The sequence below is a fragment of the Scyliorhinus canicula genome, chromosome 14 (assembly GCF_902713615.1).
Source record: "Scyliorhinus canicula chromosome 14, sScyCan1.1, whole genome shotgun sequence".
NCBI lineage: Eukaryota > Metazoa > Chordata > Chondrichthyes > Carcharhiniformes > Scyliorhinidae > Scyliorhinus > Scyliorhinus canicula.
Window position 1 is genome coordinate 37652449 of NC_052159.1, and position 144179 is coordinate 37796627.

The 144179-nt window shown below is 48.5% G+C and overlaps 2 protein-coding genes across 3 annotated transcripts; one reads left to right on the plus strand and one right to left on the minus strand.

Moving 5' to 3' along the window:
- The first annotated feature begins 23087 nt into the window (after nt 1-23087).
- Nucleotides 23088-88347, plus strand: smad9 (SMAD family member 9). 2 transcript variants are annotated; one of them, XM_038818881.1, is made up of 7 exons: nt 23088-23181; nt 52512-53161; nt 55494-55754; nt 63064-63177; nt 64240-64461; nt 73451-73707; nt 86496-88347. In XM_038818881.1, exons 2-7 carry the CDS (start codon nt 52762-52764, stop codon nt 86637-86639), a joined length of 1398 nt encoding a protein of 465 aa, XP_038674809.1. In that variant the 5' UTR covers nt 23088-23181; nt 52512-52761; the 3' UTR covers nt 86640-88347. The 2 variants fall into 2 exon arrangements, with proteins under 2 accessions (XP_038674809.1, XP_038674808.1); XM_038818880.1 differs by lacking the exon at nt 23088-23181 and adding an exon at nt 44596-44940.
- A 6920-nt stretch (nt 88348-95267) lies between these two features.
- On the minus strand, nt 95268-109046 carry LOC119977536 (regulatory factor X-associated protein). Its single transcript, XM_038818583.1, is given in 5 exon segments — nt 95268-96994; nt 97151-97315; nt 98831-98947; nt 108487-108696; nt 108698-109046. Coding segments are annotated over 4 exon segments (723 nt in total). The 5' UTR covers nt 108968-109046; the 3' UTR covers nt 95268-96994; nt 97151-97189.
- Between the last annotated feature and the right edge of the window lie 35133 nt (nt 109047-144179).

A 144179-nucleotide genomic window follows, 5' to 3' on the forward strand; every position in this document is an offset into this window, starting at 1 on the left:
GGATTTTTCATCTAGTGGAAGTTTCCAGACCACCGCTGTTATCATCGAGCTTCGAAAACACTGCATTGGGAGAGCTTGGTCAGGCCGTTATCTACTGAGCACGTTGGGTGGGCTTCTCTCCCCACTGCCTCGTTGAGTTGTGTCAAGTTGACTCAGATATGGATAGACATCTTTATCTCTAGGCTATTGAGTTGGGTGATCAGCCATGATAATGAATGGTGAGTAGGCCCGAAGAGCCAAATGGCCTGCTCCTATTTTCTACGTATGTTTATGCTTAAAAGTGAAAATTCTTGATTGCGGACTATAAATAATGCTGGACGGGCCTCTGTCAATGGGCCCCCAGCCGCCAGGTTTACGCCACAATCACGCCGATTTTCGGGTCCTGGAGAATTGCCGGACCAGCGCCGGGCCCGATTTCGGCGTGAAAGTGGATTCTCCGTCCCGCGCCAAACCCAATTTCGGCACTCGGGCTGCAGGGAATCCAGGCCCATATCTTCCAAACAATGTCCCAGGCATCACCATCACCTGCCCAGCAGGACCGACCCTGCAGAGGTGGGGGGTCAGACAATGGTATACAGTTGAGAGGGAATTGCCCCGGGAGTCCGTAACATTGACCCTGGACCCCATGAAGCTCATGGCATCAGGTCAAAGAAGGGCAAGAAACGCTCCTGCTGATTATCATCACTGTCCTCCCCACGCCCTCCCCACACAAATGCAACCCCCCCTTCCTGCCCCACCCCCTCAGCTATGAATCAGTACATCTCCATGTTGAACACCATGTTGAGGGTGACAAAGGCTCACAATGCACTGGGTGGGGGACTTAAATCTCCATCACCAAGTGTAGCATAATAGTACCACCACAGACCGAGCTGGCCAGGTTCTAAAGGACATAGCTGCTAGACTAGGCCCATGGCAGGTGGTAAGGTAACAAAAAGAGGGGAAAACATACTTGACCTCATTCTCACCAATCTGCCTGTCCAAGAGTATATAAGTAGGAGTGACCACTGTACAGTCCTTGTGGTGACAAATTCTCTTCTCAGTGAAGATGCCCTTCATCATTTTGTTTGTCATCATCACCGTGCTAAATGGTATAGCATTTGAACAGATCTAGCAACTCAAGACTGAGAAACCACGAGGCACTGTGGGACATCAGCAACAGCAAAACTGTACTAATTATAATCTGTAACCTCATGGCTCATCATATCCCTCACTCTACCATTACCACCAAACCTAGGAATCAACCCTGGTTCAATGAAGAGTGCAGGACAGCATGTCAGAAGTAGCACCAGACAATCTGATGAAGCTACAGCACAGTACTACTTGTATGCCAAACAGCATAAGCAGCAAGTAATAGACAAAGCTAAGTGTTCCCACAACCAATGGATCAGATCTAAACTCTGCAGTCCTGCCAAATCCAGTCATGAATGGTGGTGGAATATTAAACAATTCATTGTAGAAAGCACCTGCACAAATATCTCCATTCTCAATAATGGGACAGCCCAGCACATCAGTGCAAAAGATAAGGCTGAAGAATTTGCAACAATCTTCAGATAGAACTACTGAATGGTTGATCCATCTTGGCCTCCTATGGAGGGCCACAGCATCAGATTCAGTCCATTCCACGTGAAATCAAGTAACAGTTGAAGGCACTGGATACTTAAAGAGTATGGGTCCTGACAGTATTCTTTTTTTTTAATAAACAATTTTATTGAGGTAGTTTTTGGCTTTATAAACAGTTACAGACATCATCAGAAAGGAAGCAAAAAAGGCAAAAATATGCAAACATCCACGTACTTTCAATACTTCCATCGTAACATATTGCACAAGCCCGCTCCCCTCCCACCGGTACTACCCGCCATATTTTCCCTCCTACTCTACTCTACCCCCCACCCCCCTCCCCCCACCCCCCTGCTGACGCTCACTCTCCCGCAAAGAAGTCAATAAATGGTTGCCACCTCCGGGTGAACCCCTGCACAGATCCCCTCAAGGCGAACTTAATATTTTCCATCCCCAGGAAACTCGACATGTCCGCAAGCCACCACTCCGTCTTCGGGGGGCTTTGAGTCCCTCCACGCCAATAATATTCGTCGCCAGGCTATCAGGGAAGCAAAGGCCAGCTCATCGGCCTCTTTCTCCCCCGGACCCCCGGGTCTTCCGAAACCCCAAAAATTGCCACCCCTGGACTCATCACCACCCTTGTTTTTAGCACCTGGGACATGACCCCCGCAAATCCCTCCCAGTACCCCCTCAGCTCAGGGCATGCCCAAAACATGTGAACATGGTTCGCTGGTCCTCCCGCGCACCTAGCGCATTTGTCCTCTATCCCGAAAAATTTGCTCATCCGAGCCACCGTCATATGGGCCCGGTGAACGACCTTAAATTGGATCAGCCCGAGCCTAGCACATGTCACGGTCGAGTTTACCCTACTCAGGGCCTCTGCCCACAGCCCATCCTCCATTTCCCCGCCTATCTCCTCCTCCCATTTAAGTTTCAGTTCCTCTGTCTGGGAACATTCCTCCCTCATGAGCACCTTATACCCGAGACTCTGCCCTCCCCTTCTTCCCTCCTAGAGACTATTCTGTCGAGGATCCCCATTGGCGGGAGGCGCGGGAAAGATGGGACCTGTCTACGAACAAAGTCCCGCAACGTCCTGACAGTATTCTGACAAAAGTGATGAAGACCTGTGCTCCAGAACTAAGCACATGCTTAGCCAAACATTCCCAGTGAAGCTACAACACTGGCATCTACCCAGCAATGTTGAAAATTGCTCAGGTATGTCCTGTACATGTGAAGCAAGACAATTACTGACCCAGCAGTCTACTCTTGATCATCAGTAAAGTGATGCAAGGGGTCATCAACAGCGCTGTCAAGAAGAGCATGCATTGTATTGGTTGAATGCAGAACTTGCTTAACAATAACCTGCTTAGAACTTCAAATTTATTTCATCCCACCATGGCTTCTGAAGTCTGCCCATGGTGGATACTGGGTGAATTGGCATGGGGGGATTTAAGATCAAAGGGTGGTGGTTGGGGGAATGGCTTGGCATGAGTTGGCTTTAAGTCAGCATGGATCTATAAAGAGCTATGGGGATAAGTGGTAAATCATGGGTTGGCTTGATTTAGCACGGTTAGCATGGAGGGTGTGGTAACACGGAACCTTTAAGGGGAAGCAATCCATGGATCATGTGACCAGCTCCGGGACAATTGCACAGGTGCACACAAACCAAGGTCAATAGGGAGTTTGCGTGGGGCCCTGAGAGCAGGACCCTGAGCAGTGTGGACCAAGAGCCGAAGTATAAAGACCTGTTATGTTGTGTTCTGTGTCTGTTACTTAACTGCCTTTCCCTTTCAGCAAGATACCCCTTTATTAACTACTGGAAGACTCCAGTGTATGTCTCAAGCCACTACAGAGGCTAATGAGAGGGCCATAGAGGTGGGTAGAGGGGCTTAGGTTGGCATGGAGGATATGAGGGGTGATGGGGGGGGATGGCTGGAGGGGCATAGATTGGCATTGGGAGGTTGTTTAGCTCAGTTGGGTGGACAGCTGGTTTGTGATGCAGAGCGATGTCAACAAACACAGGTTCAATTCCTGTACGGGCTGGGATTACCATGAAGGTCCGGCCTTCGCAGTTTTGTCCCTCGGCTGAGGTGTGTTAATCCTCAGGTTAAATCGACCTCCGGTGGCGGCTATGAAGGAGTAAGTCGCACATTTGGTGGCTCCCGCTCGGGTCGGACTTTTGGACCTTTTCCTCCGATTAATTTGAAAAATCGATGACAGAGGCAATTGTGTACTGGATTCCCACATCGGTACATGGAGAGAAGGACTAGAAGTGCTCGCAAAGGCAGAAACAGAAGAACAGAAGGCTTGGGCTGAAGCTGCACCGGGAGACAGCATGACGGACGACCGGACCTCTGGCTTATTGACCCAGCGGTCAACGGAGCAGCTGATGCAAGTTATCCAGGAGGGCTTCGCCAAGCAGGACTGCTTGGACCCGATTAAAGAGGCAATTGCGTGGCTGGAGATTAGATTGGATGCCCAAGATTGGGCGATCCAGAAAGCAGAGAAGGCGCTGGCTGAGCAGGAGGAACACCAAACTGCGGTGGAGTTGGAGGTGGGTATGCTGAGAGACCAGCAGAAAAGGCTCCTGGAGAAGGTGGAGGACATAGAGAACCGGGCCTGCCGGCAGAACTTGAGAATTGTTTGGCTCCCAAAGGGGTCTGAAGGAGCGGATGCTGGAGCATACATAGCGGACATGTTTGAGAAGCTGCTGGGGGATGGGGTATTCTCCCGGCCCTTGGAGTTAGGCAGGGCTCACAGAGCGCTTGTGAGGAAGCCATGAATGGGAGAACCCCTGAGGGCAATGGTGGTGATATTCCACAGGTATTTGGATAAGGAGCGTATTTTACAATGGGCCAAGCAGACATGGAGCTGTAAGTGGGACAAAAGTATCCTGCGGATCTACCAGGACCTGAATGCAGAGGTGGCCAGGAGAAGAGCGGGGTTTAACCAGATAAGGTCGACCCTTTTTAAGAAAACGGTGAAGTTCGGGCAGCTGTATCCGGCCCGTCTCTGGGTCATATACGAGGAGTGACATTTTTATTTTGAGTTGCCTGAGGAAGCGTGGACTTCGCGAAAAGGAAAGGACTGCTGTCGGACTGAGAACTTTGAATTTTGCTGCAACGTTTATGTTCAAAAATGTTTCTCGTTATTCGTTTTGCGGACGTTATTTGTAATGCCATCTGTATTGATTTGGGGCCAGTTGCAGAGCTGAGTGAGTTAAAGTTTACATTTGCACTGTTGGGGGAAGGAGGTGTGTTTGTCTAGATGCTGGATCTTTTGCTTGATCTTTTCCTTGTTTAGCTGGGGTCTTTTTTTTTCTGTCGTGCAATATTGTTGGGATTGTTTTTCATTTGAATATGTATGTATGAGCGGGGTGGGGGGAAGGGTGGGGAAGGAACAATAGGTGGGAGAATGTCTGGCGCCAGGGGTGAGTGCCACCAAGCTAGCTGGGCGGGCTAGCTTACAGAAGCATAGTGGGGGGGGTGAGCAAATGTTAGGCTTAGCTAAGGGGTTGATTTATATTGTGCTGTTACTAGGGGGGAGGGGGGGGAAATGTTCTGCTGACGTGGGAGGGACTTTTGAGGGGCGTAGATTTCCTGGGGGCGGGCCAGTGGCGGTGTTGGGGGGGCGGGCTGGAGACTGGCCCAAGTGAGGGGATGGTTGATCAGCGAAGGGGGGGTGATGAGCACCCCCAACTAGACTGATCACCTGGAATGTAAGAGGGCTAAATGGGCCGGTCAAGAGGGCACACGTGTTCGTGCATTTGAGAGGACTGAAGGCGAACGTGGTAAATCTGTAGGAGATGCACCTTAAAGTAGCTGACCAGATTAGATAATGGAAAGGTTGGGTCGGATAGGTTTTTCACCTGGGACTGGACTTGAAGACTAGAGGGGTCGCGATCCTGATCAACAAGCGAGTGGTGTTTGAGGCGGGTAAAATAGTTTCGGATGTGGGAGACCGGTACATTATGGTCAGTGGGAAATTGGAGGGGGTGCAGGTGGACTAGTAAATGTGTATGCGCCAAATTGGGACGATGTGGAGTTTATAAAGAGGATGCTGGGGAAGATACCGGACCTGGATTCACATAAGCTGGTCATGGAAGGGGACTTCAACACAGTTATTGACCCTGGTTTAGACCGGTCAAGCTCAAAAATGGGCAGGGCGCTCCATCATTCTCTGGTCTCTGTTCAGTGTGTGGCTGCAAATTAATAGTTTCCTTTTTCTCAATGTCAGGATGAAATGCGTTAGACATTTAAATTATTAGGTATAGATTTATCAAGGCATGAAACTCACCCTACCTAAGTCACCTTGCGTATCTAACGTAAATGTCAAACTCCTGAATCTGAGACTTTCTCTCTCGGCTGTAACTATTTAACTGATGCCATGCAGCTGTTGCTCTGCCACCCATAGGTATGATTTTGGATTCTGCACCGATCCCCAAATTCTCTCTGCAAATTAATACCGATAACTAAAAGGATGCCGATGCAAAATAATTAATTATTCAGTGATTTCCAGTACAGTCCTTAATGACATTTTCCTAATGCATTTCTCCACCCCACTGTAACCACCTCTGTGTGTGCCCATCGGCCCTCTCCTGTATGCCATCCCATTGAATTCTCTGCAACTGAATCCAGAGTCTCGCCCTCCAATGCACTGGAAAATGAGCAAACCTTTACCCCTGACTCATTATATGCTGATCCCAACCGAAACCTGCATCCAGGGTAAGTGCAGCGCCAGTATCGGAGCTTGCTTGTTGGTGCACTCTCTCTTCCTCCTGAATCTGCTGTGGCTGGGCAGGCAGCAGTTCTTTGTGGACAGCATAATTGCTTCACAGCTCCAGGGTCCCAGGTTCGATTCCGGCTTGGGTCACTGTCTGTGCGGAGTCTGCACATCCTCCCCGTGTGTCCGTGGGTTTCCTCCGGGGGCTCCGGTTTCTTCCCACAGTCCAAAGACGTGCAGGTTAGGTGATAAATTGCCCTTAGTGTCCAAAATTACCCTTAGTATTGGGTGGGGTTACTGGGTTATGGGGATAGGGTGGAGGTGTTGACCTTGGGTGGGGTGCTCTTCCCAAGAGCCGGTGCAGAGTCGATGGGCCGAATGGCACTGTAAATTCTATGATAATTCTATGAGGTGCCTGACAAGGCTAGGTCTCTGGAAGTACGGGGAACCACTGAGAGGTGGGTGTATGAGGTTGAGGTGGAGTATCTGGGTGTTAGGTGTGAGTTCTGAGTACCTGAGAATGCTGATGCGTAAGTAATGGGGTTGTGATGCATTGAGCAGCATCAGAAGCTGGTGGTCTGGCATCACTAAAACCACCCTAACCTCTTGATTTCTCTCGATACACCTCATGGTCTCCTAATTTCACTTTCCTCCTTTAAGACACTCCTTAAAACCTACCTCTTTGACCAAGCTTTTGGTCATCTGCCCTCATATTTCCTTTGCAGCTTGATGTCTTATTTTGTTTGAAGCCTCTGGGAAATGTTATTGTACATCTGAAAAAAGAGACATGGACACTTCACAAGAATACCGGTGTAAGGGGAAAAAACAATTTATATTGTATGACCAGAGATTCGTGATTGTTTGGCAAGTGGACTCTGACTGGTCAAGGCATTGCTCTGCGGAATGAATCAGCGAATGGCCGTGACTTATGTATGTCCAGCTAAAACAGGCACAATATGTGTACGTGTTCTTTCTGCCTGCAAAGAACAGGGACCTGTGTATTACTATGTAGCTACTGAATTGACATATATGAATGCACATAATAATAATCTTTATTGTCACAAGTAGGCTTACATAACACTGCAATGAAGTTACTGTGAAAAGCCCCGAGTTGCCACATTCCGGCACCTGTTCGGGTACACGGAGGGAGAATTCAGAATGTCCAATTCACCTAACAGCACGTCTTTCGGGACTTGTGGGAGGAAACTGGAGCACCCGGAGGAAACCCACGCAGACACAGGGAGAACATGCAGACTCCACACAGACAGGTGACCCAAGCCAGGAATCAAACTTGGTACCCTGGCACTGTAAATAACAGTGCCGTCCACTGTGCTACCGTGCCAATTAATTAATTATTAAATTCATAGTAAATTTACAGATATTAATCTGCACAGCAAAGCAGAGGAAGCCGGAAGGGAGGAACCCGCTTGATTCTACTTTATAATCATGGAAAATTAGTGGCCGCAAAAGGTTTGTGCGCTGCCCACCTCCAACATAGCTCGCACAGGCAGGTTACAAATCACAACTCCTATGCCCGTAAAATGTGGCAGATGTATTTTAACTTGTGTACGTTCAAATTCTAGCTCCAACCTTTTTGTGTTACAGTATGTTCATAAAATTTGTTTTCATAGAATCATAGAATTTACAATGCAGATGGCGGCTATTCGGCCCATTAGGTCTACACCGGCCCCTGAAAGAGCACCCTACCCGAGTCCACACCTCCACCCTATCCTCGTAACCCAGCAACCCCACATAACTGTTGGACACTACGGGGCAATTTAGTGTGACCAGTCCACCTAACCTGCACATCTTTGGACTGTGGGAGGAAACCGGAGCATGGAGGAAACGCAGACACAAGGGAATGTACAGACTCCGCACAGACAGAGACCCAAGCCAGGAATCAAACCCAGGTCCCTGGTGCTGTGAATAAACCGTCCTCCCAAGTTTTGTAAAAAGAAAGTTCCATTCTGGAATCTTCCCATTCAGTTATGGCATCAATTGGGATCGTAACAATGTTCACTCTGGCCAGAGCAACCTGAAATGGTAACACTTTTACTAAAGTTGATACCTATCTTGCAGAGTATTGCCAGCATTTTCCATTTATAGTTCAAATTTACAGGATCTGCAGTATATTGCTTTTGATAAGACCTCTAAACAGTTTGCAATTTCTGAGTATTTCTTACATCATTATACTCCTGCCTGTGCATAAATTCGGATTTGGACTCTATGCTAAATCCCAGAGTAAGCAAATCTTTGTCAGGGAATAAATTTATTAGAAAAAAGGACAATGACCCATTCAGAATGCAACCCAGATAGCTGTATTGGGGAAGATTAATGCTTAACGTTCCACTCGTTGAGGTATGGCATTATGCACTTTTGTTCCTGTGGATCCTGGGACTTCTGAGGTCTTCTCTTCTTCTTAGCTCCTTGAACCTGGTCTCTGAACTCACAATCTTCTTCAAGATTTTAACTTCATCAACAGAACTCTAAAATACATGCAAAACCTCTTTGCAACTCTAAGACTTCAACTCTAATTTCTTAGTCCATCTTAACTGCTGCAGCTACATATTTTACAGATACTTAGTGAGCGCTTCTCTTTCTCAGCTCCCTGACAAAGATTATTCACTTTTTCATAAAGTACGGTCAATTACATTCGTCACTTCTGGATACTAACAGCAATCCCCAACCTATGATAATTTTTTTTTGGAAAATCTTTTTATTGGCTTTTCTCATATTTATAAACAGTTGTTGCTTATATACATTACATTTTTCTTGCCTGTGCTAAGAACTTGCTCATTCAGGTTCTGGTCAGGTTTACTCTGTGCACCACTTTGAGCTGCATTAGGCTTAGCCTTGTGCAGGAGGAGGTGGAGTTCACCCTGCTCAGTGCTTCGCTCCAGAGTCCCCATCCTACCTCTGTCCCCAGTTCGTCCTCCCATTTTTGTCTGCTCCCATCCAGTGGTGTTCGGGCTCTGTCCAGTAGCTGTCTGTATATTTTCCCACATACCCCCACCCCCCCTTCTCGCTGCTTGTGCCTATCATCAGGTGCTCTAGTAGTGTGCTTTCTGGGGCCCCTGTCTCTTTGCGGAGGAAGTGCTTTATTTGGAGGTGTCTCAATTCCTGTCCTTTTGCTAGTTTCCACTTCCTCATCAGTTCGTTCAGTGTCGCCAGTCCGCGCTCTACGTAGAAGGCCCCGACCGTCAGTGTGTCCCCATCCAGCCTCCATTTTTTGAAGGTGGTATCTAGCATGGCTGGGGGGAATCTGTGATTGCCGTAGATGGGGGCCATAGGGGACATTTTGGTTATCCCGAAGTGCTATCTCAACTGGGTCCACGTTCTCAGCGTGGCCGCTACCACTGGGCTCGTTGTGTACCTTGCTGAGGAGGATGGGAGTGCTGCTGTGGCCAGGGCCCAGAGGGTTGTTCCTTTACAGGATGCCTCCTCCATTTGTACCCAATCTGTGTCAAGTTCTTGTACCCATTCCCTCACTTTTTCTGCCGTTGCTGTCCAGTGGTAGTATTGTAGGTTCCCCCACTGACTCCCCCCCCCCCCCCCCCCCCCCCCCCATGATTAGCCTGTCCATGTTTTGGAAAAATACCTTGAGGATGAAGATTGGGATGGTTCTACACAGGAAGAGGAACCTTGGCAGTAAGTTCATCTTGATTGGCTGCACTCTTCCTGCCAGGGGGAGTGGGAGTGAGCACCACCGTTGAAGGTCTTTTCTTACTTCCTCTACCAGGCTGGTCAGGTTCCACTTGTGGATCTGTGTCCAGTCTCTGGCTATTTGGATCATCAGGTAACAAAACCTGTTCTGGGCCGTTTTGAACGTGAGCCCCCTTCAGCTCTGTCCTCCCCCTTTTGGGTTCACTGGGAATGTCTCGCTTTTGCACAAGTTAAGTCTGTAGCCCGAGAAGGTTCCAAACCAAACTCTTTAAGTATTTGCAGTATTGCCTTCAGTCCCTCCTGTGGCTTTGAGACATAGTAAGGAGTCTTAGAACACCAGGTTAAAGTCCAACATGTTTGTTTCAAACACTAGCTTTCAGAGCACTGCTCCTTCCTCAGGTGTTGTAAGACTTCTTACTGTGCTCACCCCAGTCCAACGCCGGCATCTCCACATCATGGCTTCGAGACATAGAAGAGCAGGTCATCTGCATAGAGTGAGACTCTGTTCTCTGTCTCCTCTCCGGATTCCCTTCCAGCTTTTTGCGTCCCACAGGGCTATTGCCAGGGGTTTGATCGCTAGCACGAACAACTATGATAATTTAGTCACTTCTGGATGCTTTTGGCATTTGCCAGCCTATGACAATTGCCCATCGACTGGTAATGTCCGACATAAATGGCAACTTTTCAGCAAGTGCCCCAGTACTAGTTGCTAACCTTCTCCCCTGCCAACAGCCTCCTTCGCAAGTGTCCTCTGATGAATGCTACCCCCTGACAAGTGCAAAGACATCTGGAATTTTTATCCCTCTCTGCAGGCAGCTTTTACAACATTCAGCCAAGTTGTACACCATTGTCAACGCAATGAATACCTTCAACCCAAATGTTTGCAATTCATGACCAATATGAAGGATGCTCATGGCTTCCCTACAACTACCTAACCTTAGCTTCACAGTTCTAGCCCTCATGTCATTCTCCAAGCCAATCAGCCTCCAAGTTTTGACTTCAGTTTACTGCTAATGCAGACTCAGTGGGAGTCCAAATATACAAATATGCTCCAGCTATAATTCCACATGTTCTTTCTTTATTTTGACGTTTAAAAAGATTCCAACTTAAAGGCTTCTTAACAACATTCCAATAAATCGTACAAAATAAGGTTTTTCATCAGTAATCTTATATACAATGCAATTTGATAACTTACACCCAATTAACTACGCAAGTGTGTCAATGAGGTGAAGTCTAACATGTATTACTATTGAAGATAATTTCCACAATTCTCTTAGAAGAGAACAACTTAAAGCAGTACAAATACCATCTTTGCACAATTCACATTTACTGCATTAGCAGCGAAGTTGAATTTATTTTATTTTCCAGGTTGAAGATGTGGCATATGTTGTCTAGATGCCCGAATGGTTAGGTGTGATTTCATAAAGTATGTAATGGCTATTTATAACACTTGCAGGACAGCTCTTAAACCTAAATGAATTTTAAACAGCTTGCAGCTGCACAGCATTAACAGAGATCGTAAGTTCTAAAAATATCAGCTCTAACACATTGCATTCCCATTGTAAATGCTGATGGCCTCATGCCAGTGAAAGTATCCCTTTAGATTTTAGACTGGGTTTAAAGTACAGAAACAATATTTTATTTTCTTCATATTTAGGGCAGAACAGTAGCATAGTGGTTAGCACAATTGCTTCACAGCTCCAGGGTCCCAGGTTCGATTCCTGGCTTGGTTCACTATCTGTGTGAAGCCTGCACATTCGCCCCATGTCTGCGTGGGTTTCCTCCGGGTGCTCCGGTTTCCTCCCACAGTCCAAAGATGTGCAGGTTAGGTGGATTGGCTATGCTAAATTGTCCTTAGTGTTCAAAATTGCCCTTAGTGTTGGGTGGGGTTACTGGGTTATGGGGATAGGGTGGAGATGTGGGCTTGGGTAGGATAATCTTTCAAAGAGCCGGTGCAGACTTGATGGGCCGAATGGCCTCCTTCTGCACTGTAAATTCTATGATTCTATTCACAAAGCAATTGAAAACTTCTGTGAATCAAGACATTTTCAAAAACCCATGTAGAAAGCCACTCAACTCGGCCCACTAATCTGCAGGTTGTGTTCAAGAACACTACTGTGGACTCTACCCATCAATCCTCTGAAGAAAGAAGGACTTAAATCACCTTACATGACCACAGGATATTCCAAAGTGCTTCTCTCAACCAATTAAGTACTTGTGAAGTGCAGTCACTGTTGTAATCTATAATCTAAGAAACATGGCAGCCAGCAGGCAACAAACGGGTGCAATAAGGATCAGGTAACATGTTTTTGTGATGTTGATTGAGGGACCAGTATTAGTTAGAACATTGGGGATAATTGACTTGCTTTTTTTTGAAAAGGGAATATGACTTACCACAGGCAAATCGTGCAATGGAATAAAGTTCTGTGGAATCTCCCTTCAACTCTTGAAGTAATCAACCTCTTGCAAGATCAACTCCATGTTACAATCCTTACAGGCTGATTATACTCCACAGATGTTACTATCAGTGCCTTATGGCATGAGGAACATTCTTTCCATAGGAAACATGGTTGTTCATGAGCCATATATACATGTATTGATCACTCTTTGTGAAAACTTCTTAACACTCAAATGTATTCCTTGTTTTATCCTAACACCTCTTAGCTGAATCCCACAGTTCAATTTATAATAATATTCTAGATTTATTTCCATCTCATACACTACTACATCACAATTCTGCTGGCTCCTTTCAAGACTGTGCATTCCATACTCTCAAAAATGGACAAAAAACATAACAATGCATGATTTATCCACACCTATCAATTGTAATTTGCCAATTAGTGTTGCCTCCTCACGTGAATAATCTTTGTGTCCAGCCAGCACTAACCATGCTATTGATTGGATGAATGCATCAGCAAGGGGCCAATGCTTTATGTGGCCAGCACCACTTAAAGCTAGCCTGTATCTCTTCAAGGAGAAATGCACGTGCTATTCATAGAATGGGAGCGTACTCATATAATTCCTACAGTGCAGGAGGCCCATCGAGTCTCCACCGACCCTCCGAAAAAGCAGCCGACCCTAGGTCCACACCCCGCCCTATCCCCATAACCCTACCTAACCTATGGAACCAAGAGCAATTTAGCAAGGCCAATCCACCTAATCTGCACATCTTTGGACTGTGGGAGGAAACCGGAGCACCCGGAGGAAACCCACACAAACGCCACACAGTCACCCAAGGTTGGAATTGAATCTGAGTCCCTGGTGCTGTGATGCAGCAGTGCTAACCACTGTGCCCACCAACGCCACCCTGGTCTGAAGTTGACCTGGTCTGAAGTTATATTTGATCACACTGCTCTGCAGTTTAATCACAGTTTTCTCTGTTTTATATGAACTATTTTGACACTTTAATTTAGAACCACAGAAAAATACAGTGCAGAAGAGCCCCTTTGGCCCATCGAGTCTGCACAAACGCATGAAAGACGTCTGACCTGCCATTTAATCCATTTGCCAGCACTTGGCCCATAACCTTGTATATTATGATGTGCCAAGTACTCATCCAGGTACTTTTTAAAATGTGAGACAAGCCGCTTTTACCACCTCCCACTGCATTCCAGACCATCATGACCTTCTGGGTAAAAAGGTTTTCCCTCAAAGCTCCCCCTAAATCTCCTTCTGCTTACCTTGAACCTCGTAACTGACCCTTCAACTAAGGGGAACAGCTGCTCCCTGTCCACCCTGTCAATGCCCCTCATATTCTTGTACACTTCGATCAAGTTTCCCCTCAGTCTTTCCTGCTCCATTGCAAACAACCCAAGCCTTTCCAACCCCTCTTTCTGACTTAAATGTTCTATCCCAGGCAACAGCCATGTGAATCGCCTCTGTTTGGGTTTCCTCCGGGTGCTCCGGTTTCCTCCCACAGTCCAATGAAGTGCAGGTTAGGTGGATTGGCCATGCTAAATTGCCCTTAGTGTCCAAAAAGGTTAGGAGGTGTTATTGATTTACAGGGATAGGGTGGAAGTGAGGGCTTAAGTCGGTCAATGCAGACTCAATGGCCGAATAGCCTCCTTCTGCACTGTATGTTCAAAATTTCCCCTCCAGCACAATCACATCCTTCATATAATGTGGGAACCAGAATTGCACACAGTACTCTAATTGTGGACTCACCAAAGTTCTATACAACTCCAACATGACCTCCCTGCATTTGTAATCTATGCCTCAATTGATAAAGGCAAGTGCCCCATGTGCCTTTTTCACCACCCTATTAACCTGCCCTTCTGCCTTCCAAAACCTATGGATAAACACGCCAAGATCCCTTTGTCCCTCAGAACTTCCCAGTGTCAGACCATTCATTGACTACTTCCTTGTTAAATTACTCCTTCCAAAGTGTGTCACCTCACACTTTTCAGGATTAAATTCCATCTGCTGGCTTTCAAAATTGTGCTTACTTTATTGATTGTTGTTCTCTTGTAGTTGGAAATAGTTGCATCCTTTAAGACTTCTAGGGTCTTTTCAAATCCATCTTTAGCTATTTTGACATTGTCCATGGGAGACAGATAACATCCATTGTTTTCTTCCTATGAGCAACATTTTATATATTTTAAAAAACAAATCTAGAAGATCCAATTATTTCTTTGTTCCAATTAAGGGGTAATTTAGTGTGGCCAATCCATCTAATCTGCACATCTTTGGGTTGTCGGAGTAAACCCATGTAGACACAGGGAGAATGTGCAAACTCCACACAGACAGTGACCCGGGACCGGAATTAAACCCAGGCCCTCAGCGCCATAGGCAGCAGTGCTAACCACTGCTCACAACATTTTATACATTGTGCCGCCTCACAACATTTTATACATAAGAATGGTTGACACCTTTGCCTCACAGTGCCAGGGACCCAGGGTTCAATTCCAGCCTTGGGTGACTGTCTGTGTGGAGTTTGCACTTTCTCCCTGTGTCTGCGTGGGTTTCCTCCAGGTGCTCTGATTTCCTCCCATTGTCCAAAGATGTACATGTTAAGTGGGGTTACGGGGATAGGACGGGGCAGTGGGCCGAGTTAGGGTGCTCTTTCAGAGGGTAGTTGCAGATTCATTGGGCTGACTGGCCTCCTTTTGCACTTTAGAAATTCTATGGTTCAAAGAACAGAAGAAATAGGAACAGTAGTCAGCCATATGACCTTTTATCCATGGATGTTCGTAATTCCATCGTCTCACAATACCTCTAAAACGTTAATTCCTTTAGAACCTAAAAAACTTTGTTTTGAATATATTCAACAACTGAATGTTCAAGCTTTCAAGGATAGAGAATTGCAAAGGTTCACAACCCTTTAAATGAAAAAACCCTCCTCATTTCAGTCCCATCTTAGTTTGAGATTGACCCAGACTTCCCAGCCAGCAGAAACATCCTCCCAGCATCTACATGATCAAGCCCCTTAAGAACTTTATACATTTCAATGAGATGACCTCTCATTCTTCTAAATTACAGGGATTACAGGCCCAGTCTACTCCATCTCTCAACATTGGAAAATCCTCCCATCCAAGGAATAGTCCAGTGAATCTTGTTGCCCCCCCCCCCCCAATATCTGTAAATCCTTAGTTGGGTAAACAGACCAAAATTATAACCATTTGTGGTCTGACCAAGGCATTAAACAATTTGTTACAATACCCTGGCATAGTGCGCGGTGAATTTCAACCCCACTTGACCCAGAGTTGCAACACAATTGAATTAACCAATAATTCTTAGAAAACTACCTGAAGTCTTTGGCCTTTGGATGCCCAATAATTACAGTCACCACCTTTGTAAATTTAAAACAATTACTTTTTATTTACAACAAGAACTATATTGGAATATGCAGCAAATACAACTGGTTAACTATTATCTAATTATTAATGTCGTAGTCAATATTTTCCCCGCTTCTGGACTGTGATAGAAAGATTCAAACAAGGTTTGTTAGGTAAGCAAAACTAAGCTTTATTTATGAACTACAACTGCTATCAGTATGGCTGAGACTTGAAGTCGGAAGGCAGTCAAGTACAAACTGCTGGTTCCCTTCCAAGTCTGCAATATCACAAAAGAATAAGACGATTTTTATACATTATAGGATCAAGATAACATGAATACAGCTTGGTCAGGAATTTGATCAAAAGTAAAACATAAGTAATAATCATTACAATGGCGTCACCTTGCTGACCTTTAGAGGACTCGGGGTCTCATATCATTATCTTGTCTTTTGGTACATGTTTAAGAGATGGAGCAAATTTGTTTATGGTACCGAAAGAGACATGTTTTTAGCTTATCGTATGTATTTAGACTGTTCTGGTCTTATGACGAACGAGCTTTATCCGAGTTTAGAGTCAGCCAGTTCTCAGGTCGAGTTGACCTTGGCTGCTTGTATTTGTGCCTTAGGTTGTGCAAAGTCAGTTTAAATGTAATTGTACCAAGAAAACTTGACTAGTTTTCCCATCATGCCATTATTTGCTTCGCACAATACCACAATTAATCCCCCACTTTAATTTGCCCCGAACCTCTACACACACACATGGCAGACAAACACAGAGGGGAGGAGAGGGGTGTAAAAAAATGATAAGTAAAAGTAAAAAGAGTCTTTGTTTCAGATGGTTGTCTTTAAGCAGATCTTCCTTCAAAGTAAGCTGTTAGATTCAGGTCTTTGTTTGTAGCCTGTAATGGGTTTCATTGAGATTCATTCATTCAGGTTCTCTGTAGGTTCAGGAATACAGCAACTCACAGCCTTTCTGGAGAGGGAGAGAGAGAAGAGAAGCAGGTCCTTCCCTTGAGTGTCCAGGATTCAAACTCAGCTCCTCGGATCCAAACACTACCTACTACCAGGCAGAATACGGCCTTTTGGCCAATTCAATGGCCACCAGCCAGTCAATCAAACGGAGTCCCACAGTCTCTAGGGTGCTGAGAAATCTGGGCCTTGCTGTCCAGAGCTGGCAGCACCATAGACTATGTTGCAACCTCTTGAAATCCTCCTGATAAAATGATAACGGCAAAAATAAAGAAAGGGGAAATAAGGGAATCATCTGGAAGGACCCTCATAAATTGTAGTCAGACATTTCCCGCTTATACTCCTATATCTTTGTGATAAAGGATATTGGTTTTGTTATGATCCCAGTTGATGTTTTAACTGGACAGGAAGATTCCAGAATGGAACCCTGGCTTAAAAGATTGTGGGTAGGATTTTCCATCAGCTGACATGGAAATCAGGAACTCGATTGGGCGGAGAATCGGTTCTGATGCCAAAAGCGCTGCGGGCGCTGGATTCACGCCAAATCGCAATTCTCCATTGTCAATGCATTCCAGAATGGCCGTAAAGTCAATGCCATTGGTATATTATAAGCGGGCCCAAACCGGTATTCTCTGGGGCCTCAGATGGGCCAATGGAGGAATGGGCTGTGGGGTCGGGGTGACTCCCCACGGGACTGGGCCAGTGTCCATTGCCAAGGCCTGCAAGGCAGCCACCTTGCTGCCCACCCCACTTGGTTCTGTAGAGTGGCACCAGCCTTATGGGTGCCCCCACCCTCATCCCCACACCCCACCGTCCGCCATACCCCCAACCACTCAACCGACCACCTCCCACCAGCGGGGCATCAGGCACCCCACCCAGGGCAGTGACCACTGTAAGGGCACCAGGGTCAGAGTTCCATTGGTGCCGCACACTCACGGGGCCAGGGGTGTAGTGATGGGAGGGCGGGGTTGGACATGAGGGGGACAGGGTCCGCAGCGCCAATGCTAACATGTCGGCCTTTCACCCTCTACAGACAATGGATATTAGAATTCAACCAGCAATGGTGGCCTTCTTCCTAGTCACTGAAGCCCTGGGAGATGTTCTGCGGCTGTAAGAGCTGGTGCTGCTAAAGGAGGAGGAAGCTGCAGCAGCGGAGCATGCAGCAGTGGAGCGTGTCCCAGAGGAACAGGATGCAGCTGCCCAGGATAGAGAGATGGCCGTCCAACTGGCTGAGGAATAGGAGGAGGTGCAAAGGAGACGCCACATGTATCGGTGTGCCTGTTATTGGAAGACCTGCTGGACTGGGCATGCCATCGCAGGCTCCGGCTGAGCAGGGAGGTAATGCAACATATCTGCCAGATCATGGTACACCTGGCATCGTGGGGGAATGGGGGAGGACTCCTGGTGGCCGTCACGGTCACGATTGCCCTGAACTTATGCAACGGGGTCCTTCCAGGTGCTGAATGGAGACCTATCCGGGATCTCACAGATCTGGTGCATGTCTATACGGAGGTCACAGACCGATGCAGAGACCCGCTATAATGATGCCCATGTAGCGACCAGGCTGTGATCAAGTGGTGCTTCGGCATCTTGAAGATGCAGTTCATGTGCCTGGACCGCTCTGGAGGGGTCCTGCAGTATGATGCTGAGAGGGTCATCCACATCGTGGTGGCCTGCTGCATCCTCCACAACATCGCACAGCAGAGGGGCGATGGGCGATGTGCTGCAGGGGAACAATCAAGGTCAGGCCTCGTCTGACGAGGAGGAAGCGGGGGAGGGTGAGGATGGGTAGGACATGGGCAGGCACAGGAGGCCACATGCCATGTGTGCCAGGTTGATCGACTGGGGGGTGGGGACTGGCCAGGAGCATGGGCACCGCACCCCCCCCCCCCCCCCCCCGCCCTGTCCTCGGCCTCGGCCAGCGCCTGCACAGAATGCCCCCAGGCCTTGGACATGCTGATCCATAACCAAAACCGTCGCCCCAAATGCCTCCACCACGGACCATGCGGTGTTCGCTTGGGTGGCATGCATGTTCAGCACCAACTGCTGCTCCTGCACGCGGTTGGACTCCTCCAACTGCACCTGCAGGTTCTGGATGCTCACCGACAACCCCTCATGTTGTCCCTGGCTCTGCCCTTTGACCGCCCACTCCCTCGGGAGTTCCTACCTCCACCTGATGTACCGGAGGAGGTGTGTGGTGTGCACCAAAGCGTGTCCCAGGAGTCTCTTCACTAAAGTGCCCAACCGAGGTGAGTGTCCCTGGGAAGGTGGAGGACATTGGAGACAGCTGTGACGGGAAATCAGTATCAACATCGGACTCGAGCTCCGAGGTCTTGGGTCTCTTGTCGAGGGCTGCCACCCAGTCTAATCTCCTTGTCACTGGGGGGGGGGGGGGGGGGGGGCTCCAGCTGTGGCACTGGATGGGAGCGGGGGACACCAGATGGACCCGCCCCATCACCAGCAGGTCCTGCAAGACACAAGACAAGACACATGATTGGACCACGGGCCAGGGACAGAGCGTGGGTTGTTGGGCTGAGGGTGGGGGTAAGGGTGAGCGTGGTATGGGGGTGAGGGTAGTGTGGGGATTGTAGTGAGTGTGGAGGTGAGGGTGATGGTGGTGTGGGGATTGTGGTGAATGTGGAGGTGAGGGTGATGGTCAGGGTGGATGTGAGATTGGTGGTGAGGTTTGTGGTAAGGGTGTTGGGGGTGTTATTGGGAGGGAGTTGACACACGTGTCACAGGGAACGGCATCTTAACGGGTCTCATTTCTTTAGCCGGATCCACCCCGGCGACTTCTTTTACTGCCTGCCACGTCCAGGACCCTCTGCTCAGCCACTGTGAGGGGCTGCAGGTCCGGCGGTCTCCTTCCAGTTTCCCCCCACTCCCTGCGGTTATGGGTGTCCTTCTCCTGGGGGTGGGGGGGGGGGGGGGGGGGGGGGAACAGAAAATGCCAGTGTCAGACAGTCTGACATATGCAGCCAAGGGGATGGGTAGTTGGTGGCTTCAGTGGCCAGGGCACCCAGACATGCCGGCTGGTAATGGTGCAGGCATGTGGCGCAGGGTGGGGGTTTGGCTGCCCTCCAGGTGGGGGGCTGACGGTTACGGGTGTGTGTGATGGGGGTAAGAGCCAGGGGCACAGTGCTGCTTATTCCTTTGGCCGCCCTGAGGAGATTGTGCAGTTTCTTCCTGCAGTGCAGGCTGGTCTGGATGGTGTTGCCCATGGCACTGACGGCCTCTGTCACCTGTGTCCGGGCATGGTGATCGGCACTGGCTGGTAGCCTCCTTCTGGGGCCGGTGTATAGGGTCGTCCACCTCTACTGTGAATTGTTTACATGCGGCTTCAGCTTGTCAGCCTCCTGATTGTCAATCCTGGCCCTGAGAATCGGGCACCATTTCTCATTGGAATCGATTGTGTTCCACATGGCGCTGGTACTAGCCCCTTGGCAGTCGCTGAATCAGTCCAGGTACATCGCCAGTTTTGCTGTTGTAGAAGTCCTCGAATTTGCCCCGGCGTCAACACAGGAACGGAGAATCCAACTCCGTTACATTTTAAAATAAAACCCGGAGGAACAGTGTTTCATAACCACTAATTAGTTTTAACAACAAGAAAATTTTTTTTATTAAACATGAACAAATTGGATTATGGTACAGTACTCCTTTACTCCTCCATAGCATAACAATTACATACGGATTTAAAGATTAACATGGATTGCAAAGTACATCTTAAACTGCAATGGTCTCATTAACACACAAAGTCCCTTTTAAGCACACAAGATGACTGCGGCAAGACACACTGCTCCCTGAACCAAAGTGAAAGCCTGTGGATTTTGCCTCAAAATCCTCCCAGATGATTCTTATACCGTGAGCCACCTTATCTCACTGAACTCCGGTTTCCACACAAGTGACTTCAAATTCCACTTTCAAAAAGACACACTTTCAAATCTTCTTTTAAATTATCCTTTTCCTCAGCAGTTTGCATTCTGCAATCCAGACCAGGTGTTACTAATGGCACTTTTAAACAAAGCTTCTGCTCCACATTTAGCAGTGAATCCAATCCAGAATTTTACACCATCTACTTTGGAATTCTCCAGATTCCTAGATTGGATTAAAATGACATCAAACCTTCCATCTACCTCTGAAGTCTGCTGTCCTACTTTGAACCTGGCTATTGCAACTGTCTCTTCAACTCAGAACATTTTGTTTACTCTTCCTTGAATTCTTCTGAGTAATACTTGGGTCTCTGTTATCTTAACTTCATGTGTCTTAAATGTTCTTTCTGTCCCAATTCCCTAGTTATCTGGATTGCATCTTGTTCCTTAGGAAGCTTACATCTTTGCAACTCTCTTGTCCTGTCCAGCTTCAGCTGACAGAGAGCTGTTCACTTATCCATGTCCGGTTTCCAACTGCCTACAAGTTCAGCTAAAACTGACACTATAAACGCTTCTCTGCCTTACAAGGCCCCAGTTGATGAGCAACACCTATGTGCTTATGCCTTTTATTTATCCTTCATGCCAAAGCTTTGTCTAAGCATATAGAGAAATAGTTGGAAATGAGCCAACCCCCATACATACAAACACCTTTGTCCAGCATGAATCTAACTACAGGTTTTAACCTTCCAGCTCAGAAGCACTAAATTAATGCCACTTCCAGCTATACCTTGTTTCTAATGTTTACCAATACAAATCTAATTCCCTTAATATTGGGCCTGATCTAAACATTAGAGTCCCGTTTCGAGTGCATTTAGCCAGGTGTTTCCTGGTGCTTGCAGCACTGAGAAACACCACGCTATTTAACGGGACTTTGTTGCAACCCGGGGCCTCAGTGGAGAATGGCCTCTGAAGACGCACTTAGTCCCATTTCCAGCACTAAGGAGCTCCGCTTGTCGGACTGCCTCATGCTCCAAGAGATTGGCATGCCATTTGTAAATAGTGTCCTGACTTATCGACCTCCCCCCTCCCAACAGGAGCCCCAAACCCCCACCCCCCAAGCCCTAACGCACCTATAAAGGGTTTCTTGGGCCTCCCCACATGCCAGCTCACATGGGCAGGGCACCCCTGGGCCCGATCACCCTACAGGAAAAATGCCAGTGTGGTACCTTGGCAGTGCCCCTACTAGCCTGGCAATGCCAGCTCAGCACCTTGACAGTGCCAGGCTGCCACCCAGATGGCGATGCCAGGGTACCAGCCTGGCAGTGCCCAGGCAGCACCAGCAGTGCCAGAGTGCCACCTCCTCAGGTGGCAACCACCTGGGAGGCCTCCAATCCTGAGTGACGCGTCCTGGCCGGCAGCAGGATTCTCTGTTCCCGCCATCTTCCAATGGAATTTCCCATTGTGGCGACCCCACGCTGCAACAGAGGATCCCACCTGCAGAGAATCCAGCCCAATAACTTCCCACTTTCCTGCATTATATTCCATCTAACATGTTCTTGCCCTCTCTCTTCCTCACAGCGTGTTTTGTATTGTTAGCAAACTTAGATACATCACACTTGGTCACCCCATGTAAGTCATTAATATAGGTTGTGATTAGCTGAGGAACAAGCACCAAAAGTTGCAGTAACCCAATATTTAGTCCGCCTACCAAGAAATTACCCATTTATTACTACTCACTCTTTTCTCTCTGTTAACCAATCTTCAGTCCATATCTACGTTAATTTTCATCTGCTCTTCTATTCATTTACAGATTAACTGCAACTTATTTTTATAGCTTCTGAGGCAGTTTTTACAGATTTTACCAGCCCTCCTACTTTGTTACCATTTGAAAAATTTGATCAGATTTTTAAAAGAAAATTGTTGTCATGATGCAGACAATGTTGGCAAGGCTGAATTTATTTTACTTTCTTTCCCTAGTGATCCTTGAGATGGTGATGATGGGCCTTCTCTTTGAACCTCCGCTGCCCTTGTAGTAATGTTGCTACAACGGTAGAGGTAGAACAGTACAGCACAGAACAGGCCCTTCGGCCCTCGATGTTGTGCCGAGCAATGATCACCCTACTCAAACCCACGTATCCACCCTATACCCGTAACCCAACAACCCCCCCCACTTAACCTTACTTTTTAGGACACTATGGGGAATTTAGCATGGCCAATCCACCTAACCCGCACATCTTTGGACTGTGGGAGGAAACCGGAGCACCCAGAGGAAACCCACGCACACACGGGGAGGACGGTGTTAAGTAAGGAATTGAAGGACATGATCATGAACAAATGGTGATGTATGTCCAAGTTAGGATGGTGTGTGAATAGTAGGGAAATGTGAAAGCGATTGTCTTTCTGCAATACTGTTGCTCTTTTTATTGCGGTGGAGGTTGCAGGGAAGGAGGTTCTGTCAATGTAACATTAATGATTTGTTGTGGTGCTATTGATTTTACATGCTGCAGCCTCACTGCACCAACGATGCAGAGTGCGGATGTTGAGCCTGATGGCAGGATTGCTGATCAAGGGAACTGTTCAGCAAAGGGTGCTGTGAAACCTCTGAAGAGTTGTGGCTGCACCGTCAAGGTGAGTTGTGAGTATTCAGTTAGACTCCTGGCTTGATTCATGTAGATGGTGCATAAGTTTTAAGGTGTCAAGAGGTGAGCCATTCATTGTAGAGTAGGTCACAGGACAGCAGTAGGCTATTTAACCTCCTGAGGCTCCTCCACCGTTCAATTCGATCATGACTGACCTGGTTGTGATCTCAGCTCCACTTTGCCATCTGCCCTCCTAACCCTTGACTCCCCTGTCTACCAAAAAATCTAACTTTACCTTGAATACATTTAATGATCCAGCTTCCATTGTTTTCTGGAGGAGATAACACCTTCGGCTAAAAACCCTCGGAGAAGAAAAAAATCTCCTAATCTCTGTCTTAAAAAGGAGACCTTTTATTCTTAAACTGTGTCCCTTAGTTCTAGTCTCTCCCACAAGTGGAAACACCCTCCTAGTATCCACTTTATCAAGTAGATATGCCTGATCCACTCAAGCTTCTGGTCAACAATGACACCACACCTACCGATAATTCTCATTCCCCCATTGCCTACAGACCCCTGTACTCCCACGGAGATCCATATGCTTATGATTACTACATTCTCACCTGGAATGTAGTAATATTTTACTCACATATTGGTTTTCCCTCATGAAAAATAAATCAGTCTCTGCAGTCGACACTTCCAGTTTCTCAGACATCATGGGTGGGATTCTCTGACCCACCAGCCGTGTTTTCCGTCCGCCCCCGCCGGCAGCAGGATTCCCCGTTCCCGCAGCCGGCCAATGGGGTTTCCCATTGTGGGCCACCCCACGCCATCGGGAAACGCGTGGGCGTGTGTGTGCCGCTGGCAGGGGCGGAGGATCCCGCCGATGGAGAATCCTGCATCATTCCTTGGAAACCCATTCATCCCCGCACTCGGAGAAGAACACAATGCCATCAAGGCCTGCAAAAAGTATTCTCAGACATCAAACCAACAAACTTCATATTAGATACAAAAACAATTGCATATGCTCAGCACCAAACTGCATGAAGAGACTATATTGGACTTGTACTAGTAATCAGCGCAGGTTAAAATCATGACATTTCAGCTGACAGACAGAATCCCGAAGAAAAGTAATAACAACCTGCAAGTACTAATCTCAGCAGTTTATCCTTCTCCCAAATATGAAATGCAATTAACATTATCCTTGTCTTTACCTTTTCATCTTTCTGTTTACTTTATTCCACTTTCTGCTGTAAACACAATCCTTAAAATGAACCTTAAGGCTCACACAATCTCCAGCATGGTTCATGTAACCAGGCCACTGTGCATAAGTAAAAACTGATTGATTCATCGGTGGGAGTCTGCCAGTCTGTTACAGTCTTTACAATAATGTTCATTTTTGAACAGGTTAAACAGTGTTTATATAAAAGCTACATTAAAATTACAGTGTCATTGAAAAGATGTTTTTCAAAGTGGCTTTTAAAACCAATGCCTGCTTGTCTTGCGTCCTGAGTGATGAGAAGATATTTTGTTTGCTTTACTAGTTTTGGGTATTGTTGGTCCATCTGTCCCTGCTCATGGTGTGCTACAAGTATAGTCAGCAACCTCAACCAGGGCCTTTTGATAACATAGGTAGTTAAGAATGAGCACCATTTTAATCCTCAAACAGACAAACATGCTCAGGGAAGTAATGAGCATCTAAAAAGACATCATTTTAACTGTGTCTCCTCCAATAATTTCATTGTTTTCTTGTTTATTTTCCATAGTATACATACTGTATTGCTTTACCATTGGTGTTGCTGCCTGAAATCTATAGGCAGGGTAAAAGTAACCAATTGATACAGTTGTTTGCATGGACAGTCTGCTGCAATGATAAAGAAATGATTAAGGAATGCAAATTGATATACTGCCTTCCACAATTTCAGAATGTCCCCTAGTACTTCACAACAAATGAAGAGTAGCGTCTGAAGAGTGGTTTATTTTGGGGGGAAATTGAGCAGCGGATTTGTGTACACCATGTCGCACAAAGAGGTTATGAACTGAAATTTCTGAACTCAATGCTGAGGCCGTAGGGTTGTAAAGTGCCTAATCAAAGGGTAAAGCTCTGTTCCTTGAGCTTTGACTGAATTTCATTGAAATAGAGGGAGTGGACAAAGAAGTAAAATGGCAAGTAATTGGAAGCTTAGGGTCGTGCTCTGAGACCGAACAGAGATGTTCCGCAAAGCGGTCTCTCAAACTGCTTTTGGCTGCCCCAATGTTGAGAAGACCATACTGTGAGCAACAAATACAGTGCACTAAATTGGAAGGCAGGCAAGCAAATCCCGGTTTCACCTGGGAGGAGTATTTGGGGTCCTGGATAGTGGGATTGGGAGAGCTGAAAGGGCAGTATTGGGCGGGATTCTCCATCCCGTTAGACTCGTTTTTCAGGACGGCTCGCCCCCACCATCAGCGGGATCCTCCCTCCTGGCAACCGGCCAATGGGGTTTCCCATTGTGGCCACCCCCACACCGTCGGGAAATCCGTGGGTGTGTGTGCTGCCGGCGAAGCGGAGGATCATGCCGACGGAGAATCCCCCCCATTGCATTTCCCATGCTTGCATGGAAAGGTGCGACAGAAGGGGTTGGGTTGTTGGGAGTGATGGAAGAGGGGACCAGGATGTGGGAAACAAAATGGTCTTTTTGATAAGCTGAAAGGTGAGGGGAGGGCAGAGGATGAGAGGGTAAGTTATGTTTGGTGGTGGAATTGCACTGAAGGTGACAAAGAGGGTGGAAGATGATCTGCTGAATCCAATACTTCTAGGATCCATTTACATAGATTCCATTATAGATTCATGCTCCCTGCTTCCTAACCAAACCTCCCTCCCCTCCACCACCTCCATCATGCTTTATATTCACCTGAGGAAGGAGCAGTGCTCTGAAAGCTAGTGTTTGAAACAAACATGTTGGACTTTAACCTGGTGTTGTAAGACTTCTTACTGTGCTCACCCCAGTCCAACGCCGGTATCTCCTCATCATGCTTTATGTTATTATGGTTTGTCTTCCTTTCTTTGGTTTTGAGTTCAGGTGGTTTCCTCTGATTTTCTGAGTTCACTCTCAGTTGTTGATCACCTTCTGTCCCAAGATCTGTCTCTTTGTGTTTTCTTCCTGTTCTGCCCACATCTGTCCTGTTTAAATTATTCCCCCCCTCCCACCCCGTGCTCCTTGCAAGCCTTTTGTCTCCATTTGGTACAAGCATAGCCCATGTCTCCATATTAATTGTTTTTATTTTCTAAGGATCTCCAGTTATTTATGAAGGTAGCTTTTATAAGGCCAGGAAGGAATCCACATCGAGTAGTTCAAAGAAACTTAGTTTATTTACAATAACTATTGTATACGACACACGGTAGGTCCCAACTGGGTCTACCTTGCCAGTACCTAACTGGCCACCTTTATAACCATACAACTGTACGTTGTTTAGAGGTCCCCCGCCTCCTTAACAAGGGATTCTACAAGGTTCACCAGGAAGTTAATTATTTCCACAATATATAATTCTTTTGGATTATAACATTCCTTCCCCCCCCCAAAAGTCAGAAGAATTCTCCGACATCTGTGGGGAAGGAGGGTGCTGGACTCCTTTTGCGTCAGGTCGGACATTGTGCACCCGAGGTACTGGATCAGGCGGCGGGAACCTGGAAGGCGAACGCCGCTTCCGCTTTGAATATCGGGGTGGCTGCCCCGACGGTGGCTGCCGAATTATTGACTCCCCATTGAGATTTTGGATGCTTGAGTTTCCATTTCTGAATCAGTGTCCATGGCCTCGGTCACCTCGACGTATTGACCTCCTTAGGGTCCCGCCAACGGCTGCTTGGGCATCAGAGGCGACTGGATGAAGACATTATGTTCACGAGGAAGCTTTCGAAAAATTGGTCACCTGGACTGAATATGATCAAGATCCTGCCAAAAGAACAAAGAAAAGTACAGCACAGGAACAGGCCCTTCGGCCCTCCAAGCCCGTGCCGACCATGCTGCCCGTCTAAACAAAAATCTTCTACACTTCTGGGGTCCATATCCCTCTATTCCCATCCTATTCATGTATTTGTCAAGATGCCCTTTAAACGTCACTGTTGTCCCTGCTTCCACCACCTTCTCCGGCAGCAAGTTCCAGGCACCCACTACCCTCTGCGTAAAATACTTACCTCGTACATCTCCTCTAAACCTTGCCCCTCGCATCTTAAACCTATGCCCCCTAGTAATTGACCCCTCTACCCTGGGAAAAAATCTCTGACTATCTACTCTGTCTGTGCCCCTCATAATTTTGTAGACCCCTATCAGGTCGCCCCTCAACCTCCTTCGTTCCATGAGAACAAGCCAAGTTTATTCAACCTCCCCTCATAGCTAATGCCCTCCATACCATGCAACATCCTGGTAAATCTCTTCTGCACCCTCTCTGAAGCCTCCACATCCTTCTGGTAGTATGGTGACCAGAATTGAACACTAATCTCCAAATATGACCTAACTAAGGTTCTATACAGCTGCAACATGACTTGCCAATTTTTATACTCAATGCCTCGGCCAATGAAGGCAAGCATGCCGTATGCCTTCTTGACTGTCTTCTCCACCTGTGTTGCCCCTTTCAGTGACCTGTGGACCTGTACACCTAGATCTCTCTGGCTGTCAATACTCTTGAGGGTTCTACCATTCACTGTATATTCCCTACCTGTATTAGACCTTCCAAAATGCATTACCTCACATTTATCTGGATTAAACTCCATCTGCCATCTCGCTGCCCAAGTTTCCAAATGATCTAAATCCTGCTGTATCCTCTGACAGTCCTCATCGCTATCCACAATCCCACCAACCTTTGTGTCGTCTGCAAACTTACTAATCAGACCAGTTACATTTTCCTCCAAATCATTTGTATATACTATGAACAGAAAAGGTCCCAGCACTGATCCCTGCGGAACACCACTAGTCACAGCTCTCCAATCAGAAAAACACCCTTCCATTGCTACTCTCTGCCTTCTATGACCTAGCCAATTCTGTATCCATCTTGCCAGCTCACCTCTGATCCCATGTGACTTCACCTTTTGTACCAGTCTGCCATGAGGGACCTTGTCAAAGGCCTTACTGAGGTCCATATAGACAACATCCACTGCCCTACCTGGAACAATAATCTTTGTGACCTCCTTGAAAAACTCTATCAAGCTCATGAGACATGACTCCCATTCACAAAACTGTACTGCCTCTCGCATGATCCGACCTTGGACATGTACTTATTCGGAATCTGGCCCTGTCTGGCGGAGACCCACTGAGTGGTGTCTGACAAGTTTCAAATACATCCCAAATCACCTGGTACGAAACGTCGAGGTGCTCGACGCCGAACGGGGCAACGCCCTTGTCGCCCCTGATTATGGCGCACCTTCACACCTATGTCCGAAAAATTCATACTGAGGCAGGTTTGAAGCCTACATCAGCAATTCAGCTGGGGCCACCCTAGTCACGGAGGATTGAGTTGTCCTGTAGCAAAGTAAGAAATGAGCCTCGTGTTCTTCGAATCTGAAGACTGCTTCTTGAGGCCTCTTTTGAACATCTGTACCGCCCGCTCCCCTAAACCATTCGAAGCTGGGTGGTACAGGGCGGTACGAATGTGCCATACTCCGTACATCTCCAAAAACCCCAAGAAAGGGGTTCCGTTGTCTTTAACGAACATTTCAGGGATGCTGTGCGTGCAAAACGACAATCGCAACTTCTCGATGGTTGCCCGGGAGATGGTCACCGCGATTTTGTGGACCTCCAGTCATTTTGAATGGGCGTCAATTAAGAGGAGGAACAGTGAACCCTGAAATGGGCCAGCAAGGTCGGCATGCAATCATGCCCATGGCTGTCCTGGCCATTTTCAAGGGTGAAAGGGCGCAGCCGGTGGGAGCTTCTGGTGCTCCCGACAAACAGAGCATTCCTGGATCATATTCTCAATATTCGCATCCAGGTCCGGTCGCCAGACGTGACTGTGTGACAAAATCTTTATTTTGGACACTCCTGGATGTCCATTGTGTTGTGTTCGGAGTTTGTTGACTAGCAAGGAATCCACAGACCTGCTGGTGACTTAGCCACACCAGGATTTTTAGTAAAGCACACGTGGTAAGGTAACAGAGCAAGTTACCATGGAGTTTCTTTATGCTCCCCTGGAACTACCCCTATGCATGACTGTCCTCATGTACATCTTACAATCTTCTCCAGGATCACTAGATCTGCCCGCACTTTTATCTGAGTGCCTTGCAAAATGGGCACTGTCTCGAGACCACATGGTGGATCTGTACTGCCACCTGCTGGTTGGAGGTCGCACCACCAACTATATGCAATATTGTTTACAGGCATATCAAAACATCCCCTTCCTCAGGAAATATTAATGTTTACGTACAAGCATGATTGCTATCTTTACTTCATACATTTGTGATATGCATAACAATGTAAACAAATTTAACTAGGGCGCTCATAGACATGGTAGGCATGGTCGGTGTCCGTCCCTTTCGCACAGCTGATTGTGCCTCCCTCACGGGATCACCCCTGCGATCACTTGGGCTGTTGCCAGAATTTGCGAAGAATGGTTTACGTGCCGGCCTCTTGCTTCGAATCCTCTTTATACTGTGCCTTCGGAAGGCATGCATCTGAGATTGTCGCACGTGCTTCATCAGCTTTTTTGTGTTTTCCAACAGTGGTGATTATTGCTTCATTGTGTATTTTTTTGTCTTTTCTGTCTCTTGCTTGTTGGTCATCATGTTGCTTTCTTCTCTTTTGTTTTTGCCACTGGGATGAGTTGGCTCTCCCAGTCTTCTCCTCTTCCTCCTTCTTGTTTTAACAATTAGTTTGCAATTTATTTTCTTTTTATGTTTGGGCTTGGCAGCCCCTGGTTCGGTGCTGGTCTGCACGCTGTGCTTGGAAGTATGTGGATGCTCAGGTGTAGCATGCGGCATCAACGTGTCATCACTGGGTTGTGTGACCATGCACAATTCTGCGCCCTCAACTGGCTGTTGGAGCATCTTGCTTTCTGGGGCCTGGGTGGTGGTTGGATCTACAATAACAGGTGCTACCTCTTCTTGGCTCGCCACAGCAATGCACAATGGCTCCGCATCACTGGAAATAACAATGCGGACACTCTATGGTCATGACAATCCAGGCTTTGGGTGATCCTGGTCTTGCTTGAGTAGATGTGTGTGATCCGTTGAGCTACACAATGAGATAGTCATCAGTTCTGCCGCTGACTCACACCCAGAGTCATCATTTTCAACCTCATCAGAGCTGGTCTCATCGTGTTCATCATCAATATCTTCCCATTCATCATCAATATCAATGAAATGAAATGCTATCATACTCATCATCAATATCTTCCCTTGCATCTTCATCAATATCAATGTTGCCGTATACATTATCAATATCTTCCCACTTATCTTCAATATCCTCGAGGATCAGGGGGTCGACTACCGGAACCATTTCAGAGGCCTGAAACGATTCAGCAAGTGCCTCTGGAGCAAGCTTCTCTAAGATTGGCACAATGTCATCTGTTACTAGCTTGTTCAGTAGCTGATCCTTTGAGGTATCAGCCACTGTGATCTCAGTTTAAATTTTAGAGCATGCCACCTCAGAGCTCCCACCCTTCTCAGTGTCCCGCGTGGTCTGGGCATCCCCCGCGAGCACCTCGTCACTCCAGCCAAACCATCGGAGTAGCGCTTCTTGGGCCTCTTCATTAAGCCCTTCATTGCTCCTGAAAAATAGATTTACGAGGATTTCATATTGGTCTTCATCTGGCTCACTTTCCATGCCATTACTTTCTGCATCATCTTCAAAGTCACCATGTATATCTATGTAGTATTCATCATTGGATTCAGCATCGTCTGCAATACTTTCTCCTGTAAAATACAACATTGCACATGGAATTATGTGTTCACGCAGGAGGCAGACAAGTTCAAAGTCAGCATGGAATTTTGCTACCGAACTTTTGCTTAACATTCCACGCTGTGGAACTTCAGAAGGACTGAAGGAATTAAAGAATGATTCATTTGATATAGTTTCCGTAACTGTTCTGCGAGTGCTTCGACCTTTGTGCTTTGGCTAAGTATGACATTTTTGTCTTTCTTCCAGTTGATATGGCAGCCTGTGCATCCTATTTTCTTGCTCGTCAAGGGCTCGACATGCTTCTGTATCATGCCACTGAGCACATACATCTTCATGAAGACTGTTAACCAGAATTGCAGACTGCTCTCTGGCTCTTCCGCCACTTTGTCTGATTTGTCGTCCTCTGCCTGGATTTCTTCTGACTCCTCATCAAATGTGCATCTTATGATATCTTGTAGCGATCTGTAGTATTCAGCTGGCCATCTGTCTTCTGGGACATGCAGTCGCTCAACTAAGTTCAGGGATTCACATGTATCCGCTCCTATGATGGACTCAATTTTCATGTCCACAATATAAAACAGTAATATGTATCTCATGTCATCCATGGAGAGGTCAAGTTCACATTCACCAAAAGTCTCTATCCTTTTTGAACCGTAATATACCAGCAGTCCGGGACGATCTGCGACTTTCAGCTGCGTGTCCAGCTTGTGCAAGGCAGACCAACTGAGGAGGTTGGCCCTCATTTTAATGTCAAAGTCGCATCGTAATAATGAGTTATTTAGGAACACCACCGATTTCCATCTGGTTTTGATGGTTTCTGGCGAGTTCTTACTAGCTTTGTTCTTTTTTGAAATTGTGCCTTCATCTTTTTTGGACGGACTCTTCTGGTCCTTGGTTGCAATGAGGTCAATGAAGAACTGTTCGTCTGGATGTATCTCATCAACCACATTTACTGATCTTATTTGGTCCACTGTAGGACACGCAAAACACTGTTTTGCAAAATGCCGAACATAGCCACGCCTGGAACAGACTTTTCCAATGGTGGACATTGCTGTGGGACATGTCGATGGCCACATTTCTGGCACAAGATGGTGGCTCCTGTCAGCCACTTAAAATCATCGCCTACACTGAGACCATGTTTCTTTATGACATGCGTCACAGCGTTAATGGCACTGGCGCCTTTCTCTGTGTCGGCGCCAAACTTCTTCCAGCTGAGTGCGCTGTTTTGCTGTGCTGCCATCTCACTTGCATGACACATCTTAATATGGCTTTCTGATTGAAGTCCTTCTTTCTGGGCACGCGTACTAAATGTGTCACATTCACAAGCTCTGTTATTTTTTTAGAGAGCAGTACCAATCGAAATACTTGAACTCATCGTAGCTCCTGCTCTCCTCTTCGCTGCCACAGGTGAAAGTATTATATAGTTCTGTTGCTTAAGGACCTGCTGCCATGAGCAGTAACGCAATACACCTCCCATCAGGCTGTGCCTGCAGGTCTAGGGTCACAATATAGAACCCAAATTGCTGCTTAAAGTGCACCAATTTCTTTTCTACGTTACCCGTGAATTGAAGCTGATGGGGTCCCTTTAAACCGTACACCGCTAACTTCATCCTTCTATTGCGCTGAGTCCTCAATGGTCACAGTTCACCAGGTCGGTCCTTCCACTAGCTTTGTCACTGCCGTTGTTACCTTCAAATCTTCAGCACTCTGGTACCATGTTGTGTTTGGCGTTTGTTGTCTAGCAAGGAATCCACAGAACTGCTAGTGACTTGTCCAAACCAGGATTTTTATTAAAGCACACATGGTAAGGTAATGATCAGATACAGAGCAAGTTATCATGGAGTTTCTTTATCCTCCCCTGGAACTACCCTTATGCACGACTGCCCTCATGTACGTCTTACAACCTTCTCCAGGATCACCGGAGCTGCCCTGGCTTTTATCTGAGTGCCTTGTCACATGACCACTGTCTCGAGTCCCCATGGTGGATCTGTACTGCCACCTGCTGGTTGGAGATCGCATCACCAACAATATACAATATTGTTTACAGGCATATCACCACACATTCTGGAGGTCCTTCAATATCAATTCCTGGCTTCTGTTAGGAATGACGACACGCGTACCCCACAGCAGTATGCCATACTCCACAGTAAATCCGGACAGTTTGGATTGCCCGTAACCCGTCAGGTAGCTACTGATGCTGACCTCCATATAACACAATTTTTGCAAGAATCGGGTCTGTTTGAGTCAATTCACGAATCTGAGACATCGTGACAGAAAAAGAATCCATGACATTTAGAGTGGCGCTGACTTCGTCCATTTGGGGGGGCAACGTGGGGCTAGACGGCAATGGCAAATGGCTCGTTGCGTTGGTGTTTGCTATCTGGGTCCCCGGCTGGTGGTGGAAAAATATATTCATAGGCGGCCAACAGCAGGGCCCAGTGCCGGAACTTCGTAGGGACAATGGCTGCAATTGCCTTGTCCTCCTTTTTAAAAAAAATATTTTTATTCTCCTCCTTTTTCACAATTTTTCTCCCGAATTTACACCCAACACAATCGATAACCAATAACAAATATCTCAAACCCCATAACAGTAACAACGATCCCATCCTCCCACCATGCCCAGACATCAGCCTGCATGTTAACATAAACAAATGACAAAGAAAAAAAAGGAATCAGGGATTACCCATAGCCATCCTCAACATACACAGCCCCCCTCCCCCCCCCCCCCCCCCCCCCCCCCAACTAATGTTCGATGTTATCCAGTTCTTGAAAGTGCATAATAAATAGTGCCCATGACTTGTAGAACCCCTCCGAGCTTCCCCTCAGTTCGAACTTAACCTTCTCACGGGTCAGGTATTCCAACAGGCCCCCTCGCCTTGCCAGGGCACAGGGTGGAGAGGCCATCGCCTTGTCCTCCTTAAAAAGACCAAGTAAAGACTTATAATCCATAATAATAATAAAATGAGGGCAGCACGGTGGCAACGTGGTAGCACTGCAGTCTCACAGCGCCGAGGTCCCAGGTTCGATCCCGGCTCTGTGTCACTGTCCGTGTGGAGTTTGCACATTCTCCCCGTATTTGCGTGGGTTTCGCCCCCACAACCCAAAGATTTGCAGGGTAGTGGATTGGCCACGCTGAATTGCCCCTTAATTGGAAAAAATGAATTGGGTACTCTAAATTTATTTTTTAAAAATAATAATAAAATGGTGGCCGTAAATGTATTGGTGAACTTTGTGTAGACCACCGCCAGACCCTCCTTCTCGTCTGTGCATAATTCTGTTCCGCTGCAGCCAATCCACAAAGTACAGGCCTGATGACAGGTCTAGTCGACTGAGTTCAGTTCCTACTTTTTCCAACAATGCATAAGGGGTCGGGCATGCTTGGAAACACCGAGGTTGGGCTCCTGAGTCGACATGAATGAAAGCTTTGATCTTCTCCAGTCTGGGTTGAAATACTTTGGGGTACTTGCCCAACACTTTGCTTACGCCCCTGACCCCATTTGGAGGATGCGTTGCCAATTTAAGTGCAAACGGCTCAACGAATTGCGGCCTAACAAGCTGGGGCTTTGCCCTCTGACCACAATAAGTGTGAGGTGCACCCACTGGTGACCATAAATGCCCAGAGTCAAGGTGATACCTGCAATGTCCAATGGTTCACCAGTATAGGTAGCCAACCTAGCTTTGGTATCGGGCACTTCCACGTCCTTTACACCTGTCTAATTCAGTCGAACATCTTCTGTCCCATCATGGAAACTAAAGCCCGTTTACCTGTACCATGATCCATTTGGGGGCCACCCAGGGCGCCGCCACGCAATTTAACAGCATGCAGACATCTTCTTCAAGTTATTCCAAGTGGAAGGTACGGGCTCTAGGCTGATACCTATCTCTACCGGGGTGCCTGGATCTCTGGTTGGCCTGCGGCTTGTGCTCTTGCCTGGGCCGGTGACCATGAGCCCCGCAAATGACCTGGCTCGCCCTCGGCAGATTCCGGGGAAGATTCTCATTGGGACAACACAGTCTTTGGGTTTCCGAGGGCGAAGGAATTTTTGTTTTTTTCCCATGTACACCCGCAGCTCATTCCCCTCCCAGATGCACTTCCTCGCCTGCGTCACCCACTGAAGAATCTTTTCTTTGCCCAAGAAGCGGTGCAGCCGCACCACCATTGCCCTCAGTGGCTTGCCCGCCTGCGGCCTCGTCATCAGTGCCCTGTACGCCCAGTCGACCTCCAGAGGCCAATCAAAGGCTCCCTCCCCCATCAGTATTTCCAGCATCTTGGCCACATACGTGGCGGCCTCCGCTCCTTTGATGCCTTTGGGCGTCCCCACGATCCGCAGGTTTTGTCTACTGGAGTGGTTCTTCAGATCCTCCACCTTCTCCTTCAGCCTCTTTTGGGTCTCCCGCATCACCCCCACCTCGGCCACCAATGAGGTGAGCTGCTCCTCATTCTCCCCACCGCCTCCTCCATTTTCTGGATCGCCTGGCCCTGGGACTCCAGCCTCTGCTCCACTTGGTCAATCCCTGCTTTGAGCGGCTCTACCACCCTGGCTCGATCTACCAGGGTTTCACTTCTCTGATGGCTGAACTATCATTTAAAAAGTCCACTCGACCAATGAACCACTGGGCGAGCAGAACAGGCCCTTTGCCCTCCACCATCTTGACCTGTGGCACACAAAGATTCTCCTGCTCCACCAGCACCCTTCTTCGCGACCCACGCCCTGTTCATGGATCCATCCACCAACCACATCGGAGGAGTTACACTTTCTCCTGGCACTCCTACACCTCTTTCCATCCAAAGTTTCACCCCTCAGATGGAGAAAGGACCGAAAAAATCCAGCTTGAGCAAGAGCTACCAAATGTGCAACCGCTCACTCCATGGCCACCACTGGATGTTGGATAAACCCTTTTGTTAACCACTGGAAGCCTCCAGTATGTCTCGAGCCACTAAAATATCTTTCTGGCTTTCCAATTACTCCTACTCTTAGATTTTTTTTTTCAGCAGTGTTGAAGAACTGTTCATTAATATAGGGGACCCTCCAGAAATTGTGCGCATCCTGTTAGTTAACTGCCCGGTTACAGATACTGTGTGCTGGCTATCTGCCAATTATATTGCCCTGGACTTGGTGATCAGTGACAAATCTAGCCTTTTTCCTGCTGACCTTGGCGAAGTGTCCACAAAGACCCAGCAGTTCCCTTTCCCAACTCAGTTTAAACCTGATGCCAAGTTAAAGGGATGTTTTAACATGCGGCAACAATGATATCAGCAAGCAGATGGGCAACCAATCAAAGTGAAGTATTCACACACAACAAACCAGGATGTTAACAGCATTTAAAATCCTTCACTTTGAATTTGCATTTTCTTTTTTTTAATAAATATTTTTATACTCCTCCTTTTTCACATTTTCATCAACATTTACAACAACAGATAATCAACAATAACAACAAGTGCAATGGCAATCCCCTAGCCAACACTCCCCGATCCCACCCACTCTCAAACAGCTATCAACATTTTGAATACAAAACACCAATGAAAAAGAATCATCAATAACTTATGCATTCCAAACTCCTCCCCACCGACCCCTCCACTAATGTTTGATGTCATCCAATTCATGGAAATAGAACATAGAACAGTACAGCACAGAACAGGCCCTTCGGCCCTCAATGTTGTGCCGAGCCATGATCACCCTACTCAAACCCACGTATCCACCCTATACCCGTAACCCAACAATCCCCCCTTAACCTTACTTTTATTAGGACACTACGGGCAATTTAGCATGGCCAATCCACCTAACCCGCACATCTTTGGACTGTGGGAGGAAACCGGAGCACCCGGAGGAAACCCACGCACACAGGGGGAGGACGTGCAGACTCCACACAGACAGTGACCCAGCCGGGAATCGAACCTGGGACCCTGGAGCTGTGAAGCATTTATGCTAACCACCATGCTACCCTGCTGCCCCTGCATGATGAGCAAGGTCCATGAGTGGTAGAAACCTTCCCTCCTCCCTCTCAACTCGAACTTTACTTTCTCGAGTGTTAGGAACTCCAGCAGAACCCCCACCACGCCGAGGCACAGGGTGGAGAAGGTGACCTCCACCCCCAACAGAATCCACCTTCCGGCGATTCGCGAGGCGATGTCCAAGACATCTGCCTCCAATCGTGACCGATCCGACACCCCGGATATGGCTTCTAGGGGACCCGGTTCGAATCTCACATGCACCAACTTTGAGATTACCTTAAAGACCTCCCTTCAATACGCCTCCAGTTTTGGACAGGACCAAAACATATGAACATGATTAGTGGGCCCCCCACCCCACACCATTCACAAACATCCTCCACCCCCTCAAAAAGCCGGTTCATCCTCGCCCTTATGAGGTGCGCCCTATACACCACTTTCAACTGTATCAGTCCCAACCTCGCACACAAAGTTGATGCATTTACCCTCCGGAGCACCTCACACCCTGACCCCTCCTCAATATCCTCCCCCAACTCTTCCTCCTACGTTGCCTTAATCCTCTCTAGCGATACCTTATCTTCCCCCAGAATCACCCCATAAATGGCCGACACCACCCCTTTCTCCAATATCTCTTCCAACAGTGTGGCAGCCGGCCCCCTCGGAAAGCTCTGTACCTCCTTCCTGACAAAATTTCAAACCTGTATATACCTAAACATCTCCCCATGTCCCAACCCATATTTCTGCCCCAGCTGAATTTGCATTTTCTAATAATACAATAAATGTATTAAGACAGAAGATAAAATAAAATTAAACAGAATTTTAAATATTAAAAAGATAATGGGTTGGATTCTCTGTAGCCCGACGCCAAAAGTTTGTTCAATGATCGGGCGGAGATTGGATTCCCATGCCGAAATCGGGGCTGGTGCCGGTTTGACGCTGGTCTGCCGTGCTCCACCCGCTCCAAACTAGCATCATCGTGACACGTGGTGTGCGCCGATGGGCCGAGTTCCGAAGGCACGAGCCACGTGTGGTCCCAGGATTCGTGCCGCTGGCCAGGGGGTGGGGGTGCTACTGCTAGGACTGCGGGGGGGGGGGGGGGGGGGGGAGACAGCTGGGTGGTGGCCAGGGGTTGGGCTCTGGGATTGTGGTTGGTGGGTAGGGGTTGCACACAGCCGGCGCCATGTTGTATGGCGCGATCGGTGCAGGTTACCAGCTGTGCAAATTTCGCGGCCCGGGACCCGGCCATTCTCCGGTCGTTTCTGCCGCAGTCTACGGGACTTTCAGTCAGTGCCGGTGCTAGCCCCTCACCAGTATCGGAGTCGGTAAGGATTTCACACCGATTGTTGGGTCATGAAAGTCCACACATGCCCCCTGGCATCAGCACGTAGACTCCCAAATGGAGAATCCAGCCCAATGTTCTTAAAAATAAAGAGAGAATGATGAATTATTATCATGATGGAGTAATTTGACATTAGAAAAATATAAAATTCATTTTTCAGGGTCCACTGAGTGTTTAGCCATAATTATACAGCAAGTACACCGTCCTCTGTCGGTTATCTGGTTAGTTTCAAGGACCAGATGACACCCTTATTCCAAAAGAAAGAGAGGGAGAGAGAGCAGCCCTTAGCCTGTTTTTGTGATGAAAGAGTTTCTTGACACCACTTTCTTGTCACTTGCAATCTCTCTCAAGTGGATGGACAGCTTTAGCGTGAAATATTTCACCTATTGTGCATTTCCAAGAAGTTTTAGGTATCTTTATCTGGGGCAGCCATTGTTTCAATATCCAGTATTTTGTATTTTAATGTCTCTTCATCAGACAGTTATGTGTTTCAATAGGAAATCTCTCCCTCTTCACATTCCCCTCAGGATCATTTATTTATTCCTCACTCACTTTAGAATGTGGCGTTGCATTTTTAAGCAATTTTCTCTATCTCAGTTCAAATTGAAAAATTGCCAGTCAGTTGAATGTTGAAAAATTATATTTTCAAAAGTAAAGGGGAATAGCGTCATGATACTTCTTCATTTGTGTCTTGAATCAAAGTTGGGAATATAAAGTGGCATGTTCCCTGCCCCACAAAAGTAAGTTTGGAGGCGAAGCTAGGAGTAGAATTTAAAACTTGTACATTGTGTCGGTTCTCTGATGTGTTCTTGTCTCTAATCAATCTTTGGCCAATTAAGGGACCAGCTGCGGTCAAGTAGCTAACACCCTCAGGGTCTTCCCAGTCCGGAATGCTGAGTGGGAGATTGACAGCAGCCTGGAGGTGGGTTCCTGGTGGTAAAATGGGAGGCTCTGGCACTGGTCCCAGGAAAGTGCAAAAGTGCCTTGTCCATAAGTCAATCTCTGGAGGGGTTTCTCCTTCTCTCTGAGGCCTTATCAGGCTTTCCTTCATTACAAATACTATTCAGACTTCCAGAGGTTCCTCCATTTTAAACATCTTTACACTCGCTTGCTTGCCTCAGCAGCTGGTGCCCATCCAATGCCGCAGATCCTCTGATTGAAGTTTCCAAATGTTGCCACAACTCTGATCAGTGTAGGAACTGGATATGGTCCCAGACTTTTGCTGGGTTGGGACTGTGGCCATCTAAAATGGCCGCCCGCAAAGGATAATGGGAGTTGTGGTCAGGCGGGGACACAGACAGGGCACAGCTTGTGTGTATTGGCAAAAGCAACCAGACCTATACAGAAGCTTGCACATGCTCAAGGTCAATCACAAATCTCCTCAGGACAATGGGACACAGATTGAAAAATAACAGTAGTAACAGACTCGGGGGCGCCTATTCACATTATTTGAGAGTGCCTACGTGCCTTGTACAATAACAACCAGGACCTACCCAGCTATCAAGGTTCCCGCCCCTAATAGGCCAGAATTGATTAGGGTGATCGAAATCCTATCGATCCATTGGATCCCGAGTTGGGACCGTCCAAAAGAGCGCGAAAGATCGGAGGATAAGAGGAACTGCGCGACCAACGCTCTGTCTTTTTTGGGACTGGCCTCTGCCCCACCAACTGCAGCATAACGACCAGCCAAGTTCACTACCAGAAGGATGAATCTCAGCCAAGATGTACCTGACAACTTCCAGCCGCCACATGTGGGGAACCAGATAAAGGCCATATCTAAACTGCACAGAGCCGGTCACTTGAAAGTTAAGTAAAGGTCATTTAAGCTGTTAAACATAGTCTAATGTGTAGTAGTATGTACGTTCATAGAATTTACAGTGCAGAAGGAGGCCATTCGGCCCATTGAGTCTGCACCGGCTCTTGGAAAGAGCACCCTACCCAAGGTCAACACCTCCACCCTATCCCCATAACCCAGTAGCCCCACCCAACACGAAGGGCAATTTTGGACACTAAGGGCAATTTATTATGGCCAATCCACCTAACCTGCACATCTTTGGACTGTGGGAGGAAACCAGAGCACCCGGAGGAAACCCACGCACACACGGGGAGGATGTGCAGACTCCGCACAGACAGTGACCCAAGCCGGAATCAAACCTGGGACCCTGGAGCTGTGAAGCAATTGTGCTATCCACAATGCTACCGTGCTGCCCTAGTTATTAAGTATAGAACCAATACTATGTTTTATAATAAACTATAATTGAATATAATATGCAGGTTGTATGGCCATTTGTCCAATACATGGAAAGTACTCACATCTTGTGGTATTGATAAAGATAGAAGTCAACAGGACGACGCGGGAAACCTATAAAAATGGCAGGTGGGACACGATTCTGGGATTCTCACTCCTGTTCCAATTTCCAACAATTTTCACCAGCATGGGATAAGCCGCCCGCATGCAGAATTCCTGCTTTGCCAGCTCCATTGCAGATTTGGAAAGTCAAAACCACCTCATGCGATTTTAGTGGAGTCGGGTCCCTTCTGCAAGCTCGTGGTCCGTGGCCTCTCAGTGGAAGCATGAACCATGAGGGGATCCTAAGCCCACGTGGGAAACCAACCCAAAAAAACTGTTTCTGGGATTCTTCCATTCACAGGCTTTTAAATACAACAAAAACATTTATTTTTCAGTTTAATAGTTAGAAGCTATATCGTGAGTTTGATGTCTTTTTACTGCTATGATTGAGTATATGGTTCTGTTCTGGAAAGGTATGTTTTTCTTTTATAAATTTAGAGTACCCAATTCATTTTTTCCAATTAAGGGGCAATTTTGCATGTCCAATCCACTTACCTTGCACTTCTTTGTGTTGTGGGGCGAAACCCAAGCAAACAGGGGATGAATGTGCAAACTCCACATGGACAGTGACCCAGAGTCAGGATCGAACCTGGTACCTTGGCGCAGTGAGATTGCAGTGCTAACTACTGCACCACCGTGCTGCCCTGGACAGTTAACTTGACCATAGGAAAAGTAATCTTATGCATACAAAACTGAATACTTGGGCTCTGAAGTTCAATTATCTGAAGTGATTTAAATGCTAGAGTTCCATTAAAATTTTAAAGATTTTAGAAACTTTCTCTTAGAAAAAATACACCTGCTCCTGTACTTCATTTTATTTCCATTTCAAAAGGATCCATTGATTACAATTCAGAGGGTTTGTTATTATAGCTGAACCGATTATGAATCTGTGACTGAGTTTTAAAAGGCCCAGGATCACTTATCTCAGAAGGAGTCTGTGGTCACATTTTGATCGACAGTTTTAAGAGTTTATTAAAGGACTATCTGCCTTTGATGTCATTAGTGTATTAGATATTTCTTTATTTTACAACAGATTAACCACTTGGAGGGATTTACATTTCTCAATGGGTTTTATAAGGTTTTTTTTTGTGTAAGCTCTACTTGAATGAGAGCTCAATTAGATTGTTAGAAGTTTAATTGTTTTTCATCTCCATTTCAAATACCTGACTCCTGAGGCCTGCCCATGGTGGATACTGGGTGAGTGGCTATGGCGGATACATGGGAAAGGCATGAATGGGGCATATGAGTACAAGGGCATGCTTGGGTATGAGGAAGCATGGAGCGGTTGTGGAGAATATGAGGCGGAATGGAGGTATGAGAGGTGAATCTGAGGGGGCATGGTTGGGACATGTGAGGTCCATGGGGGGGGGGTTAACATTTGCGGCCTGACATTCATCATTAAAACTGGGTTGAAATGCCAGTGAACGGAGGTGGGTGTGCCAGCATGACGCCCTCGCCCCCTCAACCAGAAATGCGGACGCATGGACCTTTTTAAAGGAGTCGGGTCTGCTGGGTCAGGAAGTCTCCCGATTTGACCTTCACGGTCCCCAAAGCTTTTCAAAGGGCATAAAATTATTTCCTCAGTTTCTTGGCTAGCCACCACTTCGCAGGAGAGGAAAATCTCCCTTAAATGTTTCCTTAAAACTGAAGACCCCAATCAATGTGTTGCTCCTAACAACAGACACCATAAACCTGTATATTGAAGGAAATTGAACTTTTATTTTAAAAAGTGCGAATTTAAAAAAACAGTTATGCAGCCCCACTCAAATAAAAGCTACATACTGTGGATGCTGGAAATCTGCTATAAAAACAGAAAATGCTGGAAAATCTCAGCAAGCCTGGCAGGATCTATGGAGACAAGACAGGACAGGGACCTCCGTCCCAACTGTAGCTGCTGTGACAAGTTGCAGAGTGACACCGAGTGACTGGCAATGTAAGACTTTGTGCGCACCATCCCTGCTGGAAAAAGCAAAATCACATTTGGCACAGTCTTGATTATTAGATCTTAACTTACATAGATCTTAATTTACATAATTTACATGAGACCAGCATTTTCAACTCACCAGGTTCTGCAAAGACTTGGCCTTGATTCAGAGTTCAGGGTGAAGTGAGCATTTTGGCACCAAAGGGGAAATCAAGCTTTTTGGGATCTGCATTCGTGATGAAGGAGGCTGAGGTGTTCTGTCTGGGAGTCCGAAGAGATAGTGAGCCAAAGGATAATAATTAAAGAATTGTGATGTGGGATATGTTATATTGCTGGCTTCAGTAATATGTATCGTTACTAGTTGCTGTACACCCAGGTCTGATGGTGTGACCTTGAAGTAACCACGAGTCTTCAACTTAAAGCAAACTAATTTATTAAGTAACAATTAATTATAATTGAGTTCGACACTTTACGGAACTATCACTAGTAATCAAGTAATTAAATATTGATGTATTAACTGATTCAAAACTACACGTGTTAACTATGCTGTGATCTATCTACCATACACTACTGCTGTCTAATCACTCCTGAGTTGAAAAAGACCAAGATCCTCTGGGAGCTGATACTTATAGTGGGATCTAGTGGTGCCTTCTAGTGGTAGTGTTGCAGCTAAATGTTATAGTTAACCCTTTAGTTATCTACATGTATACATATCATTACAGAATAGGCTTGCAAAAGACAGGAAGAAACTACACTTTGAAGAACTGGTTCTAAAAAGCAAGATCCCCATTGCTTCTAAAGAGCAGGGGTGGGGGGGGGGGGGGGTGGGGGGGAGATCAAGATGCTTTCATTCAACTGCTGCACTGTGAGCATTGGTGGGTTTTGGCACGTTTGCGGTTTGTAATGCTCATTATTTCTCAAGCAAATGGGTAGCTTGGCATTGGGAATGGGACCACGTGAAAGTCAACTTGCAATCAGCCCACAGGTCAATTAACCCATTTAAGGGCAGAAACAGTCTGAAAAGAACAGGCCAAAAAATCTCGATGTATTCTTACTTTCGAAATTTCTATTGTAGTTGGAGGTCAATGATGTAACACATTTTGAGGTTCGCATGTGTGGAACTGCACTTCCCTTGGAGTGACACCTGCCCGGCCACATTTATTTTATTTTTTTTAATGCATTTATTCAAACTTGTATCAAAGTAAGTTATAGCAAATAAACACCCGGGGAAACATTCTACCCAATAATCAACTATACAGTTTGCACATAGTCCTCCTTTTTCACCCCCCCCCCCCCCCCCCCCCCCCCGCGACGAACAGCTCCTCAAACACGGTCACAAACATCCTTCACCTTTTCTCAAACTTCCCTGCTAAGCCCCTTAACTCATACTTTATCTTCTCTAACCGCAGGAAGTCGTGCAGATGGCGATGCCGACCACCACTCCAGCAAAATTCGTCGCCATGCAATCAGAGAGGCGAAGGCCAAGTCATTGGCCTTCCTCCACTCCATGACCTCCGGCTTCTCTGAAACCCCAAGCCCAGCCGCATTTAACTCAGGCGCAATTTAGACTGAATGTGACCCCGACTGATATGAGTGTCATGGTTTGGTGCCAGCACTATTTGCACACTGCAGACCTGTGGGGAGAGAGGCCATTCGCCCCTCTGGGGAGGTCAGATGTGTTGTTTTCACACTTAGACACGTGCTTGGTGCGATTTCCAGTCTTCTTGTCCCGTTTGCCGGATTGAAGCCTCTCGCGCGTCCTATAAAGGGAAAAAATATATTTGAGACAACTTCTCTGAAGTTGTGTCTCTTACTGTACGGATGAGACAGAGCTGGCACCAGCAGCACACTACTGCACTTTTGACCCTGACATGATGACTATGTCAGTGCTTACACTGGTGCCAAAATCCCAGTGTAGGAATGGTATAAGGCTGCAGGCTTCTGACGCTGACTCTTGCGAAAGCAAACCTGTGGCTGAGATTCAAACGTCAAGCCTTTGATTCTGGCACCGTGAGTCGCTGGCTTGGCCATGAATGTCACTTAGTAACTTGGGCTCTGTGACTTTGCCTGACTGGCATTCTCTTCGGCTACCCTTGTGAACAGCGCTGTGACTGACACTCAAGACTGGCTGTCGTCTCTCTCTCTTTCTCTCATTCTGCCTCTCCGGCGGTGGCGGTCTGTGACTGCGAATTTCTCTGTCTGCTTGGGAGCGGGAAGATTTTCCCTGACCCCGATCCTGACTGTTCGTCAATCCCTCGTGCATCTTCCGCCTCCACAGCTCGCTCGCCCCTTGCTTTCCGCACTTTGAATGAAGTCGCTCTTCAATCTCCCTATGAGATCGCCACGCGGGCGGCGCTAAGCGGAATCCTCGGACACCCCAGTAAGTCCAATTTTTTATGCATTTTCTTTTTTATGTGGTAGAGAATGTTAATTAAATGTGTCCCGAGCATACTTGTTCATAAGTTACCAGTGCCATTCACGATGAATGCATGTTTTTTCTTAACAATGTTTGGTCGAACGACTTAATGTGAATCCATCAAAACATTATTTAAAAAAAATAACATTGCCAGGTTGTAGCATCACAACAGCGGAATGGTGAGGAGTCGGAAACCTTCTATCCCGGGGGTGAGCAGCCTGTAGCGGGAGAGATGGATAAGGTTCCAGCACAAGAGCTTCACCTGAGATCTATTAAGTCTCGGTTTTAAATCTCTGCCTTTTTGTGTGGAGGGCTCTCTTATATTGCGGGGAAGGTCTTTTACGCGCCGAGGTGGTTTTGTAGAGGTCATTTCCCGGCTAAATCTGCCCCCCAAGTTACAAATTACAGCCCAACATCAATAATAGAGCTTTTTTACAAATATTCTTTCATGGGGTGTGGGCGTCACTGGCAAAGCCGGTATTTGTTGCCCATCCCAAATTGCCCTTGAATTGAGTATTTCAGAGGATTGATTGATATTTGTATTGATATCTGTAACCAATCTCTATTTGTTGATGTCCAATTGTCAATGTAGTCTGTCGATTATTCTTTTGTCTACTATGTACTTACTGTGCACATTCCCTGGCCCCAGAAAAATACTTTTCACTGTACTTCAGTACATGTGACAATAAATGTACTGGAGCACGGTAGCATGGTGGTTAGCATAAATGCTTCACAGCTCCAGGGTCCCAGGTTCGATTCCCGGCTGGGTCACTGTCTGTGCGGAGTCTGCACGTCCTCCCCCTGTGTGCGTGGGTTTCCTCCGGGTGCTCCGGTTTCCTCCCACAGTCCAAAGATGTGCGGGGTTAGGTGGATTGGCCATGCTAAATTGCCCGTAGTGTCCTAAAAAAAGTAATGTTAAGGGGGGGGTTGTTGGGCTACGGGTATAGGGTGGATACGTGGGTTTGATTAGGGTGATCATTGCTCGGCACAACATCGAGGGCCGAAGGGCCTGTTCTGTGCTGTACTGTTCTATTCTATTCTAAATATCAATCACAGGTAAGAGTCAACCATATTGAGTCTGGATTCAAGTCAGATGTGTGTCAGATTGGGTAAGAATGGCAGAACTCCTTCCTAAATGGCACTCGAGTTTTAAGGATTATAGAGTTTCCTCATCTGTTTGGCTGCTGCCAGATGTTTGTCACCATCCTCTACCTGTTCCACGATGACATGCAAACCGTGATCCTGACCAATGATCAACTACCGATCCAATTCATGTTTGGACTGTGTCATCACACTGACGCACTTCTCGATTTTCCTTGCTACAATGCTCCATCTCACCGTCTGCAAGTTTAATAATACAGTAATCTTTATTAGTGTCACAAGTAGGCTTACATTAACACTGCAATGAAGTTACTGTGAAAATCCACTCCGCCACACTCCAGCGCCTGTTCGGGTACACAGAGGGAGAATTCAGGATGTCCAATTTGCCGCAGGAGTGGAACTAAATTACATAACAAACAAAAATCTGCTCAACCTCCACTACCTGCTGACGCCATCCAATCCTCTGTCATTGAACTACAGTATGCAGACGATGCTTACATACACTCAGAAGCCGAGGTCCAATCAATCGTCAACACCTCCACAAGGCATATGAGAGCATGGGCCTTACACTAAACATCTTTAAAACAAAGGTCCTCTATCAACCTGCTCCAACCACTCAGCACTGCCACCCCAGTTATCAAAATCTACAACGAGGTCTTGGACAACAGGGACCACTTTCCAGATATTGGGACCTGTTACGGATGCCTGGTTCGCCCTCAACAGTGACTAAGAGACTAGACCAGGACCATCATTTTTTAAAAGTTTTAAGATGGTGCTGAAAGATGGATTTGTTTCAGGAGTCATAATATAAGAAATAGGGCTTGTTATTTTATAAACAAGCTTTATAGAAAGAAAAGGAAACAATATTTAAACTTTAAAACTTCAACACTAACTATAACAAATTACATGCCGTCGCTTAACCTTAACACACTAGTTCCCATTAAACAATGCTAACAGAACATGCAGCTCTCATGCCACTTTCACAGGGAGACAAATGCAATACTTGCATTGAGGAAGCAATTTTTCTTCTGGTAGGGGCATTCGTTCTGAACTTTTTTCAAAGCCTGCCTCGGAGGCAACTTTCAGAAGTTCATGGTTGATTTCCAAAGCCTTTTCCTCCGTCAACTTTCATTTATTTTTTTTTTTTAATTTTTAAAAAAAATTTAGATTACTCAATTATTTTTTCCAATTAAGGGGCAATTTAGCATGGCCAATCCACCTACTCTGCACATTTTTGGGTTGTGGGGGCGAAACCCACGCAGACACGGGGAGAATGTGCAAACTCCACACGGACAGTGACCCAGAGCCGGGATCGAACCTGGGACCTCAGCGCCGTGAGGCAGTTGGGCTAACCACTAGGCCACCGTGCTGCCCTTTCCGTCAACTTTCATGACCTTCTTGGTAGTTTTCCAAAGCCTTCTCTTTTGGAAACTTTCATGACCTTCTTGGTCAATTTCCATGTGGATTTTCTGTAACTGTTCAAACACAGCATCCCTTCTCTCTTTCTAAGTTTCGTTCAGCCCCTCAAACAAAAGTTTTCTGCTGGGATTTCCAGGCTTGAACCCATCAGTGCTACACTGGCTGACTGATTTTCCACTCCCGTTTGTACAAAAGAAACGAGCCAAGCTATTGATATGCAACTAACCTCCCATTGATGGACAAAGAAGCCATCGGACTCTGTTATGGGCTAACAGCTGGTCAGACAGGAGTGTCCCAAAGAACAAAGGATCTGGGGCATCCCATGTATTCCCACTAACAAGTATAAGTCGGACTGGGACAATGTAACTCGGCCAGGGGTGGGCGGATCCCTCTGACTCTGTGTTGGCAGGTTTTTTTCTTCTCAGTCTGTTTAACCCCTAAATTTCCTGATACATTGGGGTTTCATTTCTGAACCCAATTTCAACAAGGGAAGACTTTGATGACGAGGTTCAACACCGCCTTCAGTGTGCCACCAAAGACTTTGATCGCTTTAGGAAGAGAGTGTTTGAGACAAGACCTCACACTTGGCATCAAGCGCATGGTCTACAGTGCAATAGTGATACCCACCCTCCTATATGGCTCAGACATGTGGACTATGTGCAGCAAGGACCTCAGAACCCTGGAGAAGTACCACTAACGTCGTCTTTGCAAGATCCTTCAAATCCATTGGCAGGATAGGAACACCAAATTACATGTTATTGCCCAGGCCAACTGCCCTAGTACTGAAGCATTGACCATGCTTGATCAGCTCTGCTGGACGGGCCACGTCGCCTGCATTCCTGACACGAGACACCTGAAACAGGCGCTTTACTTGAAACTTCAACGCGGCATGCGAGTGTAGGAGGACAGAGGAAATGCTTCAATGACTCCCTCAGAGCCTCCTTGAAAAAGTGCAACATCCCCACCAACACCTGGAATCCCTTAGCCCAAGAAGTCCTGAAGTGGAGGAAAAGCATCTGGGAAGAAGCTGAACACCTGGATGGGATTGGCCCATCAAGTCTTCAACGACCCTCCAAAAGAACACTTGACCCATGTTCACTCCCCCATCCAATCCCCGTAACCTAACCTGCACATCCCTCGACACTAAGGGGCAATTTCCATGGCCAATCCACGTAACCTGCACATCTTTGGACTGTGGGAAGAAACCGGAGCACCCAGAGGAAGCCTATGCAGACATGGGAAGAATGGTCAGTAATTGGCCAGGTTTGATTTGTCCTGTTTCCGGTGTACGGAACATACCTGGGTAGTTTTCCACATTGTCGACTTTCGGTGGTGGCCATGGAGTGAGTGGTCGTATATTTGGCAGCTCCCGCTTATGGTGGTCTTTTCGTGGCATTTACACCAGTTTGTCGCAGGACGCAGGAATTTTGTGGAAAAAAGGTACAGAGGTGAGAGCAGAAGAGAGTGACCCTAGTTTATGGAGCTGCGGTCCAGAAGTGTATGGGAAAAAGCAAATCAGTTGGTTGAGGCGAGTGTGGTGCAGACAAGGCACATGGAGATGGTAGACGGGCAGGGTCTGGCCCCGTCGGCTCAGTGGTCGATGGACCACTTGGTTAGCTTCTTAAATGAGAGGTTCACCCAACAGCGGAAGAAAGTGCGGAGGACCTGGCCCGGGCGGTGGACTCGTTCAAGGCGGTGGTTGACCGTGTAGAGACGAGACAGGGACAGGTGATCCAGAGGTTGGAGGAGCTGGCAGGGGAGCATGAGGAACAGTCCACTCGATGGCAGCAGAGAATGGGCTGATGCGTAACCAACAGAAGCGACTGCTGGAGAAAGTGGAGGACCTGGAGAATGGTTCTCGGAGGCAGAACATCTGAATCGTGGATCTGCCGGAGGGAATCAAAGGATCGGATACGGGTGTATATGTTGGGAAGATGCTGGAAAAGCTGCTCGGGAAGATGCGTTTGACCAGCTGTGGGAGGTGGATTGGGCCCACAGGGCACTGATGCGCGAGCCCCAAGGTGGTGAGCCACTGAGGGAGATGGTGGTGCGATTGCATCGATCCCTGGACAAGGAACGCATCATGAGGTGGGCCAGGCAGAAGAGGCGATGCACTTGGGAAGACGTTGAGATTTAGGTGCGCCAAGACCTGGGAGCAGAGCTTGCGAAGAAGAGGGCAAGTTTTAATAAGGTCAAATCGGCCCTGTACAAGAAGGGCGTAAAGTTTGGACTACTGTACTCGGCTAGCCTATGGGTGACGTATGAGGGCCGGGAGTTGTACTTTGGCTCTGCGGAGGAGGCAGCGGACTTTATGAAGGAGAATGGACTGGCAGGAGAAGGCGGTCCTTGAATTCTGATTGAGGAGAACTGAGCTTTGTTGTGAAAAACTTTGGATTTATGTTGTTTGTATTTCTTTCGGGTTTTTTTCGTTCTTCAGTCCTGTTTGGGGTTAGGTTGGTTTGCAATACTTTGTTAAGGGATGAGGGGTGGATCTCTGTGTTCAGACCTTGGGAGGGATTGTTTGTTTGTTTTCACTTCTTGCCTTTGTTCTGACTGTTTGCACTAAGAGTGGGGGGAGGGGAATCAGTTGGGGGGGGGGTGTAGGATGCTAGGCGACATGGGCGGAGGCTGCCAGGCTAGCTGGATGGGCTACTTTTTGGAAGTGGGGGGGTGAGCTGAAGATCGATGTGGGGGTGGGGGGGTGGGAGTGGGGGGCTTTGACGGGGGGGGGGGCGATTAGACTGCTGACAGGCAGGAGACTTTAAAAGTGGAGGAGGGAGGTTGATGACGGTAGTTGCCCCAGGGTGGGCCAGGGGAGGTGTGGGGCATGGGCTGCAGGCTGGCCTAGGAGAGGTTATGGTTGATCGCAGGGGAGGAGGGCAGGGTGCCCCCGACCAGGCTGGCCATGTGGAACGTTCGGGAACTGAATGGGCCAGTCAAAAGGGCGGAGAAACGGGGCGGTGGATGAATATGGGGAAAAAGCCAGCAGGATGCTGGCGCATCCACTGAGGAAACAGGAGGCGGCGAGAGACCTGGTGCCATTAGACTCATGGGATCCAAAGTTGATGTTTAGGACTCCGGGGATAACTCCTTCCCGACTGTATAGAACATACCCAGGAATGGTGATGGTGGTGTCTCAGGCTGTAAAGTATGATTCCATGAATTTGTGAGACACAGCTCTCCCAATTTTGGCACAACTCCCCAAATGTTAGTAAGGAGGACTTTGCAGGGTCGGCAGGGCTGGGTTTGCCGTTGTCACTTCCGGTGCTTAGGTTGATGCTGGGTGGTCCGTCCGTCCAGTTTCATTCCTTTTTAGTCCATATGCAGCAGTTGAATCCAACTGAATGGCTTGCTAGGCCATTTTAGAGAGCATTTAAGAATCATCCATATTGCTCTGGATTTGTAGTCACATGTAGGCCAGACCAGGTAAGGACATTCGCTAAAGGACATTACTGAACTAGATGGGTTTAAGACAATCATTAGACTTTTAATTCCAGATATTTTATTGAGTTTTAAAATTCAACCATTTGCTGTGGTGTGATTGGAACCCAGGTCCCTGGAGTATTACCCTGGATCTCTGGATTACTAGTCAAGCGACAATACCACCGTGCCACCACCTCCCCCTAACACAAAACAGCAGGAAGTCACCCGCAGTATCCTGGCCAATATTTATCCTCAATCACTAAAACAGATAACGTGGTTATTATAACATTGCACTTTGTGGGAGGCTGCTGTAAACTCATTGGCTGCCATGTTTCCTCCTTTACACTAGTGACTGCGTTACAAAAATACTTTATTGGCTGGAAAGCTCTCTGGACAGCCTTCAATGCACCAAACCACTTTGTAACTTAAATGCAGCATTTCATAGAACTCCTACAGTGCAGATGGAGGCTATTCAACCCTCCAAAAGAGCACTCCATCGAGGTTCACTCCTCTGCCCTATGCCTGTAACCCCGTGCATTGATTATGGCCAATCCACCTTGATTATGGCCAATCCACCTAACTTGCACACCGTTGAACTGTGGGTGGAAACTGGAGCACCCGGAGGAAACCCACACAGACACGGGGAGAATGCGCAAATTCAACATAGACAGTCACACAAGACTGGAATCAAACCCAGGTCCCTGGCACTGTGTGCCGCCCTCTCTGCAGATCAGTTTGAGATGACAGCAGGTTTGCTCAATTAACCGGTTTTCACTGACTGGGGATTTCTTTATCAGAATCCCTGATGTGGAGATGCCGGCGTTGGACTGGGATGGACACAGTAGGAAGTCGTACAACACCAGGTTAAAGTCCAACAGGTTTGTTTGGAATCACTAGCTGTCGGAGCGCAGCTCCTTCATCAGGACTCAGCTCCAAAAGCTAGTGATTCCAAACAAACCTGTTGGATTTTAACCTGGTGTTGTAAGACTTCTGGCAGAGTCCCTAATGGCAGAGAAACTACTTTATCTGTGATAGGATGGTTTTTCCTTGACACTCTATCTTCCTTGATAGAGAGATTTCTTCGTTGGTGTGGATAAATAACCCCCCATTCCACTAAAACATTTTCATCACAGATAAAATTAGCATTTTGAAACTAAGATTGCCTACAAATGAAGGACGGCTAGTGCCGGTTTTCATGGCATCTGTAATTTACAGATTTCACTTTGTTTGATTTAAGACTCTCAAGTTGTTTTTTGTGCTTATATCTTTCACCAGCCGTCTCTAACTGCAGAAACAGTGCAGCAATCAGACATTGCAGTAATCAAATATTACATATTTTGCCACTGAAATTGTACACTTTGACGTTTAAATCTTGGCTGAGTCTGTCGAGTGATGTGCATTTTTATGCAAATGTGTACATTTGGAAATATGTTTTCACCGTGCAATTTAGCTCCACGGGCAAAGGGATTGTTTTGCATTTCATAGAAATTATTGTAGCATTGAAATGTAAACTACACTGATATAATGACGCCCTCTAAAGGGACAGTCAATAGCTATCTGATCTTTAATTTAGTTGTGTGTTATTCCAACAGGTGAAATTATTAGCAGCTAGCACCTGACTGCAGAAGAAAGGCATTAATTTCTGGAAGCTTCTCAGATTTTCCCGGTGGTCAGTTATAAATTCAGAACATTGAAGAGCTTCGCTGTGGTTGACCTTCAAATATTACTGGCGCCTTATTCCAAGTGGTTATCGAGCTCCACGAACTCCGGAGGCCTCGATAATGACATTTTGTTCATATTTCCTGACTGTTTAAGAAAAGCACCTCTTCTGTACTTTCAATAATGACTATGGTTAGTTTGTTTTCCTTCACAAGTCCTGCAGTGAAAAGACTTTTGGGGTGGAAACAAGGAGACGAGGAGGAAAAATGGGCTGAAAAGGCTGTGGACTCATTGGTGAAAAAACTGAAGAAGAAAAAAGGGGCAATGGAGGAACTGGAGAAAGCCCTCAGCTCACCAGGGCAGCTCAGTAAATGTGTCACCATTCCAAGGTCTTTGGATGGGAGATTACAAGTGTCTCACCGTAAAGGTTTACCGCATGTCATTTACTGCAGGGTATGGCGATGGCCAGATTTACAGTCCCATCACGAGTTAAAACCCCTCGAGTGTTGTGAGTTCCCATTTGGTTCCAAGCAGAAAGAAGTATGCATTAACCCTTATCATTACAGGAGGGTGGAAATGCCAGGTATGTCTATCACAGTCGTTCCTTTGATCCACTTCCCCACCTGCCCTGGAAATTTAATTTAAAGTACAATGTGCTCAGCTTAAAAGGAAAGTTTCACCAAACATGCCGTCAGTCATTTTGACCAATAAGGGGATCAGGGGTTATGGGGAAAAGGCAAGAGAATGGGGATGAGAAAAATATCAGCTTTGATTGAATGGCGGAGCAGAATCAATGGCCCGATTGGCCTAATTCTGCTCCCATGTCTTATGGTCTAATGCCAAGCAGGCACAGAGCAAATATTTCCCGAGGACCACTCCCTGACTTTCCATAGCCACTTTGAAACAAGGGGCTACAAGAGACGCGGCCCGGCAAGGTGGGGGGTGGTGGGAGGGGATGTAAAAGGAAAGGTAATTTCGCATCCCACCACCTTCATGTCCACTCCCGAGGTAACCCCCATAATTGGCAGGGGGGCAGCAAAATCAGCTGCCTGCCCACCTTATTCAAATTAGTAATAAAAGGTCAATTAGGCTTGTTATAAAGTCAATTGACCATAACAATGTGTTGCCCATGTCATAAAAGGTTTAAACAGACGGCCTGATAGTTTTTAAAAGTTCTTAAGAGCAGGATGGAAAGGGGTGTTTGCTTTCTGGGAGCTCCCGATCATGGGCAGTCCCCTGAGATCAAACATAACTTCCTACAGACTTGAGCCCACCCATCTCCACACCGCACCCCCCTGCCCTTCCCAAACATCCCCGTCCAAGACCACAGGCCTACCTGCTCTGGGGAACCATGGACCTTTTCCTTCTCTCCCTGCCATCCCGGCAACTGCCACTGATGTGCTCTTTATGCTGCCATGACTGATAGAGATGCCGACCAATCTGATTGGGGGGGGGGGGGGGGGGCAGGGCAGAAGTCCCGCCCGGCGCATCCACGCCGACTTTGCCTCCAGCGGGGGAGGTGGACAGGCTGTCTGCCTCCCCCGCATTATTCAGCCTCAGATTTTTGATGCAAATAGATGCCAATCACTTCTACCACAGCCAAAACTGGATCATGTACACATGTCTTCGTTTCTCTTTCAAACATTTTCACTCCCACGTAGACGATTTTCAGGTGAGAGGGGCAGGATATTCCAGGCACATCGCTCCAGCTGCATTTGTCACTATCAAACCTCTGTAACTGGCAATGTAGGTATGAGGAATTCCACAACTCATAGAACTATTGCTGAGTAATCATGGATCTATCTGCTTGAGATATATTTTAATACACTCACTTTGTGGTACCATTCATTTCCGGTTGAAAGCCATGGCAAGTGAGCAGGTCTTTATTGATGCTGCATTGTAACTTACCAGTGGAAGATGACCTCGAAGAGGATTGGCGCCTCACCATTTAAGTTACTCCTCCTTTCTCGATATACCATGATGGCAGAGTTTAGATTGAGGGCTCATCCATTGGTGAACTGCAGGAATTATGGCTGTGGTTATCTTAATGTTATTGAGAACTATTGTAATTCTCCTGCATTGATGCTGTATGTGACAGTATTTCTGGATAGATCATAACTGTTTGCTCAGAGTGAGGAATACTCTCCTTCCAATTTTGCGCCTTTCAGCTTCAGGCAAGTTATAGAAATCTTAGCAGACCCAGCGTGACCGTTGTGGCTGATATGCTTATAGTTTGGAAAAACGTGAAATGATATTCAGTCATCAAATGATTAATTATTTCTCTGATAAAAAGCTAGCAATTCTGCGCAGTTGGAATAATATATAACTTGTTATTTTAAGAGCTAATTTCAATCTCTCATATTGGAGTTATGTGCAGTACTTTAGCCAGAAATGCCATCTTGTACTTAAGTAATGAAAGTGTGCACAGTGATTAAAATTGATAAATGACTGAGCATGTCACAGGCAGGTAAATGTCAATTTTGTAAAGGGGCACTTAATGTATAAGACTGCTAAGACAGAGGAACAGTTGTACGTAATACCCTGGGATAAGTTTGATTTATTTCCGACATTGCCTTGTTCAAGTTGTCATTCTAGCAACCTTATTTGTTTTTCCATTTTTAAAGAAACACTTTGTCAGATGTCCCGTGTAAGTATAATTGCCCAAGTATTTGTGTACATTTGTTGAAGGGGAGGATCAGTTAACAAAATGTAAAAAATATTACAATTAAAGTTATAAATCAGCCACACATTTTAAATATTACAAATTGCTGTATTTTGTTCAAGCACAGGTACAGAACTAAACCCAGCAATTATAGGTAACCTATTACTGGTTGTGATTATTTTAAAATGATTTTGTTGTGCTAAAGAAAAACTATATTCAAAATTTGTTTCAAAGAACTTGTGTTCTCTTGCAGTGCTACCACCTGTACTTGTTCCACGTCACAGTGAGTTCAACCCTCAACACAGTCTACTTGTCAAGTTCCGCAATGTGCCTCTGCCACCTCAGAATGAACCTTTGATGCCGCACAATGCTACTTTCCCAAGCTCTTTTCATCAACAAATAACTCATCCTTACCCTCCTTCATCCAGCAATGCTTTCCCCCAGTCTCCAACCAACATCAACTATTCCAGTTCTCCTGGAAGTTCTGGTTCTAGAAGCCCATACCAACTCACAGGTAGCATTTCAAACAGTATTAAGAGAAAAGCTTGCATTTCTTTGGCACTTGCCGCAATCTCATGATGTCTCCATCCATTTTACAGTAAATGAAGTGCTTTGAAAAGATGGTTTAAGGATCCTTAAGGAAATAAGGGAGGAAATTTCAGGAACTCTGGTGCACATCTTCCAGAATTCGCTAAATACTGGAACTAGATGAAGGCCAATGTTACTCTTTTATTGAAAAAAGGTAGCAAACTGACCCAAGAAAGAAAGTACAGATCATCAAGTTCAATAACGTTGATGCCGCCTTCCCCCAATATTATTGATCCTTTTAGCCCCAAGAGCTATATCTAATTCCTTCTTGAAATTACACAACGTTTTGGCCTTAACTACTTTCTGTGGTAGCAAATTCCACAGATTCAACACTCTTGGGTGAAGAAATTTCTCCTCACCTCAGTCCTAAAAGGTTTACTCCTTACCCTCAAACTATGAACCCTTGTTCTGGACTCCCCCACCATTGGAAATATTCTTTCTGAATATTCCCTGTCTAATCCTGTTAGAATTTTATAAGTTTCTGTGAGATCCCCTCTCACTCTTCTAAAAACTTAGTCCCTCCTCATATGACAGTCCAGCCATCCTAAGAATCAGCCTGGTGAACCTTCCCTGCACTCCCTCCATGACAAGAATATCCTTCCTCAGATAAGGACACCAAAACTGCATACAATACTCCAGGTGTGGTCTCAACAATGCCCAGTACAACTGCAGTAAAACATCTCAATTCTTATACTCGAATCCTCTCGCTGTGAAGGCCAACATGCTATTTGCCTTCTTTACTACCTGCTGTGCCTGCATGCTTACTCTCAGTGACTGATGCACGAGGATGCCAAGGTCTTGCTGAGTATCCACCTCTCTCAATTTACAGCCATTCAAATAATGATCTGCCTTCCTATTTTTGCTACCAAAGTGGATGACCTCACATTCATCTACATTATAGTGCATCTACCATGCATGTGCCCACTCACTCAGCTTGTCCAAATCCCGCTGTAGCATCTTTGCACCGTCCTCACAGTTCACCCTCCTACCCAACTTTGTATTATCTACGGACTTGGAGACAATACGTTTAGTTCCCTTGTCCAAATCAATATATAATGTGAACAGTTGGCCTGGCACAGATCCCTGTGGAAAAAGACCCATTTATTCCAATTTTTTGCTTCCTCTCTGCTAACCAGCTTTCTATCGATCTCAAGAAACAACCCGCAATCCCATGCGCTTCAACTTTACATAGTTGAGGGCAGCATGGTGGCGCAGTGGTCAGCACTGGGACTTTTGGGGCCTCACGGTAGCATGGTGGTTAGCATCAATGCTTCACAGCTCCAGGGTCCCAGGTTCGATTCCCGGCTGGGTCACTGTCTGTGTGGAGTCTGCACGTCCTCCCCGTGTGTGCGTGGGTTTCCTCCGGGTGCTCCGGTTTCCTCCCACAGTCCAAAGATGTGCGGGTTAGGTGGATTGGCCATGCTAAATTGCCCGTAGTGTAAGGTTAATGGGGGGATTGTTGGGTTACGGGTATACGGGTTACGTGGGTTTAAGTAGGGTGATCATTGCTCGGCACAACATCGAGGGCCGAAGGGCCTGTTCTGTGCTGTACTGTTCTATGTTCTATGTACACCGCTGTGGACAAGGGTTCAAATCCCGGCCCTGGGTCACTGTCCATGTGGAGTGTGCACATTCTCCCCGTGTCTGGGTTTCACCCCCACAACCTAAAGATGTGCAGGTTAGGTGCAGGTTAGGTGGATTGGCCACACTAAATTGCTCCTTAATTGGAAAAAAAATAATTGGGTACTCTAAATTTAAAAAAAACTTTACATACTTTACATGGTATAAACCTCCTCTTGAAAGGCTGCCACTAAAAATAAATCAAGGGATATTCAGTGGAAATAATTTATAATGAATACATAATTAGTTGACAATTAGAATCAGAAGATAGGTGCAGGGGATTGCCATTGTCATTGTTTACTGACGTTATTAATGATTTGCAGCAAGGACTCAAAGCAGAGTGGCTGAATGTGCAGATATTACAGAGCTATTTGAGGTACTAGACACCAAAGCTAAGCTGAATAAACTGCAGAGAGATTTGAATATCCTTGGGTATATGGCAGATATATGGCAGGGTATCCTTGGAAGATCAAACTAAACATAAAGAAATGCAAAGCACTTCATGTGGGGACAGAACATTCAGGAGTGGTTGAAGGAAAAGAAAATAATGGGCGGGATTCTCCGTCGATCCAACGGCGACATCGAGAAAGGCAATTTGGCGGACAGTGGGTTCACGCCAAATCGCAATTCTCCGCTGCCTCGACAGCGGTGTCAGTGTTCCACACCATACGTAAACGCCGTTTGCATATCATTAGTGGGCCTGACACGGTATTCTCTGGGGCCTCTGTGATTCTCCACCTCCACTGGGGGAATTCCCAATGGTGAGGTTCATTTGTGCTTTTAAAAATCAAAAAACAGGCAATGTGGCTGATGAGGGACAGAGAGGAGGTAGAGAGCTGTCTGGGTTGAGAGGGGGGCCCTGCCAGGGCCTCGGGGACGAGCGCAGGACTGGGGTGACCCCCCCCACAAGACTTGCGTGGTGTCCAGGCATGGACCGCCATTGCTGCAGCCTGCAAGGCAGCCAAATTTTTGTGCATCCCAGTGATCATCCACCTTGGCCCCTCATTCTACAGTGTCGTCGGCCGTATGGGTGCCCCCAACCTGCACCTCACCTTCCTGCATACCACCCCCCCCCCCCACCCGGCGGCCATCATGTGGCACGCCCAAGGACAACGCCCACAGGAGCCCCGACTGTGGGGGGGGGGGGGGCGATGTGGGGCGTGCTGCTGGGCGTGGGCAGTGCCAGCCGATGGTACCCTGCAGCAGGGGCAGCACCAGGACAAGATGGCAGTCAACACCGGAGCTAGGGATGGGGATGACATGCAGGGACAAAGTCCGTAGTGCCAACCAACGTCCACGCCGTTGGTCCTGGTTGGGCACAGGGGTACACATCATGCTAACATCGGCCTCTCAACCCCTGCAATGGATATTGGAATTCAACGAGCAATGGTGACCTTCCTCCTGGTCACTGCAGTCCTCGGGGATGCACTGCAGCTGTACGAGCTGGAGCTGCTCGAGGAGGAGGAAACAACAGCAGCAGAGCCAGCCCCAGAGGAACGGGGGTAGACACCGGGTTCACGCCAAATCGCGATGGCCGCTGGCTGCAGACCCTGGTCAAGGTGGCAGCCGGCCTCCAGGACTGGCAGCGCCAGGTAGCTCCACTCATAGCCCCATCCCATGGAGTAGCCAGGGGGCCATCGGGCACCCCGAAGCATGAGCAGGTGTTGGGGCCCGTGCTGGTGACTCCCGCAGGGGAGGGTGCCGGATTACCGGAGCACTCAGACACTCCCCTCCTGTCCCTGGTGCATTACATTGGCAGTGGGCAGAACAGAGTGGTATCATGCCACCAGGGACACCCGAGCAGCAGCCGGATCCATCCAGGTCCAGTCTCCCCAGAAGACAACCGCCAGTGGGAACCCAGGTCACAGGGTGGGAAACACAGCAGGCCGCCTCCACTCCTGAATTACCGTCTGGGGACCCACCTAGACTTGGCATTAGGGCTTGTAAGGTGAGAAAATTAGACACTAATTAGCACGGGTGCAGGACACAGAGTAGAAATACAGGCTAGGGCACGTATCTGCATATATGTTTCCACATTAAACACCCGTGCACAATGTTACCACCAGACCCAGTGCTCTGTCAGATGTGTGTGAGGGGTGGGCCGGTCTGGGCTGGCCATAGAGAGAGCCCAGGGGGTGAGGAGGAAATGGGTGGACATTGGGGGTGGGCTTGGTCCATGGACCGCAGTTCAGCCAAGACTCACTGCTCCGGTGTCCCACCCCATTCCCCCCTACCAACACCACCTTCATCACCTCCGGATATCATCATCCAGGAGCCAAGCTGGAGGGGGGGGGGGGGGGGGGGGGTTGCGCTTAGAAAAGGCCAAGAACCGTTGAGTGTGCCAGGATGAAGGCTTTGTTCACACTGCCCAGGTATTGGGCACAGACATGCATGATGCACAGCTTATCTGGCCTGACATCAGCAGGTGCTTGTAGGGAAACATGCATTCCATCGATCACCCCCTGAACCTGGGACATCTCAGCGATGGTGGTGGTGAACCCTATTGCCCGGGCATCCTCGTGGGCTGAGTCCACAATGAAATGGATGTTTGTGCCAACTGGGCAAATAGGGCCTCCATGGTGCCACGGATGCACCTGTGCACTGAGCTCTGTGAGATCCTGGACAGGTCCTCACTTGGCGGCTGGAAGGAGACAATGGCGTAGAAGTTTTTTTTAAACTTTAGAGTACCCAATTCATTTTTTCCAATTAAGGGGCAATTTAATGTGGAAATTCACCTACCCTGCACATCTTTGGGTTGTGGGGGCGAAACCCACACAAACACAGGGAGAATGTGCAAACTCCACAAGGACAGTGACCCAGAGCCAGGATCGAACCTGGGACCTCGGCGCCGTGAGGCTGCAATGCTAACCCACTGCGCCACCGTGCTGCCCACTAGCATCTTTATTGAATCGGTTCAGGTGCGGCGCCAGTTTTGCTGTCATTGAAGTCCACAAATCCTGCCCTGGAGTCAACAGTCTCAGGAACGGAGAATTCCGCCGAATGTGTCTGGAAAATGAAGGAGATCTGGAGATCCCAACAACAAATCAAAGCTATCTCAACAATACCTCATGGGAGAGAAGAAGTAAATATGTTGGGATGCATAGAAAGGTCGATGTTGAGCCAAAATTGTGAAATCACCCGGTCACTTGATAAATCTTTTTTGTGACGCACCTAGAATACTGTGTACAGTTCTGGTTGCCACGGTACAAAAAGGAAATTTCAGCTATTGAAAGGAGATGGATGAGAGTAACCAGAATGATTGAGGGAATGGAGGAGTTGGCATATGAAGAACGATTATCAATGTTTCCCTTAAAATTTAGTAGTGCTTCCCTGGGTCACTGACCGTGTGGAGTTTGCATTCTCGGGCCCTAACACCCACCCCTGAAAGACCTTGCCAGGGCGTTGTTTCGTACTGGTTTCCAGAAATGTGGACCAGTTGTAATGGGACCTGGGGGGTTCTCCCAGGCTATTAGAGACCCACAGGTGGCGGGACACAGGAAGGGTAGCACCTTTGTACCCACTGGCACCCGGGCACCATGGCACTACAGACTAGCACCCTGACAGTGCCGAGGAAAGAGGGGGTGTTTCTGGGGCCTCCATGAGGTTTCAGGGGTAAGGGAGTTGCAAATGGAGGGGGAGCTGAAAGGGCGGGGGGGGGGGTAAAGAAGATCGGGGCAGCAGACACATTCTCCCCATGTGTCTGGATGGGTTTCGCCCCCAAAGATGTGCAGGTTAGGTGGATTGGCCACACTAAATTGCCCCTGAATTGGGAAAAAAAAGAATTGGGTACTCTAAATTTATTTATTTTTTAAATTTAGTAGTGCTTTAGGGGGTGGTCCCTTCAAATTTTCTCCCGTGGCTGAGCATCGTGTTATTTATTGACTTCGAGCAAAGTCTGCACTGTAGTCTTCAGGCTGCAGTGCGGACCTGCGCAGTTTAGCAGGAACATTAGCGATGACATAAGTTGGGCATGTTCTCAATGGGAAAGAGGTTGAGAGGTGTGCTGATTGCTGTTTTTTAAATTTTAAAGGGGCTAAATGTAGACCGCGACAAGTCTTTCACTTTATCCAGCACAGTGGAACGAGATGATACACCCTGCACTATGAAGAGGGATAGATTTAAAATAATCTGCGGAAACAATATTTCAGAAATCTGTGGAACAGGCTCCCTCAGGAAACGATGGAAGTAGTTAGTATTGATCCATTCAAATTAGACAATTTTAATCAAATCATAGAAATTTACAGCTGGCAGGGAGGCCATTTGGTTCATTTGTCTGTGTTGGCTTAAAAAAGCTATCAGCTTAACACCATTTTCCAGCTCTTGGGGAGTGCGATTTAACGGCCTGGTTGCCCCTGACTTGGTGTCAAAACGCCTTGCAAGATTTAATGAAATCTCGTGGGATGTCATGATCTGGATCTCGCCCTCACTGGGCGTGATGCAGAATTGCATATTTAAATGAAACATTCGGCTAATTTAAATATGCCTTTGCGAGATTGTCCCAGTTTGCATTCTCGGGCCCTAACACCCACCCCTGGAAGACCTCGCCAGGGCACTGTTTCGTACTGGTTTCCACAAATGTGGACCAGTTGTAATGGTACCTGGGGGGTTCTCCCAGGCTATTAGAGACCCACAGGTGGCGGGACACAGGAAGGGTAGCACCTTTGTACCCACTGGCACCCGGGCACCATGGCACTACAGACTAGCACCCTGACAGTGCTGAGGAAAGATGGAGGGGGCGAGGGGGTGTTTCTGGGGCCTCCCTGAGGTTTCAGGGGTAAGGGAGTTGCAAATGGAGGGGGAGCTGAAAGGGCGGGGGGGGGGGGGCGTAAAGAAGATCGGGGAAGCCAGACAAAATGGCGGTCCGATCCGTGAGGAGTCTTTCCTGCTGGGAGCGGCAGCTGGAAATGACTCAAGTGCGGCCTCGGCGGGAGACACTCCCCAAGGCCAAAAAAACAGCAAAATGCTGTTGAATACAGTGATCTCTCTACAGAGGTAAATAGGTCTTTCCTATCCACTCATTATTCCGGACACTCATAATTTTGTACACCTCAATTAAAGCACCCCATCAGCTTCCACTCTTCCTCAGAAATCAGCGCCAGCCTATTCAGTTTTCCTCACAGCTAAATTTCTACATTCCTGGCAATACCATAATAAATCCTGACATACCCTCTCTAATGTGATGACATCCTTCCTGTAATGTGGTGACCAGCATTCTACTCAGTGCTGTTACTGTGGCCTAACTAATGTTTATACAGTTCTATCATAACCTCCCAACTATCATATTTCATCCCTCGCCTGATGAAGTGTGCTTCTGAGAAACAGGTGCCTTTGGACCTGTGGTTCACAAAGCCCTGGACGACCCCTTCCATCATGTCTGGATCTGCTGTAGATTGCTATTACACAAAAACTCCATTACAATTGTATCAGGACAGATCATGGTCTTTTTTTTCAATAATTGTTTGATCTAACAAGGTTTGGCTGTTACTATTGCTGTTTGTGGAACCTGCATGTGTTTTTTGAAGGATGAATTTAGAATAATTATTTGCACGCCTCACCTGATTGAACAAGTAACAGGCAACTTCTCCACAGCTAATATCAACCGTGTCTGTTTGCAGCCAAGACACCATCACCTCTGGACGGACCCACAGACAAACAGGTGATGCGGGATGTTCAGCCAATGGATACCTCAAACGACTCCTCCTGTGTTCCAGAATTGGCTGATTGTAAAGGTGAGCTGACACAGCAGTTTTTGTGGCACACTGATTATTAAAATTGCAACAGCAGTAAATCGATCTACAGCTTCAGAGTGTTACCCGACAATACTGCCGTTGGAGCCACATTGTCTGAATGCTCTACATGACTAATCTGGAATATCCATTTACTCTAATTATATAGTTAGTTTTATTAGCTAAATGGGGACTCGAAATTCAGGACAGTTGTAGAATACAGAGTAAATAATTTTACAATGAGTTGAGGCAACTGCTTCTTACCACTTGAAAGGCAGTGTGTTATCATGCCTGTCACTTTCTTGACTATTATGCTTTAGTTGTTTCTAAAGTGGAGCTTTGGAGGTGTCCTGATATTTTCCAGTTTTGGTCGCATTAATTATTTAATTATTTTTATGCTATTTCTTCAATTCTTGCGATGCCTCATTTATGCCTTTAGTTGGAGAAAGTGAGATAAAAATAACTTGCATTAATTATATATTCACTTCAGCAATGCACTTATTTGACACAAGTGTTCTGACATTAAAGGTTGGTGGTTTACACTGTGGTGAGCAGTTCCCTCCATATGGTGTGGTTCAAAATTTCAGTATAAACCAACCTGTAGCTTAAACGAGGACTAAGAAGGACGATCTGTACTGACTTCACTAATCTCGGCCATAATTGATGTCAGACTCCCCAGGCTCATAGGGAAAGGAGAAAGTTAAATAGGGTGTCAGTCCTGATCCTGATCAAGCCTGGAAAGTGCATTGTGACCGATATAAATTTAATGTGCATCAGTAGGTATCTATGTCACCTGATAACTTCTTCCAGACTATTGATTTTCAGCTGGGCACTGCAGTACCAAGCAAGTGGGTTAGAAACAACAGCAAAATCCTGTCAAATTATTTAAATAATTGCAGAAGCAAAATTGAAGAATGTCCCTAGCTATAGCACTAATTTACACTCACAAAGGTATGGAGTGCTTATTTTTTTATTTTAATGCTAATTTGTGTTAATGTATTGTTGGTAAGCCAGATGAGATTTTGCTAGAGATGTGTCAAACCTTGTCAATTGATTTCCTTTCAGATTTCCAGCCTGTCTGTTATGAAGAGCCAGATCACTGGTGCTCTATCGTCTATTATGAACTAAACAATAGAGTTGGAGAGGCTTTTCATGCATCAGCAACAAGTTTGCTGGTTGATGGATTTACAGATCCGTCCAATAATAAGAACAGGTTCTGCCTTGGGCTTCTGTCTAATGTAAATCGAAATTCTACGATTGAAAACACCAGGCGGCACATTGGAAAAGGTCAGGTCCATAAATAATTGCACTTTCTCTTTAAACGTTTATGCGTTATCTAACCTGAGAATTTTCTGAGTCTTTCGAGGTTTTTCCTTTCAAATCTCTGAGAAAAGTACATGACACCTTTCCACAATAGGTTGCTCTGGTTTCTCAGGGGAGGTGGGCTCAGGGCTGAGGAATACAGAAAAGCTGAGAAACATGACACAAAGGGATTTGCATCCAAATTTAATAACAACTTTGTTTAACAATGTGTGCCTTGGATAACACAAAAGAATGCAACACATTTATAAGTAGTGTTTCAGGCTGTACCAAAGCTCTTCACATAAAATTAATTACTTTAAATTGCAGTGACTGTTACAATGGAGGTTAACATGGCATTAACTGTGCACACAGCCAAATCTCACAAACAGCAATGAGGCGAATGTGCTTCATAATGGTGACTGAGCGAGAGAGAATTCACCTTCTTCCTCAGATAAAACCCTGGGATCTTCAACATCCACCTGAGCAGGATGTTCAGTTTAAAATTTCATTTGCGTAATTGATTTTGATTGTTGAGCACAATATAAGACTTATAACAGAATTGCATAAATGTACTATAAAAATAAACTTTTAATTACACGAGGTTCGATGTAAATGTCGCCACAGTCCCACCAGCTGCTCTCCCCTTTGAGAGATGACTGGTGGTGATTTAACCTGAGGGTCATCACACCTCAGACGAGGGGCAAGGTTGAGACAGCATGAATGATGAGCCATCAATTGCATGAGAGACGAGTTGCTATACAAAAGTTAGGCTTTAATAAGCTAGAACTTAGCCCTGCGGTTGTCTACAATAAAATGGACGACCGCCGGGCGCTTCGACTATTTATACTTCGGTAAGGCGGCGTGGTTAACTCAGCCTCTCAACCAATCGGAGAGCAGTCACATGACTGGTCTCAACCAATCGGTCGGGAGGCACATGACCGACCAGGGCCAATGGTAAGCCGGTGTTCTGCACCAATGGCAGACAGCTATGCAAATCATATCACCACAATGAATAATCTACATGAATAACCTCAGCCGGTAATTGAACCCTCACTGTTGGTGTCGCTCTGCATCACGAACCAGCCATCCAACCAGCTGAACAAATCAGCTTGGTGTGCTACTTTAAAGTATGCAGGGCAGGTGGATAAAGTGGTTAAGAAGGCGTATGGTATACTTGCCTTTATTAGCCGACGCATAGCGTTTAAGAACCGAGAGATTATGCTGGCACTGTACAAAACATTGGTTAGGCCACAGCTCGGGTATTGTGTGTAATTCTGGAATCCACATGACAGGAGGGATGTGATACCACTAGAAAGGGTGCAGAGGAAATCTACCAGGATGTTGCCTGGGCTGGAGAATTTTGGTTATGAAGAGAGATTATAGAGTAGACAGGCAGAAACCTTTCCCCTTGGTGGAGGGATCAATGATCATGGGCATAGTTTTAAGGTAAGGGACAGGAAGTTTAGAGGGGATGTGAAGAAAAATATTTTCACCAAGAGGGAGTCTGGAAAGGTGGTGGAGGCAGAGACCCTCATAACATTTAAGAAGTATTTAGATATGCAATTGCGTGTCCAAGTGCTGGGAAATGGAATTTGAATATTTAGGTGGTTGTTTTTGACTGGTGCAGGCGCACTGGGCCAAAGGGCCTTTTCTGTGCTGTAGACCTCTATGACTCTATGGTATAGTGTGTTCATGAACTGGTGATCAGTCACGGTATGGTAGCTCGAGTGAGAAACCAGGGGCGGAATTCTCCGACAATCCCGCCCCCGCCGTGTCACGAATTCTCTGCCCCCCCGAGATTCGGCGGAGGCGGGAATCGCGCCGGTCAGCGGGCCCCCGGTGGCGATTCTCCGGCCTGCAATGGGCCGAAGTCCCGCCGCTGACAGGCCTTTCCCGCTGGCGTGGTTTAAACCACCTCTGGTACCGGCGGGATTGACGGCACGGCCGGGGTCCCGGGGGGGGGGGGAGCGGCGGCGGGCCGATCTGACCCCAGGGGGGTGCCCCCATGGTGGCCTGGCCCGCGATCAGGGCCCACCGATCGGCGGGTGGGCCTATGCCGTGGGGGCACTCTTTTTCTTCTGCCCCGCCATGGCCTTCACCATGGTTTATGGAACAGAGAGCCCGAAGAGATCGAAAGGGAAGAAACAAATGTCAGGGTCAAGCTGGGTGTTGGCTGCAGCAGCAGACAAGATGGCCAGTGTCCAGACCCCTGGGGCTTCACCACATTATGAGGAGAGGTTGAGTAGACTGGGACTGTACTCATTGGAATTTAGAAGGATGAGGGGGGATCTTATAGAAACATTTAAAATTATGAAGGGAATAGATAGGATAGATGCGGGCAGGTTGTTTCCACTGGCAGGTGACAGCAGAACTAGGGGACATAGCCTCAAAATAAGGGGAAGTAGATTTAGGACTGAGTTTAGGAGGAACTTCTTCACCCAAAGGGTTGTGAATCTATGGGATTCCTTGCCCAGTGAAGCAGTTGAGGCTCCTTCATTACATGTTTTTAAGGTAAAGATAGATAGTTTTTTGAAGAATAAAGGGATTAAGGGTTATGGTGTTCGGGCCAGAAAGTGGAGCTGAGTCCACAAAAGATCAGCCATGATCTAATTGAATGGCGGAGCAGGCTCGAGGGGCCAGATGGCCTACTCCTGCTCCTAGTTCGTATGCTGAGGGACCGGCAAAAAAAGGCTGCTGGAACAGGTTGAGGACTTGGAGAACAAGTCCCGAAGGCAGAACCTAAGGATTGTCGGCCTACCGGAGGGAGCGGAGGGGGCTGATCCCGGGGAGTTTGTGGTGAACATGTTCCAGAAGTTGCTTGGAGATGGGGCTTTCCCCTGACCGTTGGAGGTGGATCAGGTGTACAGAGCGCTGGTGAGGAAGCCGCAGCAGGGAGACCCCCCCCCCCCCCTCGGGCGATGGTGGTCAGGTTCCATAGGTACCTGGATAAGGAGCGCAGTCTCAAGTGGGCCAAACGCACGCGGAGCTGTAAGTGGGACAACAGCATTTTGCGGGTGTACCAAGATCTAAGCGTGGAGGTGTCCAAGAGGAGGGCAGGCTTTAATCAAGTCAAGTCGATCCTGTTCAAGAAGCAGGTTAAGTTCGATCTGTTGTACCTGGCGCGACTTTGGGTTACGTATGAGGACCAACATCATTACCTTGAGTCGCCTGAGGACACTATGGAGTTTGCCAGGAAGAAAGGACTGGTGCCAATTGAGAACATTCTGCTCTAAGTTTGAGAAACAGTTTTTCCTGCTCGTTTCAAATGCTGTTTGCACTGATTTATTCATTCGTTTGTTTTCGTTCTTGGCTTTTCTCTTCGATAATTGTGTTTTAAGAAGGGGAAAGTAGTTTTAAAATTATTCGATTTTGGTGGGTTTTCTGTGTTGTGAGGGGGATGGTGGTGGGGATTTTTGACTTTGTATTATTTTGAGTGGTATTACTTTGATCTGTATTATGGCGAGAGTTTGGCTTTGCTTTTCTTTGTACTGATTTTGGGTGGCGTCTGTTTCTTAAAAGGGGTGCCCTTCGGGGCTGGGTTGATGAGGACGATGGTTTCGAGGGGCGGGGGGAGGGCAGGTAGGCAACAATAGGTGGGAGACATGCTGGCGCCGGAGCCGCGGGCCACTAGGCTAGCTGGGTGAGCTAGTCTGCGGGAGCGCAGTGGGGAGTGTGTATACAATCAGGGGTGAGATTCTCCGATAATCGGCACGATGGCCGGGACGCGGTGCCAAAAACGGCGCGGATCACTCCAGCATTGGGCCCCCCCCCCCCCCAAAACGTTGCGAATTCTCCGGGCCATATGGACTAGACGCGGCGCTTCATTTGACGCCGCACAGCGTAATCAAAAGATGGCCTCACCCCCCCCCTCCGGAAGATCTCCAAACATGGCCGTCCACCGCGCAGCCCCGAGGTTCCAGGAGCGCGACATCGAGGTGCTCCTGGACGCTGTTCAAGGGAGGAGGAGGCCCTGTACCCCGGACACAGCCGCAGGGTTGCCCCACGCCTTAGCCGGCGCCTGTGGAGGGAGGTGGCAGAGGCCGTCAGCGCTGTGGCTGTGACACCGAGGGCAGGCGCCCAGTGCCACAAGAAGGTCAACAACCTCGTCAGGGCAGCCAGGGTGAGTCCCCCCCCCCACCCACCTCGATGAGCGGCACACTCCCACGTGCAACTAACCCTACTGCTAACCCTGACCCTGACTCTACCCCTGATCCTGACCCTGACTCTATCCTAACCCTGACCCTGACTCTACCCTAACCCTACCCCTGACCCTGACTCTACCCTAACCCTGACTCTACCCTAACCCTGACTCTACCCCTGACCCTGACTCTACCCTAACCCTAACCCTAATGTGTTGCGACCTCTGCCAATATATGCGCAACCGCTGTTGTGCAGTCATATACCTGTCTAACACTATTGCCCTTTACCCCTGCCAACCACCTGCCCGCCCCCCACAGGAGAAGCGTGCACACAACAGGGAGCGTCAGAGGACTGGAAGGGGCACAGCTGATGAGAGGCCACTCTCCGTCCCTGAGGAAAGGGCCCTGGAACTGGCAGGCGGACCTGAGGACCGGGAGGTTGCCGATGCGAGGTCGGGGACCCACCAGAAAGTGAGTCACCCACGGCCCTTCCCCCTTCCCCATATCCCCCCTCTCCCATATCCCCCCTCCCCATATCCCCCCTCCCCATATCCCCTCTCCCCATATCCCCGATCCCCCATATCCCCCGATCACCGCCCGCGTGTCTAACCATGTATGCTGTATTGTGTATTGCAGGATCAAACGTCGAGGCACCCGTCACCGCGGATGCCGACCGCCCGCAGGTGCCCCAGGGTGGCCACAAGAGAGGGAGAGACCCGACCCCTCTGGCGTGCGACACCCGCAGGCCCCCCCCAGGGCGGCCACAAGAGAGGGAGAGACCCGACCCCTCTGGCGTGCGACACCCGCAGGCCCCCCCAGGGCAGCCATGGGAGAGGGAGAGACCCGACCCCTCTGGCGTGCAACGCCCGCAGACCCCCCCAGGGCAGCCATGGGAGAGGGAGAGACATGGAGCACCAAGGAGACGGCACCTGCGTCTCGTGCGGGTGCGGCGACGCAAGCGTGTGACACCCAGCGACGAGGGGAGCAGCCACAGGCCCCCGTCACAACCGAGCCAGGACACACCTACCCAGGACACCCCTACCCAGGACACTGCCACACATGAGACTGGACGACAGGACAGTGACACACAGCGAACGGGTGGAGACGAAGCGCCACCCCAGGGGACCATGGACTCGGAGTCTGACGATGCGCATGACACAACGCCACTGCTTTCTCCAACACCCTCCACCATCGCAGAGACACTCACCTCGGTTGGGCACTTTAGTGATGAGGCTTCTGGTACACTCAATGGTGTGCACAACACAGCCGTACCGGTACACCAGGTGGAGGTGGGAGCAGCTGAGGGGCCGGGGGTTCGGAGGGCATCCTGGTGCAAGTGAACATCTGCCGCCCAGACGGGTCCCAGGTTCCTGGAGTTACCACTCCCACCCATAGACCCGATGCAGCCACCAAACCTGGGGCGAAGGAAGAGGATGATGGCTGGCTTGCGGCGGCTGCAGACGCAGGTGGAGGAGTCCACCCGCGTTCAGGAGCTGGGAGTGGTGCCGGTCATGCGTGCCACCCAGGCTGAAACCGCACGGGTGGCGTCCGCGATGGAGGCAATGGGTGCAACGGTGTCAGACGTGGGGAGCAGGATGCGAGTCCTGGGGCTTTCCATGCAGGCGGCGTCCGTGGCCCAGGACTTGGCTTCCCTCGCACAGGAAGCCATGAGCCATAGCAAGCGGCAGATGGCAGAGGCGCTCAACGCCGTGGCCCTGTCGTAGCAGGCCATGGCCCAGTCTCAGCAGGCAGTGGCCCAGTCTCTGCAGGCAGTGGCCCAGTCTCTGCAGACCATGGCCCAGTCTCTGCAGACCATGGCCCAGTCTCTGCAGGCAGTGGCCTAGTCTCTGCAGGCCATGGCCCAGTCCCAGCAGGCCATGGCGCAGTCCCAGCAGGCAGTGGCCTAGTCTCTGCAGGCCATGACCCAGTCTCAGCAGGCAGTGGCCCAGTCTCTGCAGGCCATGGCCCAGTCTCAGCAGGCAGTGGCCCAGTCTCTGCAGGCCATGGCCCAGTCTCAGCAGGCAGTGGCCTAGTCTCTGCAGGCCATGGCCCAGTCTCTGCAGGCCCTGGCGCAGTCCCAGCAGGCCATGGCGCAGTCCCAGCAGGCAATGGTCCAGTCTCTGCAGGCCATGGCCCAGTCTCAGCAGGCCATGGCGCAGTCCCAGCAGGCAATGGTCCAGTCTCTGCAGGCCATGGCCCAGTCTCAGCAGGCCATGGCGCAGTCCCAGCAGGCCATGGCGCAGTCCCTGCAGTCCCAGTCCCAGCAGGCCATGGCCCAGTCTCTGCAGGCCATGGCGCAGTCCCAGCAGGCCATGGCCCAGTCCCAGCAGGCAATGGCCAGTCTCTGCAGGCACTGGCCCAGTCTCAGCAGGCAGTGGCCCAGTCTCTGCTTTTGTACGTTTCGGACCCGATGGCGGGGATGGACGGAATCGTGGCGACCCTGCTGAATTTCAGCAGCTATTATTGGGCGGCTAACATAGCCATGATAAGGAAGTGGTTGTGGGGGGGGGGGGGGGGGGGGGGGGGGGGGGGGGGAGAGAGTCGACTTGGGAGCGGATGGAGGCAGCCTCATGTAGGGGCACCAGTCTGGGGGCGTTGGTGACGGTGCCTCTGCCGTTCACACCGGCTCGCTTCTCCACCAGTCCTGTAGTGGTCGCGGCCCTTTGGATCTGGGGACAGTGGAGGAGGCATGTGGGAGCAACGGGAGCATCAGTCTGGTCCCCGATATGTGACAACCATCGGTTTGCCCCGGGGAGGTTGGATGGGGGGTATCGGGTATGGAGGAGGGTGGGGATTGAGCTGATGGGAGATTTGTTCTTGGAAGGGAGCTTCCCTGGCTTGAGGGCACTGGAGGACACGTTTGGGTTGACGAGGGGGAATGAATTCCGGTATATTCAGGTGCGGGACATTTTGCGCAGGCAGCTGCCAGTTTTTCCACTCTTGCCACTAAGGGGGATCCAAGATAGGGTAGTGTCTAGAGGATGGGTGGAGGAGGGAAGTGTCTCGGATATTTACAAGGAGCTCATGGGGACGGAGGAGGTGCAGACTGAGGAACTGAGGCATAAATGGGAGGAGGAGTTGGGAGGGGAGATTGGGGAGGGCCTATGGGCGGACGCGCTGAGCAGGGTTAATGGGACTGCAACATGTGCCAGGCTCAGCCTGATTCAGTTTAAGGTCGGCCACCGGGCCCACATGACAGTGTCCCAGATGAGCAGATTCTTCGGTGGAGAGACAGGTGTGTGTCAAGTGCGTGAGAGGACCGACAGACCATGTCCACATATTTTGGGCGTGTCCAAAATTTAGGAGATACTGGCAGGGGTTCAAGGATGTCATGTCTAGAGTATTGAACACAAGGGTGGCAATGGGTCCGGACGTGGCGAGTTTTGGGGTGTCAGGGGCCCTGGAAGTCCGGGGGGAGAAAGAGGCCGACGTTTTGGCCTTTGCTTCCCTGGTAGCCCGGAGACGGATACTTCTAGCTTGGAGGGAGTCAAAGGCCCCGAAGTCGGAAGCCTGGCTGTCAGGCATGGCGAGTTTCCTGGGCTTGGAGAAGATCAAGTTCGCCTTGAGAGGATCAATGCTAGGGTTCACCCGGAGGTGGCAACCATTCATTGACTTCTTTGCGGAGAATTAATCGTCAGCAGGGGGGGCGGGGGGGGGGGGGGGGGGTTGGGGGGGGGGGGGGGGGAGTGTTAGGGGAATGTAGTATAGAGGGTCAATGAGGCAGATCTGGGCAGGACGTGTTCGGGCAATTGCACTGTGTACTTTGTTTATTGTACAGTCCTTTTGTTTTCACGTTCTGTAATTCTACTGTTCGCAATGCCAAAAAATACCTCATTAAAATTGTTTATCAACAAATGGTGAACTACTTCTGATGCTTTTATTTTGATCTTACAATGTGGGCAGGGCTGGCCAGGCTGCATTTACTGCCCATCCCTAGCTGTCCTGAGAAGATAGTGATGAGTGTTCTTCATGAACTACTGCAATCCTTTTTGCAATGGTGATTCCACCAGACATAATTTGGCTCCTGGAATAGGAAGTGGGAGTGTTATGTGTGATTACTGACACCAGGAGCTGGATTCTCTGCCCCCCGATGCCGAAATCGCCTTCGGCGACAGGACGGAGAATCCAAAATCAGGAGCTGCGCCGGTTTTTAAATTCTCCGCCCCCGAAAATCGGTGTACTCGCTGAGTATCCACCATCTCAGGCGATTGCCTGAGGCCCGCCCCGCAACACTCCGTCCCCGACCAGCCGAATTCCCGATGGCGTGTGGTCCCACCATCCGTGATCCTCGTGTGGCGGCTGCGGACACAGTGTGGGGCTGCCACAGTCGGGGCAGGCAGATCGGTGGGCAGAGGGGGGGCTTCATTCGGGACTGGGGGCAATGTGGGCGGGCGGGCGGTCTGGAGCGCGCGGGCCTCTGGCCGGGAAGTGCAGGGGGCCGTATCGGCATCTAGAGCTGCGAGCTCTATGACGGCTGCCTGCTAGCCCCCTGCAAATGGGGTATCTGTGGCCTTTTGACGCCAGTTTTCCTGGCGTAATAGACTAGTTTTCCCGACTGCGTGGGGGCTTAATCCAAAAAAACAGAGAATCCAGCCCCATGTATTCATAACACCAGATGATATGTGGACAGGCTCATTATTAGGGTTTTTGTTCTATCTGATCCTGTTTGGCTCAAAGTTCACAGAATTAGAAAATTTGAAGGTGGAACCCTAAAACAAAAACACATATTTTTTAAAAAACTCCTTTAAGAAGTCTCATGATATTAATTTATTTTTAAACAAAAGATTCTTTAGGTAAGCAGACAAAATTAACTCTTTTATGAAAAAACCTTTCAGGTGTGCACCTATACTATGTTGGAGGTGAGGTTTATGCAGAGTGCTTGAGTGACAGCAGCATCTTTGTTCAGAGTCGCAACTGCAACTATCAACATGGCTTTCATCCAACAACTGTTTGCAAGATTCCCAGTGGCTGTAGCCTCAAGATATTCAACAACCAGCTCTTCGCGCAACTCCTAGCTCAATCTGTAAATCACGGGTTTGAGGTGGTCTATGAATTGACGAAAATGTGCACAATTCGCATGAGCTTTGTGAAGGCAAGTACTCGAGTGTTACTATGGGGAAAAGACATTGTCCTGCACATACTTGATGAAATCCAATATCCAAAACATTTGTTGTGTCAATAAAGGTATATTCCACTGCTGTTAATGCAAGATGTTAATCGTGCCACAAAAAATGTTCAGCTTATGCCATGTTTTTACTTTCCAGGAGTCATTATTGTAAATAACAATTAGTGGTTTATAATCTGTTTTGTAGATTTCTTTTGGCTAGCTGTTGTCTACTGGGCTATTTAAAATGGTGAGTATTTTAAGCATTGTGGAGTAGAAGCTGAGTAATCTTTTGGAACTTAAAACCTTCCTAGCTGGCAGTAGTTGTATAAAATACAAGCTTATATTTATATTATTATATAAGCTTATTATATTAGGGGCTGGTTTAGCTCACTCAGCTAAATCGCTGGCTTTTAAAGCAGACCAAGCAGGCCAGCAGCACGGTTTGATTCCCGTACCAGCCTCCCCGAACAGGCGCCGGAATGTGGCGACTAGGGGCTTTTCACAGTAACTTCATTGAAGCCTACTCGTGACAATAAGCGATTTTCATTTCATTTCATATTTAACTTTTGACACCTCAAGCGAAGGTAATGGGCGGGATCGTATCAATCGTATCGCAACGGTGCGAATCCCACTGGTGGCATTGGCGAGAATTCTCATGAAATTCTAACCCTCTCAAGCAAAGGTTTTTTTCTTCACGTGAATCATGCCGTGCTCTCAGCATCCTCCCACTGATTCGTTCGCCCTGGGGAAACTTCATCACTGCAATCACTGGGGAGCTCCATTTAAACACCTCCCCAGAACAGCCCAGCACTTGTTCCAGGTCCATGAGAGGGGATAGGAGCCAGAACGCCTGCTCGAAGATTCTCGGCGGAAGCCCTGAGCAGCCCACTGGATGGAGTTCGGCAGAGGAGGAACCTCCTGTACCTGCATCCTGGAAAGCGTCCCTCCAGCAAGGTGGCCACCTCTGCCTTACTCAGTGCCAGAGGACGGGGCAGCATTGCTGAAAAAAAGCGAATGGTCTTCTTCGCACAGCCAGAGTATGTCTGCCACATCCAGCTTCTCACTGCACCTCTTCACCCACTCCTTGCACCTCGGTGCCCTCCATTCTCTACTCTGCTCCTCACATCCCCGCTCCCATACCAGTCCCATGCATACCACTCCTGAACCATCTGAACTGGCAGGACCCCTGCCTACAATCTCCACATTTGTCTCTCTGGAGGACAAATTCAAGCGCAACAGACGTTAGAGGACACAGCCACCTGGAGTCATGTGGGGGTTCCGCACCATCGTGTCCCATGAGGAAAGAATGCTTGAGCTGGCTCGGGAGGAGGAAGACAACGTTGTGTGGGTAGCAAAGTGGGGGCAGCGAACAAAAGTCAGAATCCTAATGATACACAGTCATTCCTCAAGCCACACGCGAGTAAACATCTCGCATCATTTATCCCCCACGGGGCACTAATACCAACTTCCTTCCCTTGTTGGGCAATCAGACGAGCAGCCTGGACCGTCTTCTTGGTCCCTGGATACCACTGACCTGAGCAGCTTAAGAGGGGGAATTCTCAAACATCACCACAGAAGAAATATCACATCTGTCACCCACAACCTCCACCAGCACACATACTCATACCCTGGTGGGATTAAGCAGTAGGCAGGCTTCTGCATTATTCACTGGTGAGCATCTAAATTCTATGATTCCATGATCTCACAGCTGAAGATCCACAGCAGTTGGAGGCATGGAGGTCCCCGGGATCCAGCATTCGGAGGGATGCCAGAGCCCAGGACATTGCTGAGCCCCAGGCCAATGAAGTGCCCCTGGATCTGGTTATTCCAAAGGTGTTGGACTTGCAAAAGCAGAGTCATGAGCATCAGGAAGGGCATCCCTCCTCTGACTGCAAGGCCAACTGGAGGAGTCGTCCCATCACCTTCTGTTCGAGGAGATGGTGCCGTCACTCCAATGGAATGAAACCAACACTGCGAGGGTGGAGTCCGCAGTGATGACCTTGGTGCAGGACGTGCACTCCATGACAGCTCCATTGCTGAGGGCATGAGTTCCATGGTGCAGGGCTTCAACTGCATGGTGCAGGCATTCATGGTAATCCACAAGTATCAACATCAGACGTTGGCAGGACTTCTGGGACCTCATTCCAGCTGCCCCTCTATCACTTGGAAGAGCACAGAGGCCCTCCGGCAACTAAAGGGAAGAGAATCATCAGGAGTGTAGCCTGGGGCCCTCCACCCAAGGGACGTTTTAGATGTCCATCTCATCTGACACCCCCTCTCTGTGAGTGACACACCTCCAGCTCAGCACACCATGGAGGGAAGCACTGCAACATCCGTGCTGCCCAAAAGTAGACCAGGACAAAGTGTAGGGAGGCTGACTCACCCCGGAGGTTAGTTGGAGGAACACACCAGGACCCCTGACCTTGAAGGGGGCTGTAGCAGATGAGAGCTCATCCAGCGTCACAAGACTCCATGATAAGCCTGTTTATTGGCAGGACATGTTCAACTCTCTGTCAGACAGGAGGATTGCTGAGGATGAGAGGAGCATGGCTGTGTCCTCATTCAAGTCATCATCGTTCTCCCACAGAGTGCAACCAATGGCTTTACCGCCCTGCCCGTGAACATGGGCACCATCACAAAAACATACCACTAGCACAACTGTTATGATGAGATGTCACTCCACACGATGGGAGAGCTTCTCACTCCCTAGTCCTGCCCCAACCGAGAAGTGTCCCTAGCTCTTTGGCCCATGTAGGCCATGGCCATGGCCCGAGGTCCTTTCTCCTCCCGGGTAGCATCTCACCCTCCTCGATCTCCTCCTCATCTGAGATGTGGTGCTGTTCCTTTTCCTGCTGTTCTAATCGGTCTCTGCTCTGCAGCGCCAAATTGTGGAGAGTGCAGCAAACAATAATAATGCAGGATACCCTTTGGCAGGTTGTGTTGAAGGGATCCTCCGACCAGTCCAGGCCCCAGAAATGCATCCTGAGAAGACCAATCGCCTGCTCGACCAGCGCGTGTGCTGATGCATGCGACTCACTGTAGCGAGTCAGGTGTTTGTGGTCTCTGCACTGGCATCACAGCCACCTCCTGAGAGGGGACCTCTTGTCCCAGAGGAGACACCCCTCCAGCCACTGCTCTCCCTCAAAAACATCTGGGATCTGAGAGTGCCCCAAGATGTAACAATCATGGACTCTGCCCAGGAAACAAGCATATACCTGCGTTAGGTGCATCATGTGGTCACAAATGAGCTGGACATTGAGGGCGTGAAATCCCCTGTGGTTCACGAATGACACCGTGTGATGCCATAGAGACCAAAGGACGACGTGGGTGCAGTATGTCACACCCTACCTTGAGGCATGCCTGCTAATCGGGTGAAGCCCATGGCCCTGGCGTCCTTGTGGGAATGGAGGGCCCTGCAGGGCCCAGCGGGAATGGAGAGCCCTGCGGGGCCCAGTGGGAATGGAGGACCCTGCGGGGCCCATTGGAAATGGAGGGCCCTGCAGGAATGGAGGGCCCTTTGGGGCCCAGCGGGAATGGAGGGCCCTTTGGGGCCCAGCGGGAATGGGAGAGCCCTGTGGGGCCCAGTGGGAATGGAAGACCTCGGTGCTGCCCGTTTACTTCACATTCTCCCTCTCCAGGGACATCCAGCTGCAAATGTAGCCCGCAGTAGAGGGGCAGACAGTCATGTCGGACGAACCCCCCCTTGGTCACCACTGTCTGGACCTGTCTATGGCAATATTGGCCAGGCCAAGGAGCAGGTCCTCCTCCTACCCCACTACTCCCTGCACTGGGTACCTGTAGATCAGGAGTGTGGTGCTGAAGAGCAAACAAAACTGTAATAAAAGGTTTTTCAAAAAACTAAAAAGGGTGCAGCCTAAAGCAGCTTCCATACTCATGCACCACAGACTCCACAAGTCTGCAAACAAGGCAGGCATCCTGGGAGTCCGTGAACCGATGCAGTATGCAGTTCTTTGGGATGCTTGGGACCCCAACTATTTTAATTGAACCTGATAAACTAAATTAAAGAAACTACAATGTAAAAGGGCCAGCCCTTTGAAGGGATACTGCCTTAAATAAAACACAAATGAGACTTAAAACGTCAGACTGAAATGTGATTTAAAGGGACAATAAAGTCCTCCAGACCCTACGACACCCTCCGGGCATGTGAGGCCTTGATGGTACTCCTGGACACTGCTTGTCCCTCTCCAGGGACACCCAGCCACGAATGAAGCCGCCCACGGTAGAGGGGCAGGCAGTCGGGCCGGACGATTCACTCAGTCACCCGCTGCCTGGACCTGTTTATGGCAAATTTTGCCAGGTCCAGGAGCAGGTTCACATGGAGGTCCTCCTCTCTCCTTGCACCACGTGTGCTTGGGGCTCCCAATTATTTTAAACTCCAACTATTTTAATTGAAGCAAATACACTAAATTCAACAAACTGGGGGACAAATTAACAGAGACAGTCCCTTAAACGGAAACTGCTTTAAACAAAAATAAAACACAAAGGAGACTTAAAAACATTAGACTGAAGTGTGATTAAAAGGGGCAATTAAGCACCCCATTCCCTGTGGTACCACTGGGCATGGAAGGCCTTGATGGTACCATGGACACACATGCCCCATCTCCAGGGGGACCTGGCCACAAATGATCCCACGGCAGAGGGACAGACAGTCGGGTCCAATGACCCCTTCAGTCACCCGCTGCCTCGAACTATTTATGGCAAGTTTGGCCAGGCCCAGGAGCAGCTTCATGATGAGGCCCTCCTCCCTCCTCCCTCCCTCCCTCCCCCTCCTCCCTCCCTCCTCCCTCCCTCCCTCCCTCCTCCCTCCCTCCCTCCCTCCTCCCTCCCTCCCTCCCTCCTCCCTCCCTCCCTCCCTCCCTCCCTCCCTCCTCCCTCCTCCCTCCCTCCCTCCCCCCTCCCTCCCTCCTCCCTCCCTCCCTCCACACTGCACCGGGTGTGCTTCCCACTCCAATCACTGGCACTGCTGTTTAGCTCTTCAGCTTTCATTGTCAAAATTAACCAGTCAATGATGGATGAGGTAGCATATCAGGCAAATGAATACCACTTGTGGCAGACAGGGCACAGCTGGTTAGAATGAAGTCTGAAATTAGCATGGCAAGCACATACCTAGTGGGTACTCTCATTCTCCCAGTTTACAGTTCGATATAATAATTTGTGACAGTCAAACTTCCCAGATAAGTGGTATTGAAATTTCATGCAGCTTAACCCCTTTGTCTTCACAGTGCTGCTTGATTGTGTGATTCCTCTCACACTGCAGTTATTCTTCCCCAAGTGAGAGGGTCTTCATTCCTCGTGAGGCAGGGATGCAACCTCGCACTCTGCCCTTGCAGCCTAGCCTCTCTGGAAACCTCACCCAAGAGTTGCCCCCAGTGCTGACCCTCTCTATTCACCTCCTCCACCCACTTTCCAGCTGCCACTAAGGACAGGCACTCCCACGACCACGATTTGAGCACAAGTCCAGCGAGGACACGGAAGCGATGCCTGCATGCCAGCCTCCAGACCCCCTTAAAGCAAAGGGTGCATTGAAATGATGGGAAGATCAGGCCTGATAGCAACCCCCCCCCCCCCCCCCCCCCCCCCCCCCCCGGTGACTGAACCCCAATCCTGAGCTGAACCTATCTGTGCCCCTTTTGCACCCAGCATTGAAGATCCTGGAAATTCAAGGCTGCCTGAGCGTTCACCTCCGCTATCCCCTTGGAGGTAAGGCCTCCAGGTTCACTTTTATGTAACCCTGTTGTAAATGGCACTGGCGTCTGGTGAATATTCAGTGAGGGGGAAGGTCTGTGGAGAGTGTGTTCGCAAAGAACATGCTCATGTATTAGCATGAGTTTGCTGGGCTCCCATGGCGTGATTTGCACTAGAACATAGAACATTACAGCGCAGTACAGGCCCTTCGGCCCTCGATTTTGCGCCGACCTGTGAAACCATTCTAAAGCCCATCTACACTATTCCCTTATCGTCCATATGTCTATCCAATGACCATTTGAATGCCCTTAGTGTTGGCGAGTCCACTACTGTTGCAGGCAGGGCATTCCACGTCCTCACTACTCTCTGAGTAAAGAACCTACCTCTGACATCTGTCCTATATCTATCTCCCCTCAATTTAAAGCTATGTCCACTCGTGCTAGACATCGCCATCCGAGGGAAAAGGCTCTCACTGTCCACCCTATCTAATCCTCTGATCATCTTGTATGCCTCAATTAAGTCACCTCTTAACCTTCTTCTTTCTAACGAAAACAGCCTCAAGTCCCTCAACCTTCCCTCATAAGATCTTCCCTCCATAGCAGGCAACATTCTGATAAATCTCCTCTGCACCCTTTCCAATGCTTCCACATCCTTCCTATAATGCGGCGACCAGAATTGCACGCAATACTCCAAATGCGGCCGCACCAGAGTTTTGTAGAGCTGCAACATGACCTCATGGCTCCAAAACTCAATCCCTCTACCAATAAAAGCTAACACACCGTACGCCTTCTTAACAACCCTCTCAACCTGGGTGGCAACTTTCAGGGATCTATGTGCATGGACACCGAGATCTCTCTGCTCATCCACACTACCAAGAATCATACCATTAGCCCAGTACTCTGTCCTCCTGTTATTCTTTCCAAAATGAATCACCTCACACTTTTCTGCATTAAACTCCATTTGCCACATCTCAACCCAGCTCTGCAGCTTATCTATGTCCCTCTCTGTAACTTGTAATAACCTTCCGCAATGTCCACAACTCCACCGACTTTAGTGTCATCTGCAAATTTACTCATCTATCCTTCTACGCCCTCCTCCAGGTCATTTATAAAAATGACAAACAGCAGTGGCCCCAAAACAGATCCTTGTAGTACACCACTAGTAACTGGAGTCCAGTCTGAACATTTCCCATCAACCACCACCCTTTGTCTTCTTCCAGCTAGCCAATTTCTGATCCAAACTGCTAAATCACGCTGAATCCCATGCCTCCGTATTTTCTGCAATAGCCTACCGTGGGGAACCTTATCAAACGCTTTACTGAAATCCATATACACCACATCAACTGCTTTACCCTCATCCACCTGTTTGGTCACCTTCTCAAAGAACTCAATAAGGTTTGTGAGGCACGATCTACCCTTCACAAAACCGTGTTGAGTATCTCTAATCAAATTATTCCTTTCCAGATGATTATACATCCTATCTCTTATAAACCTTTCCAAGACTTTGCCCACAACAGAAGTAAGGCTCACTGGTGTATAGTTACTGGAGTTGTCTCTGCTCCCCTTCTTGAACAAGGGGCAACATTTGCTTTCCTCCAGTCTTCTGGCACTATTCCTGTAGACAAAGATGACTTAAAGATTAAAGTCAAAGGCTCAGCAATCTCCTCCCTAGCTTCCCAGAGAATTCTATGATAAATCCCATCCAGCCCAGGGGACTTATCTATTTTCACACTTTCCAGAATTGCTAACACCTCCTCCTTATGAATCTCAAGCTCTTCTAGTCCAGTAGCCTGTATCTCAGTATTCTCCTCGAGAACATTGTCTTTTTCCTGTGTGAATACTGATGAAAAATATTCATTTAGCACCTCTCCTATCTCCTCAAACTCCACGCACAACTTCCCACTACTGTCCTTGACTGTCCCTACTCTTACCCTAGTCAATCTTTTATTCCTGACATATCTATAGAAAGCTTTAGGGTTATCCTTGATCCTACCTGCCAAAGACTTCTCATGTCCCCTCCTGGCTCTTCTTAGCTCTCTCTTTAGGTCCTTCCTAGCTAACGTGTAATTCTCGAGCGCCCTAACTGAACCTTCACCTCTCATCTTTACATAAGCCTCCTTCTTCCACTTGACAAGTGTTTCAACTACTTTAGTAAACCACGGTTCCCTCGCTCGACCACTTTCTCCCTGCCTGACAGGTACATATTTATCAAGGACACGCAGCAGCTGTTCTTTGAACAAGCTCCACATTTCCATTGTGCCCTCCCCTGCAGTTTCCCTCCCCATCCGATGCATCCTAAGTCTTGCCTCATCGCATCATAATTGCCTTTCCCCCAGATATAACTCTTGCCCTGTGTATATACCTATCCCTTTCCATCACTAAAGTAAACGGAATCGAATTGTGGTCACTATCACCAAAGTGCTCACCTACCTCCAAATCTAACACCTGGACTGGTGCATTACCCAGTACAAAATCCAATATGGCCTCGCCTCTCGTTGGCCTATCTACATACTATGTCAGGAAACCCTCCTGCACACATTGGACAAAAACAGACCTATCTAAAGTACTCGAACTATAGCGTTTCCAGTCAATATTTGGAAAGTTAAAGTCCCCCATAACAACTACCCTGTTACTTTTGCTCCTGTCCAGAATCATCTTTGCAATCCTTTCCTCTACATCTCTGGAGCTTTTCGGAGGCCTATAGAAAACCCCTAACAGGGTGACCTCTCCTTTCCTGTTTCTAACCTCAGCCCATACTACCTCAGTAGACGAGTCCTCATCAAACGCCCTTCCTGCCACCTTAATACTATCCTTGACTAACAATGTCACCCCTCCCCCTGTTTTACCACCTTTCCTGAGCTTACTGAAATATCTAAACCCCGGCACCTGCAACAACCATTCCTGTCCCTGCTCTATCCATGTCTCCGAAATGGCCACAACATCGAAGTCCGAGGTACCAACCCATGCCGCAAGTTCACCCACCTTATTCCGGATGCTCCTGGTATTGAAGTAGACACACTTTAAACCACCTTCCTGCCTGCCGGTACACTCCTGCAACTTTGAAACCTTACTCATGACCTCACTACTCTCAATCTCCTGTATACTGGAGCTACAATTCAGGTTCCCAATCCCCTGCTGAACTAGTTTAAACCCTCCCGAAGTGCATTAGCAAATTTCCCCCCCAGGATATTGGTACCCCTCTGGTCCAGGTGTAGACCACCTACCCCAGAATGAGCCCCAATTATCGAGAAATCTGAAACCCTCCCTCCTGCACCATCCCTGTAGCCACGTGTTCAACTGCTCTCTCTCCCTATTCCTCGTCTCGCTAGCACGTGGCACGGGCCACAACCCAGAGATAATAACTCTGTTTGTCCTAGATCTAAGTTTCCACCCTAGTTCCCTGAATTCCTGCCTTACATCCCTATCGCTTTTCCTACCTATGTCGTTGGTACCTATGTGGACCATGACCTGGGGCTGCTCCCCCTCCCTCTTAAGGATCCCGAAAACACGATCCGAGACACCGTGGACCCTGGCACCTAGGAGGCAACACACCAACCGCAAGTCTCTCTCGTTCCCACAGAATCTCCTATCTATCCCCCTAACTATGCAGTCTCCAATGACTAATGCTCTACTTCTCTCCCCCTTCCCTTCTGAGCAACAGGGACAGACTCTGTGCCAGAGACCTGTACCCCATGGCTTACCCCTGGTAAGTCTCCCCCCCCCCCCAACAGTATCCAAAGCGGTATACTTGTTACTAAGGGGAACGACCACAGGGGATCCCTGTGCTGACTGCTTCCTCCAAGCCCACTCTCACCCATCTATCTTTATTCTTCGGAGTAACTACATCCCTGATGCTTCTATCTATGACCACCTCTGCCTCCCGAATGATTCGAAATTCATCCAGCTCCAGCTCCAGTTCCCTAACACGGGTTCTGAGGAGCTGGAGATGGGTGCACTTCCCACAGATGAAATCAGCAGGGACACTGACGGCATCCCTCACCTCAAACATTCTGCAGGGGGAACATTGTACTGCCTTCCCTGCCCTCCACTCTAGATAAAACAAGAAAAAGAAAGGAAGAGCTTACCTGATATTCACTCAACCCCTTAGGTTAGAGGAGGTGGAAGGTTGGGGAACACTACAAGTGTAGTGTCTCGGGTTTAGCAACCGCCTAACTTATATACAGGTACTAACAAATCTTCCCAGAAATCCCCTCTTCTGGCAGCTCTAAGGTAAGTTTTTAAAGAGGTAAACCTGACACTGCTTCCGCTGAAAATCTGAAGGCCGCTTTCTCCTGCAAGGTAAGTTTTTAAAGTTAAACTTACCTTCCCGACAGGCCCCTGGACACTGCTCCCGCCGAAAATCTGATGGCCGCTTCTCCTGCTACTCCACTGGAGAGGGCGGGGTGTGAAAATTGCAAATCCTAATTGTGTTTTTTGATTCTCCCTGGATGTTGAAACTGCATCGTCTTTCTCACTGATTGATAGTGTGGGCTCAAAATCACCCACTGTATTTTGTGCTCCTCCCCCCCCCCTCCCCCCCTCCCCTAACTTTCCCCCCACACCAAAAATAGATATGGCAGAGTGCCAGCACTGGCCACCTAAAGCCAGAATCCATTTACAGTTCAAACTTCATTTGACTGCTGTCAGTGAGCTTTGGGCAGCCCACTGCAGTTGTAGGAGAGCAGGACGTTGGCTAGCACCCATGCAGGGTTCTGTTACTCAGCATGACTCTGATAACTAGGCGGAGTATTTTTGGAGATCCAGAAAGTGGAGAATCCTTTATCAGCTGATGTGAAGTCCAGGAAGAGATGTTGGGTGGTCAGCAATTTAGTGGGAATAGGACCAAGGAGGAATGAGGTAGATCTCATGGACAATATGAAGGGAGCATGTGGAGAGAAAGAAGAGAAACTTAGAGAAAGATGCAAAATCAAGATGGGGTAGAAGAGGAAGCTTGGCTTTCCGAACCAGGGCAAGGGAGGGATGCATTGTGGGGCAACTGAATGGACAGTTTCAAACTTAGTGACATAGAGGGCCATGAGCTACTCACACTTGTTAATGGAGGTGAGGCTGGAGAAGGAAAGGAAGAGGAAATTAAAGAGATGGTTGGTAGTGGGGAAAAGAAGCAGGGTCCATCTTTGCACTCCAGACTACTCCTGGAGTATTGAGCGATTTTATCTGAGGACAATTGCCCTGATGGTGTTTCTCGTGGTCACGCCAGCTCTGGCAATAATGGACAAAACCAATTTCGCACCATAAAAGTTCATATCTGGACTTCTTGGCCAAGAGAAGGAATATGGGTGTTGTATCAAGGAGCGGGCAGAATGAAAGAGTGGAATGGTTTCACTGGGAATGAGGCTTTAAAGTTAGAGGCAAGAGTGACTAAGCAGATGGATAGCTGTGGCAGTGGTAAACAGAGGATTAAGGCTAGATAATTGGGAATTTGAAAGACCCAATGTGAGCGAATTAACGAACAATCTTAAGGGCGAGACACAGAAGCAAGTACAGCTGTAAGGGGGACGTGAGTCGTGAGGGAAACAAGGAAGTGATCAGAGACTGATGAAGGTAATAGACATGCAAGCCACGGGATAGTAAGAATGGCCCTGAATATGAGTTGGCATGTTTACAAGGAGGGAAAGGTTAACAGTGGCCAGTGAATTCAGATCAGTGAGAGCAAGGTGAGTTGAGATTGTGGCTGAAATCATTGAGTGCCATGTCATTAGGGGGAGGTGGTGGCATAGTGGTTTGTCAATGGACTGGTAATCCAGAGACTGAGGGTAATTGTCTGAAGACCTGGATTCAAATCCCAATGCATATTGTGAACATTGAACTCAATAAACAGATCTGGAGTGAAAAGTTTAATGATGACCATGAAACCAAACCATTGTCAATTGTCTCAAAAACCCTTCTTTTTAAAAAATAAATTTAGAGTACCCAATTATTTTTTCCAATTAAGGGGCAATTTAACATTGCCAATCCACCTATCCTGCACATCTTTGGGTTGTGGGGGTGAAACCCACGCAGACACGGGGAGAATGTGCAAACTCCTCATGGACAGTGACCCAGGGCCGGGATTCGAACCCAGGTCCTAACCACTGTGCTACCGTGCTGCCCGTTCAAAAACCCTTCTTACCTATGTGTGAGTTTCTGGGACATGTGAGTCGCAGCAATGTGGTTGACTCATAAATGCCCTCTGAAATGGCCCAGGAAGTCACTCAGTTCAAGGGCAATTAGGGGTGGGCACTAAATGCTGGCCCTGCCAATGATGACCACATCCAATGGATAAAAACAAAATTGGTACAGAAGCGAGGGAAGAAGGCAGAGCCTATCTCTGAGAGGAATTTGACATGAATAGGTAGAACCAATTGTCTATACTAAGACAGGATACGGTAGCACAGTGGTTAGCACAGTTGCTTCACAGCTCCGGGGTCCCAGATCCCGGCTTGGGTCACTTTCTGTGCGGAGTCTGCACATCCTCCTGTGTTTGCGTGGGTTTCCTCCGGGTGCTCCGGTTTCCTTCCACGGTCCAAATTCACGTTAGGTGAATTGGCCATGCGAAATTGCCCTTAGTGACCAAAAAGGTTAGGTGGGGTTATGCGGATAGGGTGGAGATGTGGTGATAGTGGGAGGTATGGGTTTAGATAGGGTGCTCTTTCCAAGAGCCGGTGCAGACTCGATGGGCCGAATGGCCTCCTTCTGCACTGTAAATTCTATGAAAAGAAAATTATTAAATGAGTGGTTATGACTTTTAATACTATGAAGATTCAAATGATCTTCCAGTAGCAACAGCATCTTTTTAAACAACCTTACAAGTGGTGCGATATATTAGTGCACCAGCATTAGAGTATTTGATATAGGCTGTCACCTAAGGTTGATTCATATTTTTGAGATGTTTAGAAATGAGTCATTTCTTCTGCATGACCTGATTCAAGACAGTCATTGTCAGGAGCCTCGCAACAGGTTGACTGCCTGCCCTCACTGCGGGGAAATGATGTATGACTCTAAAGACTTTTTTAAAAAATCTAAATACTGTACATTATAAGACTGACATTGTTTTTAAAATCATTTCAGGGCTGGGGAGCAGAGTACCATCGTCAAGACGTTACAAGCACCCCCTGCTGGGTAGAGATTCATCTGCATGGGCCACTGCAATGGCTGGATAAAGTTCTAACCCAGATGGGCTCACCTCATAATCCCATCTCTTCAGTCTCTTAATATTATTATGTATTATATTCTATATTAACCCTCCCCTAAAGTAAAAATTGACAACAGCGAGAACTAGAATGGGTACAAGGTATGCAGGTGTTTCTCGGTTTTATAAGTTATTTTGTAAAATTATTGCATATTACATTTGGCTTGTTGTAAATTCTATGATTATGATTATTCCTAATGTTTAACATGGGTCTACCAATTTTCCACGTGGAGCTTTTAGTGAAAATTATTATTTGTACTTGGAAATGACAGAATTCAAAGATGCTTTGTCTTTTTGCTGGTGGTTAAAATTGTCCTTCATGGGCCACATTTAAATATGCGTAGGATATCTTATCTGTGTTGCAAACACTTGGGAGGGAGGCATTACAGACATCTGTTTAAATTAAAGTTGCAATGAGAAAACAGAAAATTCTGAATAAGTTAGTACATTTTCTTAAGTACAGATTGAGTATCCCTTATTCGAAATGCTTAGGGCCAAGAGTGTCTCGGATTCCAGAATTTTTTGAATTTTGGAATACCAAGCTGCAAAGACCATCGGACACTGCTCGAAGTCGCTGGTCGGTGCGGTGTCAAACGGGGGATACTCGGCTTCCCTCCCGACAGGGAATCAGGTACTGGGTTCAACTCTTTCGGTGCAACAAACTCGTGCCGTCAATTGGAAGGATACACACGCGCATGTTGTGTGTTTGACCATAGGAACACAGTGCTAAAAACAGCCAACACTGAAAAAGTGAGGATTTACGCTTTTCAAATTTAAATTAAGGGATGCTCAACCTATATTACATGATGTGACAAATTGAAGTACAAATTTAGTGCTTTTAAAATATAATCTTGTACATTATAACAGCTTAACCTAACAGTGAATGACCTGTAGTTTTAAATTTCAAATTCCATGTGACAGATATATTTATGTTGCATTTGAATGCTTACAAAACTCTAAATTACCTAGTCGAAGCAGATCTTCTTCCTGCTCTTAACCAATTGGCTATACCAAGACAGGAGTTGACAAGAAAATTGTTAAATGAGTGGTTATGACTTTTAATACTATGAAGATTCAAATGATCTTCCAATAGCAAGAGCAATCCTTTAAAACAACCACCAGCCGTTGAACTTTGTAGGCAAAGAAACTGACCTCAAAATGCCACAATTCATTAATGTGTCAGCTCTTCCTGTGCATAATGTTGTTGTACCTTGCTCAATTTAGCATCAATCCAATAAACAGTTAATATTCCAGTTAAAAGTCTGAAACAAGTGTAAGTTTAAGCAGACAGGTGCTGCTGTGATGTTGATCTGCAATTTGTTGTCATTCTCATATATAAGAAATACCCATACCTCCACCCTATCCCCACACCTCCACCCTATCCCCGTAACCCCACGTAATATATAGGACCATATATTTACAACATATGCTAAGAATATTTAGGAGAAGAATGTCATTGCTCCACTAACAGTTTCTGCTTTGATGATGAAATAGTGTTTTTTAAAATAAAAAATAACTAGGCTGTTGTTGCATTATTTATTCTACTTTCATTCAGGAATATCAATTGCTCCTCCCCCCCGCCCCCAGTATTTAACAAAATGTCTGAGTCTTGATGATGAAACTCAACGTATTACTTGATAATTGAAAGCAGCATAGCTGACCCAGCTGAGTCAGTGACACATACTTACATCATGTGTTATTGTACAGCTAGAGGAAAGAGAATTCTGCACAATCTAGAATCTTTCGGGTTCTGTTGTATTTGTCCAGAACCAGGGGTCATAGTCTGAGGACATGGGGTAGACCATTTCGGACAGAGGTGAGGAGACATTTTTTCGCCCAGAGAATGGTGAGCTTGTGGAATTCATTACCACAGGATGCAGTTGAGTCCAAAACATTGTGGGCAGGATTCTCTGGTCCACCAGCCGTGTTTTCAAGCACGGCGCACCACCGCCGGCAGCGGGATTCTCCGTTCCCGCAACCGGACAATGGGGTTTCCCATTGTAGCCAACTCACGCCGCCAGGAAACCCACGGGCGTGGATGCGATGGCAACGGACTAAAGGATCCTGCTGACAGAGAATTACGCTGAGTATGTTTTCAAGAAGCAGTTAGATGTAGTACTTGGGGTGAAGGGGATCAAAGGAAATGGGGGGGAAAGCAGGATTGGGCTATTGAGTTGGATGATCAGCCATGATCATAAAGAATGGTGGAGCGGGCTGAATGGGCTCCCCCAGTTCCTATTTTCTGTGTTAGGATGTAATTGCACCAGAGAGGGTATGGAGGACATTTACAAGGATGTTGCCAGGACTAGAAAATTGCAGCTAGAAGGAAAGATTGGATAGGTTGGGGTTGGTCTCCTTGGAACAAAGGAGGCTGAGGGGAGATTTGATTGAGATGTACAAAATTGTGAAGGGACCTGGATAGAGTGGATGGGAAGGGCCTATTTATGTTAGCAAAGAGGTCAGTGACTCGGGGGCATAGATATAAACTGATTGCTAGGAGGATTAGAGGGCAGATGAGGAAAAATGTTTTCTCCCAGTAAGTGGTAGGGCTCTGGAACTCACTACCTGAAATAAAGTAAAGGGAGAAATCGTGAACTCACTCAAAAGGTGGGTGGCATGGTAGCACAGTGGTTAGCACTGTTGCTTCACAGCTCCATGGTCACAGGTTCAATTCCCAGCTTGGGTCACTGTCTGTGCAGAGTCTGCACGTTCTCCCTGTGTCTGCATGGGTTTCCTCCGGGTGCTCCGGTTTCCTCACATAAGTCCTGAAAGACGTGCTGTTAGGTAATTTGGACATTCTGAATTATCCCTCTGTGTACCCGAACAGGCGCTGGAATGTGGCGACTAGGGAACTTTGAGAGGAACTTCATTGCAGTGTTAATGTAAGCCTACTTGTGACAGTAAAGATTATTTAAAAACCTTTTAGGTGTCTGGATATGCACCTGACGTGCTGTTAGCTGCAGCTCTGTGGACTTGGCGATGAAGGCCATGGTGAGATGGTTAGATTCTCTCTTGTTGGACATGTCATTGCTTGGCACTTGGGTGAGTCGACTGTTACTTGCTACTTATAGACCCACTGATGCACTGGTATGTTGGTAATCTCAGAGGATGGAGATGCTCATGAGGCTCCTGTTCCTCCTCCTATTGGTTGTTCAATAGTTCACTATCTTTCACTTGTTGTGCCAGGACTACAGAGCGTTGATCCAATCTATTGGTTGTGGGATGATGTTGCTCTGCCTATAGTATACTGCTTCCACTCTTTAGTATCATGTATTCTGGTGTTGTAACTTCATCAGGTTAGCAGTTCATTTTCACTTAAACCAAGTACTGCTGTTGCCAGGCTCCCCTACACTCTTCACTGATACAGGGTTGATTTGACGATTTATTGTCATCGGCTTGGGCGACTGTCTGTGCGGGGTCTGCAGGTTCTCCCCGTGTCTGCGTGGATTTCCTCTGGGTGCTCCGCTTTCCCCCCCCCACAGTCCAAAATGTGTAGGTTAGATGGATTGGTCATGCTAAATTGCCCTGAGTGCCCAAAAAGGTTAGGTGGGGTTTCTGGGTTGCGGGGATAGGGTGGAGATGTGGGCTTAAGTAGGGTGTTCTTTCCAAGGGCCAGTGCAGACCTGATGGGCCGAATGGCCTCCTTCACTGTAAATTATATGATTCTATAATGACCCAGCCTCTGCAGCCATGCCGTACACCCCATTCGGAGTGCATCTGATACCCTTGCTGGATTCATTCACTGTCATTATATTAGATGAGCACTGAACAAGATCGAAATCCTGAATGGGGTTCAGATTTTAGAATCTCAGCCAACAAAGTACTTTGCATGCTGCAACACTGTTTTTCCATACTCTAAACATACAAGTTTTGTTTTTACATTTGGAACCAGAGATTGTACATTAAATGGATGGCATGGTTGTCAGCACTGCTGCCTCACATGAAATATAGTGTTGAGTTAGTGGCACTTGCTTTGTTTAGCTCATCTACAGTAAAATATTTTGTTCAAAATGTGAAACATTGTGGTGTAATTTTTGAGTTATTAAATGGGTGTTTGAATTTCTTTTTTAAAGTTATTGATTTCCCTCGAGATTATAACAGTGCTATCTCACAAACTTCGGTTCTTGCACGTCTTCCAGCAACCCTCTGAAATATTTCCGAAGTGTTCAGATTATTCTAGATGGTGGAGTAGACTATTCTATCACACAAGATAAAATGTGATCCTGAAAATTAAAGTAACTTAATTGTGACAATAAGCATTATTATATTATGGATTTTTTAATGATGAAATTCAATTTATCATCTTTAATATGAAATGTTGTGAATGCAAAGAATTGTTTACAATGGAGAGGGCAAATATTTCTTTATTCAAGTGTTCTTGGGCTTAGCCTTTGTGTCTAAATTACTCCCAATACTGGCGATATCAACCTCGCCATTATTCTCAACACAAAATCTGGGTGTCAATTTAAAAGTAAAGTCAAAATTTTCAGGCACATCCAGATTTAGTAATGAAAGTTTATGGCAAATGAGATTTTTGCAGTGTTTTATTTTTTTTTAAATTCCTTACAACAGATTAAGTATTCCGATGGGCGCGGAAATAGTGGCTCTCTGACACATTCCTGCCATTGGGGAAACTTCCCAGGGACTGTCCTGGATGTCGACTGGCTGATTGCTGAATGGAAATGAGCAGTTAATTTAAATAATGAAGGCCCAAACTAAGGGTGATTAATGGAATGCTGCATGGTTCCCTATCACTGGTGGATGCTAACACAAAGGCGGCGGCAGTCCTGCAGAAGCAGGCGGAGGGGGCAGCCATCAGAGTTTTTGGCTTCATCTGCTAAAGAGGGCAGCAAAACATTGTAGCTGGGAGGGTTTCCACTTCGCTAAGGGGCCTACCAGCTTGGCCCCGCTGAACCTTTTGGTTAAATTCACGTCTCTGAAGGTACCTCCTTTTTGAGGCACCCTATGGGTCTTCTACCTTCCTCCCTCAGTGGGATTGCAGCAGCTCTAGTGCTGCCAGTCCTGTGATTGGGCAGGCAAGTGCAGATGCAGCCATTCAGGTGGCAACCAGAGTCAGAACTGAGAAATATAAATTAAGAATATTTAATTCAGTCTAAAATCATGCATTACATAGAACATACAGTGCAGAAGGAGGCCATTTAGCCCATTGAGTCTGCACCGATCCACTTAAACCCTCACTTCCACCCTATACCCGTAAGCCAAGAACCCCTCCTAACTTTTTTTTGGACACTAAGGGCAATTTAGCATGACCGTTTCACCTAACCTGCACGTCTTTGGACTGTGGGAGGAAACCAGAGCACCCGGGGAGAACGTGCAGACTCCGCACAGACAGTGACCCAGCGGGGAATCGAACCTGGGACCCTGACGCTGTGAAGCCACAGTGCTATCCACTTGTGTTACCGTGCTGCATTGAATGGGAAATGGACATAGGTTGTATTGAAAGTTGAGACAAAAAGAAGAAACATTTAAAAGTTGAATTGAATATATTCTTTAAAACCTTCCAAAAACTTGGGGGCAGTTATTCCCTGGTTCATACCCTATGACAATGCCTTGATCAATCCGAGTTGATCTGCCTAGTTTGAATTTGAAACTAAAGCTTGGCAGTCAGCTGTTTTCTGCTGCACTTTCTATGGCAACACCTCTTTCAGCCAGAGTCCACTTGCCAACCAAGCAACACTCTTCTCATGCACTATAAATTGTTGCTTTATCTTGTGTAGCTGTCCTGATAGTGCAAGCCAAAAAGCTTTGATAATATGTCCCTTTTTGCAGTAGTACTCTATTTTAATTAAATGCCATTCCATGTTTGTAAATTAAAATTTTCAGGGCCAGAGATGTTGTTTGGAAGTAGTCAAGAGCTATGCTGTTAAAAATTCACTTTTGAATGCACCATAGAATAGAATACAGAATTCCTACAGTGCAGAAGCAGACCATTCGGCCCATCGTGTCCCCATGGCCTGATGGGATATACCCCCAAAACTGAGAGGGGCAAGGGTGGAATTGCTGGCGCCTTCAGAGAAATCTTCATCTTCATGGCTACATGGGAGTCGCAGAGGATTGGAGAATAGCCAATGTTATTCCTTTGTTTAAAAAGGGTAGCAAGGATAATCCAGGTAATTACAGGCCGGTGAGTCTTATGTCAGTGATAGTGAAATTATTAGAGAGTATTTGACAGGATTTACTCCCACTTGGAAATAAGTGGACTTATTAGCGAGAGGCAACACGGTTTTGTGAAGAGATCGTGTCTCACTAACTTGATTGAGATTTTCCAAGAAAGTGACCAACCTGATTGATGAGGGTAGGGCAGTGGATGTTGTCTACATGGCCTTCAGTAAGGCCTTTGACAAGGTCCCTCATGGCAAACTGGTACAGAAGATGAAGTCACACAGGATCAGAGGTGAGCTGGCAAGATGGATACAGAACTGGCAGAAGAGGGAAGCAGTGGAAGGGTGCGTTTCTGAATGGAGGGCTGTGACGAGTGATGTTCCTCAGGGATCAGTGTAGGGACCCTTGCTGTTTGTAATATATATATATAATATATAAATAAATGATTTGGAGGAAAATGTAAATGGTATAATTAGTAAATTTGCACACGACACAAAGGTTGGTGGCATTGCGGATAGCGATGAGGACCGTCAGAGGATAAGAATCGGTTGGAGACTTGGGCGGAGAGATATCAGGTGGAGTTTAACCCGGACAAATGTGAGGTAATGCATTTTGGAAGGTGTAATATAGATGGGAAATATACAGTAAATGGCAGAACTCTTAAGAGTATTGATAGACAGGGATCTGGGTGTACAGGTACATAGGTCATTGAAAGTGGCAACGCAGATGGAGAAGGTAGTCAAGAAGGCATACAGCATGCTTGCTTCATCGGCCAGGGCATCGAGTTTAAAAATTGGCAAATCATGTTGCAGCTTTATAGAACCTTAGTTAGGCCGTACCAGCCTCCCCGAACAGACGCCGGTATGTGGCGACTAGGGGCTTTTCACAGTAACTTCATTTGAAGCCTACTTGTGACAATAAGTGATTTTCATTTTCATTTCATCACTTGAAATATAGTGTTCAATTCTGGTCGCCACACTACTAGGATGTGGAGATTACTAGGATGTTTTCCAAGTTAACAAACCAGTTTATTATATTTAGATACTTGGGTAATAGTTTTCTTTCATTAAACATGAGTTTTCCATTGCAAAGTTCTATCCAGATACTGCAGTTTAAGACAGGATGGAGCTTATAGAATCATATAAATCACAGCACTTAATGTGGTCACAAGCCACCAAGCCAAATTCTATTTTCCGCATTTGGTCCGTGTCCTGAGACTTTTAAAATTAGTTGAAGGTTTCTGCCTCTGCACACTTTGTGGTAGAGCTCCACAATCTCCGAGGTGAAACAAACATTTCCTTATCTCCCCTTTAACCTTTCTACCAATCACTCCAGTCTATGTCCCCTGGTCACTGACCTCCTCGCTAAAGTAAATAGGCCTTTGCCATCCACTCTATCCAGGTCCCTCACAAGTTTGTACATCTCAGTCAAATCTCCCCAAAGGCGCCTCTGTTCCAAGGAGAATAACCCAACCTATCAATCTCGTCTAGCTGCAATTGTCCAGTTTTGGCAACTCATCGTAAATATCCCTCCGTACCCTCTCTGGTGAAATTACATCCTTTCTGTAATGTCGTGACCACATCTACACAGTGCTCAAGTTGTGGTCTATCCAATGTTTATATAGTTCCAGCAAAAACTCACTGCTCTTATATCCTATGCATTGGCATAGATGAAAGGATTCCATATGCCTCCTTAATCACCTTCTTGACCTGTCCTGCCACCTTCAGGGATCTGTGGATATTCTCTCCAAGGTTCCTCACTTCCTCTACACCTCAGTATCCTCCCATCAATTGTATATTCTTCTGCTTTGTTTCACTTTCCCAAATATTGTCACGAATAGGCTTCAATGAAGTTACTGTGAAAAGCCCCTAGTCACCACATTCCAGCGCCTGTTCGGACAGGCTGGTACAGGAATTGAACCGTGCTGCTGGCCTGCCTTAAAAGCCAGCGATTTAGCCCAGTGTGCTAAACTAGCCCCTGGATCACCTCACAGTGGGATGGATTCCATTTGCCATTTTCCAGTCCATTGAGAACTTCCTGCCGTCTGCAGCAATCCTCCACGCTATCAGCCTCACGGCCAATTTTTGCATTGCCTAAAACATTTTGTTAATTTTCTCCTAAAATGGCATCCATATCATGCTTGGTGGTGGCATCCAAGGTAGAATGATAGAGGTTCAAGTGAAGACTGGAGTGGATTACTGGAGGGCTTCAAGCACACATGGGATTCAAGAGGTTTGGCAGGAAAACTGGACTCCAATTTTAAAAACGTTGTAATTTATATCTTACTTTCAACAATCAGGACGGTGATGCCCTTTCAATTTGATTTAATGGACGGATGACTTAAGTTTCTAAGTTGATCACTTTGGTTGCTTTATGGTCTGGAGAAACAATGAATCTTTGCAGGCATGAGTGAAACTTCAGATTTATAGATCAACAATCAATTTGATCTCTCAGCAGCACAAATCAGTGGCACGTTTTAATCTGATTACACTTCTTTTTGAAAGGATCAAAGAAACCAAACACAAGACTACACAACCATAATTTATTTGAAAATCAATTTGTTACAAAAAGACTTATTACATTTGCAAACAAAAATTCACCTTAAAATATTTAACACATTTAAAATATCTAGGAATCATGCAGTCTGAACCTCAAACTCTCTGTTGTAACCATATCCAACATCAGACAGGAGGAGTGTAACATTTTATTGCACTGTTTAATAATTGTAAAAGATTTGGGAATTAAGTTTTATATCTCTACAGTAGTATTTGTATTGTTTATGCTTTCCCTATTTACTAATTTATTTTATCATACATACTGGATGGCTAGCTACGTGAAAGCAGAAAAGGAAGAACCTAAAGAAAAGTTTTGTTCCTGTGGACCTTTGTTGCTCCCACTAGGCATCTCTATAATGTGATTATCATGTTGTGCCTGCAGCCAATGTTTCCCTTTTTAATTAAAAAATAGGAGGCTTGATTGGGCAAAAGCCATTTCGACAATTTTGCATTTTGGACAGTTAAAACCTGAATTCCCTGCACGATTGAACACAGCAGAAATCTGCTCAAATGTTGCCATCTGCTTTAAAACAAAAAAAAGTCAGTGTTCTTTCGCATGACAATCACCATATCCTTGGCAACTCTCATGGCATCTTGTGTCCAATCTCTCTCCAACAGGCAGTCTCAGCTAATACGCTTTGAAGCTTCTTCCCCCAGACCCTTGCACTCCCTCCCCATTTCCAGAAGCCACATAAAAACTTCACCAACGATCCAACGCTTTTAAAATTCATTGGCCACTCCCATCTCGTCCCATTTTCACTTGTTTAGCATCCATCAATTCCCTCCCCCCACTGCAATGCTTCCTCGACTGAGAGCATTGTGAAAACGACAATATTTATTTAGACTGAAGGACGCTGTTGGTGCCAGGTCAAGGAAACTTTACTTTACACACAGTCACCCTCCATCTCATCTGGAAAGGTTTAGTGTTGACACTAAGATCCTGCAATAGGGACATGTTCCATTTTATACCACAATCCCTCACCCTTGGCAGCACAATGTTAAGGGGGAAAAAATCAGGTCAGGAATTTTCAAAGTATCTAAAATGTTCAAATATATATACCTTGAATTTTTTTTTGTTTTTCCTGTCAGCATTCCCAGGCATGATAGGTCCCAGCGCGCAATTTCATGCTGCCTGGCCAATTAACAGCCATCCAGCTTGAAACGTGCTCTCTGTGAAAGGCTCAGCGCAGCTGGGGAGGGTGGACACCAGGAAAAGGGAGGGAGCGGCCTGACACTTGCAATAAACTCCCCCAAGTGAACAGCTGTTGCGGAACTGTCCCAGAGAGCGGTTGACCCTTGAAAACCATATATATATGATATATATATATATATTATATATATCGATGTTACAACTGTGCAACGCGTCTAGGCTGCACAAGCATACACAGTCCTCAGACACATGAATTTTATTTGAGCCCTGACCTTTCATCCCACCCTGGAGCAAGGTTGCAACTTAAAGTTAAAGGGCACCTGGCCAATCAGCTCACCCGCAAATTAAAGGCAACGTAAAACCCCAGACATACAATTAGTGTTTCATGAATTCAAGTTGGCTTCTTGATTGTTCGCTGCCAGATTTCCAACTCATGCATGCGGCCGCCAAAATATCACGCGAGGACGTAGGGATGCATGTTTGGCATCTTCTTTCACAATTGTACACGCTTCCAGGCTGGGCGCTGGTCCGAGCTTTATAAGTAACCTGACTTTAATACAGAAAACATTACAAAGTGTTTCACAAAACAGAAATGGAAGGTAAACAATATCACAATTACATCCTTTAGTTCAAAATCGTTTTTAGAAACTGCTGGTAACAAGGTAAAACAGCTGAAATGTAAAAATTCTACACAAGAGTGACTTACCCAAGTTTAATCAGCATCAAGCTTCTATATATTACCATCCTATTTTGAAAAGAAAGCATCACATTGGTTTTCTTGAAACTGCTGCCTTTGAGCAAGCGCCTGGTTGCTTAGCAATCGTTGCTGCTGTTGTAGAAACTGGACAACTTCTGGACTTCTCAATAATGACTAAAAATAATAGGAATGGTATTACTGATCAAATCTTATTTTAAACAAAACAGTTTTGCTCTAACAGAATTTTCTGCGCACCATCTAGATTTAAAAAATTCTTTACAGAGCTTTTCTAATGAAAATTCCTTGAACGACAATTCACACCACAAAGGTAAATTCAGTACTCCCATGCTCACAACTGGAAGCCAGGCTTACAGAGCACAGGTCTGAAAATAAACATTTGCATTACTGGCACATTTCTGATTGCACTCTTCAAGTTTGATTCTCTGCCAGGAGTGCCGGCTTTCGGGTTAAAATTATATCTTCTTCAAAAATAACACCTCAAAAACTATGTTGGGATCCAGCTGCAAAACCTTTCACTTCTTTGCAGGTCATCTCTTTGCTTGCCAATCAACCTTATCATGACAGATTTCAAATTTGAAAAGATATTTCATGCATAACGTATGCAAGAATTTGCAGTACAGGCCATTTAGCTCACACACGCCTGTGCTAGTGTTTTACATCCCACACAAATCTCCTCCCACCTTACTTCATCTCACTCTAACCTTTATTTCTCTCTCTCTCACATAGGTAGCCGAGTCTCCCCTTGCATGCATCACTAAGAGGTAAGTAGTAGTTATAAGGAAAAAAAGAGATGCCCAAATTATTTTTGTGAAATTCAACATTTAAATGGTGCAGTCCATAATGCAAGATCTGCGCACTTCATTCAGTTTCCATGTGTTATTCTCAGTCTGCATTAGAACTGTGCAGTAGTAGTCAGACAGACCTCCACAAGAGGAAGTGGATAAAAAGGAAATGGCTAACCAAAATGCTCTTTGCTTGCAATTGTGATTGTTTAGCCAGATATTTTCTGGTGTTCAAAAATCACCAGTTTAAAAATAAATGTTTCACCTTGATGGAATAATGTACAGGAAATTGCAGCACTAAAATATCTGGTAAACTGCAGCTTGATATTTGGGATGTACCCTTGTCCAATTGCCAATTCTGATATTAGTTGGCAAATGTTCCATCAAGAAGTTGTAGCAACATTGTATGCTCATTGCCATACATACAGCATCTGGAAGTCTGAATTAAATTTGAAAAGAAAAAAAAAGCTATCCTCCCCATCCCAACAGCAGCACTAGTTAAGGCAGCATGTAGTTAATAAATAAACTATAGACATACTTTGTCTCATTGAGTTTTAACAGATTATGTCTCTCTGAAGTGTCTTATTTCACTTTAAAAAGGAACTATAAAAATGGCAATTTTTTTCAATCTTATATTTTCCCCATAAACTTTGACAGTCCTCCAAGTATATTTCTGAATGCTGAAATTAATCCCCTTTTTCCCCACAATGTAAACTTACTTCATAAGCAAGTTTTCTTCTCATCTCCTCTTTGATGCATCTGGTACATGGGACATAATGCAACAGAGACAGCCATGACAAATGGATATGAATAAAAGCATCATATGAATATAAGCATCACATGAATGGGTGGTTAGTTGCGTGCCTGGATCATAACAAACACTCACCAATCTTTTTTGGTTTAAAACTTGCTCAAGAAGGCTTGCTTTCCGATTTGTTTGCTGCACTATCATACAGCTCAAACGCTGTTTAGTGGCAGATTTAGGTCTATCATCTGTATCATCCTGTGGAGGAACCAGAACAGGTTAAGTGCTTTACAGTTGGCAGCGTACATTTCCCCATTTTAAGCGTGAGATGGAAATAGTGTGGTACCCTTTACACAAGAGGGCTTTTGGGGTCCGAGCAAAAAAGACAACTAACTGCAACCCCTAACTGGTTCAGGAGATTGCAAAGTTAACAGCGCAAGGACTGAGAAACCGCTGCCAGTTAGATTTCAAAAATTCAAATCAGGTACAGAAAGCAAAAGAGGGGCAATGTTTTTAAAACTTGAAGGACTGAGCCTCCACACTTCCCAAGTTTAATTTTTAGTGTCAGAGATGGTGAATGGCCGAGATTAATACTTAACATGTTGTTAGAAATGGAATAACACTATAATTACTAGCCCTACATATTGGCGGGGATTTAGTTTGCATCAACCATACAAATAATAAACAGACTTGGATTTCCGTGGAAACCTTCACTACCTCTGGATGTCCCTAAATGCTTTATAGATAATTAAATACTTTTGTAATGTAGGATCGTGTGACTAATTTTCATACAAAATCTCAAACAGCAATGTAATAATGATTAGATTGTTTTTTGAAAGAGTGATTTGGTTGAGGAATAAATATTGGCCAGCACAAAGGAAAACTCTGAAGCTTTTCTCTGAAGTAGTGCCATGGGATTTTTCGCATCCACTCCAGGTGGCTGATTAAGCCTTGGTTTACTGTCTCAGCTGAAATTCTGCATCTCTGTAAGAAATTCATGACATTCAGTGCACGTTAGTGGCTTGGCAGACCATGAAATGCCATCTACATAAAGCAAATGGCAGAGTGACACAACTCGGATAGGAGCTTTTGGCTATTCACATTTAACCATGCAACTGCTCCTCACTTGAAGGTGTTAATTATTTAGACATAAATAACAGCAAGTGCCATTAGCCTCACCATTGTTTTGACAGCAGAATCTGGCCCACTGACCTTTTAAAAAGGTACAATTGCCCCAAATTTTGCTTTGACTGAAGAAAATAATTTCAATCAATCTGGTTATTTGTGGGCTGGTACAAGATATGGTGACCATGAAAGTTGTGGGATTATTAGAATGTAAGAAAAGATATTCCTTAAAAGACAAAAGCTATCAAATATAAATTATAACCAAAAGATGAATCAAGAAAATAAAGAAAGTCAAACTGATTACTCGCAATATTGTTTTATTGTTTATATATTATATTGTACATTTTTGATTCAAAGTTATTCAGATCACCTAATCTCTCAAAGATGAATGCATCACAATCTATCACTAAACCACCCGGACCAATTTCAATTCTTGGTCTGTCCGGAGTAGAGGGCAGTATTAATGCAATCCTGTGCTGGGAGTGGCAAAGGACATGATTTAGCCTAATTTTTACTCTTGGTTATAATCCAGCAGCTTCAGCACATGTAGATAACAGGCAAACTTCATAAAGAAAGAATTTATAATATATAACACCATTTTGTTATGATCCCAATTGATGTTATGACCGGAAGGAATGATCCCAGAACGGAGTCTTGGCTAAAAAGACAGCAACCGTTATTCTTTTTTTTAAATAAAACGTGAGGAACAGAGTAACAGGACCACTAATTAGTTTTAACAAGAAGAAAACAACATTTATTAAACATGAAAAGAATTGGATTATGATACAATACGCCTTTACTTCCCCTTATCTTAACAATTACACATAGGTTTAGGATTAACACAGATTAATCTTAATTTACATCTTAATGGTCTCATTAACTAAAGTCCTTATTAAGCACAAAATATGGCTGTCGGCAAATGCACTCTCCACTCTGAACCTCACGTGAATGTTGTGGATGTCTCCTCAGAATCCCCCCCAAATGATTGTCACGCAAGAGTTTCCACACTCCACTCCCAAAAACACACTTTAAAATCTTCTCTCATAATAATACTGTTTTCCATTAGCGGTTTGCATTCCAACATAGAGACCAGGTATTCCACTCCATTTTTAACAGTGAATCCAGTCCAGGATTTAACACCAACCATTTAGGATTTCTTTGTCTTGACTGCTATTCAAACTATTCATAATTGCTTTAACTCATGATTCTCACAGTATTAAATCTACCTCTGAAGTCTGTTGTCCATTTTAAATTTAGTTACTGCAATTGTCTCCTATTCAGAACACTTTGTTTACTCTTCCTTGAATTCTTCAGAGCAATACATATTGGTCTCTGTTCTCGTAACTTTTCAGGTGTCTTCAACATTCTTTCTGTCCCGATTCCCTAGCTATCTGGGTTGTACCTTATTCCTTAGGAAGCTTGCATCTTTGCAATTCCCTTGTCCTGACCAGCTCCTCCTAACAGAGTTGAGAGGTGTTCACTCCCGAGTGTCCTTCTCTGGCTTTCAGTTAAAACTATAACAATAATTTTTATTGTCACACTAACACTTCAATGAAGATACTGTGAAAAGCCTCTAGTCGCCACATTCTGGCGTACACAGAGAGGAGAATTAAGAATGTCCAATTCACCTAACAGCACGTCTTTCAGACTTGTGGGAGTAAACGGGAGCACCTGGGGAAAACTAATAAAGGAAAGTTCTTTCTTCTGGAAAGTGGCCTCCTGTACAGCCACACTATGACTTTTATTTATTCCTGGAAGTTTCAACACAAAGACTCCATGGGAACAGCCTGATAAGTACGGACTTCCGATGGTCAATTCCAACATCTGAAAACATCTGAGTTAGAGTCAAAGACTTAAGATGGTTGAGCAGCACGGTAGCATAGTGGTTAGCATTGCTGCCTCAAGACACTGAGGTCCCAGGTTCGATTCCAGCTCTGGGTCACTATCCGTGTGGAGTTTGCACATTCTCCCCGTGTGTACGTGGGTTTTCCCCCCACAACCCAAAGATATGCAGGTTAGGTGGACTGGCCACATCAATTTGCCCCTTAATTGGAAAAAATTAATTGGGTACTCTAAATTTATATTTTTTAAAAAGATGGTTATGACCTATTTAGCAGAATAATTACCCAGGAAAAGGTAGAAGAAGTAAAGCCAGTTCTAACTCTTGGATAACTATACAATTGATCCCTGCCAACTTGCCATCTGACCACCCAATCCCTCTCATCTCCTGACCATCTACCCCTCAGACTACTCCCTGACCCATGACCTCCCAGAACAATTCCCAGTACATAACCAACCTTCACCCACCACCCGACTACTTATCCATTCACCTGACTTCCAACTACCCCCTACAGCTCCCCTCTTGCCTGGCAACCTACCACCCTCAACCCTTGCCTACCCGCAGCTCTACTCCCCACCCACCCTGCCCTACCCCCTCGCCCACCTGCCACCCAACCGCCTCGCCCACCCGCCGCCTTAACCCCTCACACACATGCCGCCCAACCGCCTCGCCCACCCACCGCCTTAACCCCTCACACACATGCCGCCCTAACCCCCCACACACCCCCCCCCCTAACCCCCCCACATCCTCCGCCCTAACCCCTCACACATCCGCTGCCCTAACCCCTCACACACCCGCCGCTCTACCCCCTCACCTACCTGCCATCTTATCTCCTCACACACTTAACTTCTTTCCACACATTCTTAAAGTGGCATCAGCACATTTGGCAACTATTGCCATAAAAAATGGGTAGATGGTCTCCTGTATAGCCACCATGAATAGGACTTTTATTTATTCCTGGAAGTTCCAAAACAAGGACTCCATGGGAACAGCCTGATAAGTATGGACTTCCGATGGTCAATTCCCCGACGTCTGGAAACATCTGAAACTCTTGAGTTAGAGTCAAAGACTTAAGATGGTTGAGCAGCACGGTGGCATAGTGGTTAGCATTGCTGCCTCAAGGTGCTGAGGTCCCAGTTTCGATTCCAGCTCTGGCGATGGGAGTCTTAAGCCTGACTTCCCTGCTGATGAAGAAAGCGCAAAGCAGGTAGGATCTGAATTTCTGAAAAGGCCCAGCTCAGAATCTGGGTGAGAAATGTGGAGCTCTGGTGCAAGGTAAGTAAGTAGAGTGGCAATCCAATTGAATATTTGGCCCAATGTTACCATTCCAGACAGGGAGGTGACATTGCTGGATCTCATTGTAGGGAATGAGGTGGATTGAGTGTCAGTACAGGGATATTCAGGAAACAGCAATCATTCTATCACAAGATTTATCAACTAATGGAAAAGGATGACCAGCAATTCAAGTAAAGCTTATTAAATGGGCAGGAGCCAACTTCAATAGAGTGGGAACAGATGTTGCTCAGGTAAATAGGAATCAAGGATTGGCAGGCAAAACTGTAATGAAACATTGGGTTGTTTCATAAAGAGGTGCTAGTTTGAGGTACATTCCCATGAGTGGAAAGATAGGACAAAGCTAGAGATCCTTGGATTACAAAAAGAGCAAGATGAAGCAGAGAAAAGATACAAATGACAGATGTCAGGTTGATTATAAAAGTGAGAACCAGGCTGAGTATAGAAAGTTCGGAGTGGAAGTAAAACAAAAAGGGAAACAAACAAGAGAATTTGAGAAGAAACTGGCAGCTAGCATAACAGGAAAATCAAATAGTTTTTAAAAACGAGTGGGAATATGGGTTGTATAGACACATATCACTATTGAACACGGATGCGAAAGTATTGGCTAAGTTGTTGGCGGGGAGGATGGAGGATTGCGTCCTGGGGGTGGATGCAGGAGATCAAACTTCATGAAGGGCAGGCAGCTCGCGAGTAACATAAGACGGCTGTTGAATGTGGTGATGAATCTGTCGAGAACTCTGGTACCGGAGGTGATAGTGTCCATGGACGCGGAGACAGCATTTGATTGAGTGGAGTGGCGGTACTTGTTCGAAGTTTTGGGAAGGTTTGGGTTTGGGCCGAGATTTGTGGCATGGGTGCGGTTGCTGTATGTGGCACCAAGAGCGAGGGGGAGGATGAATGATATGAGCTCACAAAGCTTTGGCTTACACAGGGGTATGAGGCAGGAGTGCCCGCTGTCGCCGCTGCAGTTTGTGCTGGCCATAGTGCCATTGGCGATGGCTCTCAGGGGGTCGCAGAGCGGCAGGGGATAATGAGGGGACAGAGGGAGCATCGGGTCACTCTATGCCGATTACCTCTTGCTGTATGTTTTGGATCCGTTGGGAGAGTTATGGGGAGGGTTATGGGCCTGTTGGGGAGGTTTGGAAGGTTCTTGGGATACAAGCTGAATGTAGGGAAAAGCGAGGTATTCCCGGTGAATGAATTGGCACAGCGGGCTAATTTAGGAGGGATGCCATTTACGGTAGCAAGGGATAGGTTTAGGTACTTGGGATTCAGGGTGCGAGGAAATGGACGGGGCTCCATAAGTGGAACTTAACGAAGCTGGTGGAGGAGGTCAGGAAGGATCTTAAGATGTGGGATACACTGTACTTAACATTGGTGGGGAGGGTCCAAGTGGTGAAAATGAATATTCTGCCGAGGTTCTTGTTTATCTTTCAGGCTCTCCCGATCTTTATACCAAAGGCCTTTTTTCGGAAAGTGGACACAATCATCTCTGACTTTGTATGGGCGGGAAGGTGCCGAGGGTGGGGAGGACCCTGCTACAGAGGCAGTGGGGGGGGGGGGTTGGCGTTGCCAAACTTGCTTCATTATTATTGGGTGGCAAATGTGGACAAGATGCAGCGATGGTGGGAAGGAGAAGGCCAGTCTGGAGGAGCTAAGGGGGGGGGGTAAGCTGCCGAGGGTAGTGAGTTTAGGTATCTACAGGTTAGGGACTTTGCACAAAAGGTCTGGAAGAGGTTCCTTAGATTGCTGGGATACACCCTTCTGGAGTGACTGCTGCTTCCGGATGTGGAAGGGGAGGGAAGAATTGGGGATATATAAAGTGGCTGGGGGCAGGGAGGCGAATGGGTAGTGAAGATCAAGGAGAAAATGGGAAGCGGAAGTTGGGAATGGAGATCAATTGGGGAGTATGGAGTGAGGCACTACGAAGGGTAAACGGGACCTCCTCTTGTGCAAGGATGAGCCTGATACAGTTTAAGGTGGTGCATAGGGTCCATATGACTCGGGTGATAATGAGTGGGTTCTGAAAAAGAAGAAAAAATCTGTACAAACTGTATATTGATTGTTGGGAAGAATGTTTCCCGGGGTGTTTATTTGCTCTTACCTACTGTGATACAAGTTTGAATAAAATGGTTTTAAAAAAAAAGGAGTGGGGCCGATTGGGGACCCATAAAGGGGGTTACAGATGGGAGACATTGGGCACAGCTGAGCTACTGTATGAGTACTCTGCATCTGTGATTATCAAGGAGGAAGATGCTTCAAAAGTATAGAAGTGTTAGCAAAAGGACTGTCTGGACTTACAACTGCTGTCACCAGGACTGCATCAGTTGAATCTGATAATCCAGAAAGTACATTGTGCAAATTGCAGAGACAATGGCTGGAATTTCCAGTCCTCCTTACAGGGGTAATGTCTAAAGATTGGAGTATGGCAAATGTTACTCCCTTTTTCAAAATAGGAATGCAAGTATAAGCCCAGCAAATAGAGCCAGTTTAGCCTTGGTGGCAGAAATAACTGTAGAAATGGTAACTGGGATAAATTTAACAGTCACTTGTAAAAATGTAGATGAAATATAGAAAGCCAGCACGCATTTAAGGGAAAATAGTGTCACTAACTTGACAGTTTTTCTATTGAGGTTGATGTGGGTGTACATGGATTCCCAATAGGCACGTGCCACATCACCAGCTGGTCAGCAATGTTAAAGTTCACAAAATTAAAGGGACAGCGGCAGCATAGATACAAAGTATTTTTTAATAAATTTAGATTACCCAATTATTTTTTCCAATTAAGGGGCAATTTAGCGTGGCCAATCCACCTACTCTGCACATTTTTGGGTTGTGGGGGCGAAACCCACGCAGACACGGGGAGAATGTGCAAACTCCAACACGGACAGTGACCCAGAGCCGGGATCGAACCTGGGACCTCAGCGCCGTGAAGCGGTGTGCTAACCACTAGGCCACTGTGCTGCCCTGCATAGATACAAAGTTGAGTGAGAGGAAACAAGAGGTGAAGGGAATGGTTGCTTTCAGTTTGGAGAAAGTTATATAGTGAGGTCGCTGAGAAGATCATGGTGGTTAGCATAAATGCTTCACAGCTCCAGGGTCCAGGTTCGATTCCCGGCTGGGTCACTGTCTGTGCGGAGTCTGCACGTCCTCCCCGTGTGTGCGTGAGTTTCCTCTGGGTGCTCCGGTTTCCTCCCACAGTCCAAAGATGTGCGGGTTAGGTGGATTGGCTATGCTAAATTGCCCGTAGTGTCCTAAAAAAGTAAGGTTGGGAGGGGGGGGGGTTGTTGGGTTACGGGTATAGGGTGGATATGTGGGTTTGAGTACATAGAACATAGAACAGTACAGCACAGAACAGGCCCTTCAGCCCTCAATGTTGTGCCGAGCCATGATCACCCTACTCAAACCCACGTATCCACCCTATACCCGTAACCCAACCCCCTCCCCTTACCTTACTTTTTAGTAGGGTGATCATTGCTCGGCACAACATCGAGGGCCGAAGGGCTGCTCTTGCTGTACTGTTCTATGTTCTATCACTGTTTTTTTTGTTGATATCCACGAGTCATCTAGACTTGGGTGTGCAGAGTACAGGTTTAAAATTTCTAGATGACGCAAAACATGGAAGTATTGTGAATTTTAAGGAGGTTAGTGATATACTTCAAGAGGTCCGAGACACGCTGGTGGAATGGACGGACAAATAGCAGAGGAAATTTAATGCAGAGAAGTGGGAGGGTCAAATGTTTTGATGGGCCCAAGGAGAGGCAGTATAAAATACACTTGTGTACAATTCCAAAGGGTGCAGGAACAAAGGAACCTGGCAGTATATGTGAACAAACAGTTCAAGGTGGCACAGCAGATTGAGAAATATTCAAATAGCAGGTTTTATGAATAGAGGCATTGAGTATAAAAGCAAGGATTGAATTTTACATCCTGTTTGAAAGGGAGAAGAGTCCGTCCAAGACTAGTATTTTAAACTTAAATAAGGGAAACGATGTGGGAGTGAAAGCGGAGTTAAATGAAGTGAACTAGGATACTAAGATCGGGGATACATCAACGGAAAGCAGTGGCAGACAGTTAAGGGGATATTCAGAATATTCAGAGTATATTCATGCTGTAATGAAAAATTCTAAAGGGAGGAGCCATCACCCATGGTTAAACTAACAAAGTTAAAGAAAGCATCAAACTGGAGGAGAAAACATATATACCTGCCTAAAGATGAACGGCAGGCAATTGATTGGTCAGAATAGAACAGCAGAAAAATGCTAAACAGTTAATAAGAAGAAAGAAATTAAAGTAAGAGAGGAAGCTAGCTAGGAATGCAAGAGCAGATAGCAAGAAATTCTAACAGGTATTTAAACAGGACAGAGGAAGTACACTGAGTGCTGATCCTCTGGAGAGTGAGAATGGGGACTTAAAAGTAGATAATAAGAAAATAGCAGATCAAATGAGAAGATATTTTACTTCTGTGTTCACTATAGAGGATACAAGAACATTCCAGTAATAGCTGTAAATCTGGGTTGTGCGACTTTGGAACCCTCTACCTTAAAGTGGTGGAAGCGAGATGACTGAATATTATTAAGGTAGAGGTAGACGCATTTTTGAGTGGAACTCTCGGCCTCAGATAGTGGTGGAAGCTGGATTACTGAATATTTTTAAGGTAGATAGATTATTGCTGTCCAAGGGAATCAAAGGTTATTGAGAATAGATGGGTATGTGAAACTCAACACAAACAGATCAGCCATGATCTTATTTCATTGTGGAGCAGGCTTGAGGGGTTGAATAGCATACTTCTGCTCCTATTTCATATGTTTGAATTTATAAACTACTGGTTCAGCCTGAACGGATGTGTTGTGCCCAATTTCTGGGCACCGCACTTTAGATAATGTGAAAGCAATACAGAGGGTGCAGTAAAGATTTATGAAACGGTCCCAGGGATGAGGGACATCAGTAATATGGATAAAACTAGACAAGCTGGGTCAGTTCTCCCTTAAAAAAAAGATTGAGAGAAGATAGATCGGGAGAAAACTATTGCCATTGGTACAGTTGAAATCAGTGGTCATCGATTCAAGGTGAATGGTAAAAGAGCCAAAGATGAGACGAGAAAACTTTTATGCAACCTGTGGTTAGGATCTGGAATGCACACCCGAGTGTACAGGCAATCGTGGTTTCCAAAATAAATTGGATAATTAATCGGAGGGAAAAAATTGCAAATTACAAAGTGAAGTTGGGGGAGTGGGATTAGATAATTACTTTTGGCGAGCACTGGTATGGACATGCCAAGTCAAATAGTCCTCCTTCTATGCTGTAACCCACGAGCAAAGTTAACATATAAATGTCAAAAGTAGACTTTGATACATCCAGCAAACAGCCAGTCAACAAAAAACACACAAATACACACACGAAGGTAAAAGGTACCAGGGAAGTGCCCAAGGGACTGTACCCCAACAAGAAAGTCGGACACTTTCCAAAAGAGGACCAGAGAGTGAAAATAAAAACAAATATAATTGTTAGCCCAGCAGCTATCGCTTATGCTCACATTACTCTTGTGTATGTTGACCATGTCGCTCTTCCTCTTCTTGTATTTGTCCTTGTAGTTTGTATTGCGGTGTTTTTTGCACATCCAGGGTTTCCTGGGTTTAGCTACCTGGCTGGTGGTTCTGTGCATCCCTCGTACACACATTTCCTGGTCACCGGTCTCGCTGTGGCCGCTTTCTTCATCTTCTTCATCTTCTTCCTCCTCGTCGTCTCATCATCAGCATCTCCTCCTCCTCCTCATCCTCCTCGTCGTCGTCTTCATCCTCTTCTTCCTCCTCCTCGTTGTTGTTGTCTTCCCCCTCCCCCGGGCTCTCTCTGTTATCAGGAGTTACCAGCATATCTCCTCCTCCTCCTCCTCCTCCCCCCTCCTGACTAGTTTCGGAAAAAGCCGCGTCCATGGCCACCGTGGTCAGCTCCTGGTGGCTGACACTGCGAGGGGAAAGAGTCGGCGGCTCCTCGCTGTTCTTGCGGCTCTCACTCATCCCGAATCTCCCGCCGCTCTCAGCGGCCCAAAACCGGCCCTCCGCGCCCCTCTGACTCCGGCTCCCGCAACTTCACTGCGCATGCCCAAACTGCCTCCCCCTCCAGTGAGCATGCTCAAAGACTCGCCCCTGCACTGAGCATGTCCAAACTTCCTCCCCCTCCAGTGAGCATGCTCAAACTTTCCCCCCTCCCCCTCCAGTGAGCATGCTCAAACTTTCCCCCCTCCCCCTCCCCCTCCCCCTCCCCCTCCAGTGAGCATGCTCAAAGACTCGCCCCGCACTGAGCATGTCCAAAGACTAACCCCACCCCTCTATCGTACGCACCAATCAATTGCTCCTCTGTAACTGGGCTCGCGGAAACACTGGCCGGCGGTAGGTCCGTGACGTTTAGCGGCCATCTTGGTGATGGGTCGTCTGTGTTTTACTGTCGTCCGCCCCCCCCCCCCCCCCCCCATGGTAAGCTGTTGCCAATCTTAGTTGGAAGCATTCCTGGTGGGTTGATTAGAATGCCTACAATCCGGAAGGAGGCCATTTGGCCCATCGAGTCTGCACCAACCCTCTGAAAGCACGCCTTACCCAAGCCCACTCCCCCACCCTATCCCCGTAACCCCACCTAACCTGCACATCTTTGGATTCTGGGAGGAAACACGGAGACACAGGGAGAAAGTGCAAACTCCACACAGATAATCACCTGAGGCTGGAATAGAACCAGGGTCCCTGGTGCCATGAGGCAGCAGTGCTAACCACTATGCCACATGACATCTGATGACTGGCAGCCTTCTTGTAAAATGAAGGTTTGCATTGTGGTGGTCAAGTCTACATTAAACACCACTTAGTGGCTCAGGGGCCCCATTTTGGTGTGGAAGTCAATGTTGCGTTTGCAGGGGGAGGGAAGAGAGAAGCAGTGAAACTTGAGTCTCCACATAGCTCCTTTGGCCTGCGGTTGAGAGGAGTGGGGGAAGAGAGACAGATTAGTGCAATCGACATGTGGTGGGTCTGGCAGGCCCGCGGTGTGGGTAGCCCCGGACCTGAGCCTCAGAGGGGCTCTGGATCCTGTCTTGAGTAAGGACAGGATGTGGGGATACAGGCTGTTGAGTGAGTGGGGTGCCAGGTGGTTAGGAAGAGAGGCTGTTGAATGAGTGAGAAGGGAACGATGGAGAGGGGGTGGTGAGTGGGGATGGACCACAATGGGCATGTTTTTTGGGAAGGTGCATGTGGAGCGTTGGGGGAGTATCGTGAAGTCAGGCTATGTATAGTACATGATTTGTGGAATGCTGTGAGTGGTCTGGTTTGGATCATTTCTAATTTCCCTAGGCAGGTACTTAGTTCTTTTATGTCTCTTTTTGAATGGATAATCATCAAACCCAGTCACCCGTACCCGAGCAATAATCTGACACAGCGAAAGTGGGATCTGTTCAGTCTTTTCTCCTGCCTATCATATATTGTTCGGTCTCACCACTGTAGGGAAGTGCACTGAGGCTTGGTAGACTTGCAATTTGGTGTTCTCAGTCAAGTTGCCATTGTTCCACATTCTCTTACTCAGCTTGGACATAATAGTTTGCGGTAGTATAAGGTTGTTTGGCATAGCAAGGGTTAATGTGAGAATGGAGAACAGTACCACCCACAGTGTGATGTAAATGATCACATGATAAGGGACCGAGGTCAGTCTAAAAGTGCAGAGACCTGTATGGAAGTAAGCATGGAGTTAGCTATTAGTCTGGGCTATACCATGTGTGTGTGTGTATGTATATATGAATAGTTATGTGTTACAATAAACATTATATTCATATAAGCCTTTAAACCCTTTGTGAGATCTATTTTTTTTTATAAATAATTTTTATTGAAATTTTTACAAAATACAAAATATAAACATCTTAACTCTATTAACGTACAACCGCGGTAACACCCCATAAACAATGCCCCCCAGCTTCAAGAGCAACTTCAAACAAAAAGAAGAAACAAAAACAAAGAAAAAGAGAAAAGAAAAAAAAACAAAGGAGAGAGATAGCACCCTCCACAAACCCTTGTGCACAGTTCTCCCTCCCCCCAATCCTTACCCCCCCCCCCCCCCCCCCCCCCCCTGTTGCTGCTGCGTCGGCCTGTTTCCCTACCGTTCCGCCAGGAAGTCCAGAAAGGGCTGCCACCCGCCTGAAAAACCCTTGTACTGATCCGCTCAGGGCAAATTTCACCCTCTCCAATTAATGAACCCCGCCATATCCGAGATCCAGGCCTCCACGCTTAGGGGCCTCGCATCCTTCCATTGGAGCAAGATCTTCCGCCGGGCTACTAGGGACGCAAAGGCCAGGACCCCCGGCCTCTATCGCTTCCTGCACTCCCGGCTCCACTGCAACCCCAAAAATTGCGAGTCCCCAGCCTGGCTCGACCCTGGATCCCACCATCCTCGACACCGTCTTTGCTACCCCCTTCCAAAACTCCCCCAGCGCTGGGCACGCCCAAAACATATGGGCGTGGTTCGCTGGGCTCCCCGAGCACCTAGCACACATGTCCTCGCCCCCGAAAAACCTACTCATCCTTGTCCCAGTCATGTGGGCCCTATGCAGCACCTTGAACTGTATGAGGCTAAGCCTCGCACAGGAAGAGGAGGAATTCACTCTCTCCAGGGCATCCGCCCACGTCCCCTCCTCAATCTCCTCCCCCAGCTCCTCTTCCCACTTCCCCTTCAGTTCCTCCACCGAGGCCTCGTCTACCTCCTGCATTACCCGGTATATGTCCGAGATCCTCCCTCCTCCGACCCACACCCCGAGAGCACCCTATCCCGCACCCCTCGTGGGGGCAGCAAGGGGAACCCCTCCACCTGCTGCCTGGCAAACACCCTCACCTGGATGTACCTAAACATGTTCCCCGGGGGGGAGCCCAAACTTCCCCTCTAACGCCCCCAAGCTCGCGAACCTCCCCTGCACAAACAGGTCCCTCAACCTCCTAACCCCTGCCCTGTGCCAGCCCAGAAATCCGCCATCAATGCTCCCTGGGGCGAACCGATGGTTCCCCCGTATCGGGGCCTCCATCGAGCCCCCCATTTCTCCCCTGTGCCGTCTCCATTGCCCCCAAATTTTGAGGGTAGCCGCCACCACCGGGCTCGTGGTATACCTCGTTGGAGGGAGCGGCAACAGCGCCGTTACTAGCGCTTCCAGGCTCGTGCCCACACAAGACGCCGCCTCCATCCTCTTCCACGCTGCCCCCTCCTCGTCCATTACCCACTTACGCACCATCGCTGCGTTGGCCGCCCAGTAGTACCCACAGAGGTTGGGCAACGCCAGCCCCCCCCCTATCCCTGCCTCGTTCCAGGAACACTCTTCGAATCCTTGGAGTCCCATGCACCCACACAAAACCCGTGATACTGCTGTTGACCCTCCTGTAAAAGGCCTTTGGGATAAAGATGGGGAGGCACTGGAACAAGAACAAAAACCTCGGGAGCACCGTCATCTTAGCGGACTGCACCCTCCCCGCCAGTGACAGCGGTAACATATCCCACCTCTTAAACTCCTCCTCCATCTGCTCCACCAACCTTGTGAGGTTGAGCTTGTGCAGGGCCCCCCAACTCCCAGCCGCCTGGACCCCTAGGTACCTGAAGCTTTTCCCTGCCTGCTTCAGTGGGAGCCTACCAATCCCCTCCTCTTGATCCCCCGGATGCACCACAAACACCTCGCTCTTGCCCAGGTTCAGCTTATACCCCGAGAAACCCCCGAATTCCCCAATTCATCACCTCCGGCATCCCCCCCACCGGGTCCGCCACATACAGCAGCAGGTCTTCCGCGTACAGTGACACTCGATGCTCCTCCCCACCCCGCACCATGCCCCTCCAGTTCCCTGACTCCCTCAATGCCATGGCCAGGGGCTCAATTGCCAACGCGAAGAGCAAGGGGGGACAGGGGGCACCCCTGTCTCGTCCCCCGATGCAGCCGAAAGTACTCCGACCTCCTCCTATTCGTGGCTACACTTGCCATCGGGGCCTCGTAGAGCAGCCTCACCCACCGAATAAACCCCATCCCAAACCCAAACCTCTCCAACACCTCCCACAAGTACTCCCACTCCACCCTATCGAAGGCCTTCTCCGCGTCCAACGCCACCACTATCTCCGCCTCCCCTTCCACCGCCGGCATCATAATGACATTGAGGAGTCTTCGCACATTTGTGTTCAGCTGCCTTCCCTTCACAAACCCCGTCTTTGTGAGATCTATTGAACAAACCCTTACAACATGGTGGAGCTGTTGAATGAGCCCAGAACAAAGAGCTGACGAAGGATCCTGGAGTCTGAAAAACTAAAGGAACTATGTCCTAACCAGGTTGAAGTGTACTGCAGTGTTTTTCAAATTTATTTCCCGGGACCCATGCCACCTTTTACGACCCACGACCACCAACCTTCGTGACACGCGATTATTGCTTCCTTTAATGCGACAGGTGAGCTTGCTTGGTCCTCATGATCTCACTTGCTTTGGCATTCAATGTTACTCTTCTGGTAAGGACTTCAGTTGACGATTTAAGTTCTCGCTGTATCCTTTGAAAAAACTCAGGAGGTTTGTCCTTGAACTTGCCAGGCTTATTGTTCAAATGCCTTTGAAGTTTTGACCTTTAAACCTTCATTTGCCAGTACTTCCCTGCATGTAACACACATGGGCTTTGCAGTCGATTTGCATTGGTCAAAATTAACAATGTAATCTCTCAAGAAATCATCTTCCTCATGCTTTGTTCGCGATTTCAGTTTCTTCTTAATTGTTGGTTCACCAAAGGCCCAGGAGCTATGGATACAGCTCACACCAGCACTGCTTTGTCCTGCGGTGGATTCTCCTAGGAAGCTCTCTCCATCAGATTCAATTGTGAGACCCTGGCATGTTTGTGTCTCTGGCCCTCTCTTTGAAAATTATAATATGATCCAGTCCTGTGTGGAGAACTGTTGGCAGCTACAAAACAGAGGAATCTCTCTGATTTTGTGCCTAGAATATGTGATGGCAGTGTATGGGATGCATAACCTGCTCTCTCCACTGCTGGTGGGAAAACCCCATCGATTTTTTAAAACACTCTGGTCCTGGGACAGAAGGCTGATGTCAGGAGGAGACAGTTTGCCACACTGGGCTCTGGGCCTTTGCACTGCTAGATGCAGCTGAGGGAGCATGCATGCGCAGGCATTCTTGCAAGCCGGTACAGCTGGTATGTTTAAAAGCAGGTTGCGGCCGTTGGGTACTTCTTCCTGCGATCAGGAATGGCGACCAATAGCTCCCAACACCCGCGGGTCGCGACCATGAGTTTGAAAATGTCTGGTGTGCCTGAACCAAATGCACAGCTGGTGATCATCTAAAAAGATGCTCCATTGCAGATATGGAGGCTGAAGGGCAGAAATAAAATTACAGCGCAGCTAAAGGGCTCTACTACAGCACATGGTGGCTCATTGTGAATCTCCATCAATAGCAGAAAAATGGACCAAGCAGGGGTTAGCATAAATTCAGTTATAAGGCTGAACTAGCCGATAAAAATCTTCAGGCCATCAATCTTCAGGCCAGAGAAATCCCATGTCTAACGTGGGCTCAGAGATTGGCCATTCAACTTGGTATTCGAGCACTGTTGAAAAGAAGACACTCCCCCAGCCCGAGCACTTATGGGAGGGTCCGTGCCCCCCCCCCCCCCCCCCCCGCCCCCCCCCCCCCCCCCCAACACCCATGCAGGGCATCCCTGGCCCGATCACGCACATATAAAAAATGTCAGCTTGGCATTTTGACAGTGCCAAACTGGCACCCTGGCAGTGCACTTGCTGATTGGCAGTGCTACCTGAGCACCTTGGTAGTGCCTGCCTGGCACTGGCACTGCCAAGGGGCCCAAAGGGCATGCAGCTGGGGGCCTCCGATACCGTGGGAGACCCCATGAATGCCGTTACATCTGGTCCCTGTTTGTGGCCAATACCAAATGGCTCTCGCATGAGGTCTCGGAGGTGAATGGGTGCCAGGTTGGCAGAGCCAAGGTGCCACGCTGGCATTTTTTTGCACCGTGTGATTGGACCAGGCTTACCCTGTGTGGGTGTTGTTGTGTACGGGGGGGGGGGGGGGGGGGGGGGGAAACCAAGGACCACTTCCATAGTGCATTCGGGCTTGGGGAGGTGGGGGAAAGAGTTGGGGATTGGGATGCCATTTAAAAATGGCGTCACAATGTCTCGCTACATTTGGGAGTTCCGGAGAGAGGAGACACCAGTGTACACATGGGTCTATGTGAGGCCTCGGCTGAACTTTCCCTGCTGAGGCCACTTATACAACACTGCGAGCGCTAGGAAACACACGGCTAAACGCGCTTGCTATGGGACTTTGTTCCCATTTAGTTGAATCGAGGGCCCCGGAGTGGCCCCACAGGGCAGCCAGTGCGTCCTGGGATGAAGTGGCAGCGGCTGTCAGTTCGGTCAGACCGGCACCCAGTGCTGCAAGAAGGTCAACGACCTACACCAGGCCGCAAGGGTGAGTTGGCACCGCCCAACCCCATGAGCCTGCACCTTTCGTTAGGATGTGGCCAGGATGAGGGAGATGTCAGCGACACTCCAGCTGGTCCATAGTCGATTGGAGGAGTCCCAGAGGCTACGGGTGCAGGAGATGTCACTGGGAATGCATGGCACCAAAGCCAACACTGCTAGGGTGGCGACTGCGGTGGAGAAGCTGGTGCACAACGTCAGCATCATTATTGGAGGTGTCCAAGGCGCGACACAGCCCAGGACAGCCATAGCTGAGGGCCTCGGTATACTCTCTGACTCGATGGGGGACGTGACCTTGATGAGGCACTGCGGGACATGTCCCGGTCTCAGATGGGGATGGCCGAGGCACTGGTCCCAGTCACTGAGGAGCGTACTGAGGAGCATCACAGAGGGCATCAACACCATGGTGCAGACATTGGGAGCTGCCAGGGCTGGGACAGCCGGGGCTCAGTCCAGCCATCCCAAGGCGAACCCCAGGGCCCTGTGGGCACTGACCCTGTGGGGGCACTGGATGCCAAACCCGACACATCCCATGGATTGGGGGTGGTGGCCACCAGTTCCCCCCGCATTCCACCCCACGGACGACGTGGCATCTCGCAGTCAGCACACACACCATGGCGGCACAGCCCCAGAGAATGCCCATCAGGGGCATCGATGTGGTCAGCAGCTAGCTGGGGACACACCTAGATGCAGAGGTAGAGCGAGGAAGTCTAGGCACGTCGAGGATCGCTGAGGGAAAGGGGGTAGGTATGGGGTTGGGGCAGGAGTGAGCTGGTTGTGGGGAGAGTGGGGCGGCATCTTTGGGAGAGTGGGACAGCGTTGGACACTTGTGAAAAATTAAAAACTCTTCACCACAACCAGCATGACACCACTGTCTGACCTTTGCTATGGGGGCCGACCTCTTAAACCCTCGCTCGATCTCCCCTTGCATGGTGGAGGGGATCCAGTGCTCAGCTCTCTGCGGGTTATCATCACCCCCCTGCCCTTGACAGTGCCGACACAGCCCCAGCACCCTGGATTGATGTAATAAAGACTCTGAAACGGTGGAAAATGGGGGGACGGGGTGGTGATGAGGGTAGCATTGACGGACTGGGCCATGTCCTATGTGTAACGGGCAAATATAAGGGCCTCCCTGGCCTTACGGTCTTGCCAGATCCTTGCTGCTGCCGACTGTCCTGCAGTCTCTAGCTGTCCGTCATCTTGTGCGACCAGCGATATTTGTCCACCCTGGGCCGTCAAGGGTCTCCAACTCTGGGTCTCACCCTGGCCCGATGAGAGGCTGGGTCCTCCGGGTTTGGGGCGGGGTCCGGCACAGAAGCTGCCGCCTCGAGTCCCTGTCAATGCTGCTGCTGCCAACGTCTCCGACGCCTGGCCTGCCAGCAGCGTGATTAGGGCTAGTTGAGCGGGATCCAAGATACCGTTCAATATCTGTAAGGAATTGGGAGAGGGTATGAGACTGACAAACAGCGGTGGCTCCAACCCGGGACACCTCATTCCTCCATTCATCCGCCGCCCCCACACCCGGAACGCCCTTCCCCCACACACCCGGCCGGAGCAGGGGCCCCTGCTCGCCAGACCCAAAACCCCATACCCCTGACATCCCAACATAATGTTACCTGAACCGGGCACTGGTCCCCTGCCTGCTGCGTTCACATACCCTCCGGCCGGGTACATGAAACCCGGGGCCCATCCCCTTGATGTTTGGATCTTGGCTACTGCGTGTGTGGTATGGTCTCCTGCAGTGTTCAGGCAGAGTGACCAGGCATCACTGTCTGATTGGAATACTAGGCAATAACTCCCACATGATAAATGGCACGCCCACCCATGGGGATCCACTTGGGATGTGTGAAGAGCTCACTTAACTATGATTGGCAATTCCCTGCTAGCAATAGCCTTCAGCCGCACAGCCAAAGGCCTCCGCAGTCAGTGGTGGTTATGGGTGATTGGTGGGGCAGACAGGCAGGGACAAGGATGTGGTGAATGTGATTCACAACGGATTATAATCTGTATATACACGTGTCTGTATTGTAAGTGCAGTTGCACTACCTGTCCTCCAGGGGGAGTAGCTCTGGGAATGCTCGAGTTGTACGGGGCTTCTCCCTTGGCTCTGCCCAGGACTCCTCCCCCTGGAAGCTGCTGTGTAAAAGATCAGTGCCACATGGTCAGCCGGCCAGTTCACCGTAAATTCAATGGCTAATAGGCTGGCTCTGTTGTGAGTATATTAAAACCGCAATTCTAATCCTACAAGCACGTGTCCGTAGAATTGTTGGTTCCAACAATTTAATATACTCAGGAAACAGTCGAAGTAAATCATGGAAGCAGCCCTCAATCCCGGACGCCTAGAACTCGACCCAGAGGATTCAGAGGCTAAGGACATTTTTTTCCCACTGGCTGAGATGTTTTAAAGCCTACCTGGCAGAAGCCAGCACCACCGGAACAACGGAGGAACAAAAACTCAGCCTACTGCACGCGAGGGTAAGCCACAGAATATCCACACAGCTGAATCCGGCCGGTTCTTACACCGCAGCGCTGGCAATATTGGACAAAACGTATGTTAGGCCCATTAACGAGGTTTATGCACGCCACGTGTTTACGACTCGCCGTCAGCGGCCTACAGAAACGCTAGCCGAGTTTGTAAGGGAATTGAACAATCTTTCCAATGACTGTAATTATCAAGCCGTTACCGCGGCTGAACATAGGGAGCTTGCTGTGCGGGACGTTTTCGTGGCGGGCCTTAGGTCTAACTATGTGCGCCAAAGACTGCTAGAAAAAGGGGCCCAGGACTTAGACACTACTGTGGAGGCTGCTACCACTATGGAAGTTTCCTTCCGCAGCCTCGCCTCGTTTCCCGCGGACCCCGCGACCTCATTGTGGACCCCCGACCAACAGTCCCCCGAAGCCTGTGCCGCACGGCCCCCCAGCTACCCCGCTGCCAAAGCCAGTTACTCTGCTGCCCCAGCCAGTTACTCTGCTGCCCCAGCCAGCTACTCGGCTGCTTCAGCCTGCCATTTCTGTGGCCAAAGCCAGCACCCGCGGCAGCATTGCCCGGCCCGTAACGCAACCTGCAGCAGCTGCGGGCGAAAAGGACACTATGCCAGAGTGTGTCTGGCGAAGAAAGCCCCAGCCTCTAACCCTCCCACGGCTCAAAGCACTCGTTCCCTGAATTCACAGGCCTGCAGGCCCCGAAATGCTGCAGCCTGTATGCCGACTCCGCCCCCACCCGACATGTGCGACTCATGGGAGCGGCCATCTTGGCAATCCTCCTCCATGCGGCCGGCCATGTGCGACTCATGGGGCAGCCATCTTGGCAATCCTCCTCCATGCGGCCGGCCATGTGCGACTCATGGGGCGGCCATCTTGGGATCCATCCCCTTCAAACTCTGAAACTCACCTTGACGACTACGAACTCAGAGGGCAGTCATCACGGGGCCACTCCAGCACAGCTGATCGAGCCGCCGACTGCCCGCAACTCAGCGCAGTCACCCTGGATCAATCCCGCCCCAAGCACCTACGAAGTTCGATGGCGGAGGTCCAGATCAATGGGTACAGCACGCCATGCCTCTTTGACTCCGGGAGCACCGAGAGCTTTATACATCCAGAGCTGGTAAGACGCTGTTCGCTTTCTATTTTTCCGGTGAGCCAAACTATCGCCCTCGCTTCGGGCTCCCACTCAGTCCAAATCCAAGGACGCACCGTTGCTACATTCACAATTCGAGGCGCTAGTTATTCTAAATTTAAACTTTATGTCCTGCCCGATCTCTGTGCGCCACTCTTATTAGGCCTGGATTTCCAGTGCAACCTCAAGAGCCTCACCCTCAGCTTCGGCGGGCCCCTGCCCCCACTCACTATCTGCAGCCTAACCACGCTGCGCATCTCCCCCCTCCGCTCTTCGCCAATCTCACTCCAGATTGCAAGCCAGTAGCTACTCGCGGCAGGCGATACAGCCTACAGGATAGGGTCTTTATCCGATCGGAGGTCCGCCGGCTGCTCAGTGAGGGGATCATAGAGGCTAGTAATAGTCCCTGGAGAGCTCAGGTGGTGGTCGTCAAGACCGGGGAAAAGTTTTGCATGGTCGTCGACTATAGCCAGACCATAAATCGCTTTACGCTCCTAGACGCATATCCCCTCCCCAGAATTGCAGACATGGTTAATTAGATCGCCCAATATCGGCTATTTTCCACGGTGGATCTGAAGTCTGCATACCACCAGCTCCCAATCCGCCCAGAGGACCACCACTACACGGCATTCGAGGCCGATGGCCGCCTCTTCCATTTCCTCCGGGTCCCTTTCGGCGTCACTAACGGGGTTTCGGTGTTCCAACGAGCAATGGACCGAATGGTAGACCAGTACGGGCTGCGGGCCACGTTTCCGTATCTGGACAATGTTACCATCTGCGGCTATGACCAGCAGGACCACGACGCCAACCTCCACCGTTTTCTCCAAACGGCACAAAAATTAAATCTCACTTATAACAAGGAGAAATGCGTTTTCCGCACAAACAGACTGGCCATCCTCAGCTACGTCGTGGAGAACGGAGTCCTGGGCCCAGACCCGGACCGCATGCGCTCCCTCTTAGAACTCCCCCTCCCTCATTGCCCCAAGGCCCTCAAACGGTGCTTGGGGTTCTTTTCATACTACGCCCAGTGGGTTCCTCAATATGCGGACAAAGCCCGCCCACTCTTTAAGGCCACACGATTTCCCCTGTCAGCTGAGGTGCGCCAGGCCTTCAGCTGCATCAAGGAGGACATCGCCAAAGCGGCCATGCGGGCGGTGGATGAATCCACTCCCTTTCAGGTTGAGAGCGACGCCTCAGAGGTAGCTCTAGCAGCCACTTTAAATCAGGCAGGGAGGCCCGTTGCATTTTTCTCCCGTACCCTATCCGCTTCAGAACTCCGACACTCCTCAGTCGAGAAGGAAGCACAAGCCATCGTGGAGGCTGTTCATCACTGGAGGCACTACCTCGCAGGTAGGAGGTTCACCCTCATCACTGACCAACGATCGGTTGCCTTTATGTTTGACAACTCGCAAAGGGGCAAAATAAAAAATGATAAAATCCTTTGGTGGAGGATCGAACTCTCCACCTATAGTTACGATATTAAATATCGACCAGGGAAGCTCAATGAGCCCTCGGATGCCCTATCCCGCGGGACATGCGCCAGCGCGCAGATCAGCCGTCTGAAAGCCATCCACGTTAACCTCTGCCATCCAAGGGTCACCCGGCTCGCCCACTACATCAGAGCCCGAAACCTCCCTTTCTCCAATGAGGAGGTAAAAGCGGTCACCAGGGACTGCCCGATCTGTGCAGAGTGCAAACCGCACTTCTATAGACCAGACAGGGCCCACCTGGTCAAGGCTTCTAGGCCCTTTGAACGCCTTGCGATCGATTTCAAAGGACCACTCCCCTCCACTAACAAGAACATTTATTTCCTCAACATCATCGACGAGTTCTCCCGATTCCCTTTTGCCATTCCATGCCCTGATATGACCTCCCACACAGTCATTAGGGCCCTGCACAGTGTCTTCACCCTGTTCGGTTTCCCCAGCTACGTGCACAGCGACTGGGGTTCGTCCTTTATGAGTGACGAGCTGCGTCAGTACCTGCTCGACAAGGGCATCGCCTCGAGCAGGACTACCAGTTACAACCCCAGGGGGAACGAGCAGGTGGAGAGGGAGAACGCGACGGTCTGGAAGACCGTCCTACTGACCCTCCGGTCTAGAAAACAAGAAGTCCTCCCAGACACGCTCCACACAATCAGATCCCTCCTCTGTACAGCTACAAATCAAACCCCTCACGAGCGACTCTTCATTTTTTCTAGGGGCACTACCACGGGAGTCTCACTTCCGGCGTGGCTGAGGACACCAGGCCCGGTCCTCCTGAGGAAGCATGTCAGGGGGCACAAAACTGACCCCCTTGTTGAAAAGGTGCACCTCCTTCATTCCAACCCCCAGTACCCATTCGTGGAGTTCCCGGACGGTCGCCAGGACACAGTATCCCTTCGGGACCTGGCACACGCTGGATCCAGCCCCCCCCTACCCCCGCTGAGGAACCCCTTACTCCGTTCCCTATGCTGCTGCCCCCTCGCGCCCCCGATTCCGCAAGCTCACCCCACCGGTTCCACGCGCCAGAACCAGCCCGCCCCAAGCGCCCCCAGTCTCCGGTCGAGCCAGAGGTGTATAAAGTTCGGACGGGACCCGCCCCGGAGTCTGCCATCGTACCCCAGCTCTCAACACCCACACAGCCACCGCAAGAGGCTGCAACTCCGGTGCTCTGCAGATCGAAAAGAACAATTCATCCACCGGACAGACTAACTCTGTGAGCCACCACCCCCGCTGGACTCGATTTTTTCACAGGGGGTGAATGTGATTCACACCGGATTATAAACTGTATACATGTGTCTGTATTGTAAGTGCAGTTGCACTACCTGTCCTCCAGGAGGAGGAGCTCTAGGAATGCTCGAGTTGTACGGGGCTTAAGTGGTGCTTATTGTATGGAAATAGGGCTTAAGTGGTGCTTATCAGTTTCTCGCCACGCTATGGGAGGATCTCAATTTTGCCTATGGGAGTGGGCCTGAGGTGTAACCCAACGGTTTGGCACCCGGCATGGTTCTTGTTTTTGGCCTCTCCCACTATTCACCAGTGTAGTCTCGCTCCAACAAGACAAGGCCACTGAATTGAGCCTAGAGACCCGTGTCGAGTGTGTTTAGCTGGGTGTTTCCCGGGGAGAATGACCCGCTATCAAACAGAACTCTGCATCATTTCGGGGTCTCGGTGAGGAACGCCTTGCCGAGGCTGCACTCAGTCCCATTTCCTACACTGGCGAATGGAGCTCATTAGTGCAGGAAGAGATCATGTTGCCATTTTTAAATGGCGCCCTGATCTGTAAACCCCTCACTGTTGCCTCCAAACCACCCCAACGCACCTATAAGAGGGTCATCAAGCCCCCCACCCTTAACCTCCGCAAGTATTTCTGAATCGCGGAATCACATCTAATGTTAGGCACTATGGGCAGGATTTTCCACATGCTCCCGCGGCTTGTTTCCCGGCAACAGAGGCAGCCTGCCATTGGCCAGTGGCAGGATCTTTGGTTCCACCACTGTCAATGGGGTTTCCGGTTGTATGCACCACCTGCCGCTGGGAAACACATGGTGGGGGTTCACTGTTGGCGGGAGTGGAAGATCCTCCAGGGGAATGGCCAGAAGATTTTGGCCTATGTTTAGGGTTTTGCAAGCTGGTTGGGTACAGTCAGCACTTTGCCTGTTGCGAACAGCTGAAGGGATATGCTATTAAATATGATGCACACGTCATTGGGATGTATAAATGATGCGCGATCAATAACCACAGAAACGAAGGAGTAGTCCAAATTGAAGGCTTTAATCTACAAGATGTTTCCCCAGCAGCTTGAGTACAGAAAGAACGATGGCTGCTGGGAAACACGGGTTCTTATACTCCGCCTCATTGGAGAAAGCAACACTTGGGCCAATGAGCAGCGGGCCTTCTCCACCAATAGCAGCTCACACTCCCAGGTACCATAGTACCTCTAGTCATACTACCACATTCACCCCTTGTTGAGAAAGGAACCGGGGGGGGGGGGGGGGTGCTCGTTGAGAAGCCCGGGGGGGGAGTCATCCAGCCAGGACTAGTGGTCCGGTACGGGTGGGACAAGATACTGGTATTATGACTAGTGATATGGGATTATACCTCTCCAAATGGCGGCTGCCCACTGGCCCGTAACTATGTGCAGAGTTGTGTTATCACACGGCAAATTATTTACAGCGTTGGAAAAAAAAGGGTCCATTAAGAGTTCATATCGACTCGATCAGACGATCGGGGGCCTTGGACGTCCTCTGCGACCTGCGGAGCTTCATCGGAGATGTTGGAGATGTGGGTGTCCATGACTCCGGGAGCGATGATCCGGTCCTCGTGGAGGTTTCCACACCCTTAGGCGGAGCTGGTGAGGGCCGAGCCATGGGGGGGGGGGGGCATCTAGTCCTCTAGGCGGCGCGAGTGAGGGGTTTGTCGGGCCAGGGAGGGGAGCGCCTGCGGGGAGCAGTTGCGGTTGGTGGGGGGTGGGTGGGGCTGGTGCCGGGGGCGATGGTGGGGATCCGGCAGGGGCCAGGTCCCGTAGAGAGACCGTGTCCTGTCGGCCGTCGGGGTACTCCACATACGCATATTGCGGGTTAGCGTGGAGCAGCTGGACCCTCTCGACCAACAGGACCGATTTGTGCGCCCGCACGTGTTTCAGGAGCAGGATGGGCCCGGGGGCAGCCAGCCAGGTCGGGAGCGGGGTCCCTGAGGAAGACTTTCTGGGGAAGACAAGAAGCCGTTCATGGGGCGTCTGATTGGTAGACATGCAAAGTAGCGACCGGATGGAGTGGAGGGCATCTGGGGGGACCTCCTGCCAGCGGGAGACTGGGAGATTTCTGGACCGTAGGGCCAGTAGGACGGTCTTCCAGACCGTACCGTTCTCCCTCTCGACCTGTCCGATACCCCGGGGGTTATAACTGTTTGTCCCGCTTGGGGCAATGCCCTTGCTGAGCAGGAATTGACGCAGTTCATCACTCATTAAGGAGGACCCCCCTATCGTTGTGTATGTAAGCATGGAATCCGAACAGGGAGAAAATGCTGTGGAGTGCTTTTATGATGGTGGGTGTGGTCATGTCGGGGTAGGGGATGGCGAACGGGAAGCGGGAGTACTCGTCAATCATGTTGAGGAAGTACGTGTTGCGGTTGGTAGAGGGGAGGGGACCTTTGAAGTCCATGCTGAGGCGTTCAAAGGGACGGGAAGCCTTTATCAGATGCGCTTTTTCGGGGCAGTAGAAGCGCGGCTTGCACTCCGCGCAGATGTGGCAATTCCTGGTGACTGTCCTGACCTCCTCGATGGAGTAGGGCAGGTTGCGGTCTTTACAAAATGAAAGAAACGGGTGACCCCCGGGTGGCAGAGGTCCACGTGGAGGGATTGGAGGCGGTCCACTTGTGCGTTGGCACAGGTGCCGCGGGACTGGGCATCGGGAGGCTCGTTCAGCTTCCCAGGATGATACAAGATGTCGTAGTTGTAGGTGGATAACTCGATCCTCCACCGCAAGATCTTGTCGTTTTTTATCTTGCCCCTCTTTGCATTGTCAAACATGAAAGCCACCGAGCGTTGGTCTGTGAGGAGGGTGAACCTCCTGCCGGCCAGATAATGCCTCCAGTGTCGCACAGCTTCTACTATGGCCTGTGCTTCCTTCTCGACCGAGGAGTGGCGGATTTCGGAAGCATGGAGGGTGCGGGAGCAGAAGGCCACGGGTCTGCCCGCTTGGTTGAGGGTAGCTGCCAGAGCTACGTCGGACACGTCGCTCCCGACCTGGAAGGGGAGGGACTCGTCGATAGCGCGCATCGTGGCCTTTGCGATATCCGCTTTGATGTGGCTGAAGGCCTGGCGGGCCTCCGTCGACAGGGGGAACGTGGCTGTTTGGATGAGGGGACGGGCTTTGTCGGCGTAGTTGGGGACCCACTGGGCGTAATACGAGAAGAAGCAGAGGCAGCGCTTCAGGGCCTTGGAGCAGTGGGAGAGGGGAAGCTCCATAAGGGGGCGCATGCGTTCCGGGTCGGGGCCTATCACTCCATTTCGCACTATGTAGCCGAGGATGGCTGGACGGTCGGTGCTAAACACGCATTTGTCCTTGTTATAAGTCAAATTCAGGAGTTTTGCGGTTTGGAGGAATTTGCGGAGATTGGTGTCGTGGGCCTGCTGATCGTGGCCGCAGATGGTGACATTATCGAGATACGGGAAGGTTGCCCGTAAACCGTATCGGTCGACCATTCGGTCCATCTCTCTTTGGAAGACCGAGACCCCGTTTGTGACACCGAAGGGAACCCTTAAAAAGTGGTTGAGACGCCCATCCGCTTCGAACGCAGTGTACTTGCGATCGCTCGCGCGGATGGGGAGCTGGTGGTAGGCGGACTTGAGGTCCATCGTGGAGAAGACCTAGTACTGTGTGATCCTGTTGACCAGGTCGGATATACGGGGGAGAGGGTACGCGTCCAGCTGCGTAAACATGTTGATGGTCTGACTGTAGTGTATGACCATCCTATTCTTCTCCCCGGTCTTAACCACCAGAACTTGGGCTCGCCAGGGTCTGTTACTAGCCTCGATGACCCCTTCCTTCATAAGCCGTTGGACCTCAGACCTGATGAAGACCAGGTCCTGGGCACTGTACCGGCTGCTCCTGGTGGTGACAGGTTTGCAATCCGGAGTGAGGTTTGCAAACAAGGACGGGGGACGGACCTTGAGGGTCGCGAGGCTGCAGACAGTGAGGGGTGGCATAGGGCCACCGAATTTAAATGTTAGGCTCTGGAGGTTACACTGGAAGTCTAATCCCAGGAGTGCGGCCGCGCAGAGGTGGGGGAGGACGTAGAGTCTGTAATTTTTAAACTCCATCCCCTGAACCGTGAGGTCTGCTAGACAAAACCCCGTGATCTCCACTGAATGGGAGCCAGGGGCCAGGGCGATTGTTTTGCTTGACCGGATAGACAGGGAGAGCGCAGCGTCTTATCGTGGTAGGGTGTACGAAACTCTCCGTGCTCCCGGAGTCCAGTAGGCAGGTAGTTTTGTGCCCGTTGAGCAGGACCTTCTTTGTTGCCGTAGAGAGGGTGCGGGGTCGAGACTGGTCCAGAGTGACTGAAGCGAGTCGTGGCAGATAGTCGGAGTCATCATCGGGTGGTGCGTAGTCACCCGCGGGGTCCTCGGAGCCAATCCAAGATGGCAGCGCCCATCGGTCGCACATGGTGGGGGGTGGACAAAATGGCGGCGCCCGTCCCCCGCACGTGGCATCGAAAGCACAAAATGGCGGCGCCTGGAGGCCGCACGTGGTGTTGGGGGATGGGGCAGCGAGATTCGCGGGCCGCACGGGGCCCTTGGAGAGGGAGGAGGGGGAGTCCCGCGGTCGCTGCCCGGGACCGCAGTGACCGCCTTGGCCTGGCAGACAGACAAAAAGCAGCCTTTCTTCCCGCAGCCCTTGCAAGTTGCCGATCGGGCTGGGCAATGTTGTCGGGGGTGTTTCGCCTGGCCGCAAAAATAGCAGCGGGGCCCCGCGGGTTTTTTGGGGTGTCCTGCGGCGCAGGTCTGGGAGGAGTCTGAGTCCGTGGGGGGGAGAGAGGCTGGATTCCACGCTGCCCAGGGGGCTGCCGCACGGTTGGGGGCGAATGAGCGGGCGTTTCTGTTCGCGACATCTAGGGAGGTAGCGAGGGACCGTGCCTCCGTGAGGCTCAAGGTTTCCCTTTCTAATAGTCACTGGCGGATCTGTGGGGACTGCATGCCTGCAACAAAAGCGTCTCGGATGAGGAGTTCAGTGTGCTCACTAGCCGACACTTGTGGCAGCCGCAGTTCCTCACCAGTACCAAGAGAGCACGGTAAAAATCGTCCAACGACTCACCAGGGATCTGCTGCCTTGTGGCCAGTAAGTGCCGAGCGTAAACTTGATTTACCGGCCGGATAAAGTGTCCTTTGAGCAGGTCTATGGCCGCGTCGTAGTCGGTCGTGTCCTCGATGAGCGTGTAGATGGCAGTGCCGACGCACGAGTGGAGGATGTGGATCTTCTGCTCCCTCGTCGGTATGTTTTCCGCCGTACTGAGGTAGCTGTTGAAACAAGCCAGCCAGTGCTTGGATACGGCTGCTGCATTAGCTGCGTGGGGGCTGAGTCGTAGACGCTCCGGCTTGATGCGGAGCTCCATCCTTTAAAACTTGTAGATTAAATTGATGCGCAATCAATAACCACAGAAACGAAGGAGTAGTCTGGCTTTAATCTACAAGGCTTTAATCTACAAGATGTTTCCCCAGCAGCTTGAGTACAGAAAGAACGATGGCTGCTGGGAAACACGGGTTCTTGTACTCCGCCTCGTGGGCGGAGCTACCTTCGTCTTGACCAATGAGAAAGCAACACGGGCCAATGAGCAGCGAGCCTTCTCCACTAATAGCAGCTCACACTCCCAGGTACCGTAGTACCTCTAGTCATACTCCCACAATAAGCAAGCACTAAAATTCGTACAAAAGTAAAATGCTGGAAATCTTTCCAAGTCTGAAAACTTTGCAGGTCTGGCAGCATCTGTGGAGAGAGAAACAGGGTTAACATTTCAAGTCCACATGACTCTTCTGCAGATTTCCAACATATTCAACTGTGTGAGGGTGAATTGTGACGAGGATGCAGGGATCCTACAACAAGATCTGGACAGGTTGGGCGAGTGGGCAAACCAATGGCAGATACAGTATAATTTGGATAAATGTGAGGTTATTCCCTTTGGAAGCAAAAACAGGAAGGCAGATTACCACCTGAATGGTTGTAAATTGGGAGAGGGGAGTGTGTACCTGGGTGTCCTTGTGCACCATTCGCTGAAGGTAAGCATGCAGGTGCAGCAGGCAGTAAAGAAGGCTAATGGTATGTTGGCCTTCATTGCAAGAGGTTTAGAGTATAGAAGCAGGGATGTGTTGCTGCAATTATACAGGGCCTTGGTTCGGCCACATCTGGAATATTGTGTGCAGTTTTGGTCTCCTTTTCTGAGGAAGGATGTTATTGCTCTCGAGGGAGTGCAGCAAAGGTTTGCCAGACTGATTCCTGGGATGGCGGTACTGTCATATGAGGAGAGATTGACTAAATTGGGATTGCTCCTTTTGGCACGGAGGCACAATGGTTAACACTGCTGCCTCATAGCACCAGGAACCCAGGTTCAATTCCAGCATTAGGTGACTGTCTGTGTGGTGTGGAGATGCCGGCGTTGGACTGGGGTGAGCACATCCACTTTGAGCCGGCAGTTTGCGGTGTCAATGGTAGCCATGATGTGGAGATCTGATCTACATTCACCTGAAGAAGGAGCCGTGCTCCGAAAGCTCGTGTTTGAAACAAACCTGTTGGACTTTAACCTGGTGTTGTAAGACTTCTTACTGTGTCTGTGTGGAGTTAGTACTTTCTCCCCCTGTCTCCATGGGTTTCCTCCGGGTGCTCTGGTTTCCCACAGTTCAAAGATGTGCATGTTAGGTGGATTGGCCATGCTAAATTGTCCCTTAGTGTCAAAAGATGTGCAGCTTAGTTGAGGTTACGTGGATAGGGCGGGTGAGTGGGCCTAGGTAGGGTCTGTGCAGACTCAATGGGCTGAATGGCTCCTTCTGCCCAGTAGGAATTCTATGGTTCTGACACACTCATTGATTTTACCCACGCCACTATCTGATCTACAGACTTGACTTTTCTCTTAAGATTTACAGATTAACCTTTACATGATCACTTCCGCCCCCTTATTTGTTTAAAGCCCTTTCTATCGCTCTAGTTATTTAATTCCCAGAACATTGTTCTTAGCCTAATTTAAGTGGCGCCCATCCCAAAGAAAACCTTCTTTGTAACATAATTTTCACTTATGCCCTAAAAATGCATTAGAAGCAGAAAATACAGAGCAATTCTCAGCGAGGATACATTTGTATGCTGACAGTTTTCTCAGTGCTATTTCTCATGGTGACGTGGCATTCATTGCAGCCCGAATTGTCATGAGAATTCTTATGTTATTAATAAGGTATTCTCTATTCCATGGACATTTTACTTGCAGATTCTGAATATTAGAAGTGAATATACTGTAGTTAAAAGCCAATTTGTGAACAAACAAAAATCAATTATGATCCGATCTGCAGATGACCATGTGATGCACTGCTAAAAGCCATGAAATGATTATCCAACCTGTTAACATAGATTATTTTCTACCAAAGTCTAGTGCAATCATTTGAAAGTGAAAGTGAAAATCGCTTATTGTCACAAGTAGGCTTCAATGAAGTTACTGTGAAAAGCCCCTAGTCGCCACATTCTGGCGCCTGTTCGGGGAGGTTGGTACGGGAATTGAACCATGCTGCTGGCCTGCCTTGGTCTGCTTTAAAAGCCAGTGATTTAGCCCAGTGTGCTAAACCAGCCCCTGGTTTAATGACCCCAATCATTTTTCATAGAATTTACAGTGCAGAAGGAGGCCATTCGGCCCATCGAGTCTGCACCGGTTCTTGGGAAGAGCACCCTACCCAAGCCCATACCTCCACCCTATCCCCATAACCCAGTAACCCCACCTAACACTAAGGGCAATTTGGACCCTAAGGGCAATTTATCATGGCCAATCCACCTAACCTGCACATCTTTGGACTGTGGGAGGAAACCGGAGCACCCGGAGGAAACCCACGCACACACAGGGAGAACGTGCAGACTCCACACAGACAGTGACCCAAGCTGGGATTCGAACCTGGGACCCTGGAGCTGTGAAGCAATTGTGCTATCCACAATGCTACCGTGCTGCCCCTAAATTTTAATAATTTAATAAAGATCCAATCAATCAATTATAAAACAGTAAAAATATTTCAAAATATTATCTAGAGTTTGATTTGTAATAAAATGACTCCAGAAAATTATACTTCCTTCGAATTATTTCCCTGAATGCTGGTAAGATGTCTAAGTGAATCTTCCTTTTGGCTGCATCAAATCTTTAATTACTGGCAGTATGAACTGATTTTGTATAAACTATATATCAGGCCAAATGCAGGCATTCTTTATTCTCAGTTGCCTCCATTAATCCTGAAACACATTTTTAATCAGTACTTCACACTTAATTTATCCAATTTCACTGAATTCCTTTGGCACCATATTGTTTGCCGACCGAACCAGGTGTTAATCTATTCTTTCATGAAACAAAGCTTGTTTTGGCCAAATATTCTGCATACTAATGTTTACCCCAGAACCCCCTGCTGAGCATTCAATAGAATTTAACCCTCTCCAAGAAGTGGGTGTAAAGATCACATGCATCAGAAGGATTATAAAAGCGTCAAAAATAGAAGTACTTGAAATAGACAGCAGGTCAGTTTGTTGCCTTTGTCTTTACCCTTTAGGTGAACCACAAGCTGACTCTTATATTGACCAAATGACCACACAACCAGTATGTTAGCTCAAAAACACAGCTTATTAATAACACAGGACTTGTATCTCTATGAAATAATACACGCGGCTCCGTACTAAACTACACCTAACGACTAAGATGACCTTTACTTAACTTTGAGTGACCGGCACTATGCCAGATAAGGCCTTTATCCAGGTCCATGTGGTCGGTTGGAAGTTGTTGGGTTCATCTCACCTGGGCTCGTCCTTCAGGAATGGTCGCGGGTCCTTGAACTTGGTTGTTCTGCTGCAGTTGGTCGCGCACAGGCCAGTCCCAAAAGAGGCCAATCCCTAATGCGCAGGGCTTTTTTATCCTTCGTCTCTTTCGCGCCCTTTTGGGCGGTCCTTACTCCAGGTCCAATGGATCGATAGGGTTTCGATCACCTTCATCGATCTTAGCCAATTAGGGGGCGGATGCCTTGGTGGCTGGACGGGTCCTAGCTATCATTGTTCCAGGCACGTAGGCCTTTCCAAATAAGGGGGCTGGTGCCACTTAGTCTGCTATCGTTGATGGTCCTTAATGCGGATGCTATTGTCTTGGGGAAAATGGTGGTCGATCTTTAATGAACTGGGGGTTTCTTACCACAGGTTTCTTTGCACAATACACAGAGGCTGTGTACCTGTCTGTGTCCCAAATTGACCATAATTCCCATAGTCCTTTGCAGGTGGCCATTTTAAATGGCTACAATTAGCATCTCATAAAAAGGAAAGAGAAGTTAACGTTTAAGTAGAAATTGAAAACTGAAAGATAAACTCTAAAGGCTAAACCAGAAAACAACATGAGGGATAACAACAGCAAACAAACAAATTTGCAACCAAAAAACTAATTCATAGTTTGAATGATCTGGATAAGATGAAACAGGAAATTTCAAGAAAGAAATATGAAAAAGTCCAAGGTGTTGAGACAGTGAGAGGTGTAAAATTGTAGATTATACTCTTGTTGGGGCAGCACAGTGATTAGCACTGCTGCCTCACGGGTTCTATCCCGGCCCCGGGTCACTGTCCATTCTCCCCATGTCTGTGTGGGTCTCACCCCCACAACCCAAAGATACGCAGGGTAGGTGGATTGGCCACACTAAATTGCCCCTTAATTGGAATTTTAAAAAAAAATGAATTAAACTATTATCTTCCATTTTAGTATTCCTTTCGATGACATTACTCAGAAACGTAATTCTTGTATACACCAGATACACTGACCTATTTGTTTATCTCTGGCTGGTAGAGTTTTTAAATTGATAGATTCTGAAAGCTGGAGACCAGCGGAACTACCAACTCTCCAGGACTGGTGTGGAGTCTCCAGGAATTGAAGATCAGCCTCCGGGACACTGCTAGGTTCAATCCAGAGAGAAAAATCATCGGGGCACTGAAAAAGATTGTTTTTTAAATGTTTACTTTGTGCATTTCTCTTCACCAAATGTTGAAAATGGGAGAAAAATAGGCTTACAGTCGAGCGTCATCCAATTGGGTAACAGGACTTTTGCTTTCCAATTGCCATTTGACAGTGTGTCACAAAGATGGATGTGTTCGCAGGCTAATGGCTGGAGCGTGGGAGCAAGTATGATGAAACCTCCAGAAATGCATTTAATCCCAGTTGTCAACCCTAATCAGAGCTCACTGGGAAAAGAGTTGGAGCCATGCTGCACTGTGGCAGTCTCTGCGATTTCTAGGACTTCTTGCCATACCTGTAAGGGACAGAGACCCCTTCTGCCCATCACAAGGCAAATTTCATTGGGGTCCAGTTAGAATTTCCTATGTTGTACATAGGTATTCAACTACCATTGGATATAAGGAGTGCTGTGCTTACTTTGGCTAGTTTAATGAACGGTACAATTAAAATTATTTTTGTGCGACCAAAAGAGCAGAAATGCTTCTCTGGCTCCACAAAAATAAGCATCTTTATGTACGCTTTAGGGAAACACTATTCCTACTGGTGGAAGGATCAGGGATGAGCAGGCACAGATTTAAGGTAATTGGCAAAAGCAGCAATAGAGACCCTGAGAATAAATATTTTCACGCAGAATCATAAAGGTCTACAGCGCAGAAAAAGCTATTTGGCCCATCATGTCTTCACCTGTCAAAAACAACCACATTTTCCCATTTTCCAGCACTTGGCCCATAGTCATGTCTGCCTTGGCATTGCAAGTGCACATCTAAATACTTCTTAAATGTTATTAGGGTCTCCACCAGCCTTTCAAGCAGCAAGTTCCAGACTTCAACCACCCTCTGGGTGAAAACACTTTTCATCACATCCCCTCTAAACCTCCTGCCCCTTACCTTAAATCTATGCCCCCTGGTCATAGATCCCTCCACCAAGGGGAAAGGTTTTTTCTGTCTACTCTATAATCTCTCTTCATCACTAATGTGGATTCCAGAACTGCACACAGTACTCTAGCTGTGACCTAACGAATGCTTTATTCCTGCATAACCTCCCTGCTCTTAAACTCTAAGCCTGGGCCAATAAAGGCAAGTATATAATTTGCCTTCTTAACCACTGGAATATCTGATTATCTGTTTTTATTTTATAGATGACATCAATGGTTAATTCTGTCAGAATATGCCCAGTAACAAGATTTTAAAGAGGGTTAATAAATGTCTAGCATACTGAGTATTGTCTTGCTAACTTAAGGGACTGGTATACATGCACACCAAGGTCTCTCTGATACTCGGTGCTTTCCAGGGTCCTGTCATTCATCGTGTATTCCCTTGCCTCGATTGTCCTGCTCAAATGCATCACCTCACACTTATCCAGATTGAATTCCATCTGCCACTGATCAGCCCATCTGACCAGCCCGTCTATATCCTCCTGTAATCTAAGGCTATCCTCCTCACTATTTACCACCCCACCAATTTCACCACACCTTGGTGTGCATGTACACCAGTCCCTTATGGTAGCAGGGTTGGTGGATACAGTGATTAAGAAGGTATTTGGTATCATCCATGAACTTAATTATCAACCCTCCGACAAACAGAAAGGGTCCCAACACTGAAATCTGCGGGACCCCAATGGACATGGGCTTCCAGTCAGAAAAACAACCGTCGACCATCACCCTCTGCTTCCTGCCACTCAGCTAATTCTGGATCCAATTTGACAAATTTCCTTGGATCCCATGGGCTCTTACCTTCGCTATCAGTCTCACATGTGGTTAGGATCTGGAATGCGACGCCTGAGCATGTGGCGAAAGCAGGGTCAATTGAGTAATTGAAGAGGGAATTGGATTATCATCAGAAAAAGAAGAATGTGGGGGCCTCCGGTTGCGACTATGCGGAGCTAAGTCGCACGTTCGGCAGCTCCCGCCAGAAACTGACTTTTGGGCTCTTCATAGGGCCCCCAACGGCATTTGTTCGGAAATTCCCAGAGTGGGAAGATGACAGCAATATTCCCCCGGCACTGTATGGATTGGACCAGGAGTGGAGCGGTGAAGAAAGTAGATTTGGAGCGGCGAAAAGTGCAAGGGAGGAAAACCAAGATGGCAGTGGGTGGAGACAGGGTGGGCGCAGTGGTCGCAGGAGCAGCAGGAGTTTCTCCAGCGCTGCTTCACAGAACTGAAGGCAGAGCTGTTGGAGCCGATGAAGGCTTCGATTGACAAGCTGCTCGAGACCCAGAAGGCCCAAGAGGCGGCGATCCGGGAGGTGCGGAAAAAGGCCTCGGAGAACGAGGACGAGATCTTGGGCCTGGTGGTGAAGGTAGAGGCGCACGAGGCGCTGCATAAAAAATGGCAGGCGAAGTTCGAGGACATGGAGAATCGGTCGAGGAGGAAGAACTTGCGGATCCTGGGTCTCCCGGAGGGGGTGGAGACATCGGATGTCGGAGCATATGTGGTCACAATGCTGAACACGCTGATGGGCGCGGGGACCTTCCCAGGGCCCCTGGATCTGGAGGGGGCCCATCAAGTCCTGGACTCAGATTGAGGGTCGGTGGCGAGGGGATGTCGAGAGGGGATTGATGTGATTGTTGTGTTTTGCGGGGATGTTCTGTTTGGTACTGCTTTTTCTCTTTTTTTTGGTTCGTAATGGGGGTTTGGTGAGAGTGTGGGCGTCGGTGGTTGGTAGAGGGGGCCCCGTTGGGGGGGACAGGAGAGAGGAGGCCCAAGGTGGGGGAGCTGGGATTAGGCCGCGAAAGTGAGCTGTGCCAGAGGGGGCTTGGTGGAAAGTGTGGGCTTTATCCCGCACTAGGGGAGGAAGGGGGCGGGGTTAGGGGGGAAGGGTGGTGCCGGAGGGGAGCGCCCGCTGATGGACAGGAGGGGGGAGGGGAGAGTCTCACACTGGGGAGTTGATGGGGTGGCGGAAGCGGCCGGAGTCAGCAGGAGTCAGCTGATTTACGGGAGTGCTATGGGGGGAGCAACGCAGCTGGGGGGGGGGAACCTAGCTGGGGGGGGGAGGGGGGAGGGGAGAGGGGGGGGGAGAACTGGGTTGCTGCTGCAATGGCCAAGCTGGAGTCTGTAGAGAGAGTCGGGGCGGGGGTCTGCCGCTGGGGGGGGAACGGAGAGTGCGGGAGGCTGGCCTAGAAAGGGTGATGGCTAATCGGCAGGGGGGAGGGGCGGCGGGTAGCTCCCTGATAGAACATAGAACATAGAACAGTACAGCACAGAACAGGCCCTTCGGCCCTCGATGTTGTGCCGAGCAATGATCACCCTACTTAAACCCACGTAACCTGTATACCCGTAACCCAACAATCCCCCCATTAACCTTACACTACGGGCAATTTAGCATGGCCAATCCACCTAACCCGCACATCTTTGGACTGTGGGAGGAAACCGGAGCACCCGGAGGAAATCCACGCACACACAGGGAGGACGTGCAGACTCCACACAGACAGTGACCCAGCCGGGAATCTAACCTGGGACCCTGGAGCTGTGAAGCATTGATGCTAACCACCATGCTACCGTGAGGCCCCAAATCCGGCTGATAACTTGGAATGTGAGAGGCCCGGTCAAGAGGGCCCGTGTGTTCGCGCACCTGAAGGGACTGAAGGCAGATGTGGCCATGGTCCAGGATATGCACCTGAGCGTTGCAGACAAGTTTAGGCTGAGAATGGGGTAGGTAGGGCAGGTCTTCCATTCGGGGTTGGATGCAAAGAATCGAGGGGTGGCGATTTTGGTGGGGAAGCGGGTGTCGTTTGAGGCTGAGCATTGTGGCAGACAATGGAGGTAGGTATGTGATGGTGAGTGGTAAGCTGCAGGGGGTGCGGGTGGTCTTGGTGAATGTGTATGCCCTGAACTGGGACAATGCTGGATTTATGCGGCGCATGTTGGGCCGGATCCCGGACCTGGAGGCAGGGAGTTTGATAATGGGGGGGGGGACTTCAATATGGTATTGGATCCAGCATTGGACCACTCTAGGTCCAGGACGGGTAGGAGGCCGGCGGCGGCCAAAATGCTGAGGGGGTTTATGGACCAGATGGGAGGAGTGGAGCCATGGAGGTTTGTTAGGCCGGGGGCCAGGGAATTCTCATTCTTTTCCCACGTCCATAGAGCCTACTCCCGGATTGACTTTTTCGTGATGAGCAGGGCGCTGATTCCGAGGGTATTCGGCCATAGCCATCTCTGACTATGCCCCGCACTGGGTGGACATTGAGCTTGGGGAGGAGAGGGACCAGCGCCCGCTGTGGCGCCTGGAGGTGGGGTTGTTGGCGGATGAAGAGGCGAGCGGGCGGATCCGGGGGTGCATGGAAAGATACCTAGAGGTCAACGATAATGGGGAGGTGCAGGTAGAGGTGGTCTGGAGGCGCTGAAGGCGGTGATCAGGGGAGAGCTAATCTCCATTCGGGCCCACGAGGGGAAGGAGAGGAGAGAGAGGGAGATGCTGGTGGGGGAGATGGTAAGGGTAGATAGGAGGTACGCAGAGGTCCCCGAGGAGGGACTACTCAAGGAGCGACGAAGCCTCCAGGCCGAGTTTGACCTGTTGACTACCAAGAAGGCGGAGATACAGTGGAGGAAGGCGCAAGGGGCGGTGTATGAACAAGGGGAGAAGGCTAGCCAGACGCTGGCACACCAGCTTCGGAAGCGGGAGGCAGCGAGGGAGATCGGTGGAGTTAGAGATAAAGGGGGGAACACGGTGCGGAGTGCGGTGGGAATAAACGGGGTATTTAGAGACTTTTATGAGGGGCTGTATAGGGCAGAGCCCCCGACGGAGGAGGGGGGATGCGCCAGTTTCTGGACCGGCTGAGGTTCCCGAGGGTAGAGGAGGGGCAAGTGGCGGGGCTTGGGGCACCGGTAGGGCTGGAGGAACTGGCTAAGGGGCTGGGAGTATCCAGGCGGGGAAGGCACCGGGGCCAGATGGGTTCCCAGTGGAATTTTACAGGAAGTATATGGACCTGTTGGGCAAGTATATGTACAGTGTGAATTACGGAGTTACATTCACCACAGATGCGAAACTGTTAGCGAAGGTGTTGGCTACTAGAATTGAGGACTGTGTCCCGGGGGTTATCCGCGAGGACCAGATGGGTTTCGTGAAAGGAAGGCAGCTAAACACCAACGTGCGGAGGCTCCAAAATGTAAACATGATGCCGGCAGTGGAGGGGGAGGCGGAGATAGTGGCGGCTATGGATGCGGAGAAGGCCTTTGATAGGGTGGAGTGGGGGTACCTCTGGGAGGTATTGAGGAGGTTCGGGGAGGGATTCGTCAGTTGGGTGAGGTTACTATACGAAGCCCCGGTGGCGAGTGTGGCCACGAATCGGAGGAGGTCGGAATACTTTTGGCTGTACGGGGGGACGAGGGAGGGGTGCCCCCTATCCCCCCTGCTATTTGAGTTGGCAATTGAGCCTTTGGCGATGGCTTTGAGGGAGTCCAGGAACTGGAGGGGGGTGGTGCGGGGGAAGGAACACCGGGTATCGCTGTATACCAGCAATCTGCTATTGTATGTGGCGGACCTGGTGGGGGGGATGCCGGAGGTGATGCGGATCCTCAGGGAGTTTAGGGACTTCTCCGGGTATAAGCTCAACATGGGGAAGAGTGAGCTGTTCGTAGTACACCAAGGGGGCCAGGGAAGGGGGATAGACGAGCTTCCACTGAAAAGGGCGGAAAGGAGATTTAGGTACCTGGGGATCCAGGTGGCCAGGAGCTAGGGGGTCCTACACAAGCTCACCTTGACAAGACTGGTGGAGCAAATGGAGGAGGAGTTTAAAATGTGGGATATGCTGCTGCTCTCACCGGAGGGTAGGGTGCAGTCGGTGAAGATGACGGTGCTCCCGAGGTTCCTTTTTATATTCCAGTGCCTCCCCATCCTGATCCCTAAGGTATTTTTTAAGCGGGTCAGCAGGAGCATTATGGGGTTTGTATGGGCGAAAAAGACCCCGAGGGTGAGAAGGGTGTTTCTGGAGCGGAGTTGGGACAGAGGAGGGCTGGCGTTGCCTAATCTATGCGGGTACTACTGGGCTGCTAACGTGGCGATGATACGCAAGTGGGTAATGGAGGGGGAGGGGGCGGCGTGGAAGAGGCTGGAGATGGCGTCCTGTGTGGGCACGTGCCTGAGAGCGCTGGTGACGGCACCGCTGCCACTCCCGCTGACAAGGTACACCACGAGTCCAGTGGTGGCGGCGTCCCTCAAAGTTTGGGGGCAGTGGGGACGCCACAGTGGGGAGGTAGAGGCTTCGGTGTGGTCCCCGATCCGAGAGAACCATCGGTTTGTCCCGGGGAGAATGGATGGGGGGTTCCTGAGCTGGCACAGGGCAGGTATTAGAAGGATGGGGGACCTGTTTATAGATGGGACGTTCGCGAGCCTTGGGGCGTTGGAGGAAAAATTCGGGCTCCCCCCTGGAAATGCCTTCAGGTCCATGCGGGTAAGGGCATTCGTAAGATGGCAGGTGAGGGCATTCCCACTGTTGCCAGCACACAGATCCAGGGTAGGGTGCTCTCGGGGGCGTGGGTTGGAGAGGGCAAGGTCTCGGCGATCTACCAGGAGGTGCAGTAGGAGGAGGAGGCCTCGGTGGAGGAGCTAAAAGGCAAATGGGAGGAGGAGCTTGGGGAGGAGCTAGACGAGGGTACGTGGGCGGACGCCCTGGGTAGGGTAAATTCTTCCTCGTCTTGCGCCAGGCTTAGCCTGATACAATTTAAGGTTCTGCACAGGGCGCACATGACTGGGGCAAGGCTGAGTCGGTTTTTGGGGGTAGAGGACAGGTGTGTGAGGTGTTCGGGGAGCCCGGCAAACCACGGCCACATGTTCTGGGTGTGCCCAGCGCTGGATGAGTTCTGGAGGAGCGTTGCGAGGACGGTGTCGAAGGTGGTGAACACCCGGGTTAAGCCGAGCTGGGGACTCGCAATATTTGGGGTATCGGACGAGCCGGGAGTGCAGGAGGCGAAAGAGGCCGGTATTCTGGCCTTTGCATCCCTGGTAGCCCGGCGGAGGATTCTGTTGCAGTGGAAGGATGCGAGGCCTCCAAGTGTGGAAGCCTGGATCAGCGACATGGCAGGGTTTATTAAATTAGAGAAGGTAAAATTTGCCTTAAGAGGATCCGTGCAAGGGTTAGTCAGGCGGTGGCAACCATTCCTAGACTTTCTAGCGGAGAGTTAGGAGATGGTCAGCAGCAGCAACTTGGGGGGGGGGGGGGTACTTTGTGGTTACTATTGTATTTATTATTGTTTATCGTTTAATGGGGGGCATGTAGTCTGGGGGAATGTGTGATATAGCTATAATCTGTTTATTTATGCGTTTTTTGTTGTTTCTCTTATTTTTATAAGGGGGGTTTGTTTGTTGTTGAAAATATGTGAAAAATTTTGAATAAAATTTATTTTTAAAAAAAGAAAAAGAAGAATGTGCAGAGTTATGGCGAGAAAGCGAGGGAGTGACACTAGGTTAACTGCTCATTCAGAGATTCAGTGAGAAATGGTGGGTCAAATGGCCTTATTCTGTGCTGTAACAATTCTGTGCTTCCGCCCTTTCAAACATATTTCAAGCATAACACAGATATCTCTCATGCTGGAGGAAAGATATCCAAAAGGAATTGAAAAAATACAATAAAATATATCTTTTATTGTGCACAATCCTGGCTAATTTGCATTGGCAGGATCTTAAGCCTTCTAATACCTTCTAATTTCTCTTTGAAGCTGTTTTGGACAGGTTCACTCTCATTTTCATCTAGTCCTTCAATACTAGACTGTCAAAGCCTGGCAATATTCAGTATGCTAGACATCTATTAACCCTCTTCAAAATCTTGTTATGTGACATATTCTGACAGAATTAACCACTGATATCATCTATAAAATAAAAACATAATCAGATACTAGAAAATCTGTATTTTTACTTCACTTTTTATGTGAATGAATCTGATTATATTTCCCTCTGTCAGTAATGACAGAACATTAATTTATGGAGTTCGCATTGTTTTGTAAAGCAGCTGGTGCTTTGCTTGGGGCCAACGAACATTATTTACAAATTAACATATATTGAAATGCAAAGTAGTCTTTTCAGAAGTCAAGCACTTATTTATTGCATGAGCATTTAAAAAAAATATTCTGCTGCTACAAAAGGAAGCATCTATAATTAATTCTGCTTGAATGCTGCTGGAAATTCCATTTCATCTGAAAAATTCATGCAGTTTGAAAGTCTGCTCGATAAAATTACACATTCTGCCAGCTTTGTTTGAATAGACTTTCAAATATACACTTACTGCACTGCAGTCTCAAATCATCTATGAAATAAGCTAAGGGAATAATGCCGACAGAAGAACATAAAACCATAAAAAATAAGAGCTGGAGGAGGCCTTTTGGCCTTATGAGTGACTCTGCAACTCAATAAGACCCTGGCTGATTTTATTACGGCCCCAACTCCACTTTGCTGCATACCCCGATAACCCTTGATTCCTTTGTTGAGAAGAAAAGTCAAGTTTGAACATATTCAATGGCCCAGCCTCCACTGCTTGCTGGGTGGAGAAAGGCAAAGATGAAAGATCCCTTGTAAGAAGAAAGTTCTCCTAATCTCAGTCTTAAATAGGAGATGCCTTAGTCTGAAACTATGAGCCTTACCTCTAGATTCCCCCATGTGGTGAAACAATGTGCAGAATTTAATACTCGTCTGGAGGCGAGGAATTCATTTAATCGGACGGGTGGGTGCTAGGTAGTGACCCTGCCACCTTTCTACCTCTGCCAATGCCCTGATGTGGTGGCTCATCCCTCCCCCTGCCACCAACTGGAGATTCTTAAGTGGCCAATTAATGCCATTTAAGGGCCCCGTCCCCTTATCCCACCGCTACTGGTACTCAACCACCAGTGGGTGGGGAGTCACCATGGAGGGAACACAACAAACAAACTGGGTCATGTTTGCTTACGAGTTCACGGGGCAGGATGATGGGGGACAGGGTCCCTCATTCAAATGCACTCAGAGCCTGATCAGTGGAAGGACTGCTGAGAGCTCCCACGCCTTGCTACCAAACTCTTCCTGCAACTTCCATCCTGCTGTCACTCGCCTGTGACCTATGCCCTGAACTCCTTGTTGATCGGGGCTCTCATCCTTGCCACCCAGATTAATGCCCATCCTCTCAGCATACAAACATAAAAAATAGGAGCAGGAGGAGGCCATTTAGCCCTTTGAGCCTGCTACGCCACTCATTATGATCATGGCTGATCATCAACTCAATAGCCTAATCCCATTTCCCCCCCCCCCCCCCCCCCATATCCTTTGATCCCCTTTGCCCCAAGTGCTATATCTAACTGTTTCTTGAAAACATACAATGGGAGCGATTCTCCGGCCTCGTTACGTTCTCGCTCAAGCGAAAGAAGGCCGGTGAATAGCGGGAGAGGCCAAGACCGAGAACCACGCTAGGTTCCAAACAGTTTGTGATGCAACCGGCCCATTCCTGTGGGAAAATCAGGATCTCGCTGTAGCGTGGTGAGAAACCAATTCTCACCACTGAAGTCCCATTTTCATACGATTAACAAGAGATACCCCTTATCCAACGGCCTCCCATCATTCAGCTGCCTCCCCAGCAAGTGGTCACACTGGCGCCGATTAGTACTCCTTTTGAAAAACGTCAACCTGGTGGAAGGGCTTCTGTGGGCAGCCGAAGAGGGGAGGAGCCTTATTTACTCACAGGCAAAGAGCCGGGTGTGCTGGGCTTGCCACCCAGTGCTCGGTGTGGGGTGGGGGACCCTCCACAAGGGTGGGCTGCCATGGGAGGGTGGGGGGTGCACTGGGCAGAAAATGGGGGAAACCGCTCACGGCATCACCATGCCAACCCTGGATCATGTGTACCCGTTCCTGAGGCAACCCTTGTTCCGGCTGGTCTGCCCCACCGACCACCCATAACGCCCACCGACCACTGAGACCTCTGGCCACACGGCTGAAGGCTATGGCTAATAGGGAATTGGCAATCATGGTTAAGTGAGCGCTTCACACAAACCCAAGTGGATTCCCATGGGTGGGCAGGCCATGTAGCATGTGGGAATCATTGCCTAGCATCCCGATCACACCTTAATGCATGGACACTGTGCCTGAACACTGCGGGAGTCAACACCACACACGCAGCAACTAACATCCGAACACCCAGGGGATGGGACACAGCTCCGGGGACGTGACCAGGGTCGGAGGGTGGTGGGTGCCATGGGGAGGGGGGGATGCCTGGAGAGATGGGCTAATTGTGTAAGAAGGTGACTGAGGCATCATATTGGTTGTGCACAAAAGTGTTTGTTGCGTTCAACATTTCCCCACACTCCCAATTGTGCTGCCCCTCCCCCATTCCCACCTCCAGCCCTTTCACCCCCTACACACCCTTTCACTCTCTCCCCCGTCCCCCGGTACCCTCAGTTATCCTCAATGTGCTTTGCCCTCCCAGCTCTACCACTTCGTCTAGGTGTGTCCCCAGGATGCACGTCTGAACTGGAGGCAGCCAGCTGCTTATCTCGTCCCTTGGCCTTCGACGCCCCTCACGGGTGTCCTCTGGGGGTTCTGGGGCCAGAGGGCCCCGGCTCACTTGCCGGCGGCACATGCACAGCCTTGCCGCCCTGTACGTGTGCTGGCTGTGAGTTGCGGGCTCATCAGAGCGGTAGAACTCGGGGTAGCTGATGGGCACCCTCCCAACTCCATGGGATTGGTCCAGGTTGACACTCAGTACCCGTAGGGCCCCGGTGTTCACCTTGGGACGAAGGGGCAGTTGGTTTGAGCCCCGGCTGCCCCTGCATCATCTGGCTCTGCCAGTCCTGGTGGTTCCTCATGGTCCGCAGCACTTAAGCTGCACTTGTTCAGCCAACCCCAGCCAGCTCCCAACAATGGTGCTGAGGATAAGAACCCCAGTATTCGGGGATACTGAGCTGAGGAAGCTGCTAAATGCAGTGGAGGCCAGAGGGGGATGTCCGCATCATCGTTTTGATGCCATTGGTGATGCACCTCAGTGACTGGGACATGCTCTGCAGCGCCTCGGCCATTCCCATCTGAGAGCGGACATATCCCGCATGACATCCCCAGCGAGCTGGACATTCTGTTGAGACTCTCAGCAATGGCCATCACCGACAGCGTGGTGCCTTGGACATTATCACTCATGCTGCTGTCGACGTGCACCAGGGTTTCTACTGCGGTCGCCACCCTAGAGTGTTGTCCTCGGTGCAACGCATTGCCAGAGACATCTCCTGCGCCTGTAGCCTCTGGGAATCCTCATGTCGGCTAGGATCTGCTGAAGTGTTGTTGACATCTCCCTCTGAATGTGCCAGCTGCTCCCTAACGTCGCCATTAGCTATGAGTACTTCTGTGCCACATCAGCATCAGTCTCTCGCTAGAGGGCTCCTGCAGCAGTACATCAGCAGCAGTGTGGTGCTCACTAGATTGTGCCCCAGAAGCCTTACATGTCCCACCGAGATCTATGTATCCAGGGGCTGGTTTAGCTCACTCGGCTAAATCGCTGGCTTTTAAAGCAGACCAAGCAGGCCAGCAGCACGGTTCGATTCCCGTACCAGCCTCCCCGGACAGGCGCCGGAATGTGGCGACTAGGGTTTTCACATTAACTTCATTGAAGCCTACTCCTGACAATAAGCGATTTTCATTTCATTTTCATCTGTGCTGGTGGAGGGTGGGGATGACAGCCGTGCTGCAACTATTATGGTGGCATCCTCGGAGCTCTCCTCTGAGATGGTCTCCTGGGAGGCTGGAGTGGGGGCCACCCAGGATGGGCTGGCGCCATCGGCTGGAGGACCTGCGGGAGAATGAACATGCGGTCAGTGGGAGGGATGGGTCAGTCAGTTAGGCAATAGCAACTTACATTTGATTGGTCCCGTGGGTGGAGCCTGATGGTTCCTCACCTCTGCAGTATTCACCAGCCTCCGTGATGGTGACCGCTCTGTCCTCGGCCACCCCAGTCACCTCCAGTGCCCGCTCCTCGAAGGAGGTGACGATTCTTATGTCTGGCGCACCACCGCCAGTCTGGGTTCTCTCCCAGCGATTGTGGGAGAGCTTCGCCTGAGGAGACGCAGAGAGGGCATCGTTAGCCACATGTGTGGTTCAGAGTGGTGGGGTGGGGGTGTGAAGAAGGGGTTCATAGAATCATAGAAATTACAGTGCAGAAGGAGGCCATTCAGTCCATCGAGTCTGCACCGGCCCTTGGGAAGAGAGCCCTACTCAAGCCCACGTCTTCATCCCAACCCTATAATCCCACTTAAACTTTTTGGACACTAAGGGCAATTTAGCATGGCCAATCCACCTAACCCACACATCTTTGGACTGTGGGAGGAAACCAGAGCACCCGGAGGAAACCCACGCAAACACAGGGAGAACATGTAGACTCCACACAGACAGTGACCCAAGCTGGGAATCGAACCTGGGACCCTGGATCTGTGAAGCAACTGTGCTAACCACTCTGCTACCGTGTTGCCAGGGTTGGAGGGGTTGAATTGGGAATGGG

Coding starts and splice junctions, on each gene's coding strand:
- smad9 (XM_038818881.1), top strand. CDS start 52,762: ATGACTATGGTTAGTTTGTTTTCCTTCACAAGTCCTGCAGTGAAAAGA. Junction 55,755..63,063: donor AAGCCCATACCAACTCACAG/GTAGCATTTCAA, acceptor GTCTGTTTGCAG/CCAAGACACCATCACCTCTG. Junction 64,462..73,450: donor CAGGCGGCACATTGGAAAAG/GTCAGGTCCATA, acceptor AAAACCTTTCAG/GTGTGCACCTATACTATGTT.